Source organism: Lontra canadensis, unplaced genomic scaffold (genome assembly GCF_010015895.1).
Source record: "Lontra canadensis isolate GAN:19392208 unplaced genomic scaffold, GSC_riverotter_1.0 scaffold27, whole genome shotgun sequence".
NCBI classification, from domain to species: Eukaryota; Metazoa; Chordata; class Mammalia; order Carnivora; family Mustelidae; genus Lontra; species Lontra canadensis.
The window spans coordinates 873,717-998,405 of NW_022631021.1; the positions used below are offsets into that span (position 1 = coordinate 873,717).

At 49.4% G+C, this 124,689-nt stretch overlaps 6 protein-coding genes across 11 annotated transcripts in view; 5 read left to right on the forward strand and 1 right to left on the reverse strand.

Moving 5' to 3' along the window:
• The first annotated feature begins 285 nt into the window (after positions 1-285).
• PPARD (peroxisome proliferator activated receptor delta) lies at positions 286-81,082 on the forward strand. Of its 4 annotated transcripts, XM_032864302.1 has the most exons (8): positions 286-416; positions 4,157-4,240; positions 67,863-68,093; positions 76,762-76,916; positions 77,663-77,801; positions 79,082-79,284; positions 79,463-79,913; positions 80,658-81,082. In XM_032864302.1, exons 3-8 carry the CDS (start codon positions 67,964-67,966, stop codon positions 80,903-80,905), a joined length of 1,326 nt encoding a protein of 441 aa, XP_032720193.1. In that variant the 5' UTR covers positions 286-416; positions 4,157-4,240; positions 67,863-67,963; the 3' UTR covers positions 80,906-81,082. The 4 variants fall into 4 exon arrangements, with proteins under 4 accessions (XP_032720193.1, XP_032720196.1, XP_032720194.1 ...); XM_032864305.1 differs by lacking the exon at positions 67,863-68,093; XM_032864303.1 differs by lacking the exon at positions 4,157-4,240.
• Positions 44,386-45,104, forward strand: LOC116871591 (60S ribosomal protein L19-like). The gene has a single exon (XM_032864306.1). The coding sequence runs from the start codon at positions 44,413-44,415 to the stop codon at positions 45,001-45,003; it is 591 nt and encodes a 196-aa protein (XP_032720197.1). The 5' UTR covers positions 44,386-44,412; the 3' UTR covers positions 45,004-45,104.
• Positions 81,083-95,832: 14,750 nt separating the features above from the next.
• Positions 95,833-98,840, forward strand: LOC116871754 (probable E3 ubiquitin-protein ligase makorin-1). Its single transcript, XM_032864574.1, has 5 exons — positions 95,833-95,958; positions 96,137-96,309; positions 96,405-96,515; positions 98,071-98,189; positions 98,451-98,840. Exons 1-5 carry the CDS (start codon positions 95,833-95,835, stop codon positions 98,561-98,563), a joined length of 642 nt encoding a protein of 213 aa, XP_032720465.1. The 3' UTR covers positions 98,564-98,840.
• Positions 98,841-101,237: 2,397 nt separating this feature from the next.
• FANCE (FA complementation group E) lies at positions 101,238-113,515 on the forward strand. 3 transcript variants are annotated; one of them, XM_032864308.1, is made up of 10 exons: positions 101,238-101,530; positions 105,063-105,687; positions 106,260-106,304; positions 106,596-106,655; positions 106,938-107,081; positions 107,486-107,609; positions 107,818-107,896; positions 109,454-109,520; positions 111,393-111,518; positions 113,014-113,515. In XM_032864308.1, exons 1-10 carry the CDS (start codon positions 101,283-101,285, stop codon positions 113,113-113,115), a joined length of 1,620 nt encoding a protein of 539 aa, XP_032720199.1. In that variant the 5' UTR covers positions 101,238-101,282; the 3' UTR covers positions 113,116-113,515. The 3 variants fall into 3 exon arrangements, with proteins under 3 accessions (XP_032720199.1, XP_032720198.1, XP_032720200.1); XM_032864307.1 differs by lacking the exon at positions 113,014-113,515 and adding an exon at positions 112,429-112,656; XM_032864309.1 differs by lacking the exons at positions 107,818-107,896; positions 113,014-113,515 and having other exon boundaries at positions 111,393-111,509.
• Positions 113,516-114,544: 1,029 nt separating this feature from the next.
• On the forward strand, positions 114,545-117,003 carry RPL10A (ribosomal protein L10a). The gene is made up of 6 exons (XM_032864310.1): positions 114,545-114,637; positions 114,960-115,034; positions 115,110-115,190; positions 115,550-115,698; positions 116,320-116,492; positions 116,800-117,003. The coding sequence occupies exons 1-6, from the start codon at positions 114,585-114,587 to the stop codon at positions 116,968-116,970; spliced, it is 702 nt and encodes a 233-aa protein (XP_032720201.1). The 5' UTR covers positions 114,545-114,584; the 3' UTR covers positions 116,971-117,003.
• Positions 117,004-121,235: 4,232 nt separating this feature from the next.
• TEAD3 (TEA domain transcription factor 3) overlaps positions 121,236-124,689 on the reverse strand; it is a 20,884-nt gene continuing 17,430 nt past the window's right edge. The window contains exons 9-13 of the mRNA XM_032864311.1: positions 124,027-124,160; positions 123,672-123,845; positions 123,299-123,439; positions 123,069-123,221; positions 121,236-122,852 (exon numbers count right to left, since the gene is read on the reverse strand). Coding sequence (XP_032720202.1) covers positions 122,739-122,852; positions 123,069-123,221; positions 123,299-123,439; positions 123,672-123,845; positions 124,027-124,160 — 716 coding nt within the window. The 3' untranslated portion in view covers positions 121,236-122,738. The remainder of the gene's footprint in view (positions 122,853-123,068; positions 123,222-123,298; positions 123,440-123,671; positions 123,846-124,026; positions 124,161-124,689) is intronic.

The window sequence follows — 124,689 nt, forward strand, 5'->3', positions numbered from 1 at the left end:
CGACCTCTAAATTCCTTTCCAGCTTTAAATTCCCTTTTGTGATACTTGCTGGACTTGTCTTACTGGCCCTGGAACATCCCCTCCTGCTCCTCCCTCAGCCGCCGCGCCCGCATCCCGCACCAGAGGGCGCTGCAGGCGGGCCCTGCGGAGCGTAAGGTGGGCGGAGTGCAGAATCAGAGGAGTCTCCAGGAGGCTCTCTGATTGGCCCCGGTCGGGGCGGAAGGGGGCGTGGAGAGAAGGGAGGGGGCTGAGGTGCGCGGTGACGTCAGGATGGTGGGGGCGGGTCCGAGCCGCGCAGCGTGTGACGCCGCGGCCGCCGCGGAGCTGGGGATTAATGGGAAAAGTTTTGGCAGGCTTCGGAGGATCCTGCGGAGCCTGCGGGACGGGAGCGGCGGCCCGGGAGACGGCCAGGACAGGTCAGCCCGGGTCGGGGGAAGCAGTAGGCGGGCGGCAGAAGGAGGCGGCTGGCCCTGGCTGAGGCGGCCCGCGGGGCCAGGGCGCGAGGCCCGGCGGGGAGTGGAATGGGGGGAGCGGCAGGGGTCCGCGGCGAAGCAGCTGCGGCTTCCTGACACCCCGGCCCTGGCCGGTCTGCGGTGGTTTGTGGGTCTCCTGGCGCCCCGCCGCCCTTGAGTCCCCGGCCTTTTGGAACCCCATCACTGAGCCCGAACCGCGGGCCTCCCCCACCCTCCTCTGTACCCCCTCTTGGGCCTAGTGGCTCCGTCTTCTGTGGCCACTTCTGTGGCCGAGACCCGAGAGCCGGGTCTAAGGCTCGGGGTCCTCTCTCGTTCCCTACTGTTGTCTCTGACCTCTTCCTTCATCTCTTCCCCGGTGTCTCCAAATCCATTGCCCTCTCTACCCAGGGTCTCCTTGGGGGAATCTTCTCTGTCCCTCTCGTTATCTCCTGCCTTCGTCCTCCCACCATTGCCCTGTCTTTGCTCTCTTTTTCCGTCCCTGTCCCTTCCTCCCCCTGTTGCCTGGCCCTTCTCAGGATTACGGCTCCCGGTCATCTTTGCGGTGTTATTAGGCTTTTTCTGTCCTTTGCCAGCAATCCCTGTCTACCTAAGCCCCTTCTACCCTGGCTACCCACAGAGGCCCAATTTTTGCCTCTCTCTCTAATTTCCTTCTGATTAAGCCCTGTCCGCTGCATTCCTGTCAGCTGCCTCTCATTCCCTTCCAGTCCCTTACCTCTACTTCAGGGAGAAGCATTAGCTCCACACATTACTCTGCTTTCCCTTAATTTGCTGTTGAGATACCCCTGGAGGGGGGTGTGTGTCCAGCCCCTGATTGAAGAAAGAGCTGAGGTAAGTAGCAGGCATGTCTGTGTGGGAGCATTTACTCGGGTGTTGCATCAGGGATGGTGCCCAATTTGTAGACCATTCTAATCTCAGCTTTAATACTTCCCCTTTATGGGTCTGTTGACTTCCAGGAACCCTTGGGGAGAGAGCAGCCGCTGACTTGGGTGTGTGCCAGGGGTAGCTGGAGGCCTCATCCAACTCTTTTCCCCTTCCAGGAAACAGGGCTCTCTGTCTTTCCACTCTGGATGTACCAAGCACAGTTACACCATGATACTCCAGATTATCTCTGGCCTCACTCCCACCCTTCACCCTTTGCCCCATCCCCAAAAGCTAAGAGGAGTCTCCAGAAGTTGTGTCCCAAAGAATCCCTTAACCTTTTTCCTCTGTACTGGCTCCAAGACATTTTTTTTCTACGAGTTTTGAAATAGATTGCTAGCCTGATAGCCCTGGGGCTGGCAGGCATCTGTCCCATTTGTTACTGGTCACTTGAATCAGCTTCTGATTTTCACTCGTGTATCTCTGATCCACTGAACGTTAGGGCCTCTGATGAGTAGGTTCTCTTGAAGGTTCTTCTCCCTCCCGTTTTCCTTGAGAGCTTAATTTTCTGTGGATCCAGGAGGAAGTCTGACCCCTAAGTTCTGGTCCCTTTGCCCTGTCAGGTGGCTATCTGCGTGGGGAGTTGGTGGGGCTGCGTTTGATGGACGGTGTCAATGTTTCTGGCCACTCACAGAGATGTCTTCTCTGGGGCCAGAAAGCCCACCGCCTTCCTGGTGTGTTTGGGGGTTTAACCTTCTTGTCAGGCAGAAAGTTCTTTTCAGATGCCTTCAATTTGAGCTCCTTTATTTGGCATTGGTCCTTGGAGAGATCTTTAGGAAATAACATTATCCTGTTTCTGGCCAGACTGATCTTGGAGGATTCTGAAAGCATGACCCACTCTCACATTTAGAAATGAAGCCCTGTTGTTTCACCTGGCTCCAGGTTTCTAGGTCTCCTCTTTTGAGGATCGTGCTCTGTCTTTGAGCCAGAATTGGACACAGAATTGGCAACCTTCAGGAGCCGTGGTGGAGAGCCAAGTGAGCCAGCTTAGACCAGACTTTAAAGTTTGGGAGCCCTCTTGTGTACTGACCCTTTTCTGTGAAAGGAATAGGACTGTGGACGTCTGAGCCACTCCCCTCTCCACTGACCCCTGAGTCCTTCCCTGAGCAGTGCCTGGGTGGGATTTGGATAGAATGGACCAAAAGGAGTCCCTTGTTCTTACAAAAAGCATCCCTCCAGAGTTTTAGTGCGTCGTTCTGATGAACGTGAGGTTGTGCGTTTGGCAGTAAGTTAGTCCAGTCTGACCCCCAAGGACTTTACCTGACTCGAGAGGTTTGCCTCTCCTCTGTCTTTGCTTATCCATTAGTACTCTCCACTGAGGCAGCGGGTGAGAGGGGCTTAAGAAGAGGTCAAGCCCAGTCCTTATGGAACAGCTTTGGCACCACCAGCTCTGGCTGGTAAGCTTCTTGCCATCTGTCCACCCTGTGGCCTTGGCGGTGGTCAGGGTTATCAGTGACCAAGTTCCCATTCAGTGAGTTTTGCAGAGTTTGGGTCAGCCTTCTCTCTTTTTCAAAGGTGTGGGCAGACAGGTCCCTGACATTATTCTACAGAGGGTGTAGCCCATCAGCTCCTTAGTTCTTTTTGTTTGGCTATTTCTTCTTGCCTCTCCACTACTGTTTTCCTCCTTTGGTGTAGGCCTCTATCCGTTCCAGAAGAATGGCCCTTACCCCACCTGTGGTCCCTCAGGGCCTGATAGAGGCCAGCCAGGGTTGCACGCTGGCCTGGGCGGCAGGTAGGCCTCTGTCTCGATAGAGTGCTGCTGTTCTGGCTGTTGTGCAAGCTGTCCTGAGGGCCTGCAGATTCCGGCATGTCCTAGGACAGTGCAGTTCCTCTCTCTCAGGAGGAGTTGGACCTGTCGCTTCTAAAGGCCTCAGCTGTAGAGCCCGTCACTGCGGCCCCCCTCCAGGGTGGTCCCTGCTGGCTGGGGAGCCCAGTTGCAGGGCCCACTACCCATGCCTGAGCAGGGCCTGCAGGTGCCAGGAGTTGCCTCACTGCCCTGCACTGTCCACGCTGGGATCGCTCTCTTCTTCCTCCCCGCCCAGTGTCTCCACGAACTTTGTCTGTCCCTCCAGGCTCTGGCTTGTGTCATGTCAGAAGTTCAGTGTGTAGTGCCCTCGTCTGCCATGTTGTTGTACATGGCATGGCAGCTTCTGCTTGGGGATGGTCTGATGATCCTAAGTATTTTGCTGTGCCTTTGAATCCAGGGGGAGGAGCCACTTGCAGCAGCCGTGTTTTACCAAGTCAGAGGAGAGCTGGGTGCTTGCTCGAACCTGGCAGGGAGGAGATGGCCCCTTGCATCAGGTTTCAGCCATGTGGGTCTTCTTCTTGGCAGATGGTTCCTGGCCTCTGTGGCTCTGAGGCTGGTGATTCGGGTGTGACTCTAGTCCTGCTGCCACAGGGCTTTGGTCAAGGACTCAAGCATGACTCAGGGTGTCTCCATTTCTGAGCTGCCACCTGTGGGGGCTGTTGGGCTCCAGGTCCCTTCTTTCCTTGGCCAGCTCCTTCTGCCTCGCCCAGGGAAAATGAGCAAAGCCGGTGTCTGCTTACTGAGAAATGAGCAGACTCCTTCCAGGATCAGGAAATATTTGCTGACTCAGGCTCAGAATAACATCTCAGGCTGTGTGTGTGTGTATGAGGGACAAAGAAAGAGCCCGCTTACCTAAGAGCAGTTTTGGAGCTCTTGTGTTTACTTAAAAACATGAATGCTACTTTTCTGACCCCAGTGCCTCTCCGCTAAAGATGTTGGGTTTCTTTCTGTCCTGCAGCGTTGTGTGGCGTTTTGGGCATGCACGTGGTACTCACACAGTGGCTTCTGTTCACCGATAGATGAGGACAGATGCACCAAAGAGGTAATCCCGTTTTCCTTACACAGGACCTCTGACGACCAACTGAGACATCCTAGGTTTAGGATCCTGGCCTAAAAGATGGAACAGTTTCACTAGGGCTGAGTTCCCAGATCCCAGGTGCCTGTCATAACATGTGGTACTCGTTGCTTCCACATAGTGGGCGCTTATTAAATAATTATTAAATGTCTATGGCTTATGTAGTTTTTTGGGGGTATTGATATTTCCTCACCTTTGCACCCACTAAAACATAAAATCCACAAAGGGCAGGGACTTATTTTATTTCCTGTTGTGTCTAGGACTGCCTAGTGCTGAGGTGATGCTAAGTATTTGTCGAATGAATCAGTGCACAAACTTTTCTTCTCTGTCCATATGGGTGCCAGGCCACAAAGTTGGTGCCTTTCATTCTCTTTCATTTATGCAGCGGGCATTCCTGAGTGTCTGCTAGGTACCAGGCACAGTACTAGACACTTGGGAAGTGATGATAGGAAAAAAACCAGATTCAGTCCCTGCCTGATGGGTCCAAAGTTTGTTGGCATGCATGAGATCTGGGCATAATACACAAGAGTTTTTCCTTCCATCTCTGCTGGCATAGCAGGTCCTCACCAGTGTCTGAACGGTGTGGTCGGCCTCTCATCACTGTTTCCCTGTTTGTTCTCAGGATGCCTGGCAGATTTTATAAACTCTCAGAAGGGGAGCTGCAGGGAACTCGATGTTCATTGTCTCAACTATCTGGGCGGCCGGGGCTGTGGGGAGGTCCCTGCTGGGGGCCAGGGGAAACATGGGCTCCTGTCTGATTTGTTTTAATCTCTGAAGTTCAGTGGTTCCAGCAGCTGTTTATGGGCTTCACTTCCCTTTCTCTGCCTTTAACACGCTGTGGGTTTTCCTGTTGCCAAACAGGGTGCTGAGCCCACACGTCTGTCTGTCTGTGGGGGCCAGCTCGCTTGTGGATCTTGCAGGAAGGCCTCAGGCAGGGGCCCCTCTGGTTGTCAAACCCATGCCCAGTCCTTCCTCTGAAGGAAATGTGAATGAGGAAGAAGGGGGGTGTGGGAGGCCGCTGAGGTTCCCTGAGAGGGGGTAAGGTAGAAGGGAGAGCCACTGAGTTCATGGCTTTGTCATTCGTTCCAGCAGTAGCTGGCCACAGAGCCACATGTCCAGAGTTCACTTGTGCGGTTTATCCCTAAGCTTTGAGCTCCCAGTCCCAGCCAGAAGTTTCCCTTCTTAGTTTCCACCGGCAAAGGTGAGCCTAGGGCATTATCAGATTTTTCAGTGCTAATCTCAGAAGTCTGTGGTGTGGTCATTATCTTCATCTTTCCTATCTGAGGTCAGGTCCTGTGACAGATGTTTCAGATACAGTCCTTGGCTGCTCCCCCTCCCTCCCCACCAAGGGTGTGGAGTCTGGCTGGGGAGAAAAGACATATGCACAAAAAGATTTTGAAAATATGAAGAGAGCTGGTGGGTATGAGGATAATGGCAGGGATACTCATTTAGAGGAGCTGATCATTACTTTGGATCAGCTTTGTTCCTGAAGAAACTGGGTTTCAGATTGGGCCTTGAAAGAAAGTTGGTTTATTTTGAGGGTTTTTTTTTTTTTTTTTTTTTTTTTTTTTTTTTAGATTTTATTTATTTATTTGACAGAGAAACAGAACAAGTAGGCAAAGCGGCCCGCAGAGGGAGAGGGAGAAGCAGTCTCCCCGCTGAGCAGGGAGCCTGATGCCAGGCTTGATCCCAAGATGCCTGGATCACAACCTGAGCCACTCAGGCGCCTCAGTGGTTTTGTTTGTTTGTTTGTTTGTTTGTTTTTAGGATTTAATATATTTATTTGCCAGAGAGAGAACATGAACACAGCAGGGGGAGCTACGGGCAGAGAGAGAAGTAGGCTCCCCGCTGAGCAGGGAGCCTGACACAGGGCTTGATCCCAGGACTCTGGGATCATGACCTAAGCCGAAGGCAGATACTTAACCAGCTGAGCCACCCAGGCGCCCCTGAAGTCAACTGTTGTGCTCTCATAAACAATGAATGTCATAAACATCATAAACGTCATAAACAATGATTCTCAAACCTTTTGACCTCAAGACCCATTTACACTCTTGGGCTCCTGGGTGGCTCAGTGGGTTAAGCCGCTGCCTTCGGCTCAGGTCATGATCTCAGGGTCCTGGGATCGAGTCCCGCATCGGGCTCTCTGCTCAGCAGGGAGACTGCTTCCCCCCGCCCTTCCTCTCTCTCTGCCTGCCTCTCTGCCTACTTGTGATCTCTCTCTGTCAAATAAATAAATAAAAATCTTAAAAAAAAAAAAAAAGACCCATTTACACTCTTGAAAATAATTAGGGGCACAAGAACTTTTATTTATCTTAGTAGAAACTAAAAACTGAGGAATTTTTAATTACTAACTTATTAATCCATTTAATATAAGAAACCCATTACATTTACCACAAATGACATGTTTAAGAAAAAATGGTTATTTTTCAAAACAAGTTTGAGAGAAGTGGCATTGTTTTACATTTTTGGCGATCTCTTAATGTCTGGTTTAACAGAAGACAGCTGGATTCTCATAACTGCTTCAATCTGCTTTGGTCTCTTGAGATATGTTGTTTTATTTGAAGGCCATGAAAAAAATCTGGCCTCACACAGATAGGTTGTTGAGAAAGAGGGGGTAATAGCTTTTAACAGCTTTTGCAGATAATTGTGGATATTCTTCTTTGATACGATACCAAAACAGGACAAATGGTAGTTTCTTAAAGGGTAGTTGGAGTGTGGAGTCTGAAACCTTACCAACCGAGTTTTCATACTATAACATTAAAATCCATGGGTTCCTCTTGTGCTTTGAATGGATCTTTTACTTTAAGTTGGTCACCAGAAAATATTGGTTCACTAAGTCACATAAATCTTCTAAATGTTGACATATTTCATTTTACAATGTCAATAAATCATATTAATACCACTGATCTCAACAGAAAGGCATTCAAGTGTTAGGAAGCTGTTAAGCTCAGAGTGGTGGATACAAGTTTTCCATAATTTGGATTTTCTCTTGAAAGCTTGATTTTCATCACTGGTAACATACTCAGGTTTTTTTGTTTGGTTGGTTTTTTGTTTGTTTGCTTAAAGATTTTATTTTTTGAGAGAGAGCACGGGTATATATGTGCGGGGAGGGGCAAGAGGAGAGGGAGAGAGAGAATCTCAAGCCAACTCCCCACTGAGTGCAGAGCCTGCCACAGGGCTTGATCTCATAACCCTGAGATCATGACCCAGGCCAAAACCAGAAATAGGACACATAACCCACTGAGCCACCCAGGTGCCCCCCCGTACTGTCAGGCTTTTTTTTTTTTTTTTTTTAAAGATTTTATTTATTTATTTGACAGACAGAGATCACAGGTAGACAGAGAGGCAGGCAGAGAGAGAGGAGGAAGCAGGCTCCCTGCTGAGCAGAGAGCCCGATGCGGAGCTCGATCCCAGGACCCTGGGATCACGACCTGAGCGGAAGGCAGAGGCTTTAACCCACTGAGCCACCCAGGCGCCCCCTGTCAGGCTTTTTATTTGAATCTCCCTTTCCAAGAAAAAGTCTGTCAAATACTCAAAGTCTAAATAATTATAATGTGTTACTCTTTTCTTTGAAGTAAAAATGTTTCAAGAAGAAAATAACTAGCATGCAACTCAGTCTCACAATTTTTCTTGAGACAACCATATGACTTTCCTTACAAAGAATATTTAAAAGACACATACTTAAGAGTCATGATTTAACAAAGTCAGTTTTTATTGTCTCATCCAGCAGTTCCTTCCCTGATTTACCAGCTGTGGCCCTGGGGGCCTCAGTGTGGGGGAGCTGCCAGGTTCTCTTCAACAGTTGGGTGTTCTGGGCGGTGCAACATGACACCCCTTCTTTATGTTACGTTATGTTGTTTATTTTTTAGTCCAATCTTCAAAACCTGACTTCCACCCAGCCTTGTCATCATCTCCACAGCTCTCCAGAGATCATTGGTGAATTCTCCACAGCTCATAGTGCCACACCTGTGAAAGAGTTCTCCCACGGGGAGGACACTGGAGGGAGAGGCTCCCTGTGTTGTGGGAAAACCACTTCGTGCTTAATTTCATTCCTCTACTGTTAGGCCAATAGGTGCCTCAAAGCAGATTTTCATTGCCTTCATTTGCAGTCTTCTGTAACTCCTTGATCCTTGTCTTAGTACTGCTCTTGGCACTTCCCTTGTCCAAGCGTTGTAACCTCAGAGGCACACAGTTCTTTGGCTTCCACTCCTGTGGAAGTCCAGGCCAGCTTTGCTCTCCCAGTAGCAGCTGTAGCCAAGCAGGCCACCCTACATATCCAACAGTCTGAGGGCCCACTCGCTCCTCAGAAACAGGCCTTCCTTCTCTGCCAGAACCAGAGCTTTACCTCTCATCCTCTTTCCCAAACAAGCAAAGAAGGTACACTTTCCTCAGTGTCCCTTTGTTGCTTCCAGCATTGCCTTGTTCGTGTCTCTCACTCTCTTCACCTTCAGTGCTATAGATGTTTTGGGCTGGGGAATTCTTCATTGAGTAGGCTGTGTGTTGTGGGATGTTTAGCATCATTCCTGGCTCGGACCCACTAGATGTTAATAGCAACCCTCCTCTGCTTCTGCCTCCCTTCCCTGCACCAGTTGTGAAAACCAAGAATGTCTTCAGACATTGCCACATCCCCCAATACAGGGCAGACTCACCCCTGGTTGACAGCCACTGCTCCATTGCTTTGCCCATTAAATATTTCTGGCTAGTTGGGTCCCCTGGTGAACATGACATCAGTAGAACCAATACGGGAAGCATGTAGTTCTTACACTAGAAAAGTCTCCTCCTCAATCATCTCACTGAGCCCTTGAGGGCTTTGGGGAGGATTGAAATAATTCATAATGAGCTGGCATGTTCCAACTCAGTAAGAAGCCATATGACGTCTATGTAACAGAGGGACAGTGCCCAAGGTGTAAAGCAAGGTCCTGCAGTGGCTGTGTTTGTCATGGCTTGCTTATCCAAATATTTCAGTGTCTGTGTCAAAACCATCTTTCTATAGCTCTCAGAGGTGCCAAGTACAATAGAGTTGGTGATATGTCGCAGGTAGACTGCCATTAACCTGTCTGTTCCTGACATCAGACATTACCAGCTGATCAGCTGCTCTGATCACAGCAGTCTTCCTCCCCTCGCCGAAGCCACAGGGGTTCTCAGAACCCTCTACCCAAGGCAGTTCTCATGAAAGAAGGCTTACCTGCCATCGCTGATCGTGAGCTTGTCTGTCTGGTCCAGACCATTTCTTTCCAGCTTCCCCTCCTGCAAAAGCCTTCAAGAGAGCTGAGAGATCCTGGTGGCTTCTCCTGGGCCCTCAGCACTTGCATCTTGGGATGCACTCCTGCGTGATCCATTGGAAGCCGCAGATTGCAGACGACCCTTCAAGAGTAGATCTCCGAGGAGGCCCACCAAAGGCTAAAATGCTCAGTTCCAAGAAATTAATTCCCCACTCCGTAGATAATAGCAAGCAATGATAGCAAAAGAAAGCCCCTGGCCCAGGACACTGCCAAGATTCCTGCTCTAGTCTTTCTTTCATGTAGACCAGAGGTCTGAACTCTGTTTCTTCCACACTCTTGCAATCTGTCTGCCATGGTGGTAGACTGGGTCATGGTCCCCAAAGGTATATAGGCCGTAACCCCTGCGACCTGTGGATGCTACCTTATATGGCAAAATGGACTTGGCCAAGGCGATTAATTTAAGGATCTTGCGATGGGGAGATTATCCTGGATTATCTGAGTGGGCCCTAAGTGCAGTCATGGGTGTCCTGTGAAGAGGATGGCAAAGGGATATTTGATACAGAAGAGGGCAGTGGGACTGCAGGCTGCTACCCCACAGGCTCTGAAGATGGAGGAAGAGGCCAGGGAGCGGAGGAATGCAGCTCTAGGAGCTAGAAAAGGCCAGGAAGCGAGCACTCCCCGAGAGCCTCTGGAGGAAGCGTGACCTTGCCAATACCTTGATTTTGGAGTGAAACCAATTTTGGACTTTGAGCTGTAAAAGAATAAATATGTTTTGTTTGAAGCCACTACGTTTGTAGTAATTTGTAGCAGTGGCAATAGGAAACCACTCCAAGGCTCATTTGCCTCCAGGCCCAGGAGGTGACTTGGCTGGCCCTCACTCTTGTTTCAAGTCTTAGAGCACCCCTGTTGCAAGATTCTAGGTCCTGCCCTTTCCTAGACTAATCTTTGAAGCAGTATGTTCTTTGAGGGGACCTTTTAGGAAGTTCTTGGGAGTAAAAGAAAAGGCCTCAGGTAGTGTCTGATCCTTGCTTTTGGAAGTCACCCCACATCTTCAGTCAGTTGAGTAAGAGAGGGTTTCTTTCAGACTGTTGAGGATCCAGGATTAGTGTAAATCTGACCCCACTTCCATCTTCCACTCATTAATGTGCAGTTATTGGGTACCTCCTATGTGCTAGGCATTGGGGCTGAAGAAGTAAACAAAGCAGATAGAAGAAGTCTTGTGCTTTCGTGGTGGTTATGGTCAAGAACCAGGAGAGAGCCAGAATTAGGTAGTTAGCATGTCAGAAGATGGTAAATGCTCTATCAAAAAATAAAGTAGGAGGGGGTGCCTGGATGGCTCAGTTAAGTGTCTGACTCTTGGTTTTAGCTCAGGTCATGATCTCAGTGTCATAAGTTCAAGCTCAGCGTGGAGCAGACTTGAAAAATAAAACAAGGGGCGCCTCGGTGACTCAGTTGGTTAAGTGACCCTTGGTTTCGGCTCAGGTCATGATCTCAGGGCCATGAGATTGAGCCTGGTGTTGCACTCTGGAGTCTGGTTGAGATTCTGCCCCCCCATCCCCCAACCATTCATGTGCACGCACTCTTTCTCTCTCTGTAATAAATAAATACATAAATAGAGTCTTTCTTAAAAGGCAGGAAAGAGTAGTATTATTTTTTTTTTTTAAGATTTTTTATTTATTTATTTGACAGACAGAAATCACAAGCAGGCAGAGAGGCAGGCAGAGAGAGAGGAGGAAGCAGGCTCACCGCTGAGCAGAGAGCCCGATGCGGGGCTCGATCCCAGGACCCTGAGACCATGACCCGAGCCGAAGGCAGCGGCCTAACCCACTGAGCCACGCAGGCGCCGCAAGAGTAGTATTACTTTTAATTAGAGGGCTTGAGGACAGTCTCACTGAGAAGGTAATATTTGAGCTCAAAGAGAAGAACGAGCCATGTGTGGGAAGAACCTTACAAGCAAAGGGAAAGCAAGTGCAAAGACTCTGAGCACGAACATGGCTGGTGTGTTTGGGGAATAGTTAGGAGACCACAGAAGCTGGAGCAGAATGAGGGGAGAAGAGCCTAGAAGGTGATGAGATGCAGTCAGAGAATTGATGGGTGCCAGATCACTGTTGACCCTGAAGAACTGTAAAATCTTTCCTTTCACCTCTAAGCCTCTTCCCTTCTTTCCTCCTCTTCACACCCCCTCTCAGCCTTTATGCCTGTGTTGCTCAGTTCCTTCCCATTGAATATTTGTCATGTCATACTTAGGGCACATCAACAGGTAAATATAGTCAACTTAAAATACTAGGAGAGGGCGAAGAAAGCAACCTTTTCTTTCTGAATAATAAAGGCAGCTCACTGTCTGTGGAGGCATGGAGTGGTGTTCCTAGAAATGCAGGTTGGCCACTCTGCTCTCCCCGGGCAGTTCTGGGGTTGGTCCCTGGAGGTCCTCACTTCAGTCATCCTCCTTCTCAGCCCCACGAGGACCTCCAGGCGCCCCTGCCTGCTACTTTGTCCCACTCCACTCTTCCTGGGCTACTCAGCATGGGTCCCACGGCTGCCCACCTGAAATTCTTTCTTATAGCTCACGCACCTCCCTGCCCTTCCTCCCAGGAGCGGCCCCATAGCCTGCCTTCTCCCCAGCTGCCCAACCAGGAGGCTGAGGGTTGCCAGAAAAAGAGAGCCAAGGACAGGAGCTGGTGCCACTGCATGTACATGGTTATCCCTTAGATTTGCCGCCTCCACACACCCCCCCCCGCCTGCCCCTTGTCTCAGAGCCCTTGATCTGCCCACTCCTGAGAGGGTCCCACTCCCAACCTCAGGGCTCGGCCTCCTCCAGGTCCTCATGGCATCACTTGGGTTTCTAAGAACCCGATCCCAAAAGGTCAAGTAAGCTCAGCTTAAAAAGTCACGCTCTCCCTGGATAGTGACCCCATGATAGTCCTCGTGCAACTTTCCAAAATGATAACCTGCTGGTAGTTCATGGTAAGCTTCATTGTCATCTGGGGTCGGTTACAAATTGTCTCCATAGATTAAATCCTCCATGCCTGTGTTCCCTCGTTTTGTAGTCCTAGGTGACTCTTCCCAGAACCTGCTTTAAATAATGGCATCAAATTGTTACTGAAAAATTTTAAATGCTTGGTAACAAACAAATTGACCAATAATAATTTGTCTCCCAAGTGAAAATCACTAGGTGAATAAATTCTCTAACTGCAGAATGTATCCAATCAAACTTGTATTATTCTAGTCTTGTGTGTGTATGTATATATATATATATATATTTTTTTTTTTAAAGATTTCATTTATTTGACAGAGAGAGATCACAAGGAGGCAGAGAGGGAAGCAGGCTCCCTGCTGAGCAGAGAGCCCGACCAGAGCTCAATCCCAGGACCCTGAGATCATGACCTGAGCTGAAGGCAGAGGCTTAACCCTCTAGCCACCCAGGTGCCCCATAGTCTTGTTTATATTCTATCTCAGTGTATGATTTCTATGATGTTTCTTTTTTCGGCATCTTTACATCCCAGTGTGTTTACAACTGCTACTTAAAATTTGCCTTTCATATCCTCACAGTCTGACACCTTGCAGAAAAATATTGTATCCATTCTTTAGCCCATTCCCTGACCTACTAGGTTTATCGGCACCCAGGTCCAGGCCTGTCTCTGGTCCCCTGCAAGCCTAGCATAGCCTTGTCTTTTCACATGCTACCGTGTTTTGTTTTGTTTGCTTGTTTGTTTTAAAGATTTTATTTATTTCACAGACAGAGATGACAGGTAGGCAGAGAGGCAGGCAGAGAGAGAGGGGGAAGCAGGCTCCCTGCTGAGCAGAGAGCCCGATGGCGGGGCTCGGTCCCAGGACCCTGAGACGATGACCTGAGCCAAAGGCAGAGGCTTAACCCACAGAGCCACTCAGGCACCCCATTGTTTTTTTGTTTTGTTTTGTTTTGTTTTGTTTAAAGATCTTACTTATCTGAGAGAGAGAGAGGGAGATGGAGCATGTACAGGTGGAAGGAGCAGAGGGAGAAGCAGACTCCCTCCAAGCAAGGAGCCAAATGCAGGACTTGATTCCAGGACCCTGAGAACATGACCTGAACCAAAGGTCATGACGGTTTAACCAACTGAGCCTCCCAGGTGCCCCAGGACAATCTGTTTTTGATTCGCTTTTGTACCCCCACCCTGGGCACATTGTAGACAACCAAGAATATCACTCATGAGCTGCTTCCAGTGCTCCCAGGGCATCTGTCCTTATGCTGCTTTCTCTCTGTGGACCACGGTCTGAACCTTGGCCTCCTTTCTGCCTTCTGTTTCCATCGTGAGAAAGAACTGGTCCTTTCCTCTGATGTTCTTGATGAGTCAGAGACCTTGTTGAGTTGCAAGGGAGCAGCTGCAGTGTGCGCGGTCACGTTCTCAGTCCTGACGTGTGTTCATTAGCCACAATCAAAGATCCATTTCCCCAGAAACTGGCTCCTTGATGGGCAAGAGGTGCTCGCTGAGCGCTTGTCAGACGGAAGAGTGCCTGGATGGCCTGCCTAAGTGGCTTGCTTCCCAGGATGGGCTTGGCATTGACCTACACCAGAGCTCTGTCTGGGAAGTCATTTCACGGGCCAGCAGTCAGACATCTACAGATGGAAACTTAAGGCCCCCTTTCCTAGTTGTTTCTCTTTTGTTTGGTTGAAGCTTAGTGGAGACAGCTGAGGTTTCTGGTTTTGGCAGAGTCTTTTCCATATGTCTCCTTCTCACTGCTTCCTCCACTGGGGGTCTAGTAAGGGTCCTTTCTCCTACCTCTGGCTTAGTACCTACCGTAGTATATTATGGTGGAGTTATTGCCTTATTGCCTGCATTCCAGGCTGGGACTGTGATTCAGAGAGCTGGGCTCACCTGTGTCTAATCCCCTTCCCATTCCCATACTGCCAAAAGTCAGTAGCTATCCAGGAGCCAAGTAAGCTGTGGCTCTCACGTGTTGAATGCACTGTGCTAATTACTTCCCATGCATTGCATTGTTTAACACACACAATGCTGAGAGGTAGGAATGCTCATACCCCTTTTACAGATGAGGGTGCTGTGGCTCAGACTGGTTAGGACAGTTGCCTGAAGCTGCACAGCTAATAAATGGCAGAGCTGAGATTTGAACCCAGGTGTGTAAAGCTGTGTCTTTGATTAGCACATAGCAGGGCCTTCCCAAGGAGGATGGCTGGTTGAATCTAATTATTCCAGTTTGGAAAGTACCTGCCTGACTGGCCAGACTGGTGTTGGCTTCCAAGAACACTCCCTGCTTTCGAGCACAGGAAAGTGTCTTGTTGGTCACTGAGCAGAACCAAATGTTGGCAGGCTTTAGAGCCCCCTGCAGAGTCTTGTTCCAGGTCAGCGGGAAGAGGAGGGCCTGAGAATGGCTGCATTTAGTGTCTCCCTGGATCTGCCTCAAGGCAGTGAGCAACCCCACATTGAACCAGAAGAAATAACCAGCTAGGTGGTGGGCCAGGCATGTGGAGTGGAAGGGATTTGTAGGAGAAAAAAACCAATCTCTGGTCCAAGTGATTAATTAGCCTGTTTTCAGTCTGGTGAAGGGAGAGAAGAAGGAGAACGGGGCCTGGTGAGGCACATACAGAGAGAAAGAAAGGAAGGGAAATTGCCTTTATTCGGCTTCTCCCCTGGGCCAGATGTCATGCCATGGATGAGCTCACTGTCCCTCACACTAGCCTGCAAGAAGCGGGTATTGGTATACCCATTTAACAGGTGAGGAGCTGTAGATCACAGAGATTAAACAGCTTACTCAGGTCATATAACCGACAAATCATGGCCTGAGGTATAAGCCTTTTGATCCCCCTGTGCTTTTCAGTTCAGTGCCGGCTTTTCTTGCTCATGTCACTCTTAATGAATGTGTGCAAGTGTGCATCTGTAGGCCATGAGCAGAGGCCAAGGGGAAATCAGGGCTCTGGCTACCTGTCCTGCTCAGCAACGTGGGCCCTACTTAGTCCAGCAGGACCCTGGGCTCAAACCAGCAGTGGCCTTATATTTTTCCCCTTTCTTATACCTTGCCATCCCTGGTTTATTTTTAGAGAGCTATTTTTATTTCTGCTCCCACTTCCCTGGCTGGAGGCTGGGGTTGGGGTGCAGGGAAAGCATGGGGAATCAGAAGAGGCAGAGGCAGGCAGAGGTGGCATCTCAGCAGTGCACTCGGCTGGCCTCTGGGGACTGTGCTCACCTGCTTGCCTTGATGACCTCTCCTCCGGTCACCTGTGGGCCCCGGGGATCCTGGACAAGGGGGACAGTTGCCCTTCTCATTTCTTTGCCTTCTCAGAAGGGAATGAGCTCTCCCCCGGAGCAGAACAGGAAGTAGCATGTAGCACTCTTTATATTTTTAGCTCACTGGCTGTTTCTGAGGCTAAGAACACAAGAGAGAGAATATGGGATACTGGTTAAAAGCCAGAATACGTGGGGCTGAGGTCTGGCTCTACTGGTAGCTTTGGGCAAGTCACTTTGCCTTCACAGCTTCCTCATCTGTAGCTTGGGGCACTAACCATAGACCTCTCAGGGATGACCTGAGAATTAAAAGAGCTCATACAGGTACAGCACAGCTGTGGCACTCATTAGGTGTTGATTGTTTTATTGTAAGCCTGTCTCTGGACCCTGGGCCAAGGACCTCCTGCCAAGGGGTGGTTGCCAGTAAATGTTGATTGAACCGAACAGAACTTCAAGACTATTGGTTGGGCCCTGTTTCCACCTGAGCATTGGCTGGGATGGTTGTTGGGTCTAGTCAGTGATGGCCTGCAGGACCCCATGGAGTAATTCCCCTGGCAACTGCCCACAGCCCACCCCCTCCAGCCTTGACCTGGGCCTTGGGAAGAGGAGTCTTCCAACCTGAGGACATCAGGAGCCCCTGGCCTTGTGTTTGGTTTTGTACCTTTCTGAGGCTCTGGCTTTGGGTTGTGAGCTCTGGAGGGGTTGGGGACTGTGTCCCATGGGTGAGGACAGTAGCAGGTCCTTCTGGGTGCTTGTGCCGAAGGTTTTGAAGGAGGAGCTTGCCCTGGCCAACCATTTTAGCTAGTAATAGTGAAAGACATCTTTGGAAGCTTGTACCTGGGGGCTGAGAAGCTAATCAGTACCATCACTGCTGGGATTACCGGTGTTTGGGCGGCAGTGTTTCTTAGAATGTGAGCTGGCACTCAGGCCCAAGCATTTCCATGTGTGTGGTTTTTAATTTATCTGAAAATGTTTTAATTAGATAAATAGTGCTTATTCATAATAGACAATTAGAAAATACTTATGTTGGGGTACCTGGGTGACCCAGTCGGTTAAGCATCTGCCTTCGTCTCAGGTCCTGAGATGGAGCCCCACATCCATCCATCCGTCTGTTCATTGTCCATCGGGCTCCCTGCTCAGTGCGGGGGGCGGGGGGGGGGTCTACTGCTCCCTCTCCCTCCTCCTACCCCGCTCATGCACGCTCCCATGCACTCTGTGTCAAATAAATAAAATCTTTTTTTAAAAAAAGAAAAAAATACTTAAGTTATAAAGATAGAATGGATAGCATGCAGCATAGTCAATAACATTGTATTACAGATTGGAAGGTTGGTAAGAAAGTAAATCTTAAAAGTTCTCATCTCCAGAAGAAAAAAATTATTTGTAAGTTTGTATGGTAACTAGACTTACTGTAGAAATCTTTTTGCATTGGATATAAATGTTGAATCATTATGTTGTACACCTGAAGCTAATGTATGTCAATTATACTTCAATAAAAAGAAAGAAAATACAGCTGAGCACTGAGAAGGAACTAAAAGTCATACATAATCACGGCATCCATAAGTGGCTGGTGTAAATTTTAGTCTGTGTTCTTTCAGATTTTACTATGTGTGTACTTACTTGGTTTTCTTTGAAAAGTGGGGTATTATTTAACATTCCATTCTGGGACTTGTCTTTCCTGTTTTTTAGGTGGTTTCTTCTTTCTGCTCTCTAACCTTCCCTGCCCTTTGTGAATGAGCAAAGAAAGGCGTCTTGCCCAAAGGGGTGCATTTGGGAAGGACAGTATGACTGTTCATTGCTGTGATGGTTTAAAGGCCAGAGGGCAAAAAGGTGCCTATTTCTCCCCATTCGTATTTCTCCCAATCCTCCTCCCCATCTGGTCTCCCTCCCCACCCCCTGCCTTTTTCTCCTCCTCCTTCCAAACAAAACCCAGAAAGGATACTACCTCCAGTCTGAAGATTTCTTTTCATGGCTTTTAGGGAGACCCCTCTCATGATTTCAGAAAAAAAGGTACACAGAGAAGAGGTGGGAAGGATCGTGCCTTGGCTTGGGGCTGGGGGGAGTACTTGGGAAGAATAATAGAGAGCAGAGCCTGGGTCCCTGGCTCTGTTCTGAAACAAGAAGGAATTGGATCGTAGGCTGGGGGGTCAGGGCAGTGGCAGATTGCAACGGGATCTCCTCACTCAGAGAGCAGGCAGGGCGACCAGGCAGAAGCCTAGAGAATAAGGAGCTCAGATAAAGGTCAGAAACAGGGAGAAGGAAATACGTCTCAGTGGGACGTGCTCCTCCGACGAGGCTCTGCTTTTTCCATGAACTTGCACCTGGTCTGCTTTCCCCACCTGGCCTGCTTTCCCCACCTGGCAGTGCCCAGGCCAAGTGGTTTGACAGGTCTGGTGGCCCCAGCCCTGCTGATGCCCGCATGTTCGCAGCTGCTCTGTGGCACCTCGCTGGGCAGTGGGCAGGGGTCTGAGCATAGTAGTCCGGCATAGGGAGGATGTTCCTAGCATCCTCGACAGCTCCAATTCTGTTCTAGAAAAACAGCCCAGAGTCAGAAAACTGAAGATGGGGTATTCTGGGAGGGATAAGCTCTGCCTCCCCTTTACTTCTTACAGAGCAAAAAGGGGGTAGGAGAGGAAAAGGCCTATCTGGGCCCTGAGAGTGAGTGAGACTTGACATCTCAGGTTTCTTCTGGACCACTCTGGTCTGCACACGGGCTGGTGTTGCATGGCGGGGCCAGGAATTCATGGTTATGAACAGGACGATTTCCATAAGCTGTGTGTCACTGTGGGCCTGACTCGGTCATACTTGTTTTCCTGTGGGATCCCAGTCCTGGTGTGACCTGGCAGATGCTGTCTGGGCCACAGAGCAGGCTAGCTTCCTGTGTGTCCCCTCAAGGCTGCCCTGCTCCTCTCCCTTCCTCCACTCCTGAGCTATAATTAAGTTCCTCCGTGAAACCGAATCCCTCAGCTGACACATGCTTGTAACAGCAGTCCTGGTCATTGGGCAGCTCGTCTGGGGTGACTCTTGGGGCTGGTGTCTCAGCCTCCAGACGGTCCTGGGTAGGTCTGTGTGGGAGGTGGAGACCCGCCAGGAAAGGGGTGGGTCTGGTGAGGCAGGGGCAGGCCTTGCCCCAGAGTCAGAAAGTGGGAAGTCATGGGGGCGATGAAGGGCTGGTAAGCAGCCAGAGAGTGCCAGGGGACACAGAGGGTAGAGGAGGACAGGCTGCCTTGCAGGGTGAGAAGGCGTGGGCAGGGACAAGATTTTTTTTTTTTTTTTTTAATAATTTTATTTTTTATAAACATATATATATATATATTTTTTCCCCCAGGGGTACAGGTCTGTGAATCTCCACGTTTACAAACTTCACAGCACTCACCATAGCACATACCCTACCCAATGTCCATAACCCCCCCCAACCCCCCTCTGCCCAGCAACCCTCAGTTTGTTTTGTGAGATTAAGAGTCACTTATGGTTTGTCTCCCTCCCAATCCCAACTTGTTTCATTTACTCTTCTCCTACCACATTAACCCCCCATGTTGCATCTCCTCTCCCTCATATCAGGGAGATCATATGATAGTTGTCTTTCTCCGATTGACTTATTTCACTAAGCATGATACCCTCTAGTTCCATCCATGTTGTCGCAAATGGCAAGATTTCATTTCTTTTGATGGCTGCATAGTATTCCATTGTATATATATACCACATCTTCTTTATCCATTCGTCTGTTGATGGACATCTAGGTTCTTTCCATAGTTTGGCTATTGTAGACATTGCTGCTATAAACATTCGGGTGCACGTGCCCCTTCGGATCACTACGTTTGTATCTTTAGGGTAAATACCCAGCAGTGCAATTGCTGGGTCATAGGGTAGTTCTATTTTCAACATTTTGAGGAACCTCCATGCTGTTTTCCAGAGTGGTTGCACCAGCTTGCATTCCCACCAACAGTGTAGGAGGGTAGGGACAAGATTTTGAATCACTGAACGACGAGGCAGAATGTGAATGGCTTATGTTACTTTTTTTTTTTTTTTTAATTTATTTTTTTATTTGAGAAAGAGAGAAGGAGCAGAGGAAGAAGCAGACTTCCTTGCTGAACAAGGACTCATTCCTGGACTCCAGGATCATGACCAGAGCCAAAGGCAGATGCCTGACCGACTGAGCCACCCAGGCACCTGGTTCATGTTACATTCCATATCTTTTTCTAGCATTTTAAAATTGAGATCTACTTCACATATCATAAAATTCACTACTTTAAAGTGTGCGCTTCAGTGGTTTACTGTGTTGTATCACTACTAATTCCAGAACATTCCCATCACCCCCAAAACAAACCCTGTGCCTATTAATAGTCCCAGTACTACCCTCCCCTCAGCCATCACTTGGCAGCCACTAATCTATCCTTCTTTAGGGATTTCCCCATTTTAGACATTTCGTATAAATGAAATTGTACAACGTGTGGCCTTTTGTGTCTGTCTTCTTTCAGTCAGCATGTTGTAAAGGTTCATCTGTGTGCTTGCTAAGTAGCACATAATGGTACTTCATTCCTCTTTATTTCTACTTGATGTAAAGTACATTTTGCTTATCCATTGGGTTGCTTCCAGTTGTTGGCTGCTATAAACATTCCTTTACAGGCTTTTGTGTGCACATACGCTTTCAGTTCTTTTGGGAATAAGGGCTGGGATTGCCGGGTCATGTACTAATAACTCTGTGTGTGACACTTTGAGGAACTACCAAAATGGCGGCACAGTGCCCTCACTGTATTTATTTGTTTGTTATGTTTATTGTCTATTTATTTTTCATTATAAAATAGACATAACATAAAATTTACTATTTTATCCCTTCTTTAAATGTACAGTTCAGGGGCAATAAGTATGGTCACACTGTTGTTCAACCATCACCACCATCCATCTCCAGAACTTTTTTTCGTCTTGCGAAAATGAAACTTTGTAGGTAATGCCCCACCCCACCCTTTGCCCCCAGCCCCTGGCAACGGCTGCCCTCCTTTCTGTCTCTAGGCATTTGACTAGGCTCAGTAGGTCATGAGTGGAATCATCCAGTAGTTTTGCTTTTGTGACTGGCTTACCTCACCTAACATAATGGCTTCAGGGTACATCCATGTTATTGTTTAAGTTGATTTCCTTACCTCTTAAGGCTGAATAAACTTCTGTATCTGTATACAGGCATACCTTGTTTTATTGCACTTCATTTTATTGTGCTTTGGAGAGAAATTCCTTTTTTTTTTTTTAATTATTATTATTATTATTGGTTTTTTTTTTTTACACAAAGTGAAGGCTTGTGGCAACCCTGCCGAGAGCAAGTCTTTCAGCCCCATTTTTCCAACAGCATTTGCTCATTTCACATCATTGTGTCCTATTCTGGTAGTAATGGCAATTTTTAAAACTTTTTCATTTTTATTAAATTTGTTGTGGTGATCTGTGATCAGTGATTATGACTCTGAAAACCCAAATGAAGCTTAGCATTTCATAGCAATCAAATATTTTGTAATTAAGCTATGTCCATCTTTTAAGACATAATGCTGTTGCACACTTACTAGACTATGCCATAGGGTAAGCATAATTTACTTGCTCTGGGAAACCAAAAACACTGGACTCGCTTTATCGTGATGTGTGCTTGATGGCAGTGGTCTGGGACTGAAACTGCAAGTATCTGGGAGGTATGCCTCCAGCGCATTTTGTTTATCCGTTCATCTGTCGATGATCCATTCATCTGTAGCTTTCACCTTTTGGCTCTGTGAATGCGCTGTTATAAATATGGATGTAAAAATATCTGTTTAGGTCCTTGTTTTCAGTGTTTTGGGTTCTATATACCCAGGAGTAGAATTGCTGGGTCATGTGCTAATTTTAGTTTTAATTTTTTAAGGAACCGCCATACTCTTTTCCATAGTGGCTATGCTGTTTGACATTCCCAGCAACAGTGTACAAGAGTTCCCATGCCCTCCCTCTTGATCGATAGTTTGATTGAGTATGGAATCCTTAGAATTTTGAGGTCACTGCTCTATGTTTTAATATGAATAATGAAGTTAATTGGATTTTGGGTACTTTAGGTAGGTTATCTGTTTTTTTCCTCTCTGAAAGATGTCAGGATTTTCTTTATTCTTGGAGTTCAGGCATACCACCAGGATATAACCAGGTATTTATCTTCTTTCCTTAATATCTGCAGGTCCCTAATGGCTGAAGAGTCCTTGGGAAATTTTCTACTATTTGTTTCTTCAATGTCTCTAACCTCTACTTCTAGAACTCTAAATAGGCTTTGGACTTTTGGACTTTTTGGTTCACCGCTAGTGTGTAGAAAGATGATTGATTTTTAAAAAACGATTATTGACATGCAATATTGTATTAGTTTCAGGTGTACAACAAAGTGATTCAATATATACATTAGAAAATAAGTCACCACAGTAAGTCAAGTTACCATCTGTCATCAAATATTGTTACAATATTATTGACTATATTCCCTATGTGTACAGTATATCCTCATGTCTTGTTTATTTTATAACTGGAAGTTTGTACCTCTTAATCTCTGTCACCTATTTCATCCACCCCCCCCCACCCGCCGGGACCCATCAGTTTGATCTTTGTATCCGTGATTCCCTTTCTGTTTTGTTTGATTGTTTGCTTTTTAGATTCTACATATAAGTGAAATTGCGTGGTATCTTTCTCTGTCTGACTTAGTTCACTGAGCACAATACCCTCTAGGTCCATTCACGTTTCACATATGGCAAGATTCTGTTCTTTCTGATGGCTAAATGATATTCCATTGTGTGGAATATCAGTGGACACTTAAGTTGTTTCCATATCTTGGCTATTGTAAATAATGTTGCAGTGAACATAGGGGTATATATGTCTTCTCAAGTTGGTGTTTTTATTTTATTTATTTGAGAGAGCAAGTGAGCAAGGGAGAGCACAAGCATTGCGGGAGGAGGCAGAGGGAGAGAAAGAAGCAGACTCCCCACTGAGCAGGGAGCCCGATGTGGGGCTCGATCCCAGGACCCTGAGATCATGACCTGAACCGAAGGCAGAGGCCTAATCCACTGAGTCACCCAGGCGCCCCGGTAGTCTGGACATTTTAACAATAGTAATTCTTCCAATCCATGAGCAGGGTATATTTTTCCATTTATGTGTGTTGTCTTCAGTTTTTTTCAGCAGTGTCTTACAGTTTTTACAGTATGGGTATTTCACTTCCTTGCCTGAATTTATTCCTAGGTATTTTATTCTTTTTGATGCAGTTGTAAATTTTCTTAATTTCTTTTTCCGATAGTTCATTTTTAGTATATAGAAATGCAACAAATTTCTGCATATTGACTTTATATTCAGCAACTTCACTGAATTCATTTATTAGTTTTGTGGTGTAGGCTTTTCGGTTTTCTATGAAAGTATCATGTCATCTACAAAAGAGTGACAGTTTTACTTGTTATTTTCCAGTTTAGGTGCCTTTTATTTCTTTTTCTTGCCCAATTCTTGTGGCTAGGACTTAACAGTACTATGTTGAATAAATGTGGCAAGATTGGGCCTCCTTGTCTTGTTTCCGATCTTAGAGAAAAAGCTTTCAGTTTTTTACCACTGAGTATGATGTTAGCTGTGGGCTTGTCATATATCGCCTTTATTATGTTGAGACATGTTCCCTCTATACCCACTTTGTTAAGTTTTTATCATAAACTGATGTTAAATTTTGTTAAATGCTTTTTCTGCATCTGTTGAGATGATTCTATGATTTTACTTTTTGTTTTGTTAATGTAGTGTATTATGATGATTGATTTGTGGATAACGAACCATCCTAGCTTCTCTGGAATAAATCCCACTTGATCATGGTGTCTTATCTTTTTAATGTATTGTTGAATTCAGTTTGCTAATATTTTGTTGAGGATTTTATGATTAAAAATTATATCAATCTTCTGTCGTTCAAACTTGCTAAATTTATTTATTAGTTCTAGTAGTTTTTTTAGTGGATTTCTTAGGATTTTCTAAGACCATGTCATGTAAGATCATGTCATCTGCTAATATAGTTTTACTTTTTCCTTTCCAATCCAGATAACTTTTGGTTCTTTTCCTCTTTCCTAATTACCTTGGCTATAATCTACAGTACAGTATTGAACAGACATAGTTAGAGTGGACATCCTTGTCTTATTCCTGATCTCAGGGGGAAAGCTCTCAGTGTTTGGAGCTGTTTATTTTTGAATAGGCAATTATTGACATGCTACAAAATTCACAAGGTGTTCCCTCTTTCCCTCCCCTCTCAGCTCCTCAGTCCCCCCTCATGGAGGCAGCCTTCCATGTCACTTTCATTTATGAGCATGTAACTTTATATTATTCTATTATTACGTTATTACTTTTCAGGCAGATGGCAGTCTGCCTTGTTCATTGGTCTGCCACTTGCTTTACATATTGTATCTTGTGCCTCCTGGTGTACACTGTGGAGCTTCCTCATTCTTTTTTCCGGCTCCCTCATCTGTTGTATGGGTGTGTCAGTCTCTAGTCACTGATGTCCAGGTGATTTCCAGTCTTTCGCTGCAGTGAGTAACCTTGCCATGTGTCATTTTGCACACAGATAGACAGATTGACAGTGATACAGTGTGACAGAAGCAGAGATGGAGACGTGTGCAGGAAGAGCTTGTGGGGAGAGGGAAAGGCTCCTGGACGAGGCTGGTAGATGGCACTTTAAGAAAAGCCTCAGGCTGAACACTGGTATGGGAGGTAGTCCTGGCAGGCTGGAAAGGTCGCACTAGGTAAGATTTGGGAAGGGCAAATGTGAGTAAAGGAGCAACAGCTCAGATGTGTTTGGGAAAATCAAGAGTGTTAGTTATCTATTGCCTTCTAACAAATGACCCCAAAACTTATTGGCTTAAAACGACATTTGTGATCTTGCGGTTTTTGGTGGGTCAAGAGGAAGGTATTTTAGTGAGCCGTTTTAGAAGACTGCCGCCTGCAGCAAGTCGTAGTGAGGATGGGATTGGCTGGGGCAGGCCAGCATGACAGTGTGCAGCCATTATTGTAGCTAATCCTACACGCTTGGCTGAGAAGCTGAGGTTGATGCGAGAATAGTGGGAGCCAGCGAGGGCCCTTGAGTAGGAGAGTAATGTTGTAGCTGTCATCTTGGACAATTAATGCGCTAGCATTAGGCTAGAGGGGTCAAAATGGAGAGAGATACACAGCAGGAGAATTAGATGAGGAGATATCTGTATTAACTTAGGTGAAAACGGTTGCTTTGTACTGAGCACTTTCTCTGTACTGTGTGCTTTGGGCTCTAGGTTTTCTTATCTTAGAAAGGACTACAAATTTGGTTTATAGCTAAGGAGACTAACCTCAAAGAGATAAGAAGCTTGTGTATGGTCCCCAGCTAGTAAGTTGCAGTATCTGCCTGGCCTCGAAGACTGCCTTTTGGGGACCATGGAGATAGAGAGGTGGGGGTGATTGGAGAGGTGAGGTCTTGGCCATTCCTGGGTGCTAAAGAGAGACAGAGGAGTCTCAGAGGTTGACTTTTTGAACCGAGGTGACTAGGACAAAGAAGACACTGTGACAGGAAGAAGAGAGGCCAGAAGGGACACTGGTGTGGTGGGAGAAGGTGAGTCATCCTTGGAATACTGGGCACTTGTTGGCAGGGTCCCTCCCAGTTATAGGGGAATCATAAATAGTTCCTGGACTTTGTATATGAGGTACCCTTGGCCAAAAAGGGTTCCAGAAATGGGAGCTTATTGGTGAAAGGGTACTTACTGTGAGGCTGTTGTTTGGTTGAACACTGGGTTTACACGTTCTTTCAGCAGTCTGTACACTCCTTGGTGGGGCCTCTGCCAAAGGCTGCTGGTCAGAGCAGTCACTGGCCAGCCCAGATTCAAGGAGAGGAACTAGACTCTGCATCTTGAGGCAGGAGTAGCAAGGGGATGGTAGCCATCTTTAATCCACAGATAGCTGGTAATGGAGAGCAGGGATTTGAACCCAAATCTATGTGACTCAGACCCAGAGCTCTTTCTGCCACAGCACAGCATGTCCCTTTCTGCTGCTGATTCCTTGGGGGCTGCAGAGCTTGCTGGCTCATGTTTGTGTTGTTAGAGGGCAATGATTCTTCCTTTAGTCTCCCAGAGTAGAGGTGGCACTGGTTACCCATTTTTCCCAGGTGAACATCCAAGATCACTGGGCCTGAGAGAACTGTCTAGAACAGGCTTTTTCATAGGGATTTGCTAGCTGTCTTCCCAGGCTCTAGCACCCATTGCTAGACATGCATGGAATTTCCCCATGGAGTTTCCCTTTCTGCACTTAGTAGCCTTTTGATCCCCAGCACTGGCCCTGTGGGATCCTTGTGGCTTTGCAGCCAGATGTGCAGGCTGGCCTTGTCGTTGGTTGTCTCAGACAGTATCTAGTCCCATGATTCCGAAACATGGCTCAGCCAGCAGATCTGCCAGGGAATTTTGGAAAAAAATGTAGATTCCTGGGCCTTGCTTCAGGTCTCTTGAATTAGGATTTCTAGGAATGATGTCCAGAAATCTGCATTATAAAGCTCCCCATAGACTTGAAGCAGCAAACGATTGGGGAAACCCCTGACTTCTCAGAAAGGTGCCTCTGAGATCATTGGTCAGAGGAGTCAGTGGGACCTGACAGTCCTGAGGGCCTCACACTTCACAACCAGAAATGACTCCTGAACACACCCAGGAGATTTCTGACCGCATCTGCTCAAATCTTTGACATTCTTCTTCATTCTTTGATAGTATCTGAATTTTATGGTGACATCTGGTTTTCTTTCTTTTTTTGTGGGTGGGGGTGTGTGGAGAGGGGCAGAGGGAGAGAGAAAGGGAGAGAAGTAGACTCCATGCCCAACACGGAGCCTGACGTGGGACTCTGTCCCATGACCCCAAGATCATGACTTGAGCCAAAGTCAGGGTCGGACACTTAACCACCTGTGCCACCCAGGCGTCCCAATGCTTTTCTTTTAAAGCATTTGCAGAGTGGAGTAAGTTCTGCCAGCGGTTGGCGGCCCCTTCTTAACTGGGACCTATTTTGTCTGATTTTTCTGGGATATACAATTTGTTGGCTTAGTTCTCTGGTTATCTTTGGTGCAAAGACTGTGACAACCCTAGATATAGACAAGTTACGACAATAGTGAGACCTTTCTAGTTCTGCATCTTGGATCTACTTAAGGTCCTCTTGTATCTTTTGAAACCCTAGCTGATTGGTCAGTTAAACAACGTCTTCATTTTAGAATATTTGGAAAATACAGAGAAATGTAAAGAAGAAAATAAAAGCTACCTTAGAATCTTCCTCCCAGAGAATTACCACGGTTAATATTTTCATGAATATTCATTCTTTCCTGCCTTCTCTCTCTCTCTCTCTCTCTCTCTCACACACATGCACCTTCCTGCACTATCTTTTTGAAAACCACGTTGAAGTCATATTGTGATACTATTATTTAGTAGCTTTACTGAGATGTAATTTAGATACCATGAAGCTCACCACTTAAAATGTACAATTTGATGGTTTTGAGTATATTTGCAGAGCTGTGTAACCATTGCTCTAATTTAATTTTAGAACCTTTTCATCATCCCAGAAGGCAATCTTGTATGCATTAGCATTCCTTCCCCATTATCTCCTCCCCTGCCCCCAGCCCAAGGCAACCATTCAGCTACTTGTTGTTTCCACAGACTTGCCTTCTCTGGACATTTTATAGAAATGGGGTTATACAATATGTGGTCTTTTGTGATTGTCTTCTTTCACCAAACATAATTGTGATACTTTAAACATTTATATCACTAGCAATTTGAATATAGTTTTCAAGAATGCATTTTTAATTTAATTTAATTTTATTCTAAGATTTTATTTATTTACTTGAAATTTGATAGACCACAAGGAGGGGGTGATGCAGGGAAGAGGGAGAAGGAGAAGCAGACTTCGAGCTGAGCAGGGACCTCCCCCCCTCCAGGGGCTAGGCACCCCCAAGAATGCATTTTTAACAAAACAGAACAGTATTCCATCTTATGAGTGTATCTGAGCTTATATAATCAGTTCTACTGATAATTATTTATCATCTTCTGCTATTATATCTAATGCTTCCTGTACTCAAAAATCATCTTGTTTGTTAATTTATTGCTTAACTGTCGGGGCGCCTGGATGGCTCGCTTGGTTGAGTGTCGGACTCTTGGTTTCTGATTGGGTCATGATCTTGGGGTCATGGGATTGAGGGCCCCCCCCCTTCGGGGACAGGGGTCTTGGAATTCTTTCTACCTCCCTCTCTCCCAGCTCTGCTTCTTTCCTTCCTTGCTCACATGAGTGTTCTCTCTCTCTAAAATAAAAAAATAAAATCTTTTTTTAAAAAAACCTTATTGCTAGGGGTGCCTGGGTGGCTCAGTGGGTTAACCCTCTCCCTTCGGCTCAGGTCATGATCTCAGGGTCCTGGGATCAAGCCCCGCATCGGGCTCCCTGCTCAGTGGGAAACCTGCTTCCCTCTCTCTCTCTCTGCCTGCCTCTCTGTGTACTTAGGATCTCTCTCTGTCAAATAAATAAATAAAATCTTTAAAAAAAAAAAAAACAACTTATTGCTAAACTGTCTAAATTCCTGACTAGAACAGAAGCCATTTGAGGATACCCACTTTGTCTTATTAACATTGTCTCCCCACTCCCCAGCCTCGTTCCAGGCTACTTAGTAGGTATTCAGTTTTAAGAGTGTCTTTGTGTTTATATATATAATTTTGAATGAACCGGAATGTTAAGGCCATCGATAAACTTCACCAAACTGCCAAATTCCAGAGAGGTATATTAATTTACCCTCTGTCTGCAGTCTACAAGAGCGCTTGACTTTATAAAGCTAATTTATAGAGGAAGCCCTGCGATGTTTTGTAAATTGGTGCTCTCTGACCTGTGAGCCAGTTAGTTTAGGAGTGCGTACTCACCTCTCCCCTTCCGTGGGCCCCAGAAGTCCTGTCTGTTGGGTAAGATGGTGGCTCTGACCTCTTGGGTCTTCCTCATGGCCCTGTGGTACTGTGCTGTTCCCCGTTGCCCTTAGAGAGGCTGTGAGGCATTTCTGACCACATGCCCTGTGGTGTATGGTTGTGCTGGGGAGTGAGTAGACTTGGGTTGGTTAAGTATGTATATAGGACATTGGTTCCAGCTGCTGATTGAAACACCATTTGAGGGGCACCTGGGTGGCTCAGTGGGTTAAGCCTCTGCCTTGGGCTCGGGTCATGATCTCAGGATCCTGGGATCAAGCCCCACATCGGGCTCTCTGGTCAGCGGGAAGCCCACTTCCCCTTCTGTCTCTGCCTTCCTCTCTGCCTACTTGTGACCTCTCTCTCTGTCAAATAAATAAAATAAAAATGAAAAAAAAAACACCGTATGAAGTCATCGGGAGAGATGTCACTCTGGAAGTCATGTGTCTTCACAAATAGAACTGAAGAATGCTTTCAGGAAGTGACACAGTCAGCCCACTGTGCTCCCTCTGAGGGTGGTGGGCACCCCCAGGGCTGGTAGACACTGCCTGAGTCACTGCAGGCCGCAGGCCCTGCTCCTGTCTGCACAGTTCCTATCTGGGAAAGCCAGCTACCCGCCCATGCGGATGAGCCTCGCCGAGAGCTGCCAGGGCTGCAGGCAGGTCTCCCCGGGTCCGGGCGGCAGTCCTTTTCTCCGCAGGTGAGCTGTGGCATCTGCGTGTCTTCTAGGGCAGCATGTGGAACAGACACGGGATTTTGAAGGAAGAGCCGGTTGGCGGGGATAGTGCTGTGTGTAGCAGAGAGCGCATGTGCCCTTGTGCGGGGTCAGTTAGAGCCCTGGCAGTTCACCTTCTCCCACAAATGCTGGCTGCTTCTCCTCTTATTCACCTCCTATGGCTTTCAGATCACATTCCACGTAGAGTCTGTGCCAGCCCTTCGCCCAGTCACCCACGTTTCTGTCCTGGGATGCTGCCTCTTGGAACCACGGACATCACAAGTGCTACAGATGCCATCACTTCTTTTTTTTGTGTCTCCTGAATTTCTCCTGCTTGGTCGCTTACACAGCTGTTCACTGTTTGAGTCTTATTTCATTCAGCTGGCTCTGTGCCCACTGCCGTGTTAGACTGTAGAAATATGCAGCAGAAGGAGATCGGCCTGCCCTCTCCCAGGCGAACCGTCTCGCTCCTTGCCTTGGCCCCGGTCCCTTCCTCTCTGTGCCTTTGCAATCCTCCTCCCTCTTCCTCTTTCCTGTCTGCCTGTGAGTGTGCTCCGTGCTCTGTCCTTTCTCTGCTCCTCTCAGCCTCTTGGCCCTTCCTGGCTAAAAACTTCTTCCCTTGTAGGGAAAAATACTGAACTACTTCCTTTTTTAAAAGATTTTATTTATTCACTTGAAAGAGAGAACACAAGCATGGGGAGGGGCAGCCAGAGAGGAAGAAGCAGACTCCGTGATGAGCAGGGAGCCTGACACACAGGGCTCGATCCCAGGACCCTGAGATCATGACCTGAGCTGAAGGCAAGACGCTTAACTGACTGAGCCACCCGGGTGCCCAAAAATACTGAATTTCTTGCCACAAATCCTTTTCTGCTGAATGCCAGACCTGTATGTCCCCCTGGCTACTGGAGTGCTCAGTTTTCAAGGCAGAACTCACCTCTGTCCCCTCCCTTCCCTTCCCTTGTCTCTGTTTTATCTGTAGCACACCATTCTCAGTTCCTGGGAGCCAAGTGATGGCTTGAACCCTTCTCTCTTCTACCATCCACAGGTTTCCCTCCCATTCTGTCCGTGTGTATCCCCACTCTTCTGATTTCACCTCTCATGGTTTGCATAGTGGCTGCACAAGGGACATGTCTGTGTCCTAATCCACAGAACCTGTGAATGTGACTTTCTTCGGAAAAAGGTTCTTTGTGGGATTCTTGCCTACACTGTGGCTAGGTACAAGCCCGTGCTTGCTGACCTCTGGGCCTTTCCTCGGCCTAGAATAGGGTCAGTGTTCCCAGTGCACAGTAATCCCATGTTCTTTATTTCGTTCAGTCTTCTCAAGTCCAAAGGCAGGGTTCTCTGCCTTCCTCTTCCTCTGCATTCCTAGGTCTGGAGAATATGTTCAAGGCTTTATGTCTGTCTAGCAGCTACAAATGTGGTCTGGGTTTGGATTCTGGTTCTCTCACTCATTAGCTGAGGGCCTTTGATAGATTATGAACGCCATTGAGCTTCAGTTTCCTCTTCAAGAAAATGGGGCTGATGGATTGTCATGCGGGTTAGGTTATGTGGTAGTGTCTAGCACTGTGCTTGACACTGTTTTATAACTGGAGAGATTCAATGAGCTTCTACAGCGAGCACTCAAGCTGGGGCAAGCCCAGGACCTCTGACTCAAATCCAGCCCTTCCCTCTGTTATCCTGCCGTAGCGTTCTCATCTGTGTACCGTGCTTGGTGCTAGCTGCGGCAGGGGTCTATGATGACGTGATCGTCTAGGAGCGTAAGCAGAGCATGTATACACGTGATGTGGTATGACAAAGCAATTACAAGTGTGGGCTCTGGAGGAGCGCCTGGGCAGCTCAGTCAGTTGAGCTTCCCACTTTTGGTTTTGGCTCAGGTCATGATCTCAGGGTCGTGGGATTGAGCCCCATGTGGCACTCTGCACTCCGCACAGAATCTGCTCGAGGTTCTCCCTCCTCCTCTTTCCCTCTTCCCCCTCATTGCTCGCACTTGCTCTCTAAAATAAACAAGTAAAATCTTTTTTTTTTTTTTAAGATTTTATTTTTTATTTGAGTTATAGCACGAGCAGTGGGGAGGAGCAGAAGGAGAAGGATAAACAGACTATCCCCTGAGCAGGGAGTCTGATGCTGGACTCCATCCAAGAACCCTGGGATCATGACTTGAGCTGAAGACAGACGCTTAACCAACTGAGCCACCCAGGCGCCCCAATAAATAAAATCTTTAAAAAAAGAATTTGGGCTCTGGAGATTGACGTGGTGGATACAGATTCAGGCTCAGTGACGATACCTCAGTGACCTTGGGCAAGTTCTCTTTGCCTTTCTAAGCCTCAGTTTCCTCACCTGTGAACTGAGAATAAGTGGTACATACCTTAGAAGGTAATTGAAAGGATTGAATGAAAGCATGCTCATAAAAAACATTCAGCGTGTGCCTGCCTCTTTATAAGCCCTAATAAATATTGTTAGGAAGGACCAGCTTCCACTATGGAGAGCAGTAAGTGCTTTGAGGCCCTGAGCCCCCGGGAGACACAACTGTAGAAATCCTGGTGCCCCAGAATTATGTAACAAGGGGACATGCAAAAAGAACATTTCCAATGTTGCCTCTTCTGTGAACTCATGATTCTTCCCCTGCACTGCACAGGGGAGCTTGTCATTCTTAAACCTAGAGCTCTTGGTATTTCTCTTATGGGGGTTGTTCTAGTCTTTTTTATATTATGGTTGTCCTTTATACCAATGCACACCCCCTGGGAGCAGGATTGGGCACTGGGTAACTATTTGATTATTGGAGATGAACCTGGGCATTCAGCAGTGGGAGTAGTCAACCCACTGCTAGCAAACCAGAGGGACCATCTGGCTCCTGACCCCCACTTCTAGCGAGTCTTTTTCCCGTGGCCATGATATTCAGGGTTCCTTCTTCCAAAGAGCTTTCCACTCTTTATGGGACCTGATATGGCTCCTGAAGCCCTGTGCACTGCCCCTCTTGGAGTCAGTCGCTGCCTCTCTCACCATCCAACAGGGGCATTGTTTGGATGGGCCAAGCATCAAAAGGAGATACAGGTTTAATGCCAAGGTCATTGTGATTCTTAGGACTAGCACCTGGGGTTTGGTTGTTTTGGGGATTTTTTTTTTTTTTTTTTTTTTTTTAAGAAAGAAACAAGATTTTATACATTCCTTTTTTTTGGTGGGGGGAGAGGGCAAGAAGCAGACCCCATGCCGAGTGTGGAGCCTGATTCAGGGTTCAGTCTCACAACCCTGAGATCATGACTTCAGCCAAAATCAAGAGTCAAATGTTTAACCAACTGAACCATATAGTCGCCCCCAGGAATTATGTACATTCTTAATACTGAGTGTTAAGATTCTTCTCTGGAAAACTGCAGAATAACCCAGTGAACTTGTGACTATCTGTAACTGCTCATGAACATCATCACCTGGGGGTCTTTAGGGTTCCAGAAATTTAGTATGCCCCAAAATGACCCCTGTGTTTTTTGCCAGACCTCCTCTTCCAGAGTCCCTGCCTTATTGGGAACATCCCCACTCCCCCGGTCACCTCATAGTGGCCCTCCATTTTTTCCCTCTCTCCATGGCCTCTTTTATTCAGTCACCAAGTCTTGTTAATTTTTCCTTCTAAATATTTCTTCTGCTTTTTGCCTTCAAGTTGGATGACATTAGCGCTACTTCAGCTTGGGGCTTGTTATTTGCATTGATTTTCAACCCTCTGTGTCCTCATGTTCCAGGAGTTTTCTTTCATAAATAGAATGTGGCTGCATTTAAATTTTTAAATCAAATCTGAAAATCTGTCTTAAGTCAGTATAATTATTTACATTTTTGGTAGTTGACTTAAATATATCGTGTTTTTGCATACTTTCCTTATACCTTCCCTTTTTTGCCCATTTTTCTCCTTTCCTGCCTTCTGTTAGATTGCTGGAGTTTTCTTTATTCCCTTTACTGGTTTGAAAATTACACATCTTGGGGCATCTGGCTGGTTGGAGGAGCATGCCGCTCTTAAAGTCCAGGATACTTAACATCATACATTTATTTATTTATTTATAAAGACTTTATTTTTATTAGAGAGAAAATGAGCAGGGAGAGAGGCAGAGGGAGCGGGAGAAGAAGACTCGCCACTGACCAGGGAGCCTGACTTAGGGCTTGATCCAAGGATCCCCAAAGGTGGACACTTAACCAACTGAGCCACCCAGATGCCCTGTAACATCTTATATTTAATTCTTTTTTAAATTCTGGGAAATTCTCAGGGTACCTGGCTGGCTCAGTCATTGGAGCATGTGACTCTTGATCTCAGGGTCATGAATTCAAGCCCTACATTGGGTATGGAGCCTACTTAAAATTAAAAAAATAAATAAATAAAAATAAAATAAATTCTGGGAAATTCTTCTTTTTCTCTTCAGTTCTCTCCCATTTTCTCTACTCTGGCCTTCTGGAATTCCTCTTAGATATATGTTGACCATTCTACCATCCAAGTCTCCATATCTGTTTTTTTGCTGCTTTAGCTCTTTAATGATCTTAAATGTTCTCATTTCTAAGGCTCAGATTGTTTTATTATTTCTGGTTTTGGGGGTGATACTACTCTTTTTTGGTCTCTTGGTGGTTTATTTCCTTGCATGGTTTATGACTTTGGGTTGTGAACTCATCTTCAGGAAGGACTCTGCTTTAAGGGTAAGTGTTGTGTCCTGGGTTGTGAAACTGTCCCTAAGAGCAGTTTGCTTCTGGTGGGGACATTGTTGTTTCAGTGGTCCTGGCTCAGTTTTGTGTTTCTTTTTGTTTTTGTTTGTTTGTTTTAAGATTTTATTTATTTATTTGACAGAGAGAGAGAGCACAAGCAGGGGAGCAGCAGGCAGAGGGAGAAGCAGACCCCCTGCTGAGCAAGGAGCCTGATTTGGGGCTTGATCCCAGGACCCTGGGATCATGACCTGAGCCAAAAGCAGATGCTTAACCGGCTGAGCCACCCAGACGCCCTATGGCTCAGTTCTTATGTTCATTTCTCAGTTTGGCGCCTCTTCACCGCTCTATGAGTGTCAAATCAGGTTCATTTCCATGGGTGTGGCTAGCTGAGCAGTTTAGCTTCTTATAGGTGACCTGTCCTCCAGTAGAGCCTTGGAGAAAGTGCCAGCTTCTTGTTGCTTTTCTAAACTGGGCAGCCCTTTGAGGCTCCCATCTTGGTATTGGGACTCGCAGCCACAGCCAGCCGTTCAGACCACCTCACATGTAGGTTCAAACGTCCTTGGGTCATTTTGGTGTCAGTTCCACTTACTGTTCATGTTTCCATTGTTCTTGTCATTTCTGGCACATGGGGTTATTTCTCTTTCAGATTTGGCTATATGTTTAAGAATATCTGTTTTCTAGTATTTCTGTGTGACTCTAGTGGGACGGGGAAGCTCTTTCTTAATAATTCAGTCTACTGTATTGCTGAAAGATCAAGCCCACGTTCTTAGCATCATGTATGAAGCCCTTCATGGTCAGCCTCTGCCTGTCCTGCAGCCACTTAGCTCTTTAATTTGTGTTTTGTTTTTTGTTTTTGTTTTGGGAGAGTGCAGGTGAGAGAACAGGGGAAGTGGCAGAGGGAGAGGCAGAGTATCTTAAGCAGGCAGAGCATGGAGCCTGAGACAGGGCTGGATCTTACTGCCCTGAGATCATGGCCTGAGCCAAAATCAAGAATTGGATGCTTAACTGAGCCACCCAGGCGCCCCTGCATAAACTGAGCTCTTAAACTTTACACTTCAGCCAATTGAACTCTGCATACAATGTGTCCTGTGATGTTTGAAAAAAGCTTAGGTTTTAGAATCCACCTGTTAGGGGCGCCTGGGTGGCTCAGTGGGTTAAGCCGCTGCCTTCGGCTCAGGTCGTGGTCTCAGGGTCCTGGGATCGAGCCCCGCATCAGGCTCTCTGCTCAGCAGGGAGCCTGCTTCCTCCTCTCTCTCTGCCTGCCTCTCTGCCTGCTTGTGATCTCTCTCTGTCAAATAAATAAATAAAAATCTAAAAAAAAAAGAAAATTTTAGGATCCACCTGTTAGTTTTGGAACCTGTCTTCATCCTTTTGTAACTTGTGGTTTCGGTCAAGTTATTATCTCTGTGCCTCAAGTGTTCTCATCTGTAAAATGGCAGCACCAGGCATATAGTAACCTAATCCCTATTAACTCCCTCCATGGATGCTGTCTCCAGCAGGCCACGCTCTCAGACCCCTGCACATGCTCGTCCCTCCCGAGAAGTGCTTGTCTCCCTGTGACTTCCTTCCTTGATTCCCCTTGGCAGAGTGGCCATTACTCTGTCTGTGCTTGGGGTCTCTTTCTACAGTAATTATCACTCTGTGGGTGGCTGCTTGTTTATGTGTCTCCCTACCATACTCTGACCCCCTTTTGAACAGGGTCTTGTTCTTCTTGGTGTTTGTTCTTTCTGTCACTTAGTGGCTGCTCCGTATTGCCTGTGGAATGGAACTGCATTGAATTTCTCTAGTCAAATAGAAGCAAGCTGGGAGTGGCAAGAGACACCAATGCAGAAAGAGAGAGAGAGAGAGCAGGTAGAGAGAGCAGGGAGTTCGTTTTTTTGCAAGTTTTATGCCCAATTGATGGCAGTGTGGCGGGGACACAAGTTAGCAGTTTTCAGCCTAGCTGCTGGTGCCAGAGACTTAAAGCAAGACAGCAGCCAGAAAAAGCCACGGAATCCTGCAAATTAAAGTGGTTTCCGGCCTTAAGGATGCATGCCCACCTTCCGTCCCCAAACTTGCTTCTCCAAGTGCCAGGGAGAGTAGTACAAACTTTATTATAATTATAATTTAATTTATATAAATTATATAATTATAAATTTATTTAATTATAATCCCTAGTGGACCCTAAGAACCTCTAACTTCAGAATAAGGCTGCAGTTCTGAAAAGGACAGTTGCTTTAGGAGTGGACGGTTCTGTGTCTGGGCCTCCAAGGAGACCAGGGGGTAAAAACTCTGGTGTTCCTAGCTACATGTCACCTATGCCCATGACTGAAAGCCCAGTTCAGGTTTCTGTCCCTTAGAAAGGGTGGCTGGGGGCACCTGGGTGGCTCAGTGGGTTAAAGCCTCTGCCTTCAGCTCAGGTCATGATCCCAGAGTCCTGGGTGGAGCCCTGCATCAGGCTCTCTGCTCAGCGGGGAGTCTGCTTCATCCTCTCTCTGCCTGCCTCTCTGCCTACTTGTGATCTCTGTCTGCCAAATAAATAAAATTAAAAGAAAAAAAAAAAAAGGGTGGCTTGGATAGGCCTGGGCCAGAGCTAAACAGGTTTGTGCCAGCCCTCTTTGGCTTTGCCTGAATCCTCTGGACTCCTGGGACTCCAAAACAGGAATAGCTTCAGAAGAGAAGGGAATCTGATCTTTGAAGATCCCCAGAGGGTGTCTGGCAGACAGTAGTCTGGTGGGAGGATGAGCAATGACCACACTGACTCTAAGTCACCATGTCTGGGGCTTCAGGAATCAACCTCAACTCAGGGAGGCATAGGGCTAAGGGTTGGTGGACAGCTTGGCCAACACCCCAATTCTTTTAGTTCTTTCCTGACCATTCTCAGTCTGTAGCCGTGAATTAAGAACCTGTGTGCTCATTGCTGTGCTGGGCCTTCCTCCCGAAGACACCAAAACAGTAACAACATAGCCCCTCCCCTGGGACATGAGTTGGAGAGAATTTCTAGCACACAGGAATCTGTAGGCGACCATGGAGGAGACCAGTTCGGAGTGGTGCTGCTCTGTGCAAAGCTGGCCCTCACAACAGCCTAGTTCTCCTGCTTTGGGCGGTTTGGACCATCAGTGTATTTTTTCTTGGGTGATTTGCTAGCACTGTTACAGACTGGTCTGAGATGACTAGGGCCACCGTTTAGGTTTCTGAGGAATGGCCCCAAATGTGTCTTTATGAACTTGTCCTTCATTCCATTCCTTTACATAATGGCAGGTTAGTTTTACAGTGGCACTTGCTGGCCTCCTGGGGGCAGATCAGCAGCCAGCAATTGCTGCTTTTGAGGCATCAAGGATTTTCCCACAGACTCTCAGATTGTTCCTTTGCCTTTACTAATCTGACTCCATTTTTCTAGGAGAGTACATCTCAAAGTGATTGCTGCATCAGGATCTCTGGAAGTGGGCCTTGGAATCTGTTATTGAGGACTGGGGGGAAATTGAGCAAATTGAGGTCTGAAGTTGTTACAGGTGGATTTATGGATAGGGACTCCAAGTGGGTTAGGTAGTCTGTAGTCTCAGGTAGGTGTGGAAGCTCCACTAAGTCATAAGGGACCCAAGCTCCTTCCCGTTCCTTGCTCTGTCATGCTTAGGGTGTGACTGTTGTTCAACAAGGCTGTCATGGGCCTAGATGTCACATCTGCATTCCAGGCAGCAAGATAGAGAAAGAAAGAGGGAAGCGTGACGTCTCCCCTCCCTTCCTTTTAAGCCTACATCAGGAATGTCTTCTGCCTCTACCACCTTCTGTGACTGAGGGGAAATTATTTAATGTCTCAGAGCCACAGTTACCTCATTTGTAAAGTGGGCATGATAGCACTGACCTCAGGGGGATGAGGATTAGAGAGGACCATCCATGTCTGGCATGATGCCCAGGCCACAGCGCGTGCTAAATGGTGACTGCTGTCTCAGCACATCTTGACACCATTCCCTTCCCCTTCCCTGCATGGTCTCTGCCCTGCTTCTCGTCTTCCCCTTTCCTTTTCTCTGACACACTTTGCCCTCTGCTCCTACCCTGCCTTCCCCCCACATCCCTTTCTTTTCTAACCCTCATTTTCCTGCTCCCCTTCCTGCTGCCACCTTTATCCCCTACCACCTTGTACCACCTCATCCTTGTATTGTTTCTGTCCCTCTATATCCCTGGTATCCCAAATTAATGGCAAATCATTGTTGTATTGCAAGGGCCAGAGAGGTTAGAGGTGGTGACTGGCCTTTGAACTGCAAGTCAGCGATGAGTAAGTTAAGAAAACATGTTTAATTGGCTTATTCATGAATCAGTTGCAAATTGCATTTGGCAGTTGGTAAGCAGAGATCAGAAAGAGCAGTGGCTTAGACCACTAGAAGTTTATTCTCTGTTAGGTTTTTAAAAGCCTGGGGGAAGGGGAAGCCTGTCTAGGGCCAGCCTCTCTGTTCTGCCATCCTTAGCGTGTGGCTTCCAAGCCCAGACCTGCATCATGGTCTAAGATGGCTGCAGAGCTCCAGCCATCAAGTCAGGTTTCCAGGAAGGAGGGTGGTGAGGGGAAACAGAAAAGACTTAATGCCAAGCTGTCTTTCTTCTTCTTCAGGAGCTTTCTTGGAACCCCGCCCCCCCGCAATAGCTTCCACTTCCCTCTTTGGCCTCCCATAGCTGCAGGGGAGGTTGAGAAGTCTTTTAGCTGGACATGTCACCACCTGAAATAAAATCCAGATTCTATAACTAAGGGGAAAGGGGAGAGTGGATATTGGGTTGATGACTTGTAAGGAGAGTCTGCCACGATTCATTCAGTATGAATTTAGCACCTACGGTCTGCTAGTTATTAGGACAGGCCAGGAAGCCCCTGTTCCAGAGGGGAGACACAGATAATGTGAATAAGCATAGCCAGCATGGGGTCATAGAAAAAGAGGGGTGGCGTGGAGGAAGGCACAAGCAAGCACACCTCCCACACCTCACATGCCTGCCGGGCCCAGGCATTCTCCTGACTCTCCTGAGTCACGCCAGCCTTCTTCTGTGCCCTCTCCTCTGCTCACTCTTGCTTGTATTGCCATCACCAGCGTGGTCATCGTGGCCGGGGTTGTTTTTGCCCCTTCATTCTGGCCCCAACAACAGCCCCTAGGACCTGAGGAAGTGGGAACAGTTGGCAGCTGAGTGGGAAGCTCTGGGCTGAAGCCACCTATCCAGAGATCCAGGTTGCAGGCCCACAGGCAGTTAGAGGCTAGGGGCAGGCACATTGCCCGCTCTCGCTCCGGGAACAGGGTGGACATCAGGAGGGGTCTTCCTCACCAGCCCCCTGGCATTGGCTATGCTCTGCTGTGTCCCTGGCAGCCTGTCATCAAATGAAACCTTTAGCAGAGTAAAATCCTTCTCCTGGTCCCATAAGATAAACATAATTATTTCATCCTCATGAAGTAATCAGGTGCCTCTTTGACCTGTGGTCTCTTTGATTTTGATCTCAGGGATGCCACTGGCCCTCTCTCCTCCTCCGCCCCTCACCCAGTTCCCTTTGGGAATTCAGGGAGGCCCCTAGGAAGCTTGCTGCCAAGATTATTTTTAAAGGTGTATTCTGGCCCTTAAGATGTAATCTTTCAGGGATTACTAATGGGTTAAAAGGTTGACATTTATGACCCAGCACACTCCTTATGAGCTTCACTGTGACCCTGGGCAAGTGACTTAACTCAGCCCTCCTCGGTTTCCTCATCTGCCAAATTGTCATCCTGGTTGTTACAGAGATTAAGAGGCACATGGGAAGCACTTGGCCCACATCGGTTCTTGTGACTGCTCTTCCCCACGGTGCCTGGAACGATAGATTGGGGCCAGGGCGTGGGAGGCCTTGGATGCCACAGGAGGGAGTTGGATTTTCTTTTTTCGGCACAGTGAGCTCCAGGAGATTTGCGAGCAGGGCTGTGACAGATCGTGTCCGGACTTAAGAAATGTCCCCGGCAGGAGGATGGAGTCTGGACTGCAACAAGGGAGTACCTGGGGCCAGTTCCGGGTGGGGGTATCCAGAGCCCGAGCCAGCAAAGTCAGGGAAAGGGGACAAAGGAGTGGAGAGTCAGTAGTGAGGGAGGACCTGGTGCTGATGTTTGAGCCTGTGTGACACAGGGATGGTGTCCCACTGACAGGGACAAGGAGTGTGGGAGGAGTTGCAGGGGGAGGTAGCCGGAGACGACATGAGCACTTGCCGCCTGCTGGGCTTGAGGGGTAGGGTTGCCTGGGGCCTGACCCAGGGATCACTGGGTTTGGGAGGCATGATGGGGTCCTGTGAGGCCTCTGTGTGCTGTTGAGGCAGTCAGCAGGTGAGAAGCCCAGGACGGAGATCTAAGGATGTGGTCACTGTGTGAAAATAACAGTGATGGTTTGTGCAGCAAGTTGGGGAGCCAGCCAGGGACAAAACCAGGGAGGAGCATGAGGGGAGGGCCATCATTTTAAAGGCTGTTGAAGGAAGAGCCAGCAGCGGAGTGGGCAGTCCTTAGGAAGGCTGGAGAGAGAGGCAGAGCCCAAATCAAGAAGGGCCTTGTACAGCCCAGCCAGGAGCTTGAGTTCATTCTTAGGGCAGCAGAAAGGTTTTGAGGAGTCCTAAGCACGGACTGAATCATGGATGTGATTCAGTTTGTGATTTCAAAAGTGATTCTGGCTGCAGACTGGGGAGGGGGCAAAGAATGGAGGCAGGGGACCCTTTTAGAAGATTGTTGTAGTCATTCAGTTGAGGTGAACCAGGAGATACTGGGCACTTGGATGGATAGTACTTGGTTCACTGGGTACCTGGACTGTTTGGATCTTGGGGGCTCCTGAGGGGATGAGGGAATAGCTCAGGGAGTCTGACTTCAAGGTTGAGACGTCAACCAAGAGGCCACCCAAACATAAACCAGGAAGGTGATAATGGAACCCACCTCACTGCTCATCTGGCAGCTGGAGTTTCTTGGTTGACCTTGAAGCTCCTGTAATTCCTCAAAGTCAATTCCCCTGCAGATGAAAGAGACAGACAGGCCCTTGCAGAAAGGTTGCTGCAGTCTTCTCTCCCACCTCTGGGAGAGCCGGGAAGCCCAGAAGCCCCCTGGGAGCCCTTGTCCTTCTGCCCCTCCCCCTTAGGTGGCTTCTCCCAACCTTGCGTGTGCATGTTCATTGGGAGGTGGGGAAGCCAGGCCCCTCTGAGGCCCAGACCTGTTTGAGCCACACAGCAGGGTGGGCAGCACTTTGCCCACTGTGGCCCTAGGCTCTGAGCTCCTAGCTTTGGGCTGCTAAGCACAAGATAACATTGCGTCAGACGCTGCTCCTCCCGAGGCCCCAGGGGTTGGCACAGGTGAGCACACAGGCTGTTGTCATCTCTCTGACTTGTGCTGAAATTCTGCTGCCAGGCCTGTTGGCGGTGTGTGCCTGGAGTCTGGGGCCCGAGTCCGGTTGTCAACGGGCTGTCCTCAGTTTACCCTCAGGATGAACTTCAGTCATTTTACCTTGTTTTTATGTTAAAATGTCTGTTTATATAAAAATACCCCGCCGACAGGTGAGACAGTTATAGGATCAAAAGCGGCTGAATGGCTGTGGGACCGCAGCCCCACTCCCCGGGGGTGTACAAGTAAGGGTGTTCGGTTTCTTGTGTATTCTTCTAAAATTTTCCAGGCACAGACTCAAGTGTATGTGTATTTCTCCTCTTCCTCCTCCTATCCCCTGTGTCAGTGGGGAGCATAGAAATTGTTTGGACACCTGGCTCTTTGCTTAAGTATGTCTCTGACCTCTTTTCCCCATCAGTAGGTACAGATCCACTGCATTCTTTTTTTTTTTTTTTAGTCTTTTTTGTTGTACATATAGCCAATAATTTTCCAGCAGTGCCTTAGATTTGTCAAGTGAACTGTGGCTTATAGAACATTCTTACAGCTGTTTTCTGGTGTGATCCTCCTAGCCCTAGGAGGCAGACAGACCGGAAGAAATTTTTTGCAGCTCAGGATACTCTGTGAGCAGTGAAGAGGCGAGAGAGGTTGGTTCTTGTTTAATGAAGAGTAAAACAGCGTCTGTCCTCCAATTGTTTGGGGAGCAGGATTGAGAGGTCCATACGCATGTGCCTGGAAAGGACTTTGGAAGCAGCATCTGCGGAATGAATGTGGTGGGCGGAGGATGCCTTGGGGCAAACTTCCCCAAAGGAAGTGGAACTTGGGCCAAACCTCTACAAGAGATGGGGGTAGGAATGAGACCAATAAAAAAGGGAGGACATTGCAGGCATGAGCAGAGGCATGGAGTTGCAAACATTGGCTGGGGCTCGGGGGCCCTGGGCACTCTTGCTTCCCTGTCTAGCCTGGTCTCATCATTCAGTTAGCAGATGCTCACAGCCCTGCTTTGTGCTCAGCCCTTTTGGTGTCCAGAGAACAGCAGGACAACTCCTTGGGTGCTCACACCGCAGCCAGGAGACGCTGTGTGCGTGACAGGCAAAACTGGTTGGTGTTGGTATGGGTCAGACTAGTGGTTCTTGACTGGGAAGGGGCCTGAAGAACCTTCTGGGGTGCTGGAAATGTTTGGGATCTTGAGCTGGGTGATGATCTTGTTGAGAAATGTAAGACTTCACGGGGCTACATGTGGAAGATTAATGCAAACCATACCCTGTGACCCTAGGTGTGTTATATTCCTGTTACAGAGTAAGGAAAGGAGCAAATAAATAGCATATCCCCAGAATAAATCAGTGAGTAAAATTCAGTAGCCGGAAAGTGTGGGAAGGGCTGTGCTTGCGGAAATACAGGGACTTAGGAGCACATCGCAGGAGGCTTTTCTGAGGAAATTGTCTATTCACTGAGATTTGAAGGATGAGGAGGTATTAGTCAGGTTAAGAAAGGTGAAGTTTCCCAGTTGGAAGGAACAACCTGTGCGGAGGCCCAGAGGCAGAGAGCCCGATGTGCTGGAAGGTTCTGGGTGAACATAGTGTACTGTTTGGAAGGGCTGAGAGTTGAGAGTTCAGACCCTCACCCTCTCTCACTGTGTTGTTTCAGAAACCCCCTAGTGAGAGTCTCTCAGCCTCTCTCTGGTCTTACAGGCATTGGAACCAAAGCACTTCTCTGCTTCTGCCCTCCCCCTTGCCTCAGAATTAAGTCCCACTTAGTAAGTAGGAAGTCAGGGCCATCCATATTGGGACCCCTTATCTGTCCATCAGAGAGGCGGACTCCCCAGCCAGAGCGGGGAACTCCTCTGTTCCCAGAGCTGCTCTGTGTTTTCAGCTGCTTTGCCTCCTCACTTGGCCTTCCCTGGGAGTGCCTTTCCCAACTTTCTGACCCCGTTGGAAGAAGGACCGTAGCAACTACTCCAAAACGATCCCTGCTCATCCCAAGTTAGAAATATTTCTTCGTCAGAAGTGTCCACCTCCCATGTGGCCTCCGTCACACAGCTTGTGTGTGCTCGCTGTCTTCAGGGGCAGTCTCTGACTTAGTCCTTTTGGCATCCCCCTGTAGGAGTGAGTCTAGGTCAGTGCTGGTGCACAGAGTTCCCAAATCAATCCTGTAAACAATTTTTTAGTAGAGGGGCTCTGGCTAGAGGTGGGTGGAAGGTTGCTAGGTTGGTGAGGTTTTAGCAAAACCTGACTGGCAAAGTGTCAAGATTCTGGTGCTTCCGAATTCCCAATGTCTCCTAACTTTTCAGGATTTGGGAACCAGGAATTGAGTTTCCTAGAAATTCCCCAAATCATAAATTATTCTGTATCTTTCATAACATTTCATTTATGAGTTTTTAGTCATATTTTAAAAAAAATTATTAAGTTTTTAATTTTAATTCCAGCATAGTTAACATACAGTGTTATATTAGTTTCAGGTGTACAATATATAGTGATTCAGCAATTCTACACGTTACTCTGTGCTCATAGTGACAAGTGTGCACTTTAATTCCCTTCATCTGTTTCGCCACCCTCCCCCACCTCCCCTCTGGTCACCACCTGTTTGTTCTCTGTAGTTAAGAGTCTGTTCCATGGTTTGTTTCTCTCACCCTCTCTTTCTTTCATTTGTTTGGGTTTTTTGTTTCTTAAATTCCACACAGTGAGTGAGATCATATGGTATTTGTCTTTCTCTGACTGACTTATTTCACTTAGCATCATACTCTCTAGCTCCACTCATGTTGTTGCAAATGGCAAGATTTCATTCTTTTTTATGACTGAGTAATATCCCATTATATGTATATATACCACATCTTCTTTATCCATTCATCACTCGATGGTCACTTGGGCTGCTTCCATGATTTGGCTGTTGTAAATAACACTGCTATAAACATACATCAATGCATGTATCCTTTTGAATTACTGTTTTTGTATTCTTTGGGTAAATACCCAGTAGTATGATTACTGGATTGTAGGGTAGAAACACTTGTCGTTTTTCACATGTATGAGTTTTAAATAAGAATGAGAGGCCAGGTCTTTTCTTTCAGCGCTGCGGCAGCCACCATGAGTACGCTCAGGCTTCAGAAGAGGCTTGCCTCCAGTGTCTTCCGCTGTGGCAAAAAGAAGGTCTGGTTGGACCCCAACGAGACCAATGAAATCGCCAATGCCAATTCCCATCAGCAGATCCAAAAACTGATCAAAGATGGGCTGATTATCCGGAAGCCTGTGACTGTCCATTCCTGGGCTCAGTGCCGGAAGAACACTTTGGCCTGCCGGAAGGGCAGGCATATGGGCATTGGTAAGAGGAAAGGTACTGCCAGTACTCGAATGCCCAAGAAGGTAACCTGGATGAGGAGGATGAGAGTTCTGCGCCAGCTGCTCAGAAGATACTGTGAATCTAAGAAGATTGATCGCCACACGTATCACAGCCTGTACCTGGAAGTGAAGGGTAATGTGTTCAAAAACAAGCGGATTCTCATGGAACACATCCACAAGCTGAAGGCAGATAAGGCTCGCAAGAAGCTTCTGGCTGACCAGGCTGAGGCCCGCAGATCAAAGACCAGGGAGGCTCTCAAGTGCCATGAAGAGTGGCTTCAGGCCAAGAAGGAGGAAATCATCAAGACTCTGTCCAAGGAGGAAGAGACCAAGAAATAAAACTCCCTCTTTTTTGTCTGTACACAGTGGCCTCGGCAATAAGACAGATCAGTTATTCAATAAAACAAACTTTTATCTGCCTCAAAAAAAAAAAAAAAAAAGAGGCCATAATCTGATTTATTTTTCTGTGGTAAAAGTTTCAGAGGTTTTCTGTAAAAAATGAAAAAGCATAATATTAAATGCAGGGTTTATTATTATGAGGAACACTATATTGTGACAAGACTATATATTTTATTAACATGTAAAAATGATCTCTACCCAATCTAGATATTTGATCAGAGAAAATGTTAAAGGATGAGAACATTAACACAAAATGAATGCCAAATAGAAATAATGGAATGACTTAAGGATAATACTACAAACACTACAAACATTTAATATTTAAAAGTCATTCTTAAAGAATTATAAATTTTTATTTCTAAGTTTCCAGACACTAAAATTCACCCATTTTGGTGTGCACTTCTGTGAGTTTTGGCAAATTTATAGTTATGAACCACCACCATGATTCAGGTAAAGAACTGTGTAGTTACCCCCTCAAAACAATGACATTCCCTTGGCCCACTCCTTCATAGTCAAACCTCCCCATATCATTTACTCCTACTCCATTGTCTGTCCCTATAGTTCTGCCTTTTTCAGAATGTCATGTGAATGGTGTCATAAAGTACATAGCATTTTTCTACCTTTCACTTAGCACAATGTATTGAAATTCATCTGTTGCTACTGCATTCATTTGTTCCTTTTTATTGTTGAAGAGTAGTCCCTGGTAAGTTTATCCGTTCTTCACTTGAGAGACCTTTCAGTTTTCAGTTCCTGACAATTTTGAAAAAGCATTCGTATGCTGGTTTGAACAAAGATTTTCATTTCACTTAGGTAAATACCTTGGAGTGGATTGCTAGATCTATGGTAAGAATATATTTATCTGGCCATCTCTTTCTCACAGTGACTATGCCATTTTGAATCCTTGCCAGCAATGTATGAGAGTTCAGTTGCTCTTTAACCCTCTGAGCACTTAGTGTTGTCACTTTTTGTTTCATTTTGGCCATTCTAATAGGTATGTAGTGGTCTCTCACTGGTTTTAATTTGCTTTTCCCTAATGATTAAGGATGTTGGGCATCCTTTTGTGTGCTTGTCATATATTTATCTTCTTTAGTGAAGTATCTGTTCAATCTTTTGCCCATTTCTTTTGTTTGTTTGTTTAGATTTTATTTGTTTATTTGGCAGAGAGAGCACAAGCAGGGGGAGCAGCAGGCAGAAGGAGAGGGAGAAGCAGACTCCCTGCTGAGCAGGGAGCCCCATGTGGGATTCAATCCCAGGACCCTGGAATCATGACCTGAGCCAAAGGCAGATGTTTCACTGACTGAGCCATCCAGGCACCCCAAATCAGATTGTTTTTTGTTTATTTGTTTGTTAAGCATTTTTCCAAAAGCATCTTCAAGTTGGAAATCAAGGCACATGTTACTTCCTATAGGCTCATTTCCTTTTGTAGTGATGAAAGTACTTTGCTTGCCCCAATTTTGATTTAATTACTGCTTTTACTAATCAGTGATGCTTTATTAATTCAGATTTTAGATCCATTTCTGACTTTGTGTCCTAGAATTCCACAATACTCATATATTTTGTCTGTATCTCTCCCATATCAAATAGACACTGGAAAATGCCAGTGAACATTACTGAGTAGTTAAGTAGTATTTGAGTAACCTAACAGGTGGATCTCCTAACAAAATTAAGAGCACTACACAAAATCATGTGTCAAAATTGCCAATTTAGGGGCTTTCTTTGCTTCTAGACTTATTTCTTAGAATGTACTAGAAGGATTTGTACATACTATGTAGTTAAATATATTAATACATATTTGCAAGAACGACTCACCATTAATGGCAGACGGGGCCATAAATGCACACATACAGCATGGCAGTGGCTACAAGCAAGACTCGATCAGATTGTGACCACTTCTCTCCTTCACACTCCTGTCCTGGTTCCTAGATGCCAACCTTAACCTTCAACTCTGCATGTGAGCTTCTTGCTCCTGCTTTGACTTGAAGTCGGTGGACCCTTTCAAACCAGTAACATCTCTAGATTGATTGTTAAGCTTTAATTTTCACCAGAGGATTATCATACTTTTTCCTATTTTCCCAACTTTTCAGTTGATGTTTCTCAAGTTTGGGGATTAAATAAAACAGATAAATTTCCCAAGAAATGTTGAGAAGGAAGTTTTGCATGGAAGTACAGTCAAGAGGTATCACAAGTCAGGATGGCTCAGTTGGTTAAGCATCTGACTTGACACTTGGCTCAGGTCTTGATCTCAGGGTCATGAGTTCAAGCTCCACATTGCGCTCCATGCTGGGTATGGAGCCTACTCAAAAAAAGAGAGAATGAGATCACAGGGCAGCACTTGACAAAAGCCAACTCTTGTGCCAACTATTGTGTGGTTCCCTACCAGGTAAGCTCCACAGGGCAGCCACCAAGTCTGGTCCATTATAATGCCTCTGGGGCCCGGTTTGGTGCATTTACCCAAGGTGGGTGCATGACCCTTAGAGAATACTCCATGAAAGTTGTTGGCTCAATAAATGGGTTTTCAGCTAATGGCTGGCTGTCTGGAATCAGTGTGTAAACAGCTGTGGCTGACGGTGGTTCTTGGTTTAGAGTTTTGTGGAAGATGAGCTTCAAAAACCCTGTGAGATCGTTATTGTGCCAAGCTTTGCACGACAAGCAGAGAAGCCTGAATTTTTATATTCCCGACACTGGATAGGGAATGGAACACGATACATCCGAGTCTCTGTTGAGAGTCATGGGTGAGCTGAAGGCAGAACAGCCTTTTTCCTCTCTGTTTTTCATTTAATAAAAGGTCCAAGCTACAGGCGAGTTGAAAGAAGAGTATGGTGAACGTCTCTTCCTTCCTTTGCTAAGATTCATCAGGTGCTAACAGTCTGTGCATTTGCTTGACACTGTGTCATCGATTGTCCACATTCCATATTTGTTTGGTCATTTCCTTGCGAATAGATTTCCGGTTATCATTTTTTGGTGCAAACCCACATAGGTAATGAGTGCTTCCTGTTGCTCCACATCAGGCAGCGTGATGGCCACAGTTGGCCCCAGTAAAGGTGATGCTAACTTGAATCACCTAGTTAAACTGCTGGCTGGGAAGGCTGCTTTTGTTGTAAGGCAGAGCACTTTGGAAGGAACTTTTCACCAATGTGTTTCTCTGTCAATTGCACCTGCTACTCAGAAGCATCTTGGTGTTGTCAGCAAGGCCCTGGAAGCTAGGAACTAGGGCGGGGGACCAAGCTCTACAGCCATCTCTCCCCAAAACCGTAGGCAAATTACATCATCACTCTGGGATGAATAGTTGTACATAAAAGGAGATAGCTACTCAGAGAGGTGAAGCAATTTGCCCAAGGCCACTCAGCTAGTGAGTGGCAGAGCCAGGATTCCCAAGCTGTTCTTTCAGAACCAGAACCCTGCCCTTGTCCTCGATGACAGTCTGCTGCCTCAGAGGCGCCCCATCATTCTTTTGGTGGCACCAGGCACTTGGTAGTGCTGCTCAGAACACAGCAGGGCACCAGCCCTTGCAGGATCCGAGGCTAGAGGGAAGAGAGAGGCGCCTCTCCCGCACGTGGCGGGCTGTGCTGTAGGAAGGCGTGGACAACTCAGGCAAGCTGGTAGGCGGGCTCTCGGACTCTCCTCAGCCACCTTTGGAATAAAAGCTTTTGTATGCATGTTATAAAGGTGAGGCCCTGGCGCCGTTCCAGCCCCCCCCCTCCCTAGACAGGGAAGTGCAGGTTTCACATACCCGGCCTTGGCTTATGCTGGGGTCAGCACCCAGGATCCCCAGATTGGCCCGTGAATTCCAAAGGCAGTCGAGATGGGTGGAGGGGGTATTCCCTAGGCCTGCCTGGGTTCCTGGGGGTGGGGAGGGAGACAGGAAGTATTAATGGGGGAAAGGTGTGCAGAACCTTGCCAAGCAGGTCACTGTGGGTGGGGAGACACTGCCTGCGTGCTCTGGACGCCCTAGGAGTTGGGTGGAGGTTCTCAAGGAGGCAAGAAGAGAGGAAGGCTGCGGCAGTGACTCTGGAGTACTCTTGGGCCTCTCTGCTGGCCCTCTGCTCTGGCGGCCCACCAGCCCACCACCTGACATCTTCCCAGTTAGCTCTCTCCAAAGCAAGTAGCACCTGAGTACGTGGTGAGTAAAGTCTGTTCCTCATGCCCTTCCAGTGAGCAGTTGTTATGAGGAAAACAGTGGGTCCAGCTCAGGCAGGATATGGTGTGTCAGGACCCTGTTGTCCTATTGCTGTGGAGCTGAGAGTCCAGGAGAGTCAGCCTTCCTGAGTTCCTACTGCTTCTCCTTGAGTTGTTCATCTTCACAGGCCTCCCAGGAAGTGGCCATATCTAGGGCAGGGCCACAGTGGCCTGACCAGGAGCAAGCTGTGCCTTGTGGGCCCAGAGGGGAATTCTGGGGAGTTCTTCTACCTCAGCTGATGGCCTCCCTGGGCCCTGCATCTTGGAGAGACCCCTTAGGGCTCCAGCAGCCAGGTCAGCAGGGACAGAAGGTCCCCCCTGGAGAGAACCCCAGAGGAACAGTGGTGTTTATAGACAAGACTCCCCGTCATCACTGGCGGTAGCACTCAGGGAACAGTGATAGTACTTCACCTGATTCTTTCCAAAAGAGCTCCTTCTTCTTCCTGCCAGATAGGGCAGAAAGCCACACTGGGAGCCTGACATGACCCGACATGTGAGGCCTTCCGCTCTCTGGATGAATTCCCCAGGTGTTGTCCTTCTGTCGCTCCACGCCCGGTATTTCCCCATCTTATCCTGCGCATCCATCGTCCTGGCTCTGAGTCCTGAGAAGTGAGACAGCAGATTTTTTTTTTTTTGACCAGCTTTCCCACTGGGAGCTCTGAAAGCTGTCTGTCATGCAGGCGTACAGTCCAGAAGGGGCCGCCCGAACGATAATGCAAATTGGAAGGTGAGGGCGTGGGCCAGTTTTCGGACTCTCCAAGGGGCTTTGATGTTGAAAAAGTATGTACTGGTGTTCCTGAGACTTGAAGACTCTTGTTTGATTTGCGCTTTCGTTCCTTTACCTCTTTACCAGACCTGAGGTTCTGGTTTCCTCTTTGGGGGTGCTTCATGCTTTTCAAATATTTGTTAACTGAGCCCTTATCTAGGACCTTAGAGAGGAACCGCATAGGTGTGCACTTGAAAGCGCCGAAGGTGGGGGATGGCACCTGGGTGGCTCAGTCCATTAAGCATCCAACTCTTGGTTTCAGCTCAGGTCGTGATCTCTGGGTCATGAGATTGAACCCCATGTTGGGCTCCCTGCTCAGGGAGGAGAGTCTACTTGGGATTCTCTTCCTCTGCCCCTTTTCTCTCTCTCTCATTCTCTCTCAAATAAATAATAAATCTTAAAAAGAAGGAAAAGGACAGGGAGAACAGAGAGCAAGTTCTGAAAATGTCTTTGAGATCCAACACCAGACAAGCTTTGCCTCCTCTGATGTCCATATTCACCCCTAGTTCCCAAGCTGGTTTCACTCAAGTGAGATCCAGAGCTTTCGTTAGGGAGAAAGCAAGAAGTTTTTAAAGGAGACTCCTGGCTCTTCTCAGCTCCCTTGCAAAAGACATTGATGCCTGTTTTTATTTATTTATTTTTTTTTTTTAAGATTTTATTTATTTGACAGAGATCACAAGTAGGCAGAGAGAGAGAGAGAGAGAGAGAGAGAAGCAGGCCCCCTGCTGAGCAGACAGCCCGATGCGGGACTTGATCCCAGGACCCTGGGATCATGACCTGAGCCGAAGGCAGAGGCTTAACCCACTGAGCCACCCAGGCACCCCTTGGTGCCTCTTTTTAAAAACAATTACAACTACATACTTCTAAAAACTATTACTCTCCCCACCATCACACTCCTCCTTCCTCCCTCCCATTCCGGACTGTTTTCCCTTAGTAGTTGTTGGGTTACTGGGCAAACATGTGTTGGCTGTGTACATTGTCTTAAACGAAATGGGTATGTGGCAGATGTGAGAAGGGACCCCTTGCCATCTCCTCCCAGCGGCGTGTCAGGGCCATCCTGCCGTGGCCCCACATGTGTACCATCTGGTGCTCTGGTGGGGGTTGGGGTTCTGCAGAGAGTTCCATGGCAGGAATGTGCCAGAATGTCGCATCATGAGATTGACTTCTTTAGCTTGTTCTGCTTCATCTCACTTCTCTAAAATAATGATGTCTCGTGTTTGATCATGCTTTTAAAACTTTTTTTTTCCTTTTTACTTACTGAACAGTGCATGTTCGTTATAGAAAATTTAGAAAAATCACATAAGCAGTAAGAGAAGAAACAAATATTACCCCTAAGAGATCACCACCATTGATATTTTGGTGTGCAAATTGTATAATACAAATGTTTTTCACATTGAATATCTTACCCAAGCCTTGCTTCTTCTGTTCAGGATGGCATGTGGTTACCAATCCCGTCTCACAGTTGGGAAAACTGGAGCACAGAGAGGTTAGAAGGTCACCCAGAGGTACACAGCATATTAGAGACCAAACTGGGAGTACACTTGTCATATATGCCTGAATTAACACTCTACTCGCCTCCCCTCCCCCGTATCTGCACCTCCAGACAGAAAAGAGTCTTGCTGGGGGTCTGGATTTCAGCAGGGCCGGGGCAGTCACTGTAATTTGTCCAGTTGCCTTATCCAGAGGTTAGTGAACAGCACCTAGAGGAAAGCATCTCATGACACTTTGGCGCCTTACTGACTTAGGAGAAAAGATAGGTTTAAAGTATTACCACTCCAACATTCTAGCTTCATCTTGACCGTTGGAGGTGTTAGGAGCCACACAATAGGAGGCCATGATAAACGAAGGAGGAGGAGGGTCAGGAACGGGTCCAGTGACAATTGCTTTGGTAACTGAGGTCTCATCTGGACAGGATGGCTTGAGGGGAGGGAGGGGTGCAGGTCAGGACTTGGTGACCAGAGATCAGGAAATGGACCAGACCAGAAGTGGAGGTTTGTTGGAGGATGGGTTCACCCACCAGGATGCAGGAGCCTTTTTAGCATCAGAGGGGCTCAGGAGTGGGGGCGTAGGCAGTCTGGTGGAGAGGCTGAGAGCTCCCACCCTGAAGGCAGACTGGCTCATGGCTCTGTGTCCTGATCCTGGCTCTGTTGGGCAAGGAAATTACTTCACCCTTCCCTGTTCTGTCTTGTCATCGGTAAATGGGAATGATAATTGTACCTGCTTCCTAGTTCCCACTTGTGAAGCCCCAGGGAGTCACTAATGTAAGGAGCTTACAGTAATGCCTGGCATGTAGAAACACTTTGTACGGTGCGCTTAACACAGAAGTTGGTTAGGCCCCATGTGAGAGCTGCAGGAGGGTCTCCGTGCTGTGGTTTGGCTATGACCTCCTTCCCCAGCCTTCTCTGGTCCCTGCCACCCTGTCTGCTTGTGTCTCTCTCCATCCACCCCCTTTCTGGGCCTAACACCCTGCATTTCCCCCACCTAGAACAACCAGCCCTCAGTCTATAGTTAAAAAGCAGTCTCCCACCTCCTTGATTTTGTTTTCTTCTCTGAATTCTATGTTTTCTTGAGCATGTTTTACTTTTAAGATAATTTGTTAATGATCTTAACCCAGCTCTCCTTAGCCTTGAACCCTCCCTGAGGCCTCCAACAGAAACCATTTCTTCTTTCTCTGGACTTAGCCACTCTCCCCCACCCCCTTCCCCGTCTGTGTGCAGCTTTCCCTGAGGTTGTAGTAGATACGGCCTACCTTCCTCCATGATTGGAGTGTGGACACTGGAGGATTTGTCACCACATCCCCACCCCTGCCCTGAGAGGAGCTGAGGCCTATGAGTGACCTGGGCCATTTTCCATTAACTACTACCCATGGGGTCTGCTCAGTGAGAGGATTTTAGAATCAACAGGAGGTAGGAGATAGATGCCCCAATACTCACTCCCCAGAGGGAAAATTAAGCCAAGAAAAATGAACCACTGCCTTCCAAGGTCACCTGACAGATTAGCAAAAGAGCTGGCCTGGACCACAATGAGGTACCCTCAGCCAGCTGATTCTGGACTCCCTATCTTCCCCTACACTGCATTTCTAGTTCATTGTGGTCCTGATGAGCTCCTCTCTTGACTGGAAGGGTCTGGAGAGCAAGCTCAGATACCCCTGGAAAACTGAAACTGAGACCAGATCTCTGCAGGGCTGTTTCAGGCCCGGCCATGAATGGAAATCTTTTTTTCAATTATAAAAAGTTATTCATTCATTCAGTACATATTTATTGAGCAGTTACTATCAGCCAGTCATGGCTGTAAGACTTGAAGATCAATGTGACTCTAACAGGTGAAAATTTTTGCCTTGAGGGGTTTATATTCTTTTGGGTAAAGACAATCAGTAAACAAATAGTCTTTAAAAATACTTACATATATGGGGGTGCCTGGGTGGCTCAGTGGGTTAAAGCCTCTGCCTTTGGCTCAGGTCATGATCTCAGGTTCCTGGGATTGAGCCCCACATCTGGCTCTCTGCTCAGCAGGGAGCCTGATTCCTCCTCTCTCTCTGCCTGCCTCTCTGCCTACTTGTGATCTCTGTCTGTCAAATAAATAAATAAAATTTAAAAAAAAAAGAATTAAAAAAAAACTTACATATATGTATATGTATGTGTATACATACATATATGGGTGTACTCACACCATTCCAGACAGTGGTGAGAGCTATGGAGAAGATTGAAGCAGGAAGAGAAATGGAAGTACCTGAGAGTGGGCTGGGATGGTTTTAAACTGAGTGGTCAGGTGTCACTTCGAGCAGAGGGCAGACAGAGCCAAAGAAAGAGGCAGGCCACTCCAGGTTAGCACCGGACAGTTTGAATAAGGAAAGGGAGCTTGCTTACAAGGCTTATCTGGGTGGCAACAAGACAAATGGATTCCCACACCACCCACCAAATCTTGAACGCTTACCAGGAGACCTTAACTATAGTCAGTCATGTACACCATGCAGGTGTTTTCAATAACACATCACTATCTCAAGACTGTGTCCTTGGAACAGCCTCTGGGGAGCAGGAGAGGCAAACAGAACCCACGTTGCAAAGACTAGGAAGAAGGTGAGGAGCTTTCAGTCACCTGGGTCTGGCTCACAGGTCCATTGTTGGGTTGCCTTTCACCTGGGAGCAAAACCCTAAAGAAGTACATTTCAGCTGGAGGGAATAGCCGCAGAGACACTGCAGGAAGTTATACCTGTTGCGTTCAATACCATTGGCAGGGAGGCCATATGCCTGTGCACAGTATGCCAGGAAGAGAGCCAAAGGGCCGGGCACCCATTCTGGAAGGCCTCACAGGCCACCGTAGATATGGGCAGGAAGCTCCTGGAGGGATCTGGTCACAGGAAGGACAGTATTGGACTTAAAAGGATCAATCTGCCGTGTGGAGAGTAGAGGGCGAAGCCCGAAGCAGAGAAGCCAGTTGGGAGGTTGTTGGAATAATCCAGGCAAGAGAGGATGTTGGCTTGAACCAGGATCATGGCAGTGGACGTGGTAAGAAGTAATTAGGTTCTGGGTATTTGTTAAAGGCAGAGGCCATAGGATTCGCTGACTCCAACATTTTGGCCTGACCAACTAGAAGGTTGGAGATGACCTTCACTGAGATGGAAAGGACCTTGGAAGAAGGTCAAGGGCTCTGTTCGGATACCACTGGGCATCCATGTGGAGATGTCAGAGAAGCTGGAACTGGAGAACTAAATATGGGAGTCATATAGATACTTATTGAAGGTATTGAAAGCTACGAGCCAGCTTTAGATCATGTAGGGAGAGAGTGTAGCTGGAAAACGAAAGAGACCTTCAGACTGGGAGTTGACTGGGAGCAGCAAAGGAGATTGTGTGGGAGCAGCCAACAAGCCTAGGAGCCAAGTAATAAAAGGTGTAAGGAGGGAGGATCCAGCAATGGTATCACATATTGTGATGGGTTAAGTGTAAGGTGAAGGTAATACATGTTTAGTATATTGAGTTCAAAAAGTACAGCCACATAAAAACAGTAAATCACTTTCCATCTATGCATACGAGGAAACTTGCCTCCATTCTTTCTCTAGTCATTTTTATGGGAATGCTGCTGTCTGTGCAGTTCTGTATTTTATTATTTTTCACTTAAAAAGAAGTTATTAAATATTGTACAGAAGTGTAAGTTTCATAGCTGGCTGGTACTCCATTTGTCAGAGGATGCCTAATTTATGTAACCATTCCTCTATTGGGCATCGAGTCATTTCTGTTCTTTTTCATTATAAATATTTCTCCTTATTATAAAAAGTTATTTCATTATTATAAATAACACTGCACCGAACAGCCCAGTGCATTTTCCTATGAGGGGAATTACAGAGTCAAAGGACATGAACACTGTTAAAGGTGAAGCTTGAACTTGGGTGCCGCAGTTTCTCCTGGACAGAACTGACCAACGTTGGCTTAGCTATAGGGTTCTTTCCTGTCTCCCCTCCCCTTGGAGAGGTTCAGAAGTCACTCAGGCCTGCTGACCCCCATTTTGACCTCCCCCTTCCAACTGTGAGGTCCGTTTCTTCTGGGCTGGGCTGAGTTTCGTTCCCTCTCACTGGACCTGGCACCGCCTCTATTGTGCTGCACACCCCCCGTCACCACCAGCCTCTGTTCCCTCACCCAGTTTGTTCACGTGGCCAGCAGGAATTAGAGCTTCCCTTGGAGGGTCATCATGGTGTTAAAGTGAAATAATCCATTCTAGTGCTCAACACACATTAGTCCTGTCTGCCGCCCTCCCACAGGGTTGATTAAACGAGATTGTGTAGGGGCGCCTGGGTGGCTCAGTGGGTTAAGCCTCTGCCTTCGGCTCAGGTCATGATCTCAGGGTCCTGGGATCGAGACCCACATCGGGCTTTCTGCTCGGCAGGGAGCCTGCTTCCTCCTCCTCGCTCTCTCTCTCTCTCTGCCTGCCTCTCTGCCTACTTGTGATCTCTCTGTCAAAAAAATAAGTAAAATCTTTAAAACAAAACAAAACAAAAAAACGGGATTGTATACACAAAGGCGTTCTGTGAACTTTAAAGAGCTGGCTGGTGTCCTGGTCTTTGTTGTTTAAAAAGAAAAGGGTATGTGTAGTGACCTCTGGCCTCTGCCTTGTAACCACATAGCTCCCAGACCAGGGCCGCTGGTCCACAGTTCAGTGTGCGGGGCACGAGAGCTATGTGTCGGGAGTCTGGGGGGCTTGGATGGAGTGGTCAGGCCCAGGAATGTGGCCACCTGTGGCAGTCAGCCTCATAGCAAGTGCCACATCTGCTCCCCGATCGGCGTGTATGTTTGTCACAGCTGGGAATCAGTAAGACCAGGACAGTGCGAGGGGGCTGGAGCGAAGGACATCAGAGCCCAAAGGGGCCTTGGAGGTCATCTAAGCCCGCACTGATGTTTTACTCGGATGGGGCAGCTGGAGAAGCACACAGCTCCATGCAAGAGCCTCACCCCTCCGCTCTGTCGCGTTGATCTTCCCGGGAATGCATAGGCAGCTGCGTCCCATGCCCAGCCTTCCAGGGCTCTGGGAGGCAGCCTTCTCCTTCCCATTGGTGGCCCAGCTAGGTTTGCTGTTACCCTGGCTTTTCAGAACCCGACTGAAACCATCTCCAGCCCGCCCTCCACAGCAGCCAGAGAAGTTCGTGTTTAAATGCAGCTTGGATGCTGCCCATGCCCATCCTCTTCAGAGCCCTCCTAGGCGCTCTGCTGCTCTTTGGATAAACACCCACATCCTCAGCTTGCCCTTTGAAGCCCCAGGTGATCTCCAGCCCCAGCTAGACCAGCCTTCCTGTGCTCTCAGAGGGGCCCTGCCATCCCGCTCTCTCCGTGGGGCCTTATCACATCTCTCCTCCCCGCCGCCCCAGGACCCTGCAGGCCCATGTCGCAGTCAGAGGCATCCACTGAACACCCACACTAGGCTACCAAGCTCTGAGTGTGACCCCGCTGTGCTTGGCCTTTGTCCTTCGGAGCACTGGTCGTCATTCCTAGTTACATATTTATGTTGGTTACTTGCCTGACGTAGCCCGGCGTGTGATAGTAGGTACTAAACAAATATTTGTTGAATGAGTGAATGAAAGCAGCTGGCAGCAGCTGGCAGCAGCTGGCAGGTCCCGGAGGAAGAGTGGAGGGGCACTGACAGCACCAGCAGCCGTAGCACCTGAGGTCCTCAGATGAAACGTTTCGGAAAGGTCCCCTGGTGTGGCCCCCTGCCTGCTGGCACAACCACCCTTACCTCAGGAGGCTTCTCTGAGGAGTGATGCATCCTCCTTCCTCCCTCGGGCTTCCAGGAGGAGAGATCTGGGTCTTTTCTGGGCAGGCCTTTCTCTTACCTCATCAGTATCTCAGCGTATAATTCAGTTTTCTTTGTTCACCACACTTCTTTAAACATCTCCCCCACCCCCATCATTAAAGTAACCTATGCTCTTGGTGAAGAAATTGGAGAACACAAGAAAAATAAAAGAAAATAAGAATCGCCCCTAGCTGGACCCCTCAGAGAAAAGTACCATTCACAGTTTGGGCCATGTCTTTCCAGTTTTGTTTCTTTTGCCTTGTGTACGTATTTCAACATTGCTGAGATTCTGTTGTCTATAAAAACTGTAGGTTTTATATATTTGATTTTATATATTTGAGAGAGAGAGAATGAATGAGAGAGCACAACTGGGGGGAGGAAGAGGGAGAAGCGGACTTCCCCTACCAAGAAAGGAGCCCAACGCGGGGCTCGATCCCAGGACCCCGGGATCATAACCTGAGCCAAAGCAGATTCTTAACTGACCAAGCCACCCAGGTGCCCCCAAACTGGAGATTTCTGATACGTCCTTGGTTTTCAATAGCTCCAGCCCAAGATAGCCAGGTCAGTGCTCAGCGCCTTAACCCTTATAGCGGGGAAGGTGATGGCTGGGGGTCCGGGTCTCCTAGCATACTCAGGGCAGATCCCAGATGAAGAGCCCCCCCGCCAATCTCTTCTCTGCTACACTCTGTAACTGCCTGAGGTGGCTTTCCTATTTTAGCTTAGCTAGCTCCACTCTGCAGGGCTTAGGGGCCTGACTCTTACTGGAAAAATTACATAATGTGAGGGCCAAGGGTGGCCTCCTGCCTGTCTTTTCTCTGGTTCCTGATCTCTCTGAATAAAACCAGCCCCCACACTACTTCTGGGGGTTGGCTTCAGGTGGCCTGCCAACTGTTCATTGCCGCACAGGCCTCTCCTATGCCCTGAAAGGAGTGGGGTGACCTGGATTGGCAAATGGGGAGCAAAGAGCCCCGTGGAGTTGCTGGCCTGGAAAACCAGGGCACTGGGTCAGTACCTGGATTAATGATTGATTGGAAAGCTTGGGACAGAGTCAAGCAGGCCCATTTTTCCATGGCCTCTCTCACTGCTGATCCTGAAAGCACTTGCCAGGGAAATGGGGCAACCTCTGCCCTTGATCTGGAGACTGCTGGAGTGGCGTGAGGGAGGAAAGGGCAGCAACTGGGTCATCTGCATTGGGGTGAGGGAGCACAAGAAGTAGAGGAAGGTTTGGGCCCAGCTCTCTGAAGGAGAGGCACATGCCTAGAGTAGGGTACTCCCTGTCGGTTCTCTTCTATACAGCTGATTGTAGGGCAGGGGATTGGGAAGTTCTGGATCTGCTTAGGTCCCTGGAATAGGGACATTTCCCTATTCCTAATGGGACTATTCCTAATATTCCTAATGGGGCTAGCACATTTCTAGGTCTGCAGTGTCACTTGTTCCCTATCATCCCTTAAGATGAGCCAACCATGACGATTGTGGCCACAGCCACCGTCCCTGTTTGTCGGACATATACCGTATACTCCACACTGTTCAGCCCTGGCTGTGTGGTTATTTAATCCTCCTGACATCTGTTCAGCTTGGGGAATAGCATCCCAAATGTTGGGCTGAGGAGTTCTGAAGAGTTAGTCTCTTCCCCAAGTCCCAAAGAGGGTGGAGCAGAGCCAAGATCTGAATCCAGGCTGGACGCAGAAGCGCCTGGAATTAACTTCTATGGAGTATTGCATCTTGGGGCGGTAATACACGGAAACTGGTACCGTGGCAATGCCAAGTAGGACTGAAAATACTATGCCTAAGGTTAACATCTGTGAGTTCGCCCAGCAAGTGTGTGCAGAGCACCCACTAAATGCCAGGCCCTGTGCCAGGTGCTGGGGACCTACCTTAGCAAGACAGAGGGCATTGTCTGGGAAACTGGGTAACAGCCTGGTGAGGCTAGAGCAGCTGCCTGACATTGCGCTTTGCTGCGTGATCGCCGATCCGGAGGGCCCGGCTCAGGTTTGCCTTAAGAAGGAACAGAATGAGGCTGGTCGGCGAGCGTTTCCTCCTCAGGGAGGGGGTGCAGGAGAGCCCACTCTTGAAGGAAAAGAGTCGAGGGAGCAGCATTCTAGGCTGAGGCCAGTACGAGCCTGGAGGGTCAGAGAGTGGTGCTAGCACGCAGGGCGAGTGGGATGCCTGGAGAAGGAGCCAGGGACCAGAGCTTATGGCTGTCTTTAGCCCACAGCAGTCATTTTCTGGCAGGGAGTATCCAGAAGGACTTTGACCCAGGATATTCTTGACAGATAAACAGTTGGGGATTGGCGGCTAGACCAAGAATTCAACAGCGATAGCTCCAGACCGAGGCTAAGAGCAGCTTCTAGATCCAGCAGGGCAGGGACATACCATCTTCTGGACATACCAGTCTTACCTGGCACCACTTGCAAGGCCCATAGTGCAGTGATTAACACCTCAAACAACCTGCCTGGACTCCAGTCCTGCTGTTCCAATTACTGTGACCTTACTCCGATTTCTGTGTGACCTTGAGCCAGTTACTTTCCCTTTCTGTGCACAAATTCCTCATCAGTTAAATGGATGTAGTAATAGTACTCGACTGTTAGTGTTGTTGGGAGGATTATATGTCTGGACACACAGAGCCTGGGATATAGTAAGCCCCGGGAGAAGGGAAGCCAGTACCGCTGGGATGGAGGTGGTGAGCTGGAGGCTTAGAGCTGTGACCCAGCTTGGGCTCTGGTGCAGGGAGAAGCCTGTCAGGCTGCACCACAGCTCTGAGAGATGAGTGGGGCTCCAGCACCCTGCCTGACCCCAGTCCGAGCAGGCAGCCTGCCGGTGGGTGGCACGGGTGCTCTGCCTCCTGAAGATGTCTAGACTTTGGGGGATGGATTAGGGCCCCAGGCGGCTTTGTTGCTTGGACACCAGACCAGGCCTCTGTATAGCTCTGGGTCATTTGGGCTAAGCTCCTGATTATCTCTGCCCATGAACTAGACCTGCCTGATGGCAAGTGGATGGAGTATGCACCTCCCCTTGCCTTCCCTCCCAGAAGGCCTGGCATTCTTCTTGGGGGAAGAGAGTGGGTATGGGAGGGGTAGCTCGGTCAATTAGGCATCCAACTCTTGGTTTCAGCTCAGATCATGATCTCACTCATGGGATCGAGCCCCACGTTGGGCCCCATGCTCAGCATGAAGTCTGCTTGAGAATCTCACCCTCTTCCCCCACCCCTCCCCCTGCTCACACACACTCTCTCTCTCTCAAATAACTAATCTTTAAAAAAAAAAAAAAATGTGGGTACCAGAGTGGGAGCACTGGGTTTGCTTGCACTGCTGGCTTGTGTGAGCATGAATACAAACAACACACATGTGTATGTGCCAGAGTCAGGGTGGGAGGGCATTTGTTTTACAAGAAATTCTTTTGCCAGAGACTCCATTTTGTGTCTGAACAGCACCTCCTCATTCTGGCTTCAGGACCCTTGTCCTGTCTGATGACAGCACCAACCTCGTAAGTGGGCTGACACTGGGACACAGGGGTTTCTGGCTCTGGCCCAATAATGGGGGGTCGCAGCAGGAAAACCCTGGGCTTCCCAGCCACACCGAAGTTAGACCTGGCGCCTATGTGTGCTCCTTCAGTGCTAGGGCTGCAGAAAGGAAGGGAAATAAGGCCCACTGTAGGAATAGTGGTAGTGGGGTGGCAGCCCCCTGCGGAATGGCCAGCCTGTGGGCCTGGGCCCAGTTGGGTCAGAAGAGGACCCCGGGATCAGAGTAACACCTGACCAGGCAAGCTGAGAACAGCAGTGGCAGTGGGGCGGCCTTGGCTGCAGGCAGATGGGCAGACCTCAGCTGTAAATGGAATAGCCGGGGCTGTGTGAAAATGTGGTTTCTGGCAAAAAGCAAGGATGGGCTACAGCACAGCGGTTCCATCTAAATATGAAACAGCCCAAGGGATGTGCGTGGGTTTTAGAACAACCAGACTTCCCCTCCCCCTCCTGCTGGTCACAGCCAGAAGGGACAGCTTCAGTCAGGGGAGGAGTATCCGCCTGGAATCCAGGGCCCCTGGCCCCAAATCCAGAACTCTAGCCAGAGCCCAGATCCACATCTGTTTCAAGAGGCATCCATTTGCACCCCCCAAAACTGATAACAGTTCCCCGGTCATGTGAAATAACCTTCTGCGGGTGGCAGAAGCAGAAGCTGAGGCTCAAGGTGGTAGAGGTGCATGAGGTGGCCCACTGCTCGCGGTTCTTCAGAAGTCTGGCCAGGCTCAGACCCCACGATGTCTGAGACCCTGTGGTCTTCTGCTTTATCCTTGGCATGTCCGCAAGCCTGAGCTTTCTGTCACTTCCCTCCCCAGGGGAGCACACGAGGTTCGGCTGCGGGAGCTTGGGAGAAAGGAGCAGAGCCTCTTTTCCATGCACCAGACATGACGTGTAGTGGGCGCTCAGTCAGCTCCCACCCCCCCGCTTCCAGGACTCAGGACTGACCGTGAACTCTGTCCCATCTCCCCATAGTCACTCAGAGGATCAGAGGGTGTGAGGGAATGAGCGAGAAAAGGTTTTGTCAAGTTACCTATATGAGGCTGTGTTGTAGTTTTCCCTCCTCTGTTTCCAGCTGCTAAGGGGGACCCCAGATCTTCATGTCCTTCCTCCCCAGTTCTCATCACCGCAGTCTGGTGTGCATTTCCCCGTGTCCACTGACAGCCAAGCTTCGCAGAGCCAGAAACTGTCTGTTCTCAGCCGCACACCACTTACCCTGTGGTCATTGCCACCCCTGTGCTTGCAGCTCGTGGGAATCACATCTGAGCCCTCTTCTGTTAGCATACTGCCCCCTCTTCAGTCCTGTGGAGCAGGACAAATCAGTGTCCCTGGTCCTTGTTGCTCAGAGAATTACTCGTGTTTTTGGAGCGTTTACTACATGCCACCATCTCCACTGACTGCTCCCGGTGATCATGGCCAAGGTCGTTTTCCCAGTGTTGGTGCCAGCCCCCTCCCAGGAGCCCATTCTCCTCTTTAGCTCAGTGTCTGATACCGCGTTGTTTCCGTTAGGGTTGTGCCTGCAGCTGAAATCTGGCAAACAGGGCTTGTGAAACAGGCGTTTCCTTGTCTCCCGCAGCAGGGAGTCCGGAGACAGGCATTCCAGGGCTAGGGGAGCAGCGGCCCGGGACCCCTTCTCTCCTCCCGGCCCACCTCTTAACCTATCTGCTGCTGCTCCAGCTCCAGAGCCAGTATTCCTAGCCCAGGTGGGAAAAGGGGAAGGTAGACGTTGGTCTCTGCTGATCAGGGAAAACCCTATTTTCAGAAGGCCCTCCCAGTAGATTTCTGTTTATGTATTGGTCAGCATTGTCTCATGTGAACACAGTAGCTGCAGGGGAGCTTAGGAAATGGAGTGTTTGACTAAGCATGTGCCTGATCCAAAAAATTGGGCCTCAGTAAGGAAGAAGGGGGAATGACGTTGGGCAAACAATGAGAAGGCTGTCCCTTGTAATAAGAGCCACGTGTAATCAGGGACCGCCGTGCTCCAGGTCTAATTTGATGACCAGTGATTGATCCTTGAGGGACTGACTTATGCTAAACAGACTCAGATTCCTGCAGGAGGGAACACCTCACACAGTGGGCATGAGCAAAACAGCCAAGGAAGTGACCCCGCAGGAAATAGCCGGAACTGTGGGTGTCAGTGGCTAGCACCTGTCCAGGTAAAGGGGAGGCCACTGCTCAGCTCCCAGGGTGGTGTTGGCACCATGCGGGTACCCAGTGGCTAGGTCTGCTCAATTTTCAAGAGAAGCCAGAAAGCCAGGAGGTTTTTTTATTATTATTATTATTTTATTTTTATTTTTATTTTAAAGATTTTTATTTATTTGTTTGACAGGCAGAGATTACAAGTAGGCAGAGAGGCAGGCAGAGAGAGAGAGGAGGAAGCAGGCTCCCCGGTGAGCAGAGAGCCCGATGTAGGGCTCGATCCCAGGACCCTGGGATCATGACCCGAGCCAAAGGCAGAGGCTTTAACCCACTGAGCCACCCAGGCGCCCCAAGCCAGGAGTTTTTAAGCTTTAAAAAAAAAATTCTATTTTGAAAAAACTGGAGAGTTACAGAAATCTCACAGAGATCACACAGAGTTCCCATGTGCCCTTCATCCAGCTTCCCCTAATGTGAACATCGTACAAAAATGCCAGACACTTACCCATACTAAGAAATGAACATGGCTTCAGTGCTACAAACTAAGAGGGTTTTATTCAATCCTACCAGTTCTGCTACCACTGTCCTCTTTCTGTTCTAGGATCCAATCTGCCTTACGTCACATTGAGTTTCTGTGTCTCCATAGTGTCCCATCTGTGACACTTTTGCAGTCAGAAAGCTAGAGTTTTACATGACTTCTAAGTTTTCCTGTTCTACTGTAGTAATTTGGCAACCACACATGCTATTTATGGTATCGTAGTGGTTACCTCAGACGTTTTTCCATCTGTATTTGCCTGAGCACCTCCAGCTGTCTCCCTCTCCTCTTCCACATTATCATTTGTAGGTTTTGCCTCTTTATTCCAGTTTAAATGCTTTTCAGAACAGATAACATGCCTGTAGTTCAGAGTTTAAAAGGCACAAAAGGTACTGTGAAAAAACCTCTCTCCTGTTAGCGACCCAGAGGCGACCAGTATTCCCAGTTCTTCTGGAGCCTTCCTGCGTTACAAACACTCACACACACGCAAGCAAACACAAACTTTGGTTTATCTTTTTTGCATGAGGTGTAGCTCTTCAGTTCCTTCTGCAAGTTTCTCTATTCCCTTTTTAATATGCAGATAGAGATATGAAGATACTTCCATTCTGGTCCATAAACATCATGATTCTTGTTTGTGGCTGCATAGAATTCCTGTCCCCATGTCCTAATTTGTTTACTAATCCCCCTGATTATAGACATTCGGTGTGTCCCTTGCCTCTTACTAGTCCGATAGTACTGTAATGGATAACTGTGTACTAACGGAAAGTGCTGTTATTTTGCTAAAGTGGAAACACAGCTGTACCATAAAACCCAGAAGTGGCATTTCTGGGTCATAGGGAATGTGCACTTGTAATTTAGATAAATGTAAGCAAATTACCCTCTTCAGAGGTCATGCCAGCCTACCTCTCCACCAGGGCTGTGTGAGATTATGTTTCCCCACGTGTATAGCAACATGTTAGCATTTTTTTTAATCTGATCTTAAAAAGTGTATTTGAGTATTGTGTATTTCTTTTTTTATGAGTGATTCTCAGCAGCTTTTCAAATGGGTACCTTTCTGTATACATGTTTCATATCTCAGGCCCATTTATCTGTGAGGTTGCTGGCCTCTTGTTTATAGGAAATGTTTTAGAGAAATTAGCCCCTTGATGAGAGTTGTAGATAATTTTCCCAGTTTATTATCTTTTTTTGTTATGATTTTTTCTACCATGTTGAAAGTTTATATATGTGTGTGTGTATATTTGTACATATATATAATTTTTTAAAGTAGTCTCTGTGCCCACAATGGGGATTGAACCCATGATCCTGAGATCTAGAGTTCTGTGCTCCATGGACTGAGTGAGCGAGGTGTCCAATAATGCATATATTTTGGGTGTTTTTTTTTTTTTAAGATTTTATTTATTTATTTGACAGAGATCACAAGTAGGCAGAGAGGCAGTCAGAGAGAGAGGGGTAAGCAGGCTCCCCTCTGAACAGAGAGCCAGATGTGGGGCTTGATCCCAGGACCGTGAGATCATGACCCGAGCTGAAGGCAGAGGCTTAACCCCCTGAGCCACCCAGGAACCCCTATATTTTTGTTTTAACTTAAAAAAAATTTTTTTTATTTACTGGGACCTCATCTTGATAGAAGATTTGTGGTAGGGATCCATCTTAATTTTTCCAGATGGCTACTCTGTTGTCCCATTACCATTTATTGGAGAACCCATTTATTCTCTTTGATGTGAAGTGCTGTCTTTATAACATGTTAACATTCCGTATATGTTAGCATCTATTTATGGACTCTGTATTCTCTTTCATTGATTGTCTATTCGTGTGCCAGTGTGACACTGTTTTAATTATCGTGGCTTTGCTATATACTTCTTTTTATTCTTCTCCAACTAATTCTGTGTCGTGTTTGCCAAAGTGCCTCCACCCAGCCTCTTTGCTTTCTGCAAGTCCCATCTTTTACTCTCAGTGGACAACTTTCTCTCCTACTTTATTAACTAAAAGACTGAGGCCATCCCATCCAGTATGAGCTTTAACAACCTCCTCCCCAGTTGCCATGATACTTCTTTGTATATTCTTCCTCCTGTGCCCTTGAATTAGTCCCCTCCCCTCAGTCATTATGTCCCAGCTACCTGGCCTTGAATCTTCAGGTGGTCTTTCTCTGCAGACCTCTCCTCTACCCATGGCTTATTCGAGTCTCCTCTAGTCCAAAAAACTTATTCCTAACTTTGCCACTTTCTCGAGCCAGTACATTTATTTCCTTGACATATTTACCAAAAACCGAGTCTCCATTTGCCATACTACCTCCCTCCCTCCCACTTATTCTCCAGAGTCCCAGTTTCCATCCTAACCACTTGACTGAAACTTGCCTCACAAGGTCACTGATGACGTGGCAGTCACTAAACCCAGGGGTCGTGTGTCAGTTTATCAGCCTTCAACTCTGCAGCTTTTGACATGGTTGAGCTCGCCTCCGTGAAACAGCCCTTCCCATGACTCCAGATTGTCTGGTTGTCCCATGTCTGTCCTGCGCCTGGCCAGTGCTCTGTTGGCTCTGGTGCCTATGTCCCTGACCTCCCTTGACACGTTGTTTTTCCTTTGGTGAACTGAATCCCTTCCCATGACCATCAATCAGATCAACGAGGATGCCCGGCACATCTCCACATTCCCAATTTCCCAGCTCTTAGACTCTAGGGCCAAATTTCCAAACTGCCTTTTGAGGACAAACTGGAAGAGGTTGTTGTCCATCCAAACAAGGGAAAATGAAAGCCTCCTGGAGAGGATTGCTGGGAGAGGGAAGATTTACTGTCCGCTGGAAGCGGCCTTGCTGTGGATCAGTGGTTCTCAAGCTTGGCTGCATGTGACAATCACCAGGAGAATTGAAAACAAAGATCCCAAGTGCCCAGGCAGCTCCCCCAGACCATTTGATGAGAATCTCTAGGGATACGCCCAGACATCCCTATTTTGAAAAACTCCCCAGTAGTTGCAGTGTCTGGCCAAGTGTGCAAGTGCGGAGCAGCGTGGGAGAGGGAAGAGTCTCCATTGACCCCTGACTTCTGGGTTTGCTAAGTGGGTAGATGAGCAGTGCAGATCACCAAAGTAGGTATTACCAGAGGAAGGGTGAGTTTGAGGGCAGATGGTGGGTTCTGTTTGGATAGGTTGAGCTCAAGCTGCCTGTGGCACATCTAGAAAGCCCACAGATGCTTAGATTTCCCTAAAGCAGGTCTTTAATGCTCTCAATCCTCCCACAGCCTGCACTGCTTTGGGATGGAGTCAGTCGCTCATGCGTGCCTGGACGCAGCCCACCTTCCCAGCCATCCCTCCAAATCCTCGCTCCCACAGGCCTTGCTCTGTGGCCACTGGGATCCTTACTGCTCCCCACTGTGCTGCCTCTGAGTCTTTTCTCATGCTTTTCTCAACACAAGTTCCATGCCATCTCTGGTCAAAATCCACCCCACTCTCAAGGCGTCTCCCTGCTGGTCCCTGCCAGGACGACTCCCCCGGCCCCCACAACACCTCATGGTCTTACCACCACTGACACGATGGTGGCATTTGTGGGCAATATGTCACTTGCCGAGGGTCAGAACTGCCTCCTCCATGCAGGAGTCCCCACCCAGAACCCCACCTCAGAAAGATTCCTGGACAGAACGCCTGGCCCCTTACCTGCCGGCTGCGCTGCCAAGGGTCTAGTTGCAAATCTGCCAGCTAGCTGCAAGCCTAGCACCTAACAGAGCCTCGGGTCTTTTTTCTTCCCCCCACACCCAAACACAGGAAGGATAGGACTTACTCCCTTCAAAGCTTGTGGCATATGGTGTGCCTGGATGGCTCAGTGGGTTAAGCCTCTGCCTTCAACTCAGGTCATGATCTCAGGGTCCTGGGATCGAGCCCCGCATCGAGCTCTCTGCTCACCGGGGAGCCTGCTTCCCCCTCTTTCCCTCTGCCTGCTGCTCTGCCTACTTGAGATCTCTCTGTGTCAAATAAATAGAATCTTTAAAAAACAAAACAAAACAAAACTTGTGGCATAGGAGAGCCTGAGTGCTGGAGGGGAGGGACGGGGGTTAGGAGGCATGATGCATGTCAGGATCTCGAGGAGGACTGCAAAGTTGGAAAAAGCCCCTGAAGTCATTCTGATCTAGCACAAAGAGCAGGATGGGGCCGAGGAGGGAAAGAGGGTGCAGGGGTGTGTCACCCTGTCTGGTTCGTGGAGACTGCTCCAAACCCCCCAGACCTGCCTCGGGAACCAAGTGGACAGAGGGCAGGAGGAGAAGGGACACGGGGTACAAGGAGCGGAGCCCATGGGCTAGAGCTACAGGGAGGAGGCGTGCCTGCTGTGAAGGAGTGGAGCAGGGGATCCCCTTCCATACTGCCCCCCTGCCAGTGGTTGCTCTCACGCTCTTCCTGTCTGCCCCTTGGCCCAGGCTGATGGCAGCTGCCCTGTAGAGGTCCCTCTGCGTTCAGACCCAGATGATGCCAGAGCTATGAGCGGGCCTGCAGGCGTGGCGCCGAGGGGAAGTCAGCCATGGAGCAGCTGCCGGGGGAAGTCCCTGAGATCCGGGAAGAGGAGGAGAAAAAGGAAGTGGCAGAGGCAGAAGGAACCCCAGAACTCAATGGAGGACCAGAGCGCTCTCTTCCTTCCAGCAGCTATACAGGTGAGGAGGGGGCAACAGGGAACATAGGGCAGAGGACGCTGAGTGGGCCAAGCGGGAACCCTTGCCCTCTGTAGACAGCATCATGGGGCTCAGAGGGGCAGAGCCGGGCAGCCGGGGTTCACAGCTCTGTGCTGGTGCTTCTCAGCAGCAGGACTTCAGGCCAGTGCACTTCTTCTTTCTGTGAAACCGACAGCTTGTAGGGGATGTGGACAGGGGCTTTAATGAGAATTCAGTGAGTTAGCATTTGGGATGCGTGTCGTCATCTGTATGATTCCCCTGCTGCCGCCCGGGGGACCTGGAGCCAGTCTGCGTTAACCCACGCTGGGAAGATCAGCTGTACCTGTGATCGTAACAAACAGTCGCAGCACCCAGCTCCATTGATCTGGTGCTAATGACACACATCATGGAGCGGCCCTGTAATTAGTAAGTGCTAAGCGGCCCGTCTGAATGATTGTAATTAAGGTTACATTTGTGCAGCGAGCCAGTTTTTAGCTTCTCTTATCACACTTGTTGGTTCCCTGGGACCGTGTGCTGTTCTCTCCCCATCTTCATCATCATCGTGTTATGTCCACCTTCAGGGGCACCCGGAATCCACTCCTTGGCCTCTGGTTTTCCCTGCTGCTGCCCCTTCCCCAGCTTCTCTCCTCTCTCCACCTAAGTCCCAGCACATTTGGCTGAGTCTTGCTTCCTTACCCTCTTGGGGAACTCAGGGTCATGAGAGGATGCACTTCCGGGAGGGGACATCCTGATCTGGCCACAGGTTTCAGCTGCAGGAGATCCCAGCCACAGGTGGTGATTGAGGGCAGAGGAGCAGGCCCACCCCACAGGATGGTCTCTGGAGGGCTGTGTCAGAGTTAAGGTAGGGCAGGGCTGCTGAGGTGAGCAGGTTCCTGCCTGGCCTGTAGTTAAGAAAGGCCCAAATCCTGGAGCCGTACTACTTTGAACCTGTAAAACAAGTTCCTGGACTTTGCTGAGCTGCTTCCTCTTCAGGGCACATGGTGGGTATGGTAAGGGAAGGGCCATGATCCCATCCCTCTGATCCCGCCCGCATATCCAGGAATAACCGAAGTGGGCTGGGTGTGATTTCAGGACTCAAGAGAAAGTCTCCCCAAACCCCCACAGTAACCTGTGTGTTGGCTGGTCACTGGGATGAATTTAGAGACCCTATGACTGGGATGAATTTAGAACCTTTCCCAGAAGAGGAATGGCTGACTGGTGATCAGTCAGTCACTCAGTGCTCATAACATGTACTGTTCTGAAATTGAAATGGGCAGGGAGGGTTAGGCAGCAGAGGAGAGACACCAGAGGCTAAGAGTGAGCAAGGTCTGTCACTGAAGAAGAGTGAAAAAGGAAGAGAAGGCCATGGAATTTGTGGCCTTACCACCTGGCCAGGCCCACTCTGTTGCCACAACTGGGGCCAGCACACAGAAGTTACCTCCACAGTAATGACCTGTCCTGGAGTTTCCCTACATCCTTGTGGGGACCCTATCCCCACACGATACTGCTGTTAATGGCGGACCAGAGCGCAGGGCCTGGGTGCACAGATGGGGCAAGGTGGACATGGTAATGGTTTCTCAGGGAGCTTTATCAGTGGGATTTAGGGCACACAGGGAGCTGTCTGGGAAAAAAAATTTGCCCAACCCCACCCCTTGTGGTGCTATATGTGATGTGATTTTTAATGGATTCCATTTACCAATAAATCGATGAAGTAGAGCTAGAAAGTCTTCCCTGTTCAATAATTGAAACAGGAGGGGGTTGTTTAACACAATCATTATGTGTTAAAGCCATCATATAGGAAAAGTTCCTGCAAATTCTACAAGACAAACAACAGAAAAGTAGAAACAGGCAGTTCACGGTTGGACAAATACAGATGGCCAGAAAATAAAGTGTTTTTCAATCAACTCATCAAAGAAGATATCTTCAAGATGAGATGTCATTTAGCCTGTCAGATTAACAGAGAGGACTCTTGCGGCCAGAGGCGGAACACGTGGCCCTCCAGCCACCCAGGGTGGAAGGGCAGCTTGGCTATGCAAGCGAACACTTCTTTCATTCCTTTGAACCTGCAGTCCCTTTGAACCTGCAGTCCCCTGTCCTAGGAACGTATCCCATGTAAATACTCACTGGGAGTGCACAGAGATTTCCATACTCACTCACTGCAGCGCTGCTCAGAGAAGCAACAAATGGGCAAGTGCCCATCTGTGGGGAATCAGTTATGTAAACTGTGGGAAAAACCGACTGTGGAATGCTGTGTAGTCACTAACAAGGACTGGGCGGGTCTGAATCTACCAGCGGGAGAAAGAGCTCCTGCCAAATGGGGGATCCCATTGCTTAAAAATCTTTGAGTATCATGGAAGGCACTAGAAGAGTGTACATGCAAAGGGCTGTGCCATTAACTCAGAGGAGTAGGATCATGACAGAGAGGCTGGGTCACACAGTGGTGTGTGCCATTAACGTGTTCTTCTCAAGTCTGCAGTACTCTCACCGTTTAAGAAGCAAAAGCACCACTTTTCTTTAAAAAGTAAAGTAATTTTGTTTCCCAAAAAAGGCCGGCAGGTGAGGGGCCCTGGGGACACAGCCTCATCCTTTGTCGGGAATCACACAAACCAGGGCAGGGATCTCAAGCCTGTGACCATCAGCAATAACTTTCGCTGGTGCCTTCACTTCTCCAGTCCCAGCCTCTACCTTTAAAGTCTGCCCACCTCAAGGGCTGGCCGGGTGAGGTTCTCTACCCTGCCCCATGAGTCTACGACTTGGGCCTCTGGAGTCCCCTCAGGGATTTAGGAGGATGGAACACAGCCTTGAGCCTTGAAACTGCAGGAAGTTCCTGCAGTTTGCTTCCCTTCTGACTCCTCAGAAGTTCTGCAGCTCTGTCCTCAGCTCAGCACCTGACAGAGAGGCAGGCAGGACAGGCCTCACCATGAGTACTCGGCAACCAGGGAACTCACATGCCCAGGGTGCCCCAGCTGGGTAAGGGTGGGGGCAGCTGTCCCCTCCTGCTTCAGTGATGGGCATCCCATCCACACCCTAGGAAGAGGTCAGGGGTCTTAATGTGGAGCTGGGGCTGAGGAAGACCAAGTGTCCTTCCTCCTGGCCTTGGCACCTCCTCTCTCAGCAGGCACTCAGTGGGTGTCCAGGCAGGGGCTGGCCTTTCAGTGGAGGACAAGACTGCATGCCAGCCCTGAGAAGCCCACTGTGCAAGTAAACAGGACGACAGAAATAAGGAGGCTGCTTAATAACCCAGCTCCAGAGTCCCACAGAACTGGCCCTGCCTTCAGCAGCTAGTTGCCTGTGGGACTCTGCCAGCGAAGTAAATAGTGTTGACCCTCCCGGCCATTGTCACAGCTCTGGCAACAGCATACCTCCAGTGATGGAGATGAGATACGCGAGAGAACTCCCCTCCATACGGAAATGATGCAAGCAAGGTCAATAGTGTCTGCTGAACTTGCAATCCAAGATGGCACAACTGATAGTTCACTCCCTGGGTGTTGGGCTTAGTGTTTACGCTGAGTCTAAACATTCCAATAATGGCCTGGTGTCATCCTCAGCAGTGACCTGTCTCATCGCTTATCATAGTCATGAATTATTGATTAGTAGTAATGAATAGTACAAGCTCAGCCCCAGGGGTTGGGTGGTTCTAGGTTATTACCAATAGGATGTGTGCACACAGAAAGAGAGAGAGAGAGAGTGTGTGTGTGTGTTTAAGGCCTTGGCTCACACAACTGTGAGGGCTGACAAGTTGAATTCTGCGGGACAGGCCAGCAGACCAGAAACCCCAGGGCAGCTGATGCTGTAGCTTGAGTTTGAAGGCAGTGCAGAGGCAGAATTCCATCTTCCTTAGGGAGGCCTCGGTCTATTTTCATAAGGCCTTCAACCGATTGGCCCAAGGCCTACTTACATTACGGAGAGTAATGATTTCAGTGTTACTCACATCTAAAGAATATCTTCACAGCAACATCTAGACTGGTGTTCAACCAAAAACTGGTCATCATGGGTACCATGGCCTGGCCAAGGTGACACATAAAATTAACAGTCTGGCCAGTGCCACTGTCAGCATGTTACTTAACCTCACCTATGAAAGGGTCAGAAGACCTTCCTTGAAGGGTTATTTAAGGTTCCCATGGGATTAATGGTATAAAGTATCCAGCAGAATGCCTGGTGCACAGAGGCACACAAAAAAGAGATTATTAGTGTTAACACATAATCTTTACCAGAAGTCAGGTGTAGGTTCAAGTCCCAGTCCCAGTCCCAGCAGGTATTATTAGACAGGTGACCTTAACCTCACCAAGCTTCAGTTTTCTTATCTTTAAATGGTATCAGTCACTATCTTCCAAGGTAATATGGAATGATACTAACAAGCTCTTGGTGGGGGCCTGATAAATGCTGGTTCTTTTCCCCTAGCTTCCTGGGGTAGAGGTAGTGGTGGGCCCTCAGGAGATGTTTAGGGGGTCAGGCAGGGTGTGGCTAGAGTGGAAGTTCAGAGGCAGGGCTCAGGGCCCAGATGATGGCCATTGGGTGAGCGAGTACATTTCCTGAGAGCTGAGGAGGAGCCAGGGGAAGGATGGTGCTGGCCTGATTGGGAAGAGCCGCTGTGCTGGCAGACGGCCCTCAGACTGGTATGGCCCATGTCCCCACCCAGCATACCTGAGAGGCAGCAAGCAGGGACTCCTGGTAAGGGGGTGGCCTCTCGGAACCCCAGTCTCACACTGCCATCATTACTTTTGGGTAGGACTCAGGGATAAACTCTTAAGCCAGGTGGTCAGCCAGGAAGAAACAGAACCTTTATCTTTAGAAAACCCATTCCTGGAGCCTGGGTGGCTCAGTCATTAAGCGCCTGCCTTCGGCTTAGCTCATGATCTCAGAGTCCTGGAATCAAGGCCCACATCGGGCTCCCTGCTCAGCTTGGAGCCTGCTTCTCCCCCTCTCTGCTGCATCCGTACTCCCTCTCTCTGTTAGATAAAGAAAAATTTAAAAAATAAAAAAAGAAAGAAAGAAAACCCACTCTCAAGCCCCCACCACTTCTGTATCCCCACCGTACATGCACTCCAGCACAGAGCCTACCCCTGGAGGGTGCGTACACTTCTGCCAACCCCAGCGCCTCACCTCCCCTGCCTCTCTCTGCCTTTTTTTTTTTTTTAATATTTTATTTATTTATTTGACAGAGAGTAAGCACAAGTAGGCAGAGCAGCAGGCAGAGGGAGAGAGAGGGAGAAGCAGGCTCCCCACTGAGCAGGGAGCCTGATGTGGGGCTCGATCCCAGGACCCTGGGATCATGACCTGAGCCGAAGGCAGACGCTTAGTGACTGAGCCACCCAGGCGCCCCTCTCTCCCCGCCTTCTGTGGCAGTTATTTTTATTCTCCAAAATTTATTCCAGACAGGTAGGGGGTGCCCCTGTCCCCCTCACTGGCCACCACCAAGCATCAACTGCTTTCAGGTTCTGCAGCCTGTGTCCACTCACGACCCAGGGCTAGGACAGCCACAGCCCAGTGACCTGATACTTGCCCAGGGCCTGTTTCCCCACAGTCCGGTTTCTAGCACTTCCTTCTGAGATGTTCACCCCGCGCATCTCCTCAGGATCCGCAGCTCAGGCTGCCCCAGGGGCTGGTGGGGCTGGAGCTTCTTGGCTTCTCCCAAGGTTCCCAGTGATCCTAGTGCTCCTGAGCCCCAGGCCAGTGGCAGGCCGGGGGACATGAAAGGAGGCTTGGTCTGGTTCTGGGGGCTCTCTGGGCCTCATAAGACCATCCCCCCCATTGAATTTCCTTTTTTTTTTTTTTTTTTAAAGATTTTATTTACTTATTGGACAGACAGAGATCACAAGTAGGCAGAGAGGCAGGCAGAGAGAGAGAAGGAAGCAGGCTCCCTGCTGAGCAGAGAGCCCGATGTGAGGCTCGATCCCAGGATCCTGGGATCATGACCTGAGCTGAAGGCAGAGGCTTTAACCCACTGAGCCACCCAGGCGCCCCCCACCCCACATTGAATTTCCATGAAGCTGTGGGGGAGGAGGTACAACCCAGGAGGAGGACAGGTCACGGTCCCTGCCCGTGTGGGGTACAGAGCTTGGGGAGTGCAGAATCGCAGCTTTCTGCCAAGCACTGTCCTAGCTCATGCTGCTGTTCACATGTACTTTCAGGTTCTAGGGCTCTTCTCTGTAGTACCTCTGTTTGTTGCTTTTCACCATGGCTCTCAGGTAGATGCTCCTGTCATCTCCATCTTACAGAGTAGGAAACTGAGACCCAGAGGGCAGAGCTGGGGGTTGAGCCCAAGACACCAGTTTGAACTCAGTCACATTCTTAACCCTCATGCCTGCTCTTCCCGAGCATCTGGAAGCCGACTTGGAAGTCTCCCAAGGATCTCATCTTTGAGCCCAGAGAGGGGAGCAGTCACCTTTCCCAACAGCCTCTTGCTTGAATGGTGGGCACTTCCAAGTCCTGAACCACCTGCCTGCCTCTTGGCCTGTGTTGCCCCTGGCCACATCGTACTCCAGCTTTCTCACCTTGTTCTGGCCTCAGCTGGTCAAGGGAAGGTCTGGATCCTTCTCTGCACACAGCAGGTGCTCATCAAACATCTGCTGCATGAAGGGAGAGGGTGGCTTGGCCACGTGCAGTGCAAGTGCCTAGATGCCTGCCAAGCCTCTGGGGCCAGGAGGGAGAGCAAGGAGGGCACCACCAAGAGATCAGTGGTTGCAGACAGGACTCGTTGCTGGAAGTGAGCTCTGAGATCCAAAGGCGGTGTGATTAGAGATGTCCCCCATCTAGCAGAGGAGGCAGACGTGTCAGCCACAAAAACGTAGCTGTTTACAAGAAGTGACACAAAGTGAACCTGCACACAGACCACACGGGTTGGAGGAGGAAGTGCCAGAAACCCTCCTGCTCGTCTCTACCAAGGGTTTTCACACGTGATCTCATTTTCCCATTTTCCCATGACAGCTCGTACCGTGAGTTCTCTTGCTCTCTTAGGACTGCTCAGCCCCTGCAGCCAGTGGGCGCTGCGCGCAGGACCAACCCAGGGAGCTCGAAGTCCACTCACTCCACCAAAGTCAGTGCTCCTGCCTGCTCCCCGTCCCGCAGCAGCACCCGGGGGCAGCATTCCTGCCCAGTGGCCCTTACATTCTGGTGGAGGGCCCCCAGCACTGAGTGAACGCACATGGACTGTCGTGTGGTGGCAAAGGCTATGCAGAAAACCAGAGGGGCTCTGCCCTCCGGGGCACAGTGCCCAGGAGACGGAGGGAGCTCACTCTCCCCCATCTGTGGGCTGAGGCGAATGGTTACACCCCTCGGAATGACTGAAGGTTGGGAGTGAAGACCCTAGGAGGGACAGGCCATTTCACTTTAGGCCCCTGCCCTTACCAGCCTGGGAAGGGAGCAGGCTCCCTGATGCTCTCTGGATGACAGACCAGGGACAATACCAGCCTGGGAAACGTTCAGTCTGGGCTCAGCTCCACGGCATGAGTCTCCCTGAGGTGCCGGCCCGCTCTGAGCCAGTGATTCTCTGGTCTGGGGATTTGGCCCCTGCCCCTGAGGAGGTTGCTCGGTCATCAGGAAAGAGAGCAGAGAACAGCAGATTCTAGCCAGCGTGGCAGAGGCAGGACAGGCGGCATGTGGGGTCATGTGGCTGGCCCTGGGCCGGGGAGACCAAGGCTCAGGCCGGGCTCATTGCTAAGTGTGCAAGGGAGAGATTCCGAAGAGAATCCCAGAGATTACCGCGTCATCGGACAGCACCTACCCCTGAAGTTACTGCCGTCCGTGGTCTAGTACTTTCCTTGCTTCCACTCATAACATAACTCAAACGTCCCATACACTTAATAGAAGAAAAAACCTGGGGAAATTCAGTTTGCTGCCCAGTTGACCTGACTGATACCACCTTCTTTCTGCTTGAGCAAGAAGTTTCGTAAGTGTGGCTTTGAGCTTCTTGGGACACCTGGGTGGCTTAATCATCTGCCTTTGGCTCAGGTCATGATCCCGGGGTTCTGGGATCAAGCCCCACATCTGGGTACCTGCTCAGCGGGACGCCTGCTTCTCCGCCCCCCTCCCCGTGCTTGTGTTTCCCTCTCTGTTAAATAAATAACTTAAGAATCTTTAAAAGAAAAAAAGAACAGATTGGAACTTCTTGAGAGATTCTTTACAGCATCTCTGGAGCCCACCTAAGAGTCAAATTTCCCAGGAGAGGTGGATGGAGGGTTGGTCTCCCTCACACACATTCCGTACAACCCCACACGGGCCCAGACGGTGGAGCCTCTCACACTACGAGAGCTACTTCTCAAGTTGAGTCTAAAGAGATCTTGTCTGCTTCCTCCTCTTGCTCCCTTCCCCCTAAAACATAGTCATCCTCCCCAATAAACACGCATGCACACACACCCCTCTTTCCTGCCCTGTGGTCAGTACAGCCCAGGAAGGCTCTGACTTCCCCCCGATAATGATAGCTGCCATTTCCCAAACACCTGCTATATGGCAGGTCCGGGGAAGAGCCTCATGTTCTCGATGAAGAAACCAACCCTCAGAAAGGTTGACTGCTTGCGGCACTTAGCTGTTAAGTGTCTGAGCTGAGTGAGGGCCGCTTGGGAAATGTGGGCTCTCCCTCACAACCCTCACCGTGCCCCTGTGGGCTCTGGTCACCTCCGCTGGCCCCCATCCCAGCCAAAGGTGAAGGCATCCCTGTGTCATTTGTCTACAGACCTTTCCCGGAGCTCCTCGCCACCCTCCCTGCTGGACCAGCTGCAGATGGGCTGTGATGGGGCCTCGTGTGGCAGCCTCAACATGGAGTGCCGTGTGTGCGGGGACAAGGCATCGGGCTTCCACTATGGTGTTCATGCGTGTGAGGGGTGCAAGGTAGGGCCCGCGGCAAGTGGCGGTTGGCAGCTGGGGCTGTGTTTACATGGAGAGCTGACCGGCCAGAGAAGCTAGGCCCTCACAGTACCTGCTGCGGAATTCTCACCTGGGAGGCAGCCAGGCCCTTGGGCTCCTTCCAGGCCTCCGCTCTGGGTATGGCTGGTCCCTAGTCGGCCTGCCCTATTGGGCACCGCCCCAGCCCCTTGGGCTGGCTGGCTGCTGGCGCCCTCTGGAGACATAGCTCTAGGACAGAACGAGGGGCTTGGGCTCAGCCATCACGCTGATCGCAAGTGCTTCCTGTACCTCAAGGCCCAAGAGGGCCCCTTGGAGGGAAAAGAGAAAATTTACTTTTCTTTCTCCAGGGGTGCTTTTTGGTTCATCCTCCTAACTGCACACCCATCAAAATGGTACATATTATTTTACTAAACCACTGCCTAGAAAATACCTGGAACCAGATACATTTAGGAATAAACCAGGTTAGCCATGATACAATTTTATGTTACCAAACGCACAAAGAAGCACTTAAAGTGAAGAATTAGACAGATAGATAGATACAGATATAGATATATCTCAAAGGCTTTAGGGTTATTTTCTATCTTCCTCCACTCCCCTCCAAAAGAAACTCCCCCCTGTAACTTCCAAATTTCAGGAATTCTGACATTTACACACAGCACTGGGGCCCCTGACATCCCAGAATCCAGGGTGCAGAGCAGGATTCTCAGCTTTCTGTGACCCTCCCCCACCAGGGCTTCTTCCGTCGGACGATCCGCATGAAGCTGGAGTACGAGAAGTGCGAAAGGATCTGCAAGATCCAGAAGAAGAACCGCAACAAGTGCCAGTACTGCCGCTTCCAGAAATGTGTGGCCCTGGGCATGTCACACAATGGTGAGAGCCGGCCCCGGGCACAGTATGGCCAGAAACCAGGCCTTGCGGTGGGGGGGAAGGGGTTGCTGAGGTGGGGTGAGGAGACCCTCAGAGCCATGCCCAGTGTGCAGGAATCCCAAGACCAAAGTGCCTTCCCCAGACGAATCCACATCCGCTTTGGGGCCCCGGGCCCAGAGTAGTCACCTGCTTTCAATCCCCGAGGCTCACTGGGGATTGACCCCAGCTCCAGTCACATTGGAAACACCATTTCCAGCACCCCAAGCCTGTCTCAGATGACCTGACAGCGTAAAAAGCCACTGCCAAAGCCTGGGATCACCTGGGCCCTTGCTGGTTAGTAAAGGCAGGCAGGAGCCATGAGTGACCACAGGTGTCCGCTGCCGGCAGCCAGGCAGTTTTCTGGAGGCTGGCCACTCCTGGGAGACAGAGATTGCCCTGCACTTTGGGCCTCCTACGGTATTGTCTTTAGACCCCATACAGTAGGATTGCACAGAGCCCATCTGCCCCCCACTTTGCCTGTCTTGAGTCAGAGCCCCCCTCGGGGGATTGGGGAGAGCTTTTTGTTTAAATGCCTCCACCCACAGCTACCCTGTCTTGCCTTTTAGATGGTGGCAGGACCCAAGCCCTCCAACTGCAGCCTTTCCTCCATGGTGGGGCCTGGCAGGTCTGGGGCTTGGTCCCTCCCTCCAGTCTGTATCTTCCCAGGCTCTGTTCCTTAGGTGGGCTGAGCAGATTTCCTAGGAGATCTCAAGGCCAACTCAGTTCTTCTCACTTCTTCTCTTAGAGAAGCCGGATTTATATCCTGTTCATTACTAATAACTAATTTTTTAGTGTTTACTGTGTGAATATTCTTATTGAATTGTTTTGACAATCCAGTGAGATTTCAGTATTAGCCCATTTTTCTTTATGAATAAAGGTGAAATAGCCTTCCTCTTCCTGCCTCCTGGAACTCAGGCATGGGCCTTTGACACCAGAGACTGTCTTCCCACCTGTCACACTGCACTGCCTTCCAGCCACAGTGGCTCAGCCAACTCCCTGAATTAGGGCTCTTATGTGCCAGGCACTATGAACAAGACAGAATCCCTGTCCCCCCTGGAGCTTACATTCGGGAGGGGTTCCCCAATATTCCCGTGTGCTGGCTGTAGAGCTTCTGAGGGTCCTGGGCTCAAAAAGTGGGTCTCCATTTTTGGCCTCCGTACCTGTTGTGAGACAAGGAGGTTGGAGATGTTGGCTCCTGCCTGGGCTCCTCAATGACTTCTCTTCACCCCCTACCCCACACACAGCCATCCGCTTTGGCCGGATGCCAGAGGCCGAGAAGAGGAAGCTGGTGGCGGGGCTGACGGCAAGCGAGGGGAATCAGCACAACCCACAGGTGGCTGACCTGAAGGCCTTCTCTAAGCACATCTACAATGCCTACCTGAAGAACTTCAACATGACCAAAAAGAAAGCCCGCGGCATCCTCACTGGCAAGGCCAGCCACACGGCGGTGAGTGTCACTGCTCGGCCTGGCTGCCCGGGCTCTAGGCCCTGCCTGCCGCCTGCCTGACTTCTGGGAGAACCGGGCTACTTCCTTCCCCTCACTTCGGGGAAGAGGCCGGGGGTATGGGGAGCACATGGGCGGGGGTCCTCCCAAGGCCTGGCCTCTAACGGGGCCTGGTTTTCAGCCCTTTGTGATCCACGACATCGAGACATTGTGGCAAGCAGAGAAGGGCCTGGTGTGGAAGCAGCTGGTGAACGGCCTGCCCCCCTACAAGGAGATCAGCGTGCACGTCTTCTACCGCTGCCAGTATACCACGGTCGAGACCGTGCGGGAGCTCACCGAGTTCGCCAAGAGCATCCCCAGCTTCAGCAACCTCTTCCTCAACGATCAGGTGACCCTTCTCAAGTATGGTGTGCACGAGGCCATCTTCGCCATGCTGGCCTCCATCGTCAACAAGGATGGCTTACTGGTGGCCAACGGCACTGGTTTCGTCACCCGGGAGTTCCTGCGGAGCCTCCGGAAGCCCTTCAGTGACATCATTGAGCCTAAGTTTGAGTTTGCAGTCAAGTTCAATGCCCTGGAACTTGACGACAGTGACTTGGCTCTCTTCATTGCAGCTATCATTCTCTGTGGAGGTAAGTGAGGCTGGGGCTGGCGGGCCTGCCCCACACACCCAGCCCTTCTGGGGGTTGGGCCTTCACCGCGGGGCACCAGGCCTGAACCCAAACAGTGTGGGGTGGTGCCCGTGTGATGTTGGCAGCGCGACACACGAGGTGCCAATGGTGTGGAGGACTGGCTCCCTCTTCTCGAAGGAGAGGAGGCAGACAAGACTGAAGAAATATGCAACATGTTCATGGGGATGATTCTTCGTATTTTGCCTCCACTTTTTGGATCCCAATGCAATAAATAGAATAATCATCACACTCACAGTGCTGTAGAGCTCACTTCGTACCAGGCACTGTTCTGGTTCCTTTTCCTAGATGATAACTCACTTGGTTCTCATGGCAGCCTGTGCAGAAGGCATTTCTGTCACCCCATTTTACAGATGACGGAACTAAAGTCAGAGAGGCTGCAGGGAGTGGCCAGTGCACAGTCTCCTTGCTAGTCTGTGGTGGGGGTGCGGGTTGAACCCAGGCAGTGAGTCTCTTTACCGTCATACTCCCCTTTCTCAGAAAAGAAAACCAAAAAGGCGAAGGACATGGGCCAGGCCCTGGGGCAGAGGGACTAGAACTCTCTGTGGAGCAGTCACTGACAGGACAGGGCTCGGGTCTGTCATGGCAGTGGGTCTGCTGTCCTCTGGGCCAAGTCACCCACCCAGGGCAGAGGTAGGGGAGCTCCTCCTCGACTCCCTCCCATACCTCTGCCCTGTGTCCCCACAGACCGGCCAGGCCTCATAAACGTGCCCCAGGTGGAGGCCATCCAGGACACCATCCTACGTGCCCTCGAGTTCCACCTGCAGGCCAACCACCCCTACGCCCAGTACCTCTTCCCCAAGCTGCTGCAGAAGATGGCCGACCTGAGGCAGCTGGTCACCGAGCACGCACAGATGATGCAGCGCATCAAGAAGACCGAGACGGAAACCTCGCTGCACCCCCTGCTCCAGGAGATCTATAAGGACATGTACTGAGGGGGCGGGCCGCCGGCACTGGGACATAAGTCACCCACGAGACTTTTCCGGACCGCGGCCCCCCTGCTCCTGCGCTCAGACACACGGCCTCCTGCTCCCTGTGTTCCCTGCCTCCCCTTCTTCACCTGCCTCTCTCTCAGATCCTCTTTCTTCTCTGATTTCCTTGCTCTCCCTCGCTTTCTCTTCCTGCCTCTCTGTAGGTTTCCCTCTTCCTTCCTCCCTTGCCTTCCTTTCTCTCTCTCCCCATCCCCATGTCTGTCCCCCTTTCTCTTTGTGAGAGACAGTTCGTGTTACTTCACCAGCAGCATGGAACAGGTCCTCTGCTTTCGTCCACCCCGTCCCCTGTTCCCCAGGAGCCGGGGGGAATGGGCCTGCCCTCTGCATCAATAGTCACCTGCAAGGGTGGGCGCCTCCCTTCTCCTGTCTGCACAGCAAAGGACTCGGGCCAGCCAAAGAAACACTAAGTTCTCTAGGCCCAGCTTCCTGGGGAAGCCATGCGGGGCCTGGGCTGACTGCAGCAGTGGACCCCAAGTCACCGGGGCCCTGCCCTGAGGGCCAGGATGCCTCCCTCAGACTGTCACTGCCCTCCCCTATCCAGCCAACCCCTCTCCAGCAACACATCCCAGCAACACTGATAGCAGCACCCTCTCTTCTTTTCACCAGTTTGCCAGGCCAGTGTCACTGATGGTCCCCTGCGCTGGCCGCCAGGGGACACCCCCAGCCTGGAAGGAGACGGGCTTCCCTCCAGGTGGGGGCCCCCACTGAAGAGGAGCAAGCCTCAAGGGAGGTGGAGATTGGCCAAAAAGGCAGCAGGCGGTGGACTTAATTCTGAGCCCAGGCCTGGGGGTCATCGGCACCCCCTCTCCTACCACTCTGCAGCAGCCACCAACCACGACTCCTGTTTCTCAGGAGTTCCTGGGCCTCAGCTTCAACCAGGAGCCCCGATGAAGCTCACGCACCTCCCCCTGCACGCACACACAACACTCCAGCATACACAAGCACTGAATCACTTTACCTGGTTCTGCACCCCTCCCTTCCCTTCCCCAAGGCAGATGGGCCAGAGGGCCCTGCGCAGGGGTGTCCTGCTGAACCATCCCAGCACCTGCTCAGCGGGGAGGTGCCCGGGGTAACTGACCCTGCTCAGTGTGACATCCGTTTGTCCCAACAGTCGTGCTACCCTCCCCTTCCCCTGCACTCAGCCCAGCCAGTTTCTGGGAACTCCGCCTCCACAGCCTCTGGTGACCCTAGGACTTTGCCAGGCCCAGTCCCACTTCTCTGGCCCTCAGGTCTGCCCTTCCCCTCCTCCCAGGTGAAGTACTCGGCCTCAGGGGAGGGACTGAAGCCCAGCTTGGATGCTGTATCTGAGTAGGAAGTCATAGAGGCCCCACCCCGCCCCCAACCTGCTTCTCCAGGAAGGAAACTGTCCTGGAAGGGTCAGGGACTGGTGGAGGGTCTCTGAGAAAGGTTAGGGAATACCTGAGTTTAGAGTCCTGTCCATCTGTCCCTGCCTTCCAGGCCCCGGGATCATTCTCTACTGACAAGATTCTTCTCTCTCCCACCTCCACGCTCAGCTGACCAAGGATTGGGGTTGGGGTGCTCCCTTTGAGCCAGCGCTGTGAAGGGAGGGATACTGTGCCTGCCCCTGCCCGCCACCATGCACCCCCTCCCCCACCCAGGCCTGGTGCTGAGGATACAGCTCTTCTCAGTGTCTGAACACAATCTCCAAAATCAAAATGTATATTTTTGCTAGGAGCCCCAGCTTCCTGTGTTTTTAATATAAATAGTGTACACAGACTGACAGAACTTTAAATAAATGGGAATTAAATATTTAAGAGGATGTAGGCCAACACTGTTTGTACAGGTTTTTTTCCCTGGGGGCTGATTGGACTCCGCCCCCTCTTCCCTATCCAGTGAGGAAGGGGGAAACTGGGCTGGGCAAATGAGACTTTGGGGTACAGGAGGGCTGATCTTTCCCCATCACCTGTTCCTCACCACATGTCAGCAAGGGCAGAGGACCAATGTCCCTGCCTTGCACAGAGCATCTGGGGGACAAGGGGGAGAACGGCATACGCGCCCTTGGTGCCGTGGTACCAACCTGGTCGGCGGGAGGAGGGCCGGGGAGGGTCTCCAAAGGGCCCTGGAGGAGGCACCACCCCCACAAGAGACCAGGGCTTTCCTCAGCCAGCACCCCAGTTTCCTCGTTTACTCCCTGGGGTGCCACCTTCACAGAGGCTCTAGGAGAGCCCAGCACTCTGCAGCCCATGGGCTCGATGGCAGAGGCAAGTTCAGGTTAGACTCTGGTGTTTGTCCAGCCAGGAAAACAAGCACCCCAAAACATTTCAAAGTGGGGAATTTAGGAAAGTGTGACTGAACTATTGAAAGGAGTGAAAGATCCAAAGAGGAGAAATTGAGGCCATCCATTAGGAGCTGGGCAGATGCTGTCAGCCCCAGGGCTCTGTGGGAAGTGGGATCATCTAGTGGCCAACATCATTAGAATCCCCAAGGACACTGCAGGAATGGGGAGCCTAAAGCCACCCGCCGGGGTGACTGCAGAACCAGAGTCTACACAGGACATTGAGGGCTGCCAGGATGCTGGCAATCACCAATGCTGCTCTGTCCCGGGGACCTCATCCCCTGAGCAGGAAGCCTGGAGGACCAACTCAGCCGCTCCTGCCAGAAGCGCCATCAGAGTACAGGCTGGAGAGGCAGTGTCTCCCTTCCTCCTGTCTTCTAGTCGGCTCCCTAGACCTCCCATTGAAAAAAACAACCTTAAAGAAACCTGGGAAATGTAGTGTGCAGACTTCCAGCCCCGAAGGTACAGAGGAGCACAGGAAGGAGTGGGAAAGGTGCCCAGAGCCCGCGATAAGCCAGCACAAGTACAGACACCAGCTCGAGGTGAGCGGCCCCAGTAGGCTTAAGCTTAAGGCTATGGCCAAGTCTGACACTTGCCTCCCTGTTTCTCTGTTGCTGGCCACAGCGATCTGAACCCTGTCAAGTCCCATAGGGTTCATCTCAGTCAGGAGAGTGACAGTCCCAGGAGAACAGGAGGACCTGAGGAGGAGGAAGAGGAATGCTTGGAACAGGGGTGGCTCTGAAATTGATAGTCTTGCTTATGATGGAATCTTCTGGTTTGCTTGATTTATTTTGCTCATGTCAAGTGGAAGATTGCTTCAGTTGTTAACTCCCAGTCCTCTAACCAGTGCTAAAGAGGTAAGAATACAGGATACCAGATAACCAGATAGCGCTCAGTTCAGGGAGAAGGTACGTCTTGGTATGAGTTTTCTGTTGGTACCTGGCTTCCGGGGCTGCGAAGAGAAGTATTGTTAGTATCACTAAGTGATATTCTTTATTAAGCACCTATTCCGTGCCAGCCGTTCTACATACTCATCTCTTAATTCTCACCACTACCCTACAGGCAAATATCACCTGCCCTTCACAGGTGAGGACACACAATGAGATTAGCAGGTGTGCCTGGGGCCACTCAGCTGGGAAGAGGCATATTGATCCGGGGCCTTAGGACCCCTGATTTTTCCCCAGGAGTAAAACTTGGGGAGCAAGTCCATCTCTTTTTAATGATGCTCAGGGCAAATGAATCAAATATTTAGACTAAAAGAGAATAAAGTGACCTTAAGAGAATTAGGAGCTACTACCTCTGTAATAGCTTTTTAAAACTTCAGCGCTAAGAGGCACCCAGGTGTCTCAGTTGGCTAAGCGTCTGCCTTCGGCTCAGGTCATGAGCTCAGGAGCCTGGGATCCAGCCCTGCTTTGGGCTCTCTGCTCAGCGGGAAGCCTGTTTCTCTCTCTCCCCCGTGGTTGTGCTCTCTCTCACTCTCTCTCTCACTCTCTCAAATAAATAAATCTTTTTAAAAAGTAGCAGGTTAGACAGCACCAAAGAAGTCATTTTTGCACCTCACGAAAGACCTATTGAAATTACCCAGAAAATAGTATGGGAAACCCCAAGATGGAAAACATCAGCAGGAAGAATAGCAGTACAAATTCTTAGACACTGAAAAGGGAGTAGAAGTTGATATGATCTTGAAAAACAGCTTGGCAAAACCTAGTACACTTAAAGTGCTTGTGGCTGCTGGGGGTGTGGGGTGCGGTCAGGAAGGTTCCATCCCTCAGAACCTAGCCATTAGTTGCCATGGCAGCAGGCCTCCCAGCCCACTTCCTCTCAGGAAAGTGCTCTTGCTGAAGGCAGCTGCCTTGCCCGGATAAGTCCACCCCCCAGGTGCAGCCTATAGCCAACATGGGGTTATGAGGCCAAGCCACCTAGCCCCAGTACGGGACAGCTTGAAGGATCACCCCAGCGCCAGAGGCAAGGCTTTGCTGCAACTGCCTTATAGTTAAACTTCTCTCTCTACCCCAGCCTGCTTCCTTCCAATTCCCTACATCTGTTGCTCCAAAGAACACCCGGGCCCTGAGTGTCCTGCAGATAAACCTCCAAATGTACTTCCTGGAGAAGCCAACCTGACCCCATAGTCTGGGGTGAAAATCCCCAAATTACACAGCAGACTCCCATAGGTTTTCACTGCAGCAATAACAAAAACTTGGAAACAAAAGAGCGTTCATCAATAAGAAAATGAATACACTTGGGCTGAGTCATACACAGTCAATAAATACACTATTTACACAGTGTTAAAAAGAACTAGAAGAAACACGTGGGAAAAGATTTTTATATAATCTTGAACTGGATAGACCTTTCAAAAGTCTATTGTATACACACACAAGTTTCTAAGTTTCATGCAGTGTACACAAAACTCAGAGTCCATAAAATAAAAAATGAAAAACCTTACTATATATACATCTTAGAAATTAATTCCCAGAACTAAAACCCTAAGATTTTAAATCAATCATGTAAAAAAAGTGTGACATAATCAGACAAAGAGCTAATTTCCTTAATATATAAAGAACACCTACAAATCAATAAGTAAAAGGTCCACGACTGATAGAAAAATGGGTAAAGACAGAAAAAGAGAAAGAAATGCCTTTTAAACATAAAAAAGATTCCTGGGGCACCTGGCTGTCTCAGTTAGTAGAGCATAAGACTCTTGACTCTAGAGCTCTGGGTCTTGATCACAAGGCCTACATTGGTTATAGAGTCTACCTAAAAAACGAACATATGAAAAGATGCTCAGTTTTACCCATAGTAGGAAAAGCACAAATTAAAACTACAATGACATACTTTTTTAAATCACCAAGTTAAGAAACACTAACAAGTGTGATAACATTGTTTTGGCAAGGATGTGCAAAACCAGGCACTCTCATATTGTTGGAGGGAATATAAATGGGCACAGCCTCCACAGAGGGAAGATTGGCAGCTCCTATAAAATTTTTTAAAAAATAATTTCAATCCATTTACAACGACATGAATGGAACTAGAGAGTATAATGCTAAGCGAAATTAAGTCCACCAGAGAAAGATAAATACCATATGAGCTCATTCATATGTGGAGTTTAAGAAACAAAACCAACAAGCAAAGGGGAAAAAATCAGCAAACCCAGAAACGTCTCTTAGAGAACAAACTGATGATTTGCTTGGGAGGTGGTGGGAGGATGGGGGAAACAGGCGAATGGGGATTAAGGAGGGCACTTGTGATGAGCACAGGGTGTTGTATGGAGTTGTTGAGTCACTATATTGTACTCCTGAAACTAACATAACACTGTGTGTTAACTAACTGGAATTAAAATAAAAACTGTATATAAAAAAAATAATTTTGATCCAAAGTGGGCTCCATAGCTCAGTGTTCAGAACAGCGGTCTTGTAATAATTTTGATCCAGCAAAAGTAAAGGAAATAACAAAGATGTCCAAGACTATCAGTCCCAATCTATGATCTCAATTTACTGACAGACATAAGTTGTTTAAATTCAATTTTTAAATCGCTCCTTTAATTTTTAAGTGAAATTCCTCTTATTTGGTGTTCTAAAATTTCTCTTCCATAGGGGGCAGTGCAGTCAAGTGGAGAGAGCACGGGCTTTGGAGGAGTAAGATGGGACTGGGGCAGGGGGTAGCTTAGAAATAGAACCACAGAAGGGCACGTGGCTGGTTCAGTCAGAAAAGTGTGTGACTCGATCTCAGGGTCCTGAGGTTCGAGTCCCACACTGGGCACAGAGATTACTTTAAAAAAATAATAAAATAAATAGAACAGGAAAGACTCCTAAACCTCATGGTCCCCCTTCCTAGCTCCCCACCCTCCTTGGGCTCATCCCGTGGTTCTCCCTACAAGCTATGAATCCACCAGGCGTTTATCCTGCCCGAGAAAGAGGCTCTGTTTGCTGGATGGCCTGTCATCTAATCTGAGGCTTCCTCATTGGATAAAGGCTTGCCAAGCCCCTTCCTGGCTGCCTTTGTGGTAACCCTTGACGAGGCACGGACTCAAGCCCAATTTCTTGTGCCCAGGAGAGCAAACTTGCTTCAGTGGCATAGAGCAGGCCACGGTGACTTTCTGCAGAAAGAACATCCTGGTCCTGGAGGGAGGTCCCCAGAGCCTTTATCCAGGACCTGGCTGCTCTGGATGGCCCTCCCTGGACCCCATGCCTGGCTTCAGCCACCTCCTGAACGCTCCAAAGTCTCCCACCCTACCCTGATTTCCCCACCAAGCTCAGGTCCACATATGGGGTTTACGTAGCCCTGGAGTTGAGCGAGGCCCTGCTCTGGCTTCCTCCATTGTAAACCCCTCTCAGACACCACAAAGCACTTCCTCAGCCCTGAGACTCCCAGCCTCCTGGGCCTTTGGTCCTAGGTCCCAGGTCCTTGCATTCCCTCCTCACCCTGTCCCTCCAAACCTTTGAAGTTTTAACCATTCCCCAGTTTCCTCCAGTAATCACCTAGGGATCCCTTCCACTTCCTGGAGCCTGGGCTGGGCTGCTAAACCCCTCAGCCCTCCTGCCTCTGTCCTCCATCCCTGCAGGCCTGGAGGCATGGGAGGGGGCAGGTCTGGTTGTGGAGCCCCTCCTCCTTTTGGCCCTGCCTGCGGAGGGAGGGATAAAGGTGCACCTGAGCAGCCTGCTTGATTCTCACTAGGGGCTGCCACTGGAATGGACTCCACAGAGGAAGATGGCAGCCGCCACGGTAGAGAGAGGCCCGGCTCCCAGCGGCCATGCAGGTAGGGCTCGGGGTCTCAGTGGAACCCAGGGAAGGTGGGAGAAAAGGCTTTGAGGCTTGGCCTAGCTTTCGAAAGCCCAGTGTCTAAGAATGTGGGGTGCATCAGGGAGAGGAGGGGCTTCCTTGCCCCCACCCCAATGCTGGAAGGGTCTAGAGATCATTTTCCATACCCTCATAGTCCAGAGGAAGAGACTGGGACCAGAGAGGAGAAAAGGTATACCAAGGCTGCCCAGCTCAGTCAGGGCTAGCTCATGGTCTGACCTTTCCCTAGTTGCCTTCTTTCTCTTCCTCTCAGCAAAGATTTCTCTGCTCAGAAACCCCAAACTGGGTGGGATCTGGTGTCCTGGTGACCTCTGTAGCCCCGGCACTTTGCAGGGAGCCGGATATTCATAAATGTTTGAATGGAAACAGGTCATGTTGAACATTACACCATGAGAGAGTCATTCCTTTGGGTATGCTCACTGCTCCAGCACCCCAAGCACCAAGCCCCTTTTGCTGTCTCCCCAGGCCTGGATTACCTGTGCCTTTTGGCTCTGTCCCTCCCCTTTGGCCTCAGAGCTTGGCTTGAGAAATTCCCCAAATCAGGCAGCCCTTGCCCTTGACAAGTCAATCTTGGTTACCTAGAGAAAAATTGGGCTGAATGAGGACACCTGGATCCTAGCTCTTATTCTGAGTCTTACTTCTCTGAGCTCAGATTTGGAAAACAAAAAATGACTCCTGACTTTTAAGGCTTGTTTTGAGGATTAAATAAAGTGGTCTGATGTTTCCACAAGCAAAATGTGTTTTACTGGTATGCTTAATGTGTGTGGATGGAGGGCCCAAACAAAGAACAGTAAAAACAGGTTTAAGCAATGCTGGGTTAGATGGAACAGGTTCCTTTGCAGGACTTACCAGAGCCTTTTTTTAAAGATTTATTTATTTATTTTAGAGAGAGTGTGTGAGAGCATTGGGGGAGGGACAGAGGAAGAGAATCTTCAAACAGACTTCCTACTGAGTACAGAGCCCAACAAGGGCTCTATCCCACGAGATCATGACCTGAGCTCAGCCTGTGAAGGAGACAGTTGGTGGCCCCACCCTTGGCGGTTTTGGAGATTGGCCTCAGTGGTGGTCCTTGGAGAAAGGCAAAGCCATCCCAGCACATCTCCCCTTCCAGCGGATTTCCATCCTTGGACTGAAGAGGAGACCTACAAGTGCTTCCTCTGAGGGTTACTGGCTCCTCTTCTAGGGTTACCTCCCCCCACCTTCCATGGTGACTCTCTTTAACACCTCACCCTTCCCTCCACCTTCCCCAACCTTGCCAAACTTTGTCACCCACTGGTCTGGTCCCTACTCCAGCCCAGCCTCTTCTGGTTTACTCCCCACATTGTAACTGAGAGCAGAAACCTACAGACTAGGCCTCTTTCAAAACCTCCTAAAAGAAATCTGGAAAACCACATGTCCTGTCCAGGCACCAAGTTACCTAGTGGTTTGCATCATCACATAAAAATTGTTGCAAAGAGGATCATGTCTTAAAGTATTACAAATAGTCCCACTTTATAATAAAACAATTACTTTTGGGGAAAAAAATCCAAAAGAGCTTTTTAAAAGATGTGTTTAAAGAGAAGTTACATTACTAAATCACATGCTTTTTGCCATTTCTGAATCCTTCCTCTCCAAGGCTGGCCCTTGAGATTTTGAGGGATGTGTTCAAAGCCCCGAGCCCACAAGAACTTGCCCTCAGTCCTGCAGCAGCTTCTCACTTTTTCCAAGCCAGGCAGTGAGAATGATAAGCAGGCATCACGGAGCACTGGGCTAGGGCAGGCTGTAGTTCTGGGTAGAAATCTCATTCCAAGGTATTCCGGGCCACTGGCTGTGGGTCTTGCCGATGAACTTGGTGTGTGGGCAGCTGACCGGAAATGGCAGGTGAGCAGGGTGGCCGTGGGTAAGTACATTTTTCTTTCCTCTATCCAGGGGCATCTAACTACCAGAGAGATTTTACATATAATGTCCTCCATCTAAAAATATATATAATATATGTATTTTATGTGTGTATACACACACACAGGCTGTACAGGTTTTTAAAAAATATTTATTTGAAAGAGAGATTGCACGAGAGCAGGGTGAGGGACAGAGGGAGAAGCAGACTCCCTGCTGAGCAGTGGACCTGACTTGGAACTTGATCCCAGGATCCCGGGGGATCATGGCCTGATTCAAAGGCAGATGCTTAACTGACTGAGCCACCCAGGTGCCCCAAATACAGGCTCTTACAATTTTACATAATTTCTTTTTTTCCTTGAATGCCTTCTCTATTTCACTGCTCCATAGGATTTTATCTTAACATGTTTCCATTCTCAGATTCCGTCTTTTACTGATGACAATAGTCTATGCTCCTGTAACAAAAATACTTGTGAAACTTACTTTTTTTTTGGATTTTGTTATTAGTAGTATTCAATTGATCAAAACAACTTAGATATATTACATACTCTGTCAGCTAACTATTAAATAACAAAGAATTTTCTTTAGAAAACTTTCTCCTGAGATAGGACAGTTGCTTTTTCTCTCCCCACCCCCCTGCCCCTTCCCCACCTCCAAAAGCTCATGTGTCCGTGGATAAATGTTACTTTTTGCTAGAATAAGCCAGGGTTCAACATCAATTTCTACTTTCAACTTTTATTTTTTATTTTTTTAAAGATTCTATTTATTTATTAGAGAGACAGAGACAGAGATAGTGAGCATAGGCTTGGAGAACCCGGCTCCCCGCTGAGCAGGGAGCCCAACTCAGGACTCGGACCCTGGGATCATGACCCCAGCGGAAGGCAGTCACTTAACTGACTGAGCACCCAGTCATCCTCTACTTTCAATTTTTAAAAAAAGATTTATTGGGGAGACGCCTGGGTGGCTCAGTCAGTTAAGCCACTGCCTTGGGCTTAGGTCATGATCCCAGCGTCCTGGATTGAGTCCCACATCGGGCTCCTTGCTCAGCAGGGAGCTTGCTTTTCTCTCTGCCTGCCACTCTGCCTGCTTATGCTTTCTCTCTGACAAATAAGTAAATAAAATCTTTAAAAAAAAAAAAAAAAGATTTTGGGGGCACCTGGGTGGCTCAGTTGGTTAAGTGTCTGCCTTCGGCTCAGGTCATGATCCCAGCGTCCTAGAATCAAGTCCTGCATCAGGCTCCCTGCTCAGTGGGGAGCCTGCTTCTCTCTCTCCCACTCCCCCTGCTTGTGTTCCCTCTCTCCCTATGTCTCTGTCAAATAAATAAAATCTTTAAAAAATAATAATTTTAAAAGAAATTATAAAGCTTTATTTATTTTAGAGAGCGCACACACGTACCCAAGAGTATTCTTTGAATTTCCTCTGAATTAAATGCCAAAATTTACATAGTAGTCTATCAAAAAACTTACTGTCTAATGATCTTACATTCCACTCCTGGCCCTCATAATAGCTTCCATAAAAATAGCAACAATACTGGGGCGCCTGGGTGGCTCAGTTGTTAAGTGCCTGCCTTCAGCTCAGGTCATGATCCTAGGGTCCTGGGATCAAGCCCTGCATCTGGCTCCCTGTTCAGCGGGAAGCCTGCTTCTCCATCTCCCACTCCCCCTGCTTGTGTTCCCTCTCTCACTGTGTCTCTCTCTGTCAAATAATAAATAAAATCTTAAAAAAAAAAAAAAAAGGAAATGCAATGGTTTCCCACATTTCCAAGGCAATTAAAAAAAAAAAAGCAACAATACTACTATTATCATTATATTATGTAACAGCAGAACATTCTATCTGGAATAATGATTATTACCTCTTCCGCCTCCTCCAAGGCCTTCCCCGGCCACCCTGTCAAAAGTCAGTCCCCACCTTGCCTGCTGTTTGTCCCTGGCTGAGTCTTCGTCACGGCCGGCGCTGGCCTGGATCGGTTGTGCCCTTCTTACGGGGCCTGGACTGGGGGAGGCAAATCAGATAACTTGTGTGGGACTGAATCCTCTCTTTGTTTATGAGTTTAATATATTGGTCATGGTAGAATTTCTTGGGCATGTATTTTGATCTTTAAGATAGGATTTCTTGTGTTAGGTTTTGGGGGGCATCCCCTGAAATTTTGTGTCTGAGGAGATCGCCTCACACCCCACCCACTAGTCGTGGCCCTATTTCTTGGTTCTCTGGTCACTTCAACAGAAGCTCCAAAAGCAGGTTCTTCATCCAGGGGTTCCATGCTCTTGTTGTAAATGAAGGACCATGTGACCCACGGTTTGGCACCTTCCCCAGCAAGCCCGGAGCAGGGGGGAGCTGTCGTTCATCATCCCCTCCCTCTGCCTGCTTCTCTGTCCGGGGCTCAGCACTGGCCATTCTTGGGGCAATGGTGCTGGCCGTTCTAAGGTGGACCGTCAACTTGGGCTAGTGGTCTGTGTTCTCTAGAGACCATCCCCATCCCTGATTCCCTGGGCACCACATGTGTGGTCTCATTTGCCCTCAAAGCAAGGAAGCACATGACAAGAGTGGACAACTGTCCCCATTCCCAGGCCCAGGCCTGAACATATAGTAGATTCTCAATAAACACCTGCCCAACCCAGCATCCTCCTTCCCTTTTCTGCCTCCCACATTCTCCCTCAGAAGCCCTTGTAGTAGTGATGATGAGGTTGAAAACAGCTAATGTTTATTGATGGCTTACTATATATATTGTCTTTGTTTTTAAAATTTTTTAGAAGATTTTATCTATTTATTTGAGAGAGAGCATGAGAGCAGGGTGAGGGGCAGAGGGAGAAACAGACTTCCGGCTGAACAGCGAGCCCAATGCAGGGCTCCATCTCAGAACCCCGGTATCAAGACCTGAGCCAAAGACAGATGCTTAACCAACTGAGCCACCCAGATGCCTCCATATATTGTCTTTAAATATATTGTGTCATTTAAATTTGACCTCACCCCATGAAATAGGTACTAATATTATCCCCATTTTACGGATAAAGAAACTGAGGAATGGAAAGGAAAATCTTTAAAGGACCCTTGCAACAACCTTGAGGCAACAATGAGGCATTGTTAACCTATTTTTAAGGATGAGGAAACCAAGCTTTAGGGAAGTTGAGTTGCTCACCCCGGGCATCCCAGAAGGTCAGGATGTGAACACAGGACCAACTCCAGAGCCTGTGCTCTCTGATCCTACAGCCTTTCTGTCTAAGGATCACAAAGGCAGGAGCTAAAAATGGGGCTGAGCCTGACTCAGGCAATCTCTTAGGACCTCTGCCCGAGGGGCCCATCGCTGGGCAATGAGCTACTACTTTGCACAAGGCAGGAAGGAGTCCCAGGTCTGCAGATACTTCCGGCGAGGTTTCTGCTTCCATGGAGATCAATGCAGGTAAGCACTCCTATCCTCGAGTGGGGAATAGGACTGGGGACACAGGAGGAACCCTCCCTCCATTCACCGTGCATCTTCCCAAAGCCTATTCTCCCCTCTCGGCTCCAAATTCTAGGCTGAGCTAGCTCCGAGCCCTGGGGTGGGGGATGGGGGTGTCCTATCTGTGTCTCTTCACTCTTCTCTTTCCCAATGCAGCTATCAGCACCCTCAGCCCCCTGGCCACCTGGAATGGGGCTGGCACCATTCGGAGCCATGTGTCACCCTGCCAAGACCCTGGCTGGGGCTGACCCGCAGGGGCTCCGAGCCTACCAACCTGCCCTCTGTGGCTATGGGCCGGGACTGGCCCAGGGCCTGCTGGGGCAGGAAGTTTGGCCTGGCAGGGTTGGCCAGCAAGGCCGATGAGGTTGAAGACGGTTCGTGGAAATCCTTCTCATCATCATGTAAGTCACCAGGGGCCCTTCTGGGGGTGGGGGGTGGGATGGGGGGCCCAAGTGGGATCCAAGACCAAGGTTCCTGTGTTATCTCTGAGCAAGGTTTATATTTCTTATATCCCTTTCTCACTTCACGATTCCCAGCTAGAGGGAAACTTTCCTCCAGCTCTGTCTTTATCTGTGTTCAAGAAGCAGAGTATCATGGGGTCTGTGGAGCCAAGCTACCTTAGTTTCTTAGGCCGGCTCTGCCACTTAGCAGCTGTGTGATCTTGGATAAGTCACTTAAGCTCTCTGGACACCCATGTCCTCATCTACAAAAGGACACTGATAACGGTACCTGTCTCACAGGGTTTTATGAAGTGCAGTGAGTTCATAAATGTGATGTACTTAGCTCACAGTACCAGACGCAGAGTAAGCAGTGTGAGTGGTTATTTTTTTAAATTACTGCTCTAATTCAGTGCTGTCCAGCTGATATAGAAGTCACACATATAATTTTTTACCAGCTTTGTTGAGATAAAATTCAGATTCACCAATTTAAAGTATACAATCCAATGTACTATAGTATATTCAGAGTTGTACAAACGTTACCACTATCTAACTTTAGAAGATTTTCATCACCCCAGAAAGAAACCCATTAGCAGTACCTTCCCCTCCCCCCTCCCCCCAGCCACTGGCAAACATGAAACTACTTTCTGTCTCTATGGATCAGCCTGTTCCAGACGTTTCATATAAATGGAGTCACACACCATATGGCCCTTTATGGCTGGCTTCTTTTCCTTGGCATAACATTTTCTAGGTTCATCCATGTTGTAACATAGATCAGTATTTCATTCCTTTTTTTTTTTTTTAAGATTTTATTTATTTATTTGACAGAGAGACCGCATAAGCAGGGGGAGCAGCAGCCAGAGGGAGAAGCAGACTCCCTGCTGAGCAGGGAGCCTGATACGGGGCTTGATCCCAGGACCCTGAGATCATGACCTGAGCCAAAGGCAGCTGCCCAACCGATTGAGCCACCTAGGCACCCCCAGTACTTCATTCCTTTTTATGACCGAATAATCTCCTGCTGTATGAAAATACTGCCTTTTGTCTTTTCTTTTCATCAGTTGATGGACATTTGTTTTGCTTTTTGGCTATTACAAATAATGTTGATATAAGCGTGCATGTATATGTTTTTGTGTGGACATACATGTTTTCGTTTCTCTTTGGTATATACCTAGAAGCAGAATTGCTGGATCGTATAGTAGCTCCATGTTTAGTATTTTGAGGAACTGCCAAACTGTATTCTGAAGTGGTCACAATTCATATATGCAATTTAAATATTTCTAGTAGCCATGTTAAAAAAGTAAAAAGCCGGGGCACCTGGGTGGCTCAGTTGGTTAAGTGTCTGACTCTGAATCTCAGCTCAGGTCTTGATCTCAGGGTCTTGAGTTCAAGCCCTGTGTTGGGCTCCATGCTGGGTGTGGGTGTGGAGCCTCCTTAAAAAAAAAAAAGTAGGGCGTCTGAGTGGCTCAGTGGGTTGAGCTGCTGCATTCGGCTCAGGTCATGATCTCAGGGTCCTGGGATCGAGTCCCGCATCGGGCTCTCTGCTCAGCGAGGAGCCTGCTTCCCTCTCTCTCTCTCTCTCTGCCTGCCTCTCCATCTACTTGTGATCTCTCTGTCAAATAAATAAATAAAATCTTTAAAAAAAAAAAAAGTAAAAAGCAATAGGTGAAGTTTAATTTTCATACTATATTTTATTTAGCCTGATTTATCAAAAAGTATATATCCAATATTATCCCAGCCTATAATCAATATAAAAAGTTATTAATGGAATATTTTAGTCTTTTTTGGTACTCAGCTTCAAAATCTCCTGTGTATTTTACACTTTCGGCACCTCTCCGTTCAGACTAGCTGCCGTTCGGGTGCTCACTAGCCACATGTGGCCAGTGGCTGCTGTTATTGGACGGCATGGTCCTCAATGGTTGTATTAGAGACTTACAATTCTGCCTGGAAAATTCTGAGCTACTTGGGGGCTGGAAGTTGCGTGCCTGTAGAGACTGGTGTGCACCAGATGCTGGGTAGATGTTGCCTGAATGAGTAGATGAATGAATGGATCCAGTTTCCCCCAACAGCTGCTGATGACAAACACAGCTACTCCCAGGAACATCAGACCCCGTCAGATCCAGTCCGGGAGCTCGTGGGCCCACTTCAGAGCTTGGACCAGAAGGTACAGCAGGTAGCGGGGGAGGGCCAGTGGCAGAGGATACCTGGCTGGACCTCTAAGCCACCCAGCCCTGCTGGAGGAGGGGTCCATGGTCCCCGGGGCTGTATTTGGGGCGGCAGTGTGTCTCGGCGGGAAGAGGGGTCTGAATATGGATGTGCTCTGCCCCTGCGTGTGGCTGCAGAGGGAGCAGGACAGTCGGGATATTGTATGTGGCATCTGCATGGACAAGGTGTGGGACAAGCCAGAGGCTGAGCGGATGTTTGGCATCCTGCCCAACTGTAGCCACGCCCACTGCCTGGGCTGCCTGCGCACGTGGAGGAAGAGCCCTCAGAACTTCCCGCTGGACGTCATCAAGTCAGTTTCAGGAAGAGCCGGGAGGCAGGGAGGGAGGGAAACCCTCAGAGAGGTCTGGGTTCGTGACTACTTTCCACCCCTTACCACCCCTATAGGGCCTGTCCCCAGTGCCGGGTCCATTCCAGCTACATCATACCCCACAAATTCTGGGTGAGCAAGGGGGCTGAGAAGGAGCAGCTCATCAGGAACTTCAAGGCTCGGACCAGGTGAGTCTGTCAGGAGGACCATAACTGCTTAGGGGAGAGGGGAAGGCAGCCCCTGCTCCATTCCTGCTCAGCCTTGGTTCCCAGCCAGGGATCCCCCAAATCCTAGAGGTTCAGAGTGATGGAGATGGCAGACGAGGATGTGAGCTCTTTCCGCTATTTCAGAAATTGGCTGAGATGGCAGCAGCAGATCAAGCCCAAGTGTCTCTTCCAGTCTGGCTCAAGGTCAATGCTGGCCAACTCTGGTTTTCTCAGCAAAACGAGAAGCCCTGCTTGGCTCTTACTTCTGATTTTTTTTTTTTGTTGTCGTTCTTTGTTTTTTAAGCAAGAAGGTAGATTGATATGAATACATGTTGTTGCAAAGATGATTTTTGAAAACACGGGGTCTCTGAGAAGACCAAAATGGTCAGCCCTTGGAGCAGGGAAAAGGTGGGTAAGTTTTCATTCATTGGGGAGGGCGGGCATACATCCATATCTGGAATTAGGTACAATTAAAACTTCTTAATGCCGTCTTCCCAAAGGGTTACTTATGCATGACATATGCAAAGTATATTTGGATAAAGGGTGGGATAAAAAAGATCTTGTCTCTACCTGTGAGACATACGACCTCCTTGAGAAGGCACCTGGATTTTGTCTGTGGATTATAACAGCTAGATCAACAAAATGACTGAGACAAAACTCTTGGGTGAATCTCATAGAGGAGGAAATATTTGAGCTGGGTGTTGGAAGAGGTCCTGGGATCGAGCCCCACATTGGGTCCCCTGCTTAGTGGGGTATCTGCTTCTCTCCTTCCCTTTACCCCTCTACCCTTCTTGTGCACGCTCTTCCTCTCACTCAAATAAATCTTAAAAAAAAAAAAAAAAGTGAATATTTTCAGCGTAGGTGGCCACAGAATGGCACTATCACCTGAGTGCAGAGAGAGAGGGGCAGATGGGGGATTTGGACAGGTTGAGAGCGGGGTTTTTGTAGGCTGTCCAGATGGAGGGGGTCCTGTCTGATGCTAGGTTTGGGTAAATAAGAGGAGGAAGAAGAGAAATGCAGGGGGATCCTGCATTCACCCTGGGGCTGCAAGAAGTGGGTAAGACTCAAAGGTGTAGAGCAGGGAGTGATAATGCAGAGAAAAGGCTATTAACAGGCCTCTATCCTTTTCTTTCTCCCTCCCATCCATCCTTCTCGGCAAGAAGGAAGCTGATCCTACATAAGCCGATCACTGGTGGCCCACAAACTTCTCCTGTATTTGATGTTTCGCTCCTTTGGTGGTATTATTGAAACTTTGTTCAAAGAAGGAAAAGAGATTCCCAGGGTCAGTGCTGCCCCCAAATAGACCTTGGGGGACTTATGAGAAAGGCATCCCTTAAGATATTTTACTGCCATCTGCTGGAAAATAGTTGTAATAAATGTAGTAAAATCTATACCCTGACACCAGTGTTGGCTGCCTAAGCGTGGTACCCTTGTGGTATTGTACAACCTACCCAACCTTACATGTTAGCCTTTTTTTTTTTCCCTGGGGCAACAGGGCTTGAAGGCAACAGTCTTCTCTCCTTTTGTCCTCTCCTAGCCAGATCCGGTGCCGATTCTTCATGCAAGGGAATGGCCACTGCCCCTTCAAGTCTGATTGCATTTATCTGCACCAGCTCCCAGATGAAGCCCTGACCTCTGATCCTCCCTGGACTGAGAGTATGCAGCTGATCTTGGGAGTGAGGTGGTAACAGCAGGGATATGGGACAGGGAGGCTGCTGGTCATGTTTACAATAAATGTCTGCGATAAATGTAAAAGCCATACATCATGTCCATAATGATAAAGGCACCTGCCGGGATGCAGCATCTTTGTACTATGTACAACCTGCCCGATCTTACATGTCAGCCTTGACTCCCTTGTTCCTGGGGCAGTGGGGTTGAAGCTGATGGGTTTTCACTAATTTCTTTCTCTATTCCCAGGTGCTGGGCCCAGCAGGGTTCCCGGGGGGCACCGAGCAGGAAGACGAAGTGTTATTCATGGACTGTGCCTTGGCCATGGCCTTCTGGGGTTCAGAACTCTTACTGGATTCTGATGATTCCTACCTCGGCATTCTGTAACCAGGATCAACATGTGGGGGATGGGGCTGAGGGGCAGGGATTGCTAGGTGGTAGGTCTTTTCCCTCTCAGGGCTTGGTGGGGGCTGAAAGGAGCAAACCCTCCGTGCCCATGGAGCGCAGCACCAGCACAGCTGGGGAGCAAGGGAAGAGGTGGAGGGCTCTCGCAAAGACAAAGGGTTCACTCTCTTGCCAGGGACTTGGTTTTTAACTTTGCTCTTTTGTAAGATTCTGAAAGAAAACCAATAAAATGCATCTAAGCCATCATTGCTGGTATCTAAAGAGTGCTCATAGCCCAGATGCCCTCCCCCTGAACCAAGCATTGTTTCCGCCTTCATTCTGTTGCAGTATCACCTGTCACTTGACCTTTGCAAAGCTTCACTTTATGCTCCTAAGAGTAGGAGGGTGGAGAGGGCAAATAACATCTTAGTATTAGGAAAATAGTAATGACCTCATGGATCCCATGAAAGGGCCTCCAGGGTTCTTGAACCACTCTTAGAGCTTTCCTTCCTGTTCTCCTTCCCATTGGCTAGAATGCCAACCTTAGTGGGCATAAGCCAGAGCCACCATCACAGCGTAAAGCTGAGAATGGAGAACTGGCAAGGCATTGAAGTTTATTTAGCATTCCTGACCCTACCCACTACTTGTCAGGGTCTGTCCTCCACTGTCCCCAAATAGCTGGTCATTTGAAGACCAAAGACCTTTTCTATGAAGTTAGAACAGCCAACCTGAGATAGAGGTGTTGGCAAAAAACTTTTTTCCTGCTATTTAAGCCTTTGCAAAGCAGTCACTCTCTAGGAAATACTCCTTAGTCTTTCTCAACACCTCCCTTGAAATTGTTTTGGGGGAAAAAAATGGCTTCAGTGGAAATCAGATCCAGCTCAAAATATTCCTATGGCTTACCCTACCGTTCAGGGGCACCTGGCTGGCTCAGTCCCTAAACCATGTAACTCTTGGTCTTATGGTCATGAGTTCAAGTCCCACGTTGGGTATAGAGATTACTTAAAAACAAGATATTCCTATGGCTTACCATACTATTTAGAGTGAAAAACAAAGTCCTCTTTATGACCCCAAGGCCTCACAAGATCTAGCCCAGTTACCTTTCTGATCTCTTCTCTGATTACACTCTAGCAAGTACATTCTGCTCCAGCCACACACTATGTCTTGGGGCCTTTGCATGTGCTGTCCCCTCCGCCTGAAATGGCCTTTCCACAGATCTCTATCTGAATTGCTCCCTTATCTTCTTCAGGTTCATCTTGCCTGACTACCTACTTAAGATTACCTCACCCTATCTCCCTTCCCAGCTATATTCGTCTTGAAAGCACTAATCACAATCAAACATTCTTTTATTTCCTTAGTAGTTGTCTCTCCTCTCTAGAGTGTCAGCGACAATGTGGAGGGTCTTTGCTTTGTTCACTGAATCCCCAGCCCTAGGTGCTCAGTCAAGGTTTATTGAATGAATGGATGTGTGTGGCTGCAGAAGCTGAGAGAACGGTAACTAGGAACTGGAATCCAGAGTAAGGTTTACCGGTGCTGCGGGGGCTCTTCTCCCCTCTCTATTTTTTTTTTTTAAGATTTTATTTGTTTGAGGGAGAGACAGAGAGCCCAGCAAGGGGAGAGGTAGAGGGAGAGGGAGAAGCAGATATCCTGCTGAGATATCTACCCCCCCATGTGGGGCTCAATCCCAGGACCCTGAGATCATGACCTGAGCTGAAGGCAGGTGCGTAACCATTTGAGCCACCCAGGCACCCCATCCCCTCTCTATTTTTATCCTCTGCAGTGATTCCTCCTCCTTCCCCTCCACTTTCCTGGAAACCCGCCTTCTCCAGCAGCTTTCCTTATACTGAAACCTTGGGAGGTGGAGCCCCTCGTGGCCCCTGATAAAAAACCGGAGCAAGCCGGCTTCCTGGACCTCCGGAGGAAGTTCACAGCAAGGCCTTTGGCCATGTAGGTAGTGTTGGGTTTTACTACCACCCCATTCTCAGGGGTAGTTGTGTATCAAATATTTCTGGAGAGGACTGAAACCCTGATGTGATGACAGTTGATGGCCTGTGGAAGAGGTGATGTCAAGGTAGGGTGGCAAACTGATTAAATCCTATCGCAAAGTCCATGACCTACATACAAAATGGACATCAAGAAAAATTAAACGATGCCTGGGTCCTGAAGAACAACAGGATCGCTGACATACATTCTGCATCCACTTCTCATTCCCCTACAGAGACCAGTGCAGGAAGGTAGATGAGGGTCAGCAGACAACGACCCAACGCCCCTCGAAGCCCCGCCCCACTCCGCTACCTCTGGCATGACCCCGCCCACAAGTAACGTCCGTGTTGTGGCCCCGCCCCATCCGTGGAGCTCCCTCGGCCTTCGTCCCGCCCACTTACTCCGTTCCTCAGTCCTTTGGGCCAGGACCATTTATGGCCCCGCCCCTTCCGGCCTGCCCTCTCCCATTCCCGTCCAGCCCCGCCCCTGACCACACCCCCTACGTACGTTTCCAAAGCAGCGCGCGAGTGTTGGCGGGCTCCCGGCAGAGTGGCTCTGAAGCTGGCTCGGAACGCTGAACCCGGCAGGGGCACGTGCGGGAGAAAGGTAGTAGCTGCGCCCGGGCGGGCGCTGGCGTTCTGCCCCCTCTCGCCTGTTCTCGAGACTGAGGTCAGGTACCAGAGCAGCGGCCGGCACAGCCCGGTATCCCTAGGCATGGCGGCCTCGGAGGAGGTGCCCGCTGTGGCTGAGGGCGTGGACTCGGCGCCCTGGGCGCAGCTGGAGGCCCCCGCCCGGTGCCTGTTGCAAGCGCTGCAGTTGGGGCCGGAGGGGGCGTGGCGCGGCCTGGGTATGCTGCGGGCGCTGGGCAGTCGCAGCGCGGAGCCCTTCGACTGGGGCTGCGTCCTGGAGGCGCTGTGCCGGGAGGAGCCCGTCGTGGAGGGTCCGGACTGTCGCCTGGAGCTGTAAGTCGTCTGGTCGCGGGGCGCCGCGTTTCATCCTCCACGTCATGTCATGCAGGGGCTGGCGCCACCCCACTTTTCCAGATGAGACCGAGGCCCGGAGAGGTTCACTAGTTCCCCACAGCCAGGCGTCCCTGCCGCGCACCCCTGCGACATGAAGGAGGGGCATTCAACAGACCTTCACTGAGGACGAGTGGGTGCGACACACGCCTCCTGCCGCGTGTAAATGAGTTAACTAGAAGCCCTGGACGCAGATGGCTTCTGATCTCACATCTCTAAGGAAATCAAACTCATACCTCCCCTGTAGGGATACTTACGTATAACCACGTGTGCACAAGAGTAAAAATATGTGCGTTATAAACTATACAAAAGTAGAAATTTAAAACGTGGTGACCGGACATCTAATGGGCTGGTTTTATAATGTTTTCAAAGCACAGTATACATTTTTAGGGCAAAATCACTTTCCTGATGACTTACGTTCTTTGGAGTGATTTTGATTTTTTTTTTTTTTTTTTTTTTTTTTTTTTTTTTTTTTTGGCCTCTTTATGTGACTGACAATTTCTGCTTGGAGCAGAAGGGTTAGCTCTGCCATTTTCTTATTTGATGGGCTTCCGTTACTGGTATTCAGTTTCTTCTCTTTCTCTTTTTTTAAGATTTTATTTACTGGGGTGCCTGTGTGGCTCAATGGGTCAAACCCTCTGCCTTAGGATCGGGTCGTGATCTCAGGGTCCTGAGATCGAGCCCCACATCAGGCTCTCTGCTCAGCGGGAAGCCTGCTTCTTCCTCTCTCTGCCTGTTTCTCTGCCTGCTTGTGATCTTTGTCTGTCAAATAAATAAATAAAATCGTTAAAAAAAATTTTATTTACTTATTCATGAGAGATAGGGGGAGAAGAGAGAGGCAGAGGGAGAAGCAGGATCCCCCAGAGGAGGGAGCCGGGTATGGAACTTGATCCCAGGGATCATGACCTGAGCCCAAGGCAGACGCTTAACCGACTGAGCCATCCAGGCACCCTATGGTATTCAGTCTCTTTTCAGTCATCCTTACAAGCCATGTGTCAATTTAGTGAGGTTGGTTTTGTTAAAGGACATAATACAGTATCCATAAATGCCTTTAATTATGAAATTAAGGAAAAGACACAGAAAGTTAAAAAAAAAAAAAAAGTGAGGTTCCCCCTTCAGCCACCAGGGGGCTAGAGAGGGGGCTTTGCACTTCCAGATACTCCTCCCTTAGAATTAGGCTTGAGACTGGACTATGAAGGGCCATTCCATACATTAAATAGTTGTAATACTTAATTTCGTATGTTTTAGATAAGGAGAAATGGAAATTCTAATATTGTCTTCCCACACCCCACTTTGAATTTCTTTGAAGAAATGGGTTTAGGAGAGGGGCATCTGGGTGGCTCAGTCAGCTGAGCACGGGGCTCTTAATCTCTGCTCAGGTCTTGATCTCAGGGTCCTGGGTTCAAGCCCCACATTGGGCTCCAGGCTGGGTGTAGAACCTTACTTTAAAAAAGAAGGAAAGAAATGGGTCAGGAGAACTTTGCACATCCCCAAATTGGAGGCCATGGAAATGTTTATCTAGCTATCTGGTTTTTTTCATGCCAGAGTAGGAGGGGGACTTAATCTAGGGTCCCTGGTTAGAACTTTATTTCAGTATAATTGGTTTCTTTCATAAGCCCATGTATTTTATCTTACACATTTAACACTTATTCTGATAGGGGTCCATGCACACACAAAAGTTAGAAGTCCTGAAGTAGGGTCTTCCTGCCTCAGCACTTCTCAATATCCTCTACCACAAACTGACCACCTTTTTAACTTTTGCTTTCGTTTTTTTTCTCTCACTTCATGTCTATTGTTCACAAAAAAATAAAAGTCAGATTTTTTTTCTCTTTCACACCTCCCAGGTGCCCCTTGTATTGATGACAAGCAGCCCTTCACAGTCACATAGAGAGGAGCAGAGGAGTGATGACAGATAGGCTCGATGTACCCATGGCTTGTTTGCCACACCAATAAGCCTCAGGTCACAGTCACACAGCATCTGGATTCTTGCGTTGACAACATGGCAGATGGCTACCTTTGCTTTCTCCATGGTAGCCCAGGCTCATCTCCGGGCGCATATTCTCAGAGAATTAATTCACTCAGTAAATGTGTTCCCGGTACCTGCGATGGGCTGATGCTGTGCTGGGTACTGGAACGTGGGAGAAGAAGAGACTGCCTCTGCCTCTTAGCAATTCAGTTGGGTGAAAGGAACGTCAAAGCGAGACGACTGTGACCTTGTAAGTTCCAGGGGATAGCCAAGGCGAGCATAGGGCTGTATGGGAAGCACTGTACAGCATCCTAGAGTATTACTACTACTACTACTATTATTATTATTATTTTGGGTCTCGGCCCATCCTGTAGAATTTTTTTTAGTTTAATTTATTTATCTTTTTTTTTTTTTTAAGATTTTATTTATTTATTTGTTAGAGAGAGAGAGACAACCAGAGAGGGAACACAAGCAGGGGGAGTGGGAGAGGGAGAAGCAGGCTTCCCTCTGAGCAGGGAGCCAGATGCAGGGCTCAATCCCAGGACCCCAGGATCATGACCTGAGCTGAAAGCAGACACTTAATGACTGAACCACCCAGGCACCCCTAATTTATCTTTTTAAGTAAGCTCTACACCCAGTGTGGGGCTTGAACTCAGGACCCTGAGATCACAAGACACACCCTCTAGGGGGCACCTGCCTGGCTCGGTCAGTGGAGCATGTGACTCGGGATCTTGGGGTGGTGAGTTTATTTATTTATTTACTTTATTTATTTATTTTAAGTAAATAAATCAGTCTTTAAAAAAAAAAATAGAAGAAGTCATATGCTCTACTGACCAGCCAGCCAGGGGCCCCTGGAGTATATATTTTTATATAAAGTTTGGAAAGGGATTTTTTTTTTTTTTAACATAAAACAAGCATGGATCTTTTATAGGATAGATTTTTTTTTTTAAGATTTTATTTATTTATTTGACAGAGATCACAAGTAGGCAGAGAGGCAGGCAGAGAGAGAGAGGAGGAAGCAGGCTCCCCGCTGAGCAGAGAGCCCAATTCGGGGCTCTATCCCAGGACCCTGGGATCATGACCTGAGCCGAAGGCAGAGGCTTTAACCCACTGAGCCACCCAGGCGCCCCTATAGGATAGATTTCAATGTGAATTTTTTGAGCCGAAATAGGAGGTGTCAAAGAGCAGAGCCTAGCACAGAATACATGAATACATGCTCAATTAAAAAAAGAAAAAGAAATTGTTTAAAAAAAAAGATGGAATTGCTCCGAGATTTTTTTGTTTTTTTAGCAATCGTAAAATGAACTCAAACTGGCTTCACCACAACAAAAAACTACATGCTCAGTGAAGGTCTGTTGAATGGCATTCATGCTGACCACCTCCATCCTATTGGTACTACCTCCTAGTGCCTGTCTGTCCATGGCCATCCAACCTCTAGCTCTATCCCAGCTGCCCTCTGCTCCTCCCAGCAAGGTGCTCTTGAACTGCTTGTCCTCCTTCTGCTACCAGGAAACCCCTGCTGCTGCGATTGCCTCCGTTATGCCAGAGGAACCTGATGTCCCTACTGATGGCTCTTGGGCCATCGCTGCCCGAGAGCGGCCTACTCCCCGTGCTGCAGATTGCACGACAAGACCAAAGCCCCAACCCCGACGCCTGGCTCCAGGCCCTGGGGGAGTTGCTGCGGAGGGATCTGAACGCTGGGGTAGCGACTGAGGGGACGTCCCCACTGTCTACAGACTACCAGAGACAGCTCCAAGGCCTGTGTAGGCGGCTAGGCCAGGGAGGCAGGAGGCTGAAGTTGGCCCAGGCTCCTGTTCCCGAAGAGGAACAAGAGGAAGGCAAGGAGGACAAGGACTCCCCACGGCCTGGGAAACGAAGAAAGGGGCCAGAGGAAGAGCCTGCCAGTCCTGAAGGCGGACAGGCCCCCAAAAGGTTCCGGCATTTGGAAAGGGAAGAGGAAGGAGGTCAGGAAGAGGAGAGAGGTGAACCTGAGTCTTTGGAGCTCCCGGCAGACGGAGGAGGTGCCTCACCCATGGAGAACCAGCTTGTTGGGGCCGAGCCCAGGGAGGCTGGTCAGAGTCTGGAGGAGGCTAAGGACCTAGCCGAGAGTTTGGAGTTGCCCAAAGCTCTCCAGGTACTAGAATGGGGAGGCTGGGTTTAGGGTGATCCCCCAGGAGTAGGGGGTTTATCCAGGGCCAAAGCTGGTCGGGAGACTATTTCCCAACTGGGATAACTGGAGTCCGCAGAGCAGGGGGTAGGAGCGTAGGGTTAAGGAAACCGTCTCTGCCCTACAGACTCTGAGGAAGGGGTGGGAAGGGAGGTATAGGAGGGCAGAAACCTTTGGCCTTAATGATCGACAACACGAAGTTAAAGCATTGCCACGCAAGAGAAGCTCCAGGGCTATACTATGGAAGGAGTGGAATTGTGCCAGCCTCCCGCCTGTCCTCCCAACCCCAGGCCTAGGTCTGCCCCCCTGAGGACGGGTGCAGAGAGGACAAGTCTAGGCAGCTGCATTTCCATGGGCTTTGTTGCCTTTGAGTACTTAAGCACCTCTCAAGGTTTAGGCTTCGTGTTCTTGACTCCTTGGAATCATCCTTGCCTGCTAGCTCTCACTGATCTGGGGCCTTCTTGGAAGAGGGCTAGGACTGGGCCTAGGGCCACACTGTGCTGGTAGGGACTTGGCAGTGACTGGACTCTCCTCTTCAGGACCAGGTTCCCAGGCTGCAGCAGCTGCTCAAGACCTTTGGGGAGGTAAGTGGCCCCTGCTCACTGTTGCCCCGCCATCCACCTGCCGCCTAGACCTCAGCCCTGCCCAGGGAAGCACAGATTGTTTGGATGGCGGGGGTCGGAGTGGTGGTCGGAGGACAGTCACTGTAGGGGCTTGTCTTGGCCCAAAGACAGATAGGTCATCTAACCCCAGACAAGTCCCTCTCCTCTGGTAGCATCCAGGGTCCTCATCCACCCACTGTGCCAGACAAAGGGGTGGTCTCTGACTCATCATCAACGGCTCTGCCTGCCCTAACATGGGATTTGCCTTTCCAGGGGTTGGAGGGCGCTCCCCCACTTGAGCTACAGCTTCTCCATGAATGTAGTCCCAGCCAGGTGAGTCCCTTAAGACCCTGAGGATACATCCCCTCTCCCCAGCCTTTTTCCATTTAAGTCTGTGTTTGCTTGCCTCATGTGGGAATGGGGGAGGGGATCTTGCTGGGGTTTTTCACCCTGTGTACTTTCTTTTAGCCCTTGGATCCTCACCATGGGGGCAGCTCTCCCAGCCTCATCCTACCTTGGAATATCCTTGCCCTACCCATTCTGCTGCCCTGTTGGCATGAAACAGTCTAGCAGAGGCAGACTGAGTGCGTCTGTGTCCTCCCTCCTACTTGGCAGATGGACCTGCTGTGTGCCCAGCTGCAGCTCCCACAGCTCTCGGACCCAGCTCTCCTGCAGCTCTGCACCTGGCTCCTGTCCCTTTCACCAGATCTTAGCCTTAGCAATGCGACCATTCTGACCAGGAGCCTCTTTCTTAGACGGGTAGGTGTGTTGCCATACACTTGGCATGCTAGGTACTTTGTGGGAGAGAATCTGAACCCTTGGAAGGGTGGTGCTTGAGAAAGGGGGTTTCCAACCTTATAAGGTGTCTGGCCAGTCGAGGCAGTGTGGGGCAAGGGAAGGGCATGGACCTCCAGGCCATCCATCACATGGCATGGACTTCCTCCTTCTTGGGTCCCAGACCCTTCCAGAAGCTGAAGGGGTTTCGGAGCTGGGGAGCTGAGCTTTGTATCTTTTCCAAAGGGTGAATCCCTGTGAGTCTGAGATAAAAGAACTTTTGTTTTTTCTTTGTAACATGTATCACCATTTGAAATACGTGTCTGATAAACATTTATTAAAGGGAAGAAGAAACGAGTGATTAATATTTTCCTCCCCTTTGGCTATAGATTCTCTCCCTGACTTCCTCGGCCTCCCGCCTGCTCATCATGGCCCTGACCTCCTTCTGTGCCAAGTATGCCTATCCTGTCTGCAGAGCCCTTCTTGGCCCGGTGCTCCAGGCCCCAGAAACAGGTAATTGTGGAACCAGCCCCAGGCCTGGTAGCTCTGCCCTCTCGTTTCCCAGCACCCTTCACTTCAGGCGACCCTGGCCATTGTGTATTCAGTCAGTAAAGATACCTTCCTTCCCTGACGATGCCCCCCAATAATGAGCCAGGCATTCTGTTCCATCCTCTCCTGCCCTTTGCCCCCAGACCACCCCCCTCTGCTGTCCCCTACGCAGGCCCAGCTCAAACGGAGTTACTGTGTTGCCTTCTGAAGGATGAGGCCCTGGCACCGGACACGCAGGTTCTGATGCTGGGGTGAGCGTACAGCCCTCCCTGCTGCCCCTACTCTACTCCCTCGCACGGGCCCAGCCCGTTCCTGGCCTCCTGGAGCTGGAGTCAGCTGGGGATTGGGCCCTGGGCCTGAAGCAGGGGCCACAGCACAGCGGATGCCTCTCTTGCTGTGGCCCGAGCCTGGCTTGTGCCTCCCCCGCTCCCACCCCCCTTATGCTTGTGCAAATTGCCATCCTGGGACCCTTCCCAAGCCCTGGGTTCCAGTTCTGGGCCAGGTGCCTTGGAGAACGCAGGGAAGAGGCTGGTGGTCTCCACTGGAGCAGTTCACAGCATAGCTGGAGCCTGGCCTGCAGTTAAGAGTCTGGCTCTGGAGCCAGGTGGACAGGATTTCAAATCTCAGCCTTGCCCTGTGTCGATTCCAGCAGTATCATCTCTCTGAGCCTGTTTCCTCATATGAGAAATGGGGATAATATTTCCCCGGGAGGATTTTTCTAGATGTTAAATTTGGTAATGCACATAGACCACAGCATAGTACTTGGCTCAAGTCAGTGCTCAAAAATTGTTATTAAATTGGTGTTCAATTTGGGTATTAAAACTGGGGAGTCAAGACCCAGACACATAGGGCGCCTGGGTGGGTCAGTTGTTAAGCATCTGCCTTTGGCTCAGGTCATGATCCCAGGGTCCCAGGATTGAGCCCGCATTGGGCTCCCTGCTTGGCAGGAGGCCTGCTTCTCTCTCCCACTCCCCCTGGTTGTGTTCCCTCTCTCACTGTTTCTCTCTCTCTGTCAAAAAAATAAAATCTTAAAAAAAAAAAAAAAAATCCACACACAGAAACAAGTAAGTAGCTTAAGACCCCATGACCCTAATGCGAACTATAAAATGGAGACTCTCACCGGAGAAGGGGAGGGTCTGAAAAGTAACGTCAGCCCCCTCTGATTGAGTCCTTTCTCTGTGCTTTTAGTTCTCTCCATTAGTCCTCACACAGTGCTGTGAGGTGGGTGCTGTGGCCGCCCTAGAGACAGAAAACCTGAAGCTCATGTTCATTATGGGGCGTGGGCCAAAGGTCATACCACCGGCAAGTGATAAACCCTGGGATCAGACTCTAGGCTGTGCATCTGAGAAGCCACACTGCTCCCATGTGACAATGCTCCCTTTCCACACGAACAGGGGATGGCTCCCTAGCCTAGGAGGCACAGCTGGAGTGGCCGTCGCTGCAGGGAAGGCTGCCTTCTGGAAAGCCTCATGGACCTCTCAATGGGCCATGATCCTCTGCCCTGGGTCACCCTCACCTTCTGTCCTCACAATGCGCTCTCCACTCCTGCTATTTTTCAGGGAACCTTGGTACACCTCATGCCAAATCCTTCATGATCCACCGCCCCAGGCGTCTTGGGTCATAGCTTTCCAGCACCAAGTGTGGGCTGGCTACTGGGTGGCTGCCAGCCTTGTGGGGGGGGCCTCTGATGACTTGCTGTGTTGTCTGGGGGAGCCTTGGCTGTCTCCAGGGCCTTGCCCTGCTTTGGGGGTAGGAGCTGTAGATACCCAGACGTGGGCTATTCTCAGTGGGACCTCTGCTTCTTGCAGACAGATCTTGGAGCTGCCCTGGAAAGAGGACACTTTCGTGGTGTTGCAGTCCCTGCTGGAGCGGCAGGTGAGCAGGCTGCCTTAAGGAAGGGTGGATGCGGTAGTGTGGCAGTGCCATCGCTATGTGTGCCGAGTGTGCGGTGGCTAATGGGCCTTGGCCCCCTGGGTTTCTGGTCCCTCCAGGGATGGAGGCAAACAGGACAGCTGCCCTGCAGCAAGCGGGGCCGTGACAGCAGGCGAGTCCTGGAGCTTGAAAGGCTGGTAGCCGAGAGTGGACTACATGGTAGAGCCCAGGCTGTGCCTCTTCCTAGCTGTGTGGCCTTAGGGAGGGACTTTTGGGGGTGTGTGTGTGTGTGAAATTTAACTTAATTTTATTTTATTTATGAAATTTTATTTATTTATTTGAGAGAGAGCAAATGAGTGCAGGAGGGAGAGGGAGAGAAAATCTGAAGCAGACTCCATGCTGAGCATGAAGCCTGACATGGGGCTCGATCCCATAATCCTGGGATTGTGACCTAAGCAGAACCAAGAGTCAGACAGTTAACTGACTGAGCCACCCAGGCACCCTGAATTTAATTTAATTTTTGAATAGGTTATAAATTCATAGGTTCACAATTTTTTTTTTTTAAAGATTTTATTTATTTGAGAGAGAGACAGAGATAGCACAAGCCGGTAGGAGAGGGAGAAGCAGACTCCCCGCTCAGCAGGGAGCCTGATGTGGGGCCCGATCCCAGGACACTGGGATCGTGACCTGAGCTGAAGGCAGACACTTAACCAATGGAAGCAAAGATTTTATTAATTTGAGAGAGAGACAGAGAGTGCATATGTGTGAGTGTGAGGAGGGGCGGAGGAGGAAGGAGAGAGAGAATCCCAAGCAGATTCCCCACTCAGTGCAGAGCCCTACTTGGGCCTCAATCCCATGATCCTGAGATCATGACCTGACCTGAAACCAAGAGGCAGATGATTAACCCACTGAGTCACCCAGGTGCCTCTATGTTCACAAATTTTAAAGCTCAAAAGATAGAGTGAAAAATATTACCCCTGCCATCCAGATTCCCTTCTCCAGGGCTAATCAGTATTAGTAGTTTCAGGGGAACTCTCCCAGAGATGCTTTTATATACAAGGACCCGTGTTTAAGTTGACTTTTTGCCTACTTTTTACATAAATGGCAATACACTGAGCTCAGTGCTCTATCCTTTGCTTTTTTTTTTTAATAAAGATTTTACTTATTTGACAGAGAGAGACACAGTGAGAGAGGGAACACAAGCAGGGGGAGTAGGAGAGGGAGAAGCAGGCTTCCCCATGAGCAGGGTGCTGGACGCAGGGCTTGATCCCAGGACCCTGGGATCATGATCTGAGCCGAAGGCAGACACTTAATCGACTGAGCCACCCAGGCACCCCCGTACATTGCTTTTTTAACTTACAGTATATTTTGGCAGTTTTCCATACCACTACCTAAAGTTCTGCCTCATTTGTTTATAACTTAGATAGCTGACCTAACCTCTTTATGCCTCAGTTTTCCCGTTTACAAAAGGGGAGTGATGATAGTAGGTACTGCCCAAGGCTGGGGCGAGGTGAAAGTAGATAATTGGTAGAAAATGCTCAGAACAGTGCCCGATGCATAACAAGCATTTATTCAGTTATTATGAAGAAGAGCTGATGCTATTATGCTGATGGTACCTTTGGGACTCCTCACTTCTTTATATCTTTGGCCACCAAGCAAGGCTGAGACCTATGCGCCAGGCTTTATGTGCCTTATCTCATTTAATTCTTTTCACTGTCTTTAGCATTAGGTATCATGAGCACCATTTTACAGATGTAGAAACTGAGGCTTTGTTTGGTTATGTGACCTGTCCAGGCTTACTTAGAAAGTGGTAGAGTTTGGAATTGAATCTGGGGCCCTTTCTTATTCTCTTATCCCATCTCCCAATGTGTGCAGGTGGAGATGACCCCTGAGAAGTTCAGTGTGTTGATGGAGAAACTCTGTAAAGAGGGGCCAGCGGCCACCGCATCTGTGGCCTATGCCAAGCTCATGCTGACGGTGATGACCAAGTATCAGGCCAGTGTGAGTATTGGTAGGTCCGCGAGGGTTGATCCTGCTACTGTGAGTGCGCCACAAGCATGTACATCTAGATGTTTGCCGGGGAAGACCCCCTGAGTGTTAGCCAGACCAACTACAAGTTCAAGCCTCAGACTGGGGAATGAGACTGCTTAGGAATTCGCTCATCCAGCCTTCACTGCTGTGGGCCAGATGCTGTATAGTGCACTGGGGAATCAACAGTCCCATCCTTGACTTGACGCTCTCCACCGGTGCCAGTGAGGTGGGAGAGAGGTGGTAACCAATCAGCCTAATTTCTGGAAGGAACCAGGTGAGAGGTGTGTGCGGGGCATTTGGTTGCGGAACAAGAGGAGGCAACTAAGCCTTGTGTTTGGGAGTTAAGACAGGCTTCTCAGCTCTGAAAGGGTGAGTGGTAGCCAAGGCCCAAGACTGAGGAAAGGGCATTTCAGGCCAAGGAAACAGTATAAGTGAGGATCTACAGGTATTAACTGAGGCCTAAAAACATGAGAATGGATGATGGTAGGGGTGAGGTTAGAGGTCAGAGTTTAAACACTGAGCCCTGCTAGGTCTTAGGCACTGTTCAGAGCCCTTTGCCTACGTTAACTTGCTAGTTTATTCCATGTGTTAGACCAATGAGAAGATACTATTATTAGCTCCATTTTATAGATGAGGAAATTGAGACTCAGAGAGGTTAAAGTGACCTGCGCAAGGTCACATGGCCAGGCCATGCTAACATCTATGGAAGACCCTGTAGGGTCTGATGAGGAGCATGGGCTTTATCTTGAAGGTCAGGTGTCCTTGGCTGTTGGCTCTTTGCCTTTTTTGGGGAGTCACAGGCCCATTTGATGATTTGATGAAAGCTGTAGATCCTCCCAGAAAAATGAAAATCTGAACACACATTTATGCACATTTTCAGGAGGCTCCTGGATCCTCTGGAGAGCCTGACGATCCTGGAAGAAGGGCCTCCAATATGAGACATCAGAAGTTACCCCAGGGCCCAGCTGAAGCTGGAGTGATTTGGTCAGATTTGCATTTTGTAAAGGAGTCTCTGGTATCTGTAAGGAGTGGGGATTGGAGAGAAGATACAGGGTAAAGATCTGTCAGGAAGTTTTAGCGACAGGTCATAGAAGAAACAGTATGTCATAGACGGAGTGTGACAGCTACTGTGGAGTATCTCTGACCCTCAGTTTTCTCATCTGTAAAATGGAGGGTTGTGTAGGTTACATGAAGCTAGATTTATAAAGTTGCCACATGGTGAGCACCCAATAATTGTCAACTGTCATTCGTGTGGCTCTCTTCGTAAGTTGTACAGTTAATATCTGACCCAGGTCCACTTGAACCCGAAGACCTTGCATAATCATGGTGAAGTAATGCATTTAGGTATCTCCTTCATTGTCCTTACGTCCTGATTGCTCTCTCCTTCCTAAACAGGACCATGGGCAGAGGGGAAAGGGGAAGGATCAGTTGCTGGAGTCCTGATATGATTCTTCCCTGTCCCCAGATCACTGAGATCCATAGGCTGGGCCTGGCCGCAGTCCTAGAGCTCAACACCACTTTCCTGAGGAAGCCCCTACAGGCCGCCCTGAGACATCTGGCCCCCTGACCATCACTCCTGGAGCCTGAAGGAGACTTCTCCAACTGCCTGAAGTATACTTCTGCTCTCAGCGCCTCACCCTGACTTGTTGCCTGGGGGTAAAGGCAGAGCCTGGCCATGCCAAGGGTCTGCTGCCCCCCTGCTCCAGGATGCAGAGAAAACATCTTGGCCTCCTAGCCAGCAGAGAAGGTCCCAGGCTAAGCAGGCTTGATGAGCTTTATTTCCAAGGGATGCTGACCTTGGGCTCACTCCTTGTCACTTTTGCTTCAGACTGTGGGGATGGGAACTTTCTGAAAGACCTCAGTAGGGTCAAAGCAGACCCGGGTAGATGAATGATGCTTCAGGAGCCCTGAGGTGACCTGTGTCCTTGGCACAAATATCTTGCACTCAAGTGTATGTTATGACCCTCTGTGTTCTGACTTGAATAATAATTTATTAAAAAGTAGGAAGTTTGGGGCTCCTGGTGTCAGTGGGTTAAAGCCTTTGCCTTCAGCTCAGGTCATGATCCCAGAGTCCTGGGATCAAGCCCCACATCGGGCTCTCTGCTCAGCAGGGAGCCCGCTTCCGCCCCCTCCTCTCTGCCTGCCTCTCTGCCTACTTGTGAATCTTAAAAAAAAAAAAAAAAAAAAAAAGTAGGAAGTTTAATGTTTTCTTTGAGGCAGTGTCTGCCTTCTTACGAACTCTGGGTATTTTTTTAAGAACTAACAGACACTGCCATCTCCCACCCTACTCAGTGACAAGGGGCATCTTTTTCCTGGCGAAAGTTTCTGTGAGGGGAAGGTGACAGATCTCAAGTTCATTCATTCACGTTCTGGGCAGTGTTGTGTGAGACCACTCCCCTCAGCCCCATCAAAGCTGTCTGCTGAGTAGGTGACTGTGGCACTGACTACAGGGAGTGGGGCCTGGAAGGTGGGCGAAGCTCTCTGGAGTTGGAGAAGGTTTGTTTGTGGTAAACATTTAACGGGTAGGTGTGATTTAATCAACTATCAAGTACCTTCCCAGCTCTTCCCCACTGCAAGCTTCGAGGGAACGGGAGCAGAACTTTCTGCATCTCTCTTCTCACGGCTTCTCTGAAACCATGAGCCCCAGAGCAAGATGATGAGGGAGAGGTCAGAGTAAAGCCTGCTGTTGAGACACGAAGCAGGTGTGGAGGGCTGGAGGAGGTGGGCAGAAAAGGGTGGAGGGGCAAAAACGCGGGAGCTGCACGCTCTCGGCGGCCATCACGCTGCGGTGCCCAGGACCAGCCTCTTTAAGGGCCTAGTAGTAGATGGCGCAAAGCGGGGTGTTCTGAGCCACGGGGCGCCCAGGACCGCACCTCCTCGCCTTCGAGCCAGTCTAGTTGTGCAGCGCGCGGCAGCGCCCTCTAGCGGCCGCAGACGCGGTGCTTCCCGGGGTTGAGCGCCCGAGCCTAGCTGCGCGGTGGGAGAGGGAGCTACAGGAGTAGGCATCTCGCGAGAACAAGAGCCTTATTTGAGCGCATGCGCCAGTTCCTTACTCTCTTTTCCGGTTACTGCGGCGCGAGAATCATGAGGTGAGTGGTACTTGGGAAGCCATCCACCGTCATCCGCGACTCCTGGCACCGTGGTAGGGAGGGGGACTTGCGGGCTGAATCGGTGGTGGTCGTTGACCCCTGTTTTGCTGAGGGGCATTTCTCGCCGGGCGTCGTCCTGCGCTGCCCGGCGTTCGAGTCCGCCTCCCCGGCGCTTGCATCGTAGTCGCACTCAAAAGGCCTGACGTGATGTCCGGAATGTCCTCGGGGTGCTTCTGAAGACTCGAGGCTTCCGATCACGCCGAAGCTTCCAGGTGCCGATCCGGGCCTTGCAGGTGCTGAGCGCTCGTCTTCTCTCTCGCAGCAGCAAAGTGTCCCGCGACACCCTGTACGAGGCGGTGCGGGAAGTCCTGCACGGGAACCAGCGCAAGCGCCGGAAGTAAGCGGGGCTTGACGGGGAGGGCATCGGCGTGCGAGCCGCGGGCGGCGTCCTCACTCCGTCGCCTTCTCTAAGGTTTTTGGAGACGGTGGAGCTGCAGATCAGCCTGAAGAACTACGACCCTCAGAAGGACAAACGCTTCTCGGGCACCGTCAGGTTGGCACCGCTCTGACCCCACCCAGGCCTCCGTGCCCCGCCGTGCCCCTCGCCACCTTCTAGGCTCCTGTTGAGCTGAAGGCGGGCGGGCGGCCACGGCGGCACGGACGCGCTTGGGTAGTTCAGACACCCTGCCCCGGGCAGGCGTGGCTGGACGGACCCCCACCCTGGGTCTTAAAATAAGAGGGGAGGCGTGGGGAGGCCTTGGCCGAGCCCGCCGGCTAGTTTGAGAAGCCAGACTAGCTGTTGGTGAATGTGGACGTTCTGGGTAAGGTTCCGTGGCTGCCGCGGTCCCAGACCTCTTCACCTGCTTTGGAAACCCAGGCGGGGCTTGACCTGTTCTGTCCCCTAAAACGCAGGCTTAAGTCCACTCCCCGCCCCAAGTTCTCCGTGTGTGTTTTGGGGGACCAGCAGCACTGTGATGAGGCCAAGGCAGTGGATATTCCTCACATGGACATTGAGGCGCTGAAGAAACTCAACAAGAATAAGAAGTTAGTCAAGAAGCTGGGTGAGTGTGGCTTGGGCTGGTTTTGTATTTGGGCAGACTGTTGTCATGGGACTGGTAGAAAAGAGACGTGGCTGCCATTTGGATTTTAAAATGATGGAAGAGGGGGCAAAGAATCACGGAAAAGCTCTGTTGTGGTGAGTTGACTTAAGTGATAGTTTAACCTATATTTGCTTTGAGGATTCTTTATAAAAAAGGTGAGTTCCCCTAAGCTCACCAGTCAGGTGAGTTAGGATTTATGCTTAAAGCTCTTTTATTTCTTTTCTTCTTCTTTACCCGGTGTAAGCATTTCACAGATAGGAAACTGGTACTCTGGTTATCCTGTAACTAGGAAGTAGGCAGGATTTGAGCTCAAGGAGTTTTAACCAGTGTGTGTATTTGCTATTAGAACATGAGAATGGGTCAGCCTGAGCTTCTGACAACAGGTTTCATGTAAATGTTGAGCCAGTAAAAGTCCAAAGGATAGAGATAAGCTGGAATAAGAAAAGGGTTAAAAAGACTTGGTATGTGGGGTGGGGTAGAGTTTGGTGGTGGTTAGAGGCCACTTTTGTGGTTGGTTGACAGCTGTTTGGAGGTTGCCTTCGGGGGCCAGTTCCTAAGCATCCAGTGGCTTCTTTTTACCAGCCAAGAAGTATGATGCCTTTTTGGCTTCAGAATCTCTGATCAAGCAGATCCCACGAATCCTGGGCCCAGGCCTGAATAAGGCTGGCAAGTTTCCTTCCTTGCTGACCCACAATGAGAACATGGTAGCCAAGGTGGATGAAGTGAAGTCCACCATCAAATTCCAGATGAAGAAGGTAAGGAGGTCTGACTACCATGCATAGGTTAAGTCTTGGTGATGGTAGGCACTACCAGTCCTGAAGTTTACCCCCATTCTTTGAATGGGAGCTCTGGTTCACAGAATTTCTGTGGATACTTAGGACATGTGACAGTCCATGAGCAGAATTGAAGCTTTGCACATAGCCCTGGTCTTCTGGCCTGGGGTTGGTCCTGTTCATTAGGGTCACTGGAGTTGGGGGAGGGATGGGTGGAGCCTATAGATGTGCTTTCTCTGGTTCTTTTCCATCTAGTTACCAGCCTGATTTGATTTTACCCTTCCCTCAGGTGCTGTGTCTAGCAGTGGCTGTTGGTCACGTGAAGATGACAGATGATGAGCTCGTGTACAACATCCACTTAGCAGTCAATTTCCTGGTGTCCTTGCTCAAGAAGAACTGGCAGAACGTCCGCGCTTTGTACATCAAGAGCACCATGGGCAAGCCCCAGCGCCTGTACTAAGGCTCAGTTCAATAAATCCTAGTGCTACCCTTACCTGGGCTGCCTGTGACTAGGGAGAGGGAGGTGCTTTGTGAGCTGACATGGGGTACAGTTTCTGGCACCCCCTGGTGGGTGGTCATGTTCTCCATACTGCAAAAAAGGAAGTACATTCTGTCTGCCTTCAAAATCATATAGTCTTATATTTGGATATTTTATAACTTGTAATAGTAGGGCTGCTGAACCTTGAGAAGGGATGATCTGGGCTGACTCCAGTCTGTAGTGCTTCCCCTGTGTACTAGTGGAAGGAGAGGGGTAGGACCTTCACACTGAGGACATGGATTCAGTTCTCAGCAGCATGCTGCTTAACCTGAAGTTGCTTTTCTGTACATCATGCTTTGATTCCATGGGTTTCTTATTGTGTCCCTCTAAGTTGTACATCTTGGTACTTGGTTCTTGGTTCTTGGTAGGGATCACAAAAACTGTTCCAAATGGAGATAGGATTCCTAGATTCTTCATATGGGAGTGGTGCAATTGATTTGTTTGTCTGACCCTAAATTTAAATACTCTATATTCAGGGTAGTGATTTACTCTGAGATGCTTAGGAAGACACAAGTAGTAGACCTGTACAATATTGTAATTGCCCCGTTTCCTTGGCAAGCTTAGCAAATGGGCTGTGGATTCTTCCAGACCCTCTGCTCTCCAAGTAGCCTCCCCACCCTTGACCTGAGGCCCTGCCCTGGTGGAGGTTTTGTGTTTGTTTTTTAAGATTTTGCCTGAGGAAGGAGGAGATGGCAGATTCCCCAGTGGAGGGTGGGGATGGGGGGTGAGGCAAGGTGAGCCACTGCTCAATCCCAGAACCTTGGGATCATGACCTGAGCCAAAGGCAGACTGAGGCATCCGGGCATCTCTTCCTATTGGAGTTCTTGCCTCCTGCACCCAGTACGGGGAGGTGGGTTTTGGTGCAGGAAATACCTGTAACTTAAGTCTGCTTCATTTAACTTTGGTAAAGTAACAAGTTCATCCCTCCATCTTAATACAGCTGAAGGGCTAGTAGCCTGCCCTTGATTATTCTTAATTTTGGCTTAGGTGGGGGGATTGAGCCCTGTAATGGGCACGAAAGATTATCCGTTTGCCTCTCCCATTCACTAAAATGAATGGATAGACGTTTTTAAAAAAATACAGCTGAAAAGCTAATCCAAAGCATAATCAGAATGTACCTCAAAACAAGCTTGAGCCATGAATGATAAGATTTTCACCAAAGATCCTAGTTTTGTTTTTTCTGTTTTAGCTTTTAAGTTCGTAATTTTGCTTAAAGGTAAAATGGGTACAACCTAATCTTGGAATGAACCTTGGATTTGGGTTCTCACGGTTAATAGGTGTAGTTTGCTCCTTCTCTGGTCTGTTACTACAGTATTAGGAGTGATAAAATACCTAGGCTTGTCATACAATGGTCCAGAGGGAGGGGGGGGGAAAGCTGGCAAATGAAACTTAGGACCCAGTTTTATTGGAAGAAACTTTATGCAAAGTAAAAGTGATTGGAAGTTTACATATGTTGGCCATGTTTAACTCAGAGGGAAATGATTATCTGGGATTTTCTGAAGTTCTGTGATCTTTGTAATCAGAAGGAAAAAATACTAAGGCAACAAAGATATTTTGACAACTGAAGGAATGAAATCAGGACTGACATCTGCCTGGTCTCACTGTGTGCACTCAGGCACTGAATACAGCAGGCCTGAGAGCCACAGGCAGAATAAACCCTTAAGCTGGCTAAGATGGGCCCCAACTGCACCTCTGGCAACTGGTCCTGAGGGCCTTGGTGGACAGGGTTCTGAGCCCAAGACCAGAGAGACCATTTCTGTTCCACCAGCCACCGTGCTGTCTCGACAACACGAGACCAAAAAAACAAGGTTTTTTTGTTTTTGTTTTAAAGATTTTATTTGATAGAGATCACAAGTAGGCAGAGAGGCAGAAAGAGCAGAGAGCCCAATGCCGGCCTCGATCCCAGGAGGACCTGAGCCGAAGGCAGAGGCTTACACTGAGCCACCCAGGTGCCCGAGCCAAGGGTTTTAGAGGTGGTTTCTCCCAACCTCCCATGCATACTCAACTATTTACCAGGCGTGAGAAGACGGCCTTTGATTTGCCTGTGGGTGGAACCCCTTCCACTCCCTGAGTTTGAATCCCACTTCTCCCATTCAGGAGGCATGTGAGCCTGAATGAGTTCATTCTCTCAAATTGTCTCATTCGAAATCTCAGATGATGGCACCCACCTAAAAGACAGTAGGACCAAATGCTGATGCTTTGCACAGTGTCAGGCTCTTGGTGCTCAAACAGCGGGTGCAAGATGGCTGCAGACAGTTGGGTTCCAGCCCCAGCACGCAAATACCTCCTTGCTTGGTTCATTTGGGTTAGGTGCTGATGAATGGGGAGAACAAGGTGGCTTCAAAATTAGTCATGCCCTCCTATTTGAACTGAGCCAAGGATTAAACATTTTTTTTAAAGTTTTGGAAACTTGGGGGGAAGGTAAGTGGGCGTTTTTAGAAAAGTACTTGGGAACTTGAGTCACCTGGATTTAAATTCTACCCATTCTATCAAGCCTTAGGTACTGGGGTAGGAGTCCTTAAAAACCCACTATATTAAGCAAATGCTGACTCACTACTTTCTGCTGGGCTGTGGGGGAATCTAGAGCCCTGGGACCTGCTCCCCTGAGGCTCAAGTTACCACAATAAAGAGTAGGCAGCAGAAGGGAAAGCAAAGGGAAAACGTGTGGAGGCCAACTGATTCCACTGTGAATGAAGTTGGCTATTTTAACCAAGTCCCAGCCTCTGGGATGATCAGTCTAAAGCTTAGTGTGCACCTGAGTGAGTATTCAGGGTTCCCGTATCTGGGGAGCCCCAGTTCAGGCGTTTATGCTACAGGGAAATAAAGAGCTCCGGTGAAACCTCAGTGGCTAGGCTTTGACCGTGGAACTGGCTCAAAAAATGGCATTCCTCCCTCTTTCCTGGGAACATCAGAATGGGAATGGGGCAGAAAAGAGAACTACCGTCATTGTCTTTGGGGTCCAGCCATCTTGGCCCTTCCTTGTAGCTTCCCACAGAACCCTGAGCAGGGGAGAGCCACTTCTGGGAGAGGGCCTTGGGCTTTGGGCTCAAAAGACAACTCATTCTGGGTCTTTCCTTACTTCGGGACCTTGAAATTAGTCATCACCGATCTCGGACTTCTGGCTCTCTTACATTTGTGTGGGGGGAGAAGGAGGGGATGGGGCAGAGCAGGGTGGGGTTGGGAGAGACAAACAAACTCAACTCCTATCTCAGTTGAGTTTTCCCCATGAGACCTATATGATTTTAAAAGAAATTACCCGAAGGCTGTTTACTCCGGGGTAGTGAAGGCCACAACACACGTGATGATGCCTCAAGCACCCAGTAAATAGAATTACCTGTTAGCCCAGAGATTGGATTTTGCATCCAGTCCTAGGTCAGCACATGGTCTGGCCTAGGGTCCTTCAGAAACCACTTTCTGACTCCACGACCCCCCACCCACCTGCCTGGAGTTCCAGGCACTGACCCCATCCTGCAAGTGACAACAAAAGGCTACCTGATGATTTAGTCTACCAGGTGCATGGACTTGAGAGTCAGGCTGACGAGATTCAAATCTTGGTGTATAGCCAGTGACCGGTTCAACGAAGAGAACCTTTAACTTCATCTGCAAACTTGGCTGAGCAAATGAAAATATAGGATGTTCATTTAAATCTAAGCCTTAGATAAATAACTTATGTCCCCTCACCCTCCCCGTTCTCTGGTCCCTGCTGTATGAGTACAAGCTGGCTCAGAGGGGAGAGCTGGGCTCAGCCAGGCAGACAGGAACATGTTGGAATCTGGCTTCTGCTAGCAGCCATTCCCTCGGGAAAGCACTCATCCTCCCTGAGGCTCTCTTCTCTGCTATCAAGTGAGAACCAGGAGTAGCCACATGAAGACTGGGGATTGAGCAGGGGCTCCATCTCAGAAGTGTGTGACCTTGGGCAAGTCACTTCAAAGAGACAATTTAACAACTGAACCTAGGCCAGCACTGGGCACATTTTAGCATTTAACTCCCAGCAGGAAGGGGTCAGAGAAAGGAGTCTGCAAAGCTTTAAGGGATCTTTGAATCATACCTATTTTGAGTGTGGGTATGGATGCCCCCCCCAAGCCAAGATGGGGGAGGGTAAGAGGGTGGGGTGACACATCAGGATCTAATCTGGCAGGAGCACCCACATGAAGATAATCCAAGCTGGGAAGTCTGTCACACACAGGTCACACAACTAACCCACAAACAAATAACTTTAATTTTTTTTCTTTTTCTTTCTTTTCTTTTCTTTTTTTTTTTTTGGAGCAGGAGCCGGGCCTTGAGGACCCCTGCCCCAGCCCTGTGCCACGTTTACGATATAACCCATCACAGCTGGATTTAAAAAATACACAAAAAAAATATAATATACATTATAAAACCTAGGTTGGGTTTGGAAGTGGCCTGAGCGATATGCAAACTGTGAGGACCTTCAGGAAGCTCAGGGGCGGGCCGTGTAAGGAAGGGAAGGGGCACAGTACTTCATATGAAACTCATAAATGCCCAGAGGCGACTGGTAGACAGGCCAGGCCGGCTGAGGGGCCTGAGTGTTGGGGAGGGGCAGCAGGGAAAGGGTGAACCTTCAGTCCCAGAACTGGGTCTGGGGAGCTGCTGCTCCAGGCCTGGGAAACTGGAAGTGGAGAGAAACGTAAGGGAGTGAACCCACCGAGGGTTCACCCAACCCATGTCTTGGCCATTTGAAAATACCAAATCCTTCTGTTACCCCTTGTCCCTGGAACGCTGGTCTGCCCAGAGGCGGGGACTCCAGCTTCCTACTTGACCCTCTGAGCTATTTTGGAGCCTGCCCCTGGGGGCCTTCTCTGGTCAGGAAGGTGCTGAAGGGCTCAGGTCCCAGATGTGGGCCGGGGCAGCTTGGAGGAGGTCCGCATAGGGGCTCCCGAGGCCCTGGTCGCACTATGGGCTGACAGAGGGCACCTAACAGGTGCCAAGTACCTGCTGCTCCTCTTTTCCTGCTGGTCAGAAGCAGCTGCTCCCCTGAAAGGTGCCCCCCAACCTGGCTGGCTCCAGCTCCCCGTATAGACCCTGTGTCTCACCCCCTGTGGCTGCTCCCCCACTCCAGGGAGGTAGTGGAGACCTGGGCTCTGGGGACAGGCAGCCCCAGGTGAGAATTCCAACTCTGCCCCCCTTGCACGGGTCTCTCAACTTCTCCGAGTCTCAGCCCATCACATGAGACACCCAGACCCACGCTCACCTTGCAGGGTCTGAGAACAGGGCCAGGCACACTGCAGGTACAAGAAAGTGTGGGCCCCTCTCTTGTCTTCTCACCCTAACCCCAACTCAACACTCTCCTTCCTGGAGCCTCTGCACTCTGACCCCCTTGATCTCCATTCTACCCTCCCCTGCCGGCCACACATGCCTGAGCCCGAAGGGGTTGGAGCCTGCTCATTGGAGGCTGGGCAGAGCTGGCTGATGGTTCAGCATCCGGGATGGGCTGCCCCACCACGAAGCTCTCCTCTCTTCTCCCACAATTAAAGCGCAGAACAGTGGCAGGGAGTGTGTGTGCTGGGGGGTAGGTGGGGAGGCCTCCTGGGTCCTGGGCCTGAGGCCTGGTAGGCGGGATGAGTCCTCAATCCCAGACCTCCGGGGGTGGGAGTGGGGTGGGGGTGGGGGGCCAGGCAGGTGTGTGGAAAAGATGCTTGTCCTGGATCCTGGTACTGGGGGCCAAGAGTGGCCTAGTCTTTGACGAGCTTGTAGACATGGTGCTGGGCCCCGTGCTCGCTGGTGGAGACTTCAAAGACGAAAGCAATGACGAGCAGGGTCTCCTGGGAGTCCCGGCTGGTGACCACCTGGGGGTCAGTAGGAGGATGCAAGGGATCAGGCGGCACAGGGCCACCGCTGGCCAAGGGGGCAGGAGGACTGGGGGGAGGGGGGTGGGATTGGGCCTGAGACTGAGAAGACCCTTCTCCTTTCTGGACAGCAGTCTTCTCAACTGAGCACTGGGGCTGCCCCCCACCTCAAGTGAGGCCCCCGTGCCCCCCACGCACCCTATCCCCGCCCCCAACCTGCAGGATGGTGAAATTCTCCAGCACGCTGTTCATCATGTACTTCTCTGGCAGGTGCTTCAGCTTGTGGATGAAGTTGATCATGTACTCGCACATGGGGGAGCGGTGGATGCGGTACACGAAGCGGCCGTTCTCCAGCCTGGCGTATTCCGTCTGCGCATGGCGCGGGGAAGGCGTCACCCAACAGGCCTGCTCCCCGCCCCTCTGCGCCACCCTGGGCCCCCACTCACCTCTACCTTCTCCACCACCTGCTTGCCAAAGGAGCACACCTTGGTGGAGACGCTGATGGTCATGCTGTCGGCCGAGCTGTACTGAGAGCTGACCCCATAGAAGGCTCCGGGGCCCTCCTGGATGGTGCTGTTGAGGTCCGCCTGGAAAGGGGTGGGGGTGTGAGCCGGGCCAGTGTCAGGTGCGGGCCGAGGCCAGGGAGGCTTCACCAAGGCCAGGGGAGGCTTCGCAGAGCCACATCGGTGTTCCACCACAGGGCCCATCATTAAGGCCAGCGCCCTGCCCACAGGCCACAGGGTCCCCGGTGGGCGGGGTAGGCCTGGTGCGCTGCGCGCGTTGGGGAAGAGGTGGTCGGGAGCAGAGAGGGCAGCTCACCCAGAACTTGACGAGGAAGAAGGCGTTAGGGGGCCCTTTCTCATAGAGTTCCTTCAGTCCACCCTTCTTCTCGGGGAACTTGTCATAGATCTGTCGCACGTCGACAGCCTCCAGCGGCGGGTCGGAGAAGGCGGGGTTCGTCTGGCCGATGTGCACGAAGAGGTGTTTGCTGTACTGTGGGGAGGGCCCGGGACGGGGTCAGGAGAGCATGCGGGGCCGCGGGCCTCAGGGCTGCACTGGGACACGACTGCCCCGGGGCTTCCCCAGCCCGGGCCCCAGAGCCGTGGCCCTGGCCCACCACGCCGGGGTCTCCCAGGCTTGCGCAAATCCTCACCCCCACCCTCAGGCACGTTACCGTGTCGGGGTCTCGCTGCACCTCCATGAAGGCGGAATATTCGAGGAGCCGCAGCCGGGAGGAGGCGATGGTGCGGTCCTGCCACACGGGCACGGAGGCAGCAGCTGGGGGGAGCGGGGTCAGGGGCTCGTAACCTGGGAGGGCGAGATGGACCCTCAACTGCATGGGCGTGTGCGCATGCTCACATCCGGAGCTGTCCCCCGGCAGCAGCGAGCCAAGCCGTTGTGCGAACTACAAAATGGGGCCCCTTTCGGGTAGGAACATGGGCGGCACCCTGACACCTCTGCCCCATCTCCTTATGCAGTGTACAACCCGCACAACTGTGCACAGTGGCCCCAGGTACTATACATAGGCGGGGGGGTAGTTTAGAGGTCACTGTTAATGTGTGTTCAAACAGAAAATACGGACAAGTAAAAAGGGAAAGATAAAAATTATCCTGAATCCCAATACCTAGACAGAGTGCTACTCTGTTAAGATTTTGGTGTATTTCCAGAGAATTTTATAAACATACATAAATGTAATATCTTCACTGATATGTACGACATTGTAAAAGGTAAGGGGCCTGTCCCTGACCGTCCCAATGCCCTATAAATGCCACGCCCCTCTCCCTCCAAACACATGCAGGCCTTGCCGCCCCCCCCCCCCCCCCCCCCCCCCCCCCCC

What these genes read in the sequence shown, in the direction of transcription:
- LOC116871754 (XM_032864574.1), top strand. Translation starts at nt 95,833, where the DNA reads ATGAATGAATGGATCCAGTTTCCCCCAACAGCTGCTGATGACAAACAC. An exon ending in TTCAGAGCTTGGACCAGAAG is followed by an intron (nt 95,959 to 96,136) that starts GTACAGCAGGTA and finishes GTGTGGCTGCAG; the next exon opens with AGGGAGCAGGACAGTCGGGA. An exon ending in TTCCCGCTGGACGTCATCAA is followed by an intron (nt 96,310 to 96,404) that starts GTCAGTTTCAGG and finishes CCACCCCTATAG; the next exon opens with GGCCTGTCCCCAGTGCCGGG.
- LOC116871591 (XM_032864306.1), top strand. Translation starts at nt 44,413, where the DNA reads ATGAGTACGCTCAGGCTTCAGAAGAGGCTTGCCTCCAGTGTCTTCCGC.
- FANCE (XM_032864307.1), top strand. Translation starts at nt 101,283, where the DNA reads ATGGCGGCCTCGGAGGAGGTGCCCGCTGTGGCTGAGGGCGTGGACTCG. An exon ending in CCGGACTGTCGCCTGGAGCT is followed by an intron (nt 101,531 to 105,062) that starts GTAAGTCGTCTG and finishes TTCTGCTACCAG; the next exon opens with GAAACCCCTGCTGCTGCGAT. An exon ending in TGACCAAGTATCAGGCCAGT is followed by an intron (nt 111,519 to 112,428) that starts GTGAGTATTGGT and finishes GCACATTTTCAG; the next exon opens with GAGGCTCCTGGATCCTCTGG.
- RPL10A (XM_032864310.1), top strand. Translation starts at nt 114,585, where the DNA reads ATGCGCCAGTTCCTTACTCTCTTTTCCGGTTACTGCGGCGCGAGAATC. An exon ending in AACCAGCGCAAGCGCCGGAA is followed by an intron (nt 115,035 to 115,109) that starts GTAAGCGGGGCT and finishes GCCTTCTCTAAG; the next exon opens with GTTTTTGGAGACGGTGGAGC. An exon ending in CGCTTCTCGGGCACCGTCAG is followed by an intron (nt 115,191 to 115,549) that starts GTTGGCACCGCT and finishes CCTAAAACGCAG; the next exon opens with GCTTAAGTCCACTCCCCGCC.
- PPARD (XM_032864302.1), top strand. Translation starts at nt 67,964, where the DNA reads ATGGAGCAGCTGCCGGGGGAAGTCCCTGAGATCCGGGAAGAGGAGGAG. An exon ending in CCTGGGCATGTCACACAATG is followed by an intron (nt 77,802 to 79,081) that starts GTGAGAGCCGGC and finishes CCCCACACACAG; the next exon opens with CCATCCGCTTTGGCCGGATG. An exon ending in GCAAGGCCAGCCACACGGCG is followed by an intron (nt 79,285 to 79,462) that starts GTGAGTGTCACT and finishes CCTGGTTTTCAG; the next exon opens with CCCTTTGTGATCCACGACAT.